This window comes from Amblyomma maculatum, chromosome 4 (genome assembly GCF_055883805.1).
Source record: "Amblyomma maculatum isolate TAMU_Amacu chromosome 4, ASM5588380v1, whole genome shotgun sequence".
Taxonomy (NCBI): domain Eukaryota; kingdom Metazoa; phylum Arthropoda; class Arachnida; order Ixodida; family Ixodidae; genus Amblyomma; species Amblyomma maculatum.
In genome coordinates this window covers 113904860-114049038 of record NC_139347.1, presented here as the reverse complement: position 1 = coordinate 114049038, position 144179 = coordinate 113904860, and the positions used below count along the sequence as shown (strand labels likewise).

Sequence of the window (144179 nt, the reverse complement as noted above, 5' to 3'; positions counted from 1 at the left end):
AAGAGGGCTGTTCAGCGCTTTCTCGGCCTGTGCGCATATTATCGGCGGTTCATTGCGGACTTCTCTCAAATAGCGGTACCTCTAACGCGCCTCACAAGGAAGGACACCGCCTTTGTGTGGAACTCTGAGCAGCAGACGGCTTTTTCTTTGCTTCGCGAGCGCCTTCAAACATCCCCTGTTCTGGCGCACTTCGATGAAGCGGCTGACACAGAGGTGCACACTGACGCCAGTAGTGTCGGTCTTGGCGCGGTCCTTGTTCAGCATCAAGACGGGATTGAGCGAGTAAGAGCCTATGCTAGCCGCACACTCTCTCGCGCCGAAACCAACTACTCCACCTCGGAAAAGGAATGCCTGGCGGTCGTGTGGGCCACTATGAAGTTTCGCCCCTATCTTTACGGCCGACCATTTAAAGTCGTCACGGACCATCATTGTTTATGCTGGTTGGCAAATCTGCGAGATCCATCGGGACGACTTGCACGCTGGAGTTTACGACTTCAGGAATTTGACATAACTATTGTTTATAAGTCAGGCCGCAAAGACGAAGACGCTGACGCGCTGTCACGAGCCCCCGTTGACACTGACGATGCTGCAACCGATGGCGACAACGGCTCTCTAGGAGCTCTCAGTGCATCTGAGCTCAGGGATCGACAAAGAGCTGATCCAGACATCCTTCCATTCATCGATTATCTGGAAGGGCGTGATACGACGCTCCCTCGACGCCTATCTCGGCACATTGGTTCATTCTGTATGCAAAAGGGCGTCTTGTATAAAAGAAACTCCCAAGGCCAAGAAAGAGCTTTTCTCCTGGTAGTACCATGCGAGCTCCGTGCGGATATTCTACTTGCTTGCCACGACGAACCGACGTCTGGTCATTTGGGTTACTCACGGACGCTTGCTCGAGTCCGCAACATGTATTACTGGCCAGGACTCTCCGCAACTGTGAAACGCTATGTAAGAAGCTGTCGCGAATGCCAGCGCCGTAAAACACCGCCCCTGAAGCCTGCCGGATTTCTCAAGCCCGTTAGAGCACCACGTATTCCGTTCGACCAAATCGGCATGGACCTCCTTGGTCCTTTCCCTTTGTCGCAGGCGGGAAACAAATGGATAGTAGTCGCTACTGACTACCTGACCCGATACGCTGAGACAAAGGCAATCCCTCATGCCACAGCTTCCGAAGTAGCCGAGTTTTTCATGCATAACATAGTCTTGCGGCATGGCGCCCCTTCGTATGTCATTACCGACAGAGGGACAGCTTTCACTTCGCAGCTCATCGACCACATATTTGAGTTGAGTTACACGACGCATCGCAAGACCACAGCGTACCATCCGCAGAGCAATGGTCTTACCGAAAGGTTAAATAAGACGATTGCGGACATGTTATCAATGTACGTCGATGTGCAGCACAAGACCTGGGACGAGGTGCTGCCGTACGTCACATTTGCGTATAATACAGCCCAACAGGAAACAACGCGCTTCACACCATTTCGACTTGTGTACGGGCGTGAAGTTCAGAGCATGCTCGATTCCAGCTTCCGCCAGATGCCCAGCAGTACGCCATCCGCGCTGAGGAAGCCCGCCAGCTTGCCCGTATGCACATCGGGCGGCAGCAGACCTCTGACGCGGACCGCTACAACCTCCGGCACCGCCAGGTTCACTACAAACCTGGGGATCAAGTCTGGGTGTGGACACCAGTTCGCCGTCCAGGCTTGTCAGAGAAACTCCTTTCCCGCTACTTCGGGCCGTACAAAGTGTTGCGTCGTGTGAGTGATGTCAGTTATGAAGTTATTCCAGACTGCGCCGCACTTTCAAAACATTGAAAGCCCAGCTCGGACATTGTGCACATTGTGCGGCTGAAGCCGTACTACCAACGATAACGCACGGCCACCTCCTGTGACGACTCTCTTACTTTGCACACCGTTCTCACCGCCCGTGTTCACTTTTTTTTTTTTTCGTAAGGGGGAGTAATGCCACCTAGCGTTGCCAGGTGGCGCATGACTGAGTGAAGAACGACGAAGTGTCGCTTGCGGGTTTTGCGTCTGTGCTACTCACCGCTGTTCTATCGGAGCTAACCCCCTTTGCTATTCTTTATATCCTCAATCACCTTGTACGTGACAATAGGATGCCACCACGGCAGGGAGGAAGGCTTCTCCTTTGGCAAGTGCTTCTTGTGTCTGCATCCCTTGCTCTCTTCATAACATTTGAAATTGCACCGCATTTTCATTGACCTTATGCAATGAAAAATGCAAGCGGTTTAACCATTAATGAACTTTTGTGCGACTTTTATGCTTCCGAGTGTTCCGAAATACCACTGGGTCGGAACGTATAGGCGAAATGCTGCCATATCTATGCTGTAGCTGATTGAGTGATTGTGATTGTAAAGTGTGTCTTGAAAATTGGGAGTGAAAAAAAAGTCCTGAAAAGTTAGACGTCTGCTAGAAGCTCTATGGCACCGATGCTTGTTGCTTGTACTAGAGGAGCAATATTATGGAGTGGTGGCGTTCACAGTTTACGCTTGAAAGCAGTTTGTCTAGTGAATACTTAGCAGACTTGCAGCTTGTTTTAATGCACAATCACTGGCCCTTTCTTAAGACTGGAATTGTCTAGTGGTTACATAGCGTTTGACTCGACAGCGTGACAGATGAAGACTGCACAGGCTGAGAATATTTATTCAGCCATTTCCTTTCATTACTTCGTACATGCTCTCCTCCATTTTGCAGTGTTCGCAATTTCCTACATCTAGAATAAAGCAGCTTTCCCTGTGAACCGTTTAACTTGAGTCATTTTCATATCTGAAATGTTGCACATACTTGGCAACCTCTGTTCTAGACCTGCGCAACACGAGGGTCAATGCTTTTTTGTGGATAGTGCACCAAACGGCCAGTAGCAGACTTTATAGTCAAATAGTGTCATGAGCTTGAGCTTGTTAAAGGCATTGTGAAGCTGAAAAAAGGCCACTTAGCAATCTCCATTCCTTGTAACTTTCAGGCTCTAGGGTACAAATCTACAGAAAAACTGTGGCTAGTTTCTTATGTATGCTTCAACTCTGGTTGCATGCTAGTGTGCATCATTTTAAATGATGCATATTAGCCAGCTGGCAAGTTTGCACTGCAATCACTAATTTGTGTGATGCTAATGAAATAGGACTGCAGTTGTCCACAACCCCCACATTTCCCCCTTAACTATTGAGCTTCCTTCAGGCACGACCCCTGAAGAAGCCGAGGAGACCGCTATAGCTATTGCACTGGCATACACCGATGCCAGTTATATACTCAGTGATTCAAAAACTGCCATTCTAAATTATGCCAGGGGCCGGGTTCATCCTCCGGCGCACCGCTTGCTGCACATGCCCACCACCCACCTCCCCCAACGGATTGAGCTCATCTGGGTGCCTGCGCACTCGGGAAATCCCGGCAACGAGGCTGCCGACTCCTTAGCCCGAGGGTCTAGAAACCGGGCACAGGCGGACCTCATGGGGGATTTCTCGAAGGATTGTATGCTCTCGTTTGCTGAGTTCACCGCAAACTCCTGCGCTGAGTGCCTCATCTATCCGCAACCCCACCAATCCCTCACTATCAGAGAGCAGTCAATCTGGCGTCGTCTGCAGACACGAACTCTACCGACACCAGCTCTACTTTCCAAATTTAAGCCGGTATCCCCCATATGCACTTTGTGCTCCCACCCCAAGGCCACTCTTACCCACATTCTTTTATCCTGTCCTGCGTCTCCTCCCCCCGCCGGGCCGGTGCCTCTCCGAACCTGGGAGGACTGGGAGACCTCACTGCGATCAGCGGACCCGGCCAGGCAGAAGATCGTCGTCAGCCGGGCCGCATACGTCATGGATAAACATAATATGAACGTTTAGATTGTGAGTGGGGTCGTGCGGAGACCCAGGAGGCCTGCGTGCCTCGAATTCTTCTGCAAATAAAGTTTTTTCCACCTCCTCCTCTGTAGAAATGGGGCTTTATCTTGTACACCCTTTTAATGCTAAAGTGCCCCAACAGCTTGAATAGGCTTGAAGCATGCAATAAAAATGAATTCCTCACATAAGCACGGTGAGAAACTTTTGATCATCGGTTTTCAAATGGGCAGCTTATATAAACACAACAGCTGTGCAAGACACCTGGATTTTGGGTTTGGCAAAGGGAATTGTGTCTTTGTACCTGCTTTGTACGCATCTTTGAAAGAAAGCTGAGCATTGGGCGTTTCAAAACTGCCTTGCATACAAAGGTGTGTAAACAAGTTTTATCACAGGGTTTTCAAAATGCATTATTTTTTTTGCTTGTGCAGCTTTGTGGTCCATCTTTACCTTAGTTTTTAAAAGAGGTGCCAGCTTTGTCACTGCAGCTTCCTTGCACACAGTACAGGTTGTGCACAAATGCCACCTGCTTGCAAGGCAAAATTGTGTGGAAAATGTTTCTGCAATCAACTTAGGCCTACAAGTACACCAGCCGTAAAAACTTTTCATGCTGTGGAAATATTTTCAGCCATGTTCACTTGCACCCTGCTACGGTGGGTCGGTGGTTAGAGAGCGTGATTGCTGATCCCAATGATGTAGGTTTACTCTCAGCCGCGGTTGCAGGTGATGGGTGTGAAACGCGAGGCGGCTTTGTACAGTACGGTGTCAGTGAACATAAAAAAACCTCAGGTGGTAAAAATGTTCTGAAGCTGTCCACTACTACAGTATCCCTCACATCAAATGTCACTTTGATATTATAAAGCTCATAAACCAAAGAGAATACTTGTCAACTGTAAACATCCATAAGAAAAAGACTATCTAGACAGCTCAAAAGCAGTGCGGACAGTTCACCAAAATAGTCGTGAGCAAAAGTGGTATATAACGCTATGCCAGTGACAGTGCTCGGGAAAACTGCATCAAAATGCCATCAAACGACAGTGCCAGGGGCAGCGACAGTGACACGTGCTTGTGGATGAAATGGGGCACCGCCACTATTGTCACAATCCCATGTAGCTGTTGCAATGCAGTTTGCTGAGCTCCATCACCGGAAGGAAGAAAAGGATGACACCATGTTGGTAGAAGCTTGGAAGGACAGTCGAGAAGAAAGAGAAGGCATGGCAGAGGTAGATGGCTAGCTCTATCATAAAGGAAAACTTGCTTGGACAACAGGTTATGCAGCTTGTGCTCCCCAAATCACGGTGGCCAGAAGTTTTAAAATTAGCTCATGAAACTAGCTGGGGTGGACATCTAGGAATCTGAAAAACAAAAGCTCGGATTAAGTACAGTGTAGTAATCCCGATCGCCATCAGCTCGCGCGCCAACCCAAAGAGGTAGACGAAGTGGAGCCGGAGCCTTGTTGGCACTGCACTGTTGGCAAGCTGTTGGTTTGAACGCTACCCCCGTCGATTTGGTTTGCGGACGTTGCCGACGACCTTGGTGCTTCAATAAACACCTTACACTTGGTGGAGGTGCGGGGTACGATTTTGTACCAAAGACATTACGTATCTCGTCGAGATGGTGGTGCTTTACGCCTGCTCCCATGACATCATCCTCGGCTACGACTTTCTGTCGACTCACAGTGCTGTGATTGATTGTGCCCGTGCTGAAGTTGAGCTTTCCCCTGTGTGTAATGTTCCCCTGTGTGACCCGCCTGTGCGCCCTGCTAAACTTCTTGTAGCTGCAGACACCGACATTCCTCCCTTTTCTTCTGTTCTCGTTCCCCTTATTTCGACATCTGCCCTCCCTAGTCCTGTTCTCTTTACACCCAAACTCGCCTCCGCCCACCATGCCCCGCAGGGGGCACCTGTTAAAGCAGGTGTTTGCGTGTACTGTGCGACACCACGGACCCCGAGCACCCACGCTTAGCCGTGCGTGGCATCGCCGTGTCTGGGGAAAAGGGGATCCTGGTGGTTGAGCCGATGCCGAGTGTTTGGACCTTTAAGGCCCCTCGGCGGAGGCAACACACCACTTTGGCCCACGCTTCCCACAGACGGCACCTCCGGACTGACCCACCCGGGGGAAATCGGCAGTCGCCTTTTCCTGTCCTCCCCTCCATCTTTTCACTTTCCTATCCCCTCTCTTATAACTGTCCTGTCTTCTCTTACCTTCTTCGTTTCTTCCTACTTCCAGGCGGCGAGGGTTAACCTTGTGTGGCTAACCACCCTGAGTTACGCCATATTGGGTTATAGTTATGGTGTACAGCTGGCGTGGGCTGGACTTGATTGCCAATTCCTGTCCCGTCCCCTCGTTGGGCTCCATGGTGGGTGGCTGGCACCGCAGCCGAACAATATACATTTTTTATGGCTTCCTCTTCTTCTTCAACTGATCGCCCTCCTTCGAAACGAGGGCGCACCGACCAAACTGCCCAGTTCTTTTTGAAAACAAAGAGCACCTTCCCACACTTTCATGTAGTTCATAGTGAGCACTCAGAAAAGACAGCAAGACAAGCCTCACCATTCATTGTTGCAAAGACACTGCCTGAAGCTATAGGCAAGGGTTACAAGATCAAGAAGCTTGCAAATGGAGAGCTGCTGTTGGAACTTTTATATCATCATCAGTATGAGAAACTCGCAGGAGTCAGCGCTTTTGGTGACATTCCTGTTGTGATTAGCCCACATCGTTCTTTGAATACTGTTCGCGGTGTTCTTTCTGACCAAGATTTAAAGTACATGACAGAGGAGGAACTGCTGGAAGGGCTGAAAGAGCAACACGTGACAAATGTATACCGAATAAAAATAAGACGTGACAACACAGAAATCGAGACTGAACACTTTGTCCTTACCTTTGCACTGAGCGTACTCCCCGAGTCTGTGGAGGTGGGGTACACAAAACTCAACCTGAGACCATACATTCCGAACCCACGACGTTGCTTTAACTGCCAGAAGTACGGTCACGGTGCTCAGAGCTGCCGAGGCCGACTCACTTGTGCAAAGTGTGCTGCGCATGAGCACCAAACCGATGACTGCCAAACTCAACCCCATCTCTGTGCAAACTGTCAGGGCAACCATCCTGCTTATTCGCGTAGCTGTCCGGTGTGGAAGACTGAAAAGGACATAATCACTCTAAAGGTAACAGAAAACATCACGTTCACCGAAGCACGCAAACATTATTCAATCCAACACCCTTCCTATTCCTCTGTGGCGCAGCAGGGCGCGGCACCACAGGAGTCTTCAGCACCTACCCAGGCCACGAAAAATGAGTCTGGGGTGGTGCCATCCGCGCCCCTGGTGGAAGTAGCTGGTGCTACTCCACTACCCCCAAAACAGGCTGCGCTGACCCCGAGGTCAGCGGGCCCGAAGGCCTTGTCCCAAGGGGCAATGTCAAAAACAAGTGTATCCGTGCCTTCTGCACGAAGGTCCAGCACATCTGAAGATGTGATGGACACATCGCCCCCCTCGCCTCCGCAGCAGCGGCGGCAAAGCTCTCTCGAGCGTAAAAGAAGGGACAAAGTCCCAATAACGGGTCCAAAAGACCCAACAACATAGATTTTCAACCCTATCCCCAACTAATCCGCCACCATGGCATTTCTAGCTCACTGGAACTGTCGCGGGCTTTTACACAACTACACTGATATAACTGACATTTTAAATTCATTTTCTCCAGTTGCGTTGTGTCTCCAGGAGACCAATCTCGGACCACAGAACAAAAACTTTCTTAAAAAATATCAAGTCTTCCGTTGTGACCGACAGAATTCAAGCAGGCTCTCCGGAGGCACTGCTATTGTGGTCCAAGGTGGCGTTGCGACACGAGGAATCAACCTTAAAACCTCAATTGAAGCTGTTGCAGTCACCGTGGTGCATTTTAAAACAATAACAATATGTTCTTTATACATCGAACCTCATTTCACTATCACACTTAATGATTTACAAGCAATTTTAATGCAACTACCGGAGCCATATATCTTAGTAGGGGATTTCAATGCTCATTCATCCTTTTGGGGAAGCGAAAAAACGGACGCCAGAGGTCGGATTTTAGAAGATTTTATTCTCAACAACAATGTTTGCCTCCTGAACACTGGCAAACACACTTACTGTTCTTCAAGCTCTGGAAAAATGAGTTGCATTGATTTGTCTTTTTGTTCACCAAGTCTTTTCACTGATTTTAGATGGAATGTTATTGACAACCCTTATGGAAGCGATCATCTTCCCATCATTATCAATCTAACATCGTCACCATTAATCACCTTTACTAAACCACGGCGTTGGAAACTGTACCTAGCCGACTGGGCACTCTTCCAAAAACATGCCGCTTTAGAAAAACTCTTTTCGGACAGCCTCGATGTCAACGAGCAAAATAAAAAGTTCACAGAATGTATCATTGCCGCTGCTCATTTAGCCATCCCCCAGACTTCGGGAATTGTACGAAGGAATGGAAAGACATGGTATACAAAGGAATGTAGAGAGGCCAAAAAGAAGCAGAACAAAGCCTGGGGAATTTTTCGTCGATACCCTACACAGGAAAATCCAATTAAATATAAAAAGGCAAGGACTAAGGCTCGAAATATTCGACGTGATGCTGAAAAAAGATCTTGGCAAGGTTATGTGTCTTCAATAAACAGTTCCGTCACAGCAAAGAAAATGTGGGAGCAAGTTCGCAAACTCGATGGCAAATTCTCTCCTTTTGCAGTTCCTTTCCTTACACCCCCTGATGCACAAACAAGTATACTCGAGCAGGCTGACCTATTGGGAGAACACTTCTCTCATGTTTCTAGTTCCCTACATTACACAGACTCCTTCTTAAAGTATAAAAACACAGCAGAAAAACAGACTTCCTACGAATGGTTATACCAACGAGCCCTACAATAACTTAATTACAGTTCAGGAACTCCATAGAGTATTAACTAATGGCAAGAAAACTGCACCAGGCCCCGATGAAATACACTATGAAATGCTAGCCCATCTGTCCGAACCTGCAGTAGAAGCACTCCTGAAATTTTTTAACAAAATCTGGGTGTCAGGCAAAATGCCTGATGCTTGGAAGAAGGCTGTCATTGTACCATTCCTGAAGCCTGGAAAACTGCCAAACTCTCCTACTAGTTACAGGCCAATAGCCCTAACTAGCTGCCTTGCCAAATCATTCGAAAGCATAGTCAATACCAGGTTAATGTTCATTCTTGAAGCTCGTGAACTCCTTGACACCCACCAGTGCGGCTTCAGAAGAGCTTGTTCAACACTGGATCATCTAGTTCGGCTTGAAAACACAGTCCGAGAAGCCTTCATACATAAACAGCACTGTCTCGCAGTTTTCTTTGATATGGAAAAAGCGTACGACACCACCTGGCGATTTGGGATACTTTGCGATCTGGCAGATTTTGGAATCCGCGGCAGAATTTTGAACTGCTTAAAAGATTTTTTGTCCGACCGCTCGTTCCAAGTACGCCTCGGTTCTACACTCTCGAGGAACTTTACACAAGAGAACGGAGTACTGCAAGGATACATATTAAGTACTACACTTTTCATTGTAAAAACGAATTCCATAGCCAAAGTAATCCCACAGTCTGTTATGTACTCTCTTTATGTTGATGACCTCCAAATCGCATGCACATCATTCAGCCTATCGACGTGTGAACGACAGATGCAACTAGCATTAAAGAAACTGAGTAATTGGGCAGATAAAAATGGATTTAGGTTCTCGCCTCAGAAAACAGTTGCAGTTCTTTTCTCTCTGAGGAGAGGCCTACAGCTCAATCCCACCCTGCACCTAAATGAAACCATACTCCCGATAAAGCAAGAACACAAATTTTTAGGACTAACGTTCGACAAGAAGCTCACATTCCTCCCACACATAAACAGCCTGAAAGTCAAAGCCTCTCGAGCTCTCAACATCCTTAAAGTACTTTCAAGGAGGCACTGGGGCTCTGATAGGACATGTCTTCTCCATATCTATCGCTCAGTGCTACGCTCCTGTTTAGATTACGGGTGCGTGGTCTATGGGTCAGCAAGACCGTCATACCTTAAACGGCTGGACCCAGTACATAACCTGGGTCTGCGTCTTTCAACTGGTGCATACAGGACATCGCCGGTGGCAAGTCTGTATGTAGAAGCAAACGAACTGCCACTAAAATACAGGAGGACCATGCTTACACTTTCATACGTCCTGAAAATTCGCTCGTTACCAAAACATATTTGTTACTCCATACTTACAAACTGCCCCTCAAGAACACTGTACATCAATAAACCTCGATCCATCAGACCTCTCATACTCCGTTTTGAAGAGCAGTGCCGGGAACTCAACTTGCTGGATGCACTTCCTGATATTGCACGGAGACCTGACCCACTGCCACCTTGGTACAATTTCACTGCTGTGTGTGACTTCACATTAACTCAATTTCGCAAATCACAAACACCGCATGAACACATTAACAAGAGTTCTTGGCATTAAATGAGAAATACAGTGATCACAAGGCATTTTATACAGATGGTTCAAAGACAATATTTCATGTAGGCAGTGCAGTAATAGAAGACGAACAGGAAAAAACAGTAAGGTTGCCACAGTGTGCCTCAATATTTACTGCCGAATGCTACGCCTTATCCCTAGCAATGGATAAAATAGTCAACAAAAACATCAAAAACAGTATCATCTATACAGACTCTCTGAGCGTACTCGCATCACTACATCAAAAAAATGCTACAGAACCTTTAATAGGGGACATAGTCCATTATGTAGTGATAGCAAAAACACAAGGACTTAATATCAAATTTTGCTGGGTGCCAAGCCACGTAGGAATCAGCGGTAATGAGAGGGCTGATGCATGTGCCGCGGCCGCCTCCATTGCTCAAGTACAGAAGGTGAAAATTCCACATAATGATGCCATAAAATTTATACAAAGAACACTGAGACAAAAGTGGCAGGCTGCATGGGATAACGAAGTTAATAACAAGCTACACCTAGTAAAACCAGTTATAAAAGAATGGAAATCATGCAGCCGTCAAGAACACTTCATGGAGGTTACAGTATGCCGTCTGCGTATCGAGCACACACATCTCACACATAATTTTTTACTAATGAAACAAGATAAGCCTACGTATGGAGAATGCGGAGAAGTACTCACAGTCAACCACATCCTGATTACATGCCCAAAACTAGAGACACTACGGAGAAAGCATTTCACTATTTTTTATGATCGTGCCATCCCTTTCCATCCCAAATTACTTTTAGGAGAAAGAGCAATAATAAACTTAACATGTGTTCTTAGTTTTTTAAAAGAAGCAGACGTTCTGAATAAACTGTAAACTTTAACGAACCTTCTTCCCTTTTCAAATAAGAACAGATTTTAACCTTGCTCTTGGCGCATGATAGCCTCAGTTGCTTATGCGCCATAAAACCCCAATACAATACAATACAATACAATCCGCCCACCATGACCGCCTCCTTCTTCCTTTCGCCGTTCTAACGATTTCTGATGGCAGCTGTGTCATCTATGCTTCCAACCCTTTTCCCTGCCCGACGGTTGTTCTTCGCGGGGAGTGCCTCGGCTACATTGAAGAGCTGGACCCTGATCGCACTTACATGTTCTCCGAACCTGAAGTTGTTCCTCACGTCGCTGCCCTGTCTTGTGCTGCTACGAGTGATGAGCCTCCTGTCGACGCCCTTCATCGAGCTATCGCGACCGACCTTCCGTCCACCCAGCGGGACCAAATAGTCGCCCTCCTTCAGCGCTTCAGTGCATCTTTTGGCGTGTCCCAGCCTTCCTTGGGCCGCGCCTTGACCGTTTCTCATGCAATCGACACTGGTCCTCATGCTCCCCTGTGACAGTGACCATATCGCGTGTCGCCCACCGAGCGCCGCGTCATTCGTGACAATGTCGCCGATATGCTTCAACGGGGCATCATACGACCATCTCATAGCCCTTGGGCCTCCCCCGTAGTGTTGTTGACGAAGAAAGATGGCACGATCCGCTTCTGTGTGGACTACCGGCGTCTGAATAAGATAACCCGCAAAGATGTTTACCCACTACCACAAATTGACGACGCGCTAGATTGTTTGCAAGGAGCGGAGTTCTTTTCGTCGCTAGATTTGCGCTCTGGCTATTGGCAAGTACCGATGGCTTCCACTGACCGCCCGAAAACAGCCTTCATCACTCCCGTTGGCTTGTATGAATTCAATGTGATGCCATTCGGACTGTGCAACGCCCCCGCCACCTTCGAGAGAATGATGGATAACATTCTCAGTGGGCTCAAATGGGAAACGTGTCTTTGTTATCTAGATGACATTGTCGTTTTCTCAAAAGATTTCCCTTCCCACCTTCTGCGCCTTCAGCTCAACTTGAAGAAATGTCACTTTGCCGCTACCAAGCTCACAATACTTGGTCATGTCATAACCAAGGATGGCGTTCTACCGGATCCTACCAAACTTCGTTCCGTCGCAGACTTCCCCAAGCCCACAACCTTGAAAGAACTTCGCAGTTTTGTCGGTCTATGTTCGTATTTCCGCTGTTTTATCCGCAACTTCGCCAGTATCATTGCCCCTTTAACGCAACTTCTCGCCGGAGGCCCGAACCTCTCCTCTTGGTCACCAGCCTGTGATGTTGCTTTCAGTACACTAAGCCGTCTACTGGTCTCTTCCCCTATACTCCGCCATTTTGACCCTGCCTGCTCGACCGAAATACAGACTAATGCAAGCGGCGTAGGTCTGGGCGCTGTACTTGCTCAACGGAAACCTGGATATTCCGAGTATGTCGTCGCGTACGCTAGTCGTACCCTCACGAAACCGGAATCGAATTATTGTGTGACTGAAAAGGAGTGTCTGGCCATCATATAGGCCATTACCAAGTTTCGTCCTTGTATTTACGGTCGCCCATTCTATGTTGTTACCGACCACCACGCGCTCTGTTGGCTATCCTCCCTCAAAGACCCCTCCGGCCGCTTCGCCCGCTGGGCGTTACGTCTTCAGGAGTACGATATCCACGTCATCTATCGATCTGGATGCAAGCACACCGACGCTGATGCCCTTTCCCATACACCGCTTCCTAACGACTCGACGGCTGGCTTCGTTTGTGCCTATGATATGTCGCCGCTCAACATTACCAACATGAAATCTGAGCAGCAGAAGGATCCATGAATATCCTCCCTCTTAACATTCCTGTCTACGCCCGCAAAGCTGTCTCCGTCACGTGCACTTCGTCGTCAGGTCCACCACTTCGCCACTCGTGATGGACTATTATACCGCCGCAATTACCATCCTACAGGGCGAAAGTGGCTTCTCGTGATTCCGCGACATCTCCGTGCTGAAATCTGCGCCTCTTTTCACACCGATCCCCAATGCGGCCATGCAGGTGTCATGAAAACCTATTCTCGACTGCGTATGAGATATTACTGGCGCGGTATGTACTGCTTCATTCGTCAATACATCCGATCCTGTACCGCCTGCCAACGTCGCAAGATGCCGCCCCCTCAGCCAGCCGCTCCATTGCAGCCATTGCCTTGCCCCAGCCGCCCTTTTGACCGTGTCGGTATCAATCTGTAAGGCCCGCTTCTGACCACTTCGGCTAACAACCGCTGGGTCATCGTAGCCGTTGACCACCTAACCCACGTGGAAACATCGGCCTTGCAGTCTGCCACCGCACGGGATGTTGCTTTGTTCATTCTGCATCGCCTCGTTCTTCGTCATGGCGCACTGAAAGAATTGATCAGTGACCGCGAACGTGCGTTTCTTTCCGACACTGTCGAAGCCCTCCTCAAACAGTGCCAGATCATTCACCGGAGCACCACAGCGTATCACACCCAAACGAACGGCATGACTGAGCGATTTAATCGCACTCTTAGTGACATGCTAGCCATGTACGTTGATAGCGCTCACTCTAATTGGGACCAATGCTGCCTTTCGTAACGTACGCCTACAATACAGCTACGCAGACTACGACTGGGTTCTCCTCCTTCTTTCTTTTATATGGTCGCGAACCCACGTCCACCATGGATACTATCCTGCCCTACCACCCCGACGCTTCAGAGACCACTCTACTGTCTGAAGCGCACACATTTGCCGAAGAATGCCGACAATTGGCGCGCTCCTTCACAACGGAGAACCAGGCTCAACAAAAGCATAACCGGGACCCTACAAATCCAGCGCCTTCATATCCCTCAGGTGCCCTCGTTTGGCTCTGGGTGCCTTCCTCAGCACCCGGCCTCTCATCCAAACTCCTATCGCGCTATCATGGACCTTACCGCATTCTCGAACAATCTTCTCTCGTCAATTACGTAGTAGAGCCCTTGAACCCATCTCCAGATCATCGCCGCCGCGGCCGAGAAACTGTACATGTCGACCGCCTCAAGCCGTATTATGATCCCCCAACCCTTTCCTCACCATGAGTCGCCAGGATGGCTCCTTTTCCGCCGGGGGGTATTGTAGTAATCCCGATCGCCATCAGCTCGCGCGCCAACCCAAAGAGGTAGACGAAGTGGAGCCGGAGCCTTGTTGGCACTGCACTGTTGGCAAGCTGTTGGTTTGAACGCTACCCCCGTCGCTTTGGTTTGCGGACGTTGCCGACGGTCTTGGTGCTCCAATAAACACCTTACAACAGCTTTTATTGGCCAGGTATAGAAAGGGACGTGCGTGAGTACTGCAACGGATGTCACGGATGCCAAACGAGGTCCGAGCGCCAGCAGAAAGACAACGTGCCCATAGAACCTCTAACGAGGCTGCGGTACCCGTTCAAGCAGGTTAATGTGGATGTAACCTGGACGCTGGAGCCACCCTCAGCGAGGGGTCACTAATACGCACTTTGCAGTCGACTTGTGTACATGCTGGCCTGAGCTGGTGTGCCTGCACTCCCTCAGCGCCAGAGCTACATGCGACGCCCTCCTGACGATGTTCAGCCAAACAGGGATCCCTCAAGTAGTGGCTTCCGATTGTGGGACTAATTTCACAGCGGAACTCACCAAGGAGCTTTTGAAAACGTTGGGCTGTTCCTTGCGATTTTCTACGTCAGGGCACCCAGAGAGCAAAGGAGCAGTAGAACTGAACTTTCAAAAACATGCTTTACCATGTCAGTTAGGACAAAGGAAGGGAATGGGATAAGTTTGTTCCATTCCTCTTGTGGGCTTACCGCGAAGTACCACACGATATGACGGGGGTCACGACGTTCGAGACATATGGGCGAAAACCAACCCGGTCCATTATCAATTCTGAAGAGCAGTTGAGCAGGGCAGGTGAGCGTGGCAGCAGCGCTGGGACCGTCCCCAGCTGAGTACGTGCAAGAACTAAAGACGCACCTGGAGCACGCGGCAAAGATTGCTAAGTTAATAAGCGCCAAACAGCAGAATGCATACACAACGCAGTTCAATCAAAGGTAAAGGAGAAGACCTTACGTTCTGATGTTTGACAACCAGCATCCTGGGAAAATGTTTCCAAATATAAAGGACCTGGAATTGCAGTGGAGAAGTACCGCGAACATTCATATTTCGTGGAGATGCCAAGAGGAGGTAGGAAACTGGTGCACGTCAGTAAACTACGACCTTATCAAAGGCATGTAATGACGGTCGGGGTGAAATTTGACAAGGACAGTGCGTTTGGGGAAGTAGAATACGTCCCCAGGTCAAGGTCAGCAACCGTTACGATTATGATTTTCCTCGAAGAGATGACTGCTCATTTGGAAGCAGAAGGAAGTGCCCTAATCCGCAAAGCGTTTGAGGATTATTGAGAACTGTTTAGTGATCGACCAGGAACAGCGAACGTAGGGGAGCATAAGGTCATCCTAGAAGAGAGATTCAACCCTAGGCCAGGGAACTACTACCGCATACCTACTAGCTTGAAAGGGGAAGTCGGAAAACAAGTATATGAGCTGCTGCAATTGGGCCTCATTTTCCAGTGTGGAAGCCCGCACGCTCATCCAGTCATTTGTGTCCCCAAGGACGGGACCATACGGATGTGTGTAGACTTTCGGAAGCTTAAAGCGGGGGCAGTGGCCGATGCCTATTTAATGAACCTACAGCAAGAACTCATGAGCGTAGGAAGAGTGCACTGTATAACCCTACTCGACCTGCGGAGAGGGTGCTGCTAGCCCGATCGGCACAGCTGCTCACTGCTTTCGTCTGCCACCAAGGGCAGTTTGTGTCGAAAGTTATGCCTTTCGGGCTGAAAAACGCAGCTCAAACGTTTCAGCGAGTGATGAATGCTCTCTTACTTCCACACTCCATCTACGCGTGCACGTATTTCGACGATATCGCAGTTTTCAACGAAATGCTAGCGGAACACGCATGCCATTTGCGAGCAGTCTTTGGAACCTTGCAGAAAGCAAACTTCAAGGTTAAGCTGGAAAAGTGCCAGGTGGCGAGAGGGTTCATCCGCCATTTGTGCTATGTGGTTGGGTCCAGAACCCATGCACCCGATCCTGACAAGTTGTCAACTATTGAGGGACTGAAGGCTCCAAAAACAAAAAAAGAGCTTCGTAGTGAGCTAAGGTTGTGCGGCTACTACAGGGGCTACATACCTAATTACGCCGAGGTGGTAGCGCCGTTGACAGAACTGATGGGGACAAAGATACCAAACACAATATCTGCAAGAGCCGATAGCGCGTTCCAGAAACTCAAGATGGCACTCTGCAAAGCCATTGCCCTCGGGACGCCGGAAACATGTAAGCCATTTTGGCTATACACAGATGCCTCAGCTGTGGCAGCAGGAACCTGTCTCGCTCAACGCGTGGAAGAGCGACTGCTCGCTTCCGCGAGTCATCGATTTTCTGAAACACAGAGGCGATAGTCAACTATAGAGAGAGAGGCATTTGCAGTGATTTGGGTGCTGGGAAAGTTCGACCTCATTACGGCTGTCTCTGATCACAACCACCTCATCTTCCTTACCAGAACCACCCCACAGAGAGCAAAGTTGTCATGCTGGGCTCTCGCCTCACAAAGATATACAGTCAAATCTCGTTACTATGAACGAATTAACGAATACTTTTTAAATCCCCAACTGATTTTCAATGTAAAAATATTTCAGTACTACAAATTTCAATATAACGCATATTTCAGATTAACGAACACATTTATTTTTTCCGCTATTATCAAGGAACATCAGTATAACGAATTCGGCTAAAATTAACAGCGCCGCAACTCTCGCGTGAAACAGAAATCGTCGTTTCTGTGTGTATGTCCCATGGGCAGCAGCTATCATCATCGCCATATTTAGCACCGACTCCTAGCACCACCGCAAAGCTGTGGTTTAATATCCAGTGCCTTAGCAGGCCGATTGGCCTAGTCGCCTGGCTTTTTCTCTTTGTGTTGTGCGACGTTCGTTGGTAGAATGTTCGTGTTCACGTACGTGCGAACAGGTGTTTTTTGTTGCTGGTGGCCTTACTGCGAAAAATCCGATGACGAATGCAGCCAACGATGGCACCAAGAAGAAGCGAAAGCAGTTTTCACTGCAGGAAAAAGTGGACATTTTGCGAGAAATCGACGGAGGAAAAAAAACAAATCGACCTCTGCAGGCAGCGTGGCATTGCCCCATCTACCGTCGCGACCATTTCGAAGGACCGTGACAAGGTTACAAAACTTCACCGGGAATCTCAGCTTGCTCCTACGAGGAAACGGCTGCGTCTAGGAAACTTTCAGGATGTAGACCAGGCTGTCCTCACGTGGTTTAAAGACGCCAGACTGCAAAACGTTTCCGTGTCTGGCCCAATGCTGCAAGAAAAGGCAAGCGAGTTTGCTGACGCACTTGAAATAACTGGGTTTGAAGCAAGTGCGGTCTCGCTTTTTCCCTTTTAATTTGGCAGATAGTGTCAGGCGAGGAAAAGGCAGCTGACAAAGAAACCGCGGATTCCTGGCGAAATGATTGTTTCCGTGAGGTGGCCGAGTCGTACTGTGAAGACGACATTTTCGACGCGGACGAAACCGCGTGTATTTACCAGCTGCTGCCAGATCGGACGATGCACTTCAAAGGACAGCAGTGTAAAGGAGGGAAAAAGTCTCATCTTCGCTTAACAGTTCCGCTCTGCTGCAATGCAACAGGCACGATGAAGATTAAACCGCTCGTCATCGGCAAGTATGCGAAGCCTAGCTGCATGAAGAATGTCATGTCGACACCGTACGACTACAGTGCGAACAAACGTGCCTGGATGACCAGAGAATTGTTCTCCGAGTGGCTCATCAAACTCGATGACCAAATGAGGAAGGATGACAGAAAAAGTCTTTTGGTTGTTGACAACTGCTCTGCTCACATCGCGAATGTTCGCCTGACACACGTTCACCTAGAATTTCTGCCGCCAAACAAAACATCTTTGCTGCAACTGCCAGATCAAGGCATTATAAAGAGTGGTAGGCAGAATTTCGTAAGCACCTTGTACAGCGGCTGATTATCAGTCTGCGCCTGAAGCAGCCAACTGTAGTCAACATTCGCCAGGCAGCGGAAATGTTCACGGGAGCTTGGTGGAATTTGAAGGCGTCAACCATCAGCAACTGCTGGCAGAAAGCAGGGCTTGTTAAAGCGCCTGTGCATCAAGACGACCTGGAGATGAATGACAACGGCCCGGAAGACCTGTGGACCGAGGTTGAGAAACTGCTGCCTGCAGTCTTTTCTTTCGATGACTACGTGGAAAGCAACAGCGCAGCACTAACGTCGGCGGAGTTGACGACCGAAGAGATCATTGACAGCGTTCGCGACGTGTCCAGTGACGATGAAGACCCGACGGAAGACGACTGTGGGTCACTGAACACCGAAGAAGATGAGACCATATCGCACTGGGACGTTTTGATCCACATGAACAAAGTCCGCACTTTCATCGCTCGGTGTAGTGATGAGGTGTTGCGCAAAGTTGAAAGTGTAGAGGCATTTCTGATCAGTCGTGTGTGCTGCACGCACCAACAGAAAATAACAGATTTCTTTAAATAAATCACCTTTGAAGTGGCTGCAACATTTTCATTTGAGCGCTCTCTTGTCTCTACACGTGTTTCCTGGCACGGTAAGTCATTTTAGTTCCTAGGCTTGACCACAGGCTTATAACCAGAGGTTTTTCATTACAACGACATTTCAAAATAACGAACGATTTTCGGCGGTCCTGCATGATTCGTTATATCGAGATTTGACTGTAATGTGATGGTAGGGAGTGTTGAGGCACAAGAGTCCCTCAACCACATCCAGAGAAAAGGATAGGCACTGCAGATGAAACGTCTCCGCTAAGCTCTGCACTACACAAGAGAGTACCAGGCTGCAGTTTGTCAAGTACAGAAGGCTCACTACAAACAGCACAGTAAGCCCCCCCCCCCCCCCCCCCCCCCCAGCAATTAAAGAAGGTGACCTGGTCTTACTAATCAGTCACACATTTGCCTCCCACACTTCGGCATTGCAAAGTGCACGGAAAGCAATGACTTTGTGCTTCAAGATCCTACAACGGCTCATCATCACCATACAACAGCACATGCTAACCAGCTTGTCGTCTACTATCTGAGGCAGCCCGACCGTGCCATTACTGGGTCATATTTCAAGTTGCAAGAAATGTGTGATGAGGAGCTAGAACACAGTATCAAGCTCGTTAGAGAGTGAAGCATAGGAACTTGAAGGTGACAACAAATCACCTTCAAACGCAATGCAGCTGAGAGCTGCACTAGGCTCTCATCCCTTACCAATGTCAATGCTCTTTTTTGTAGGTACATCGCTGACGGTAACTTTCAATTACCAGAACATTACCCCTATAACATTGATACTCCCTAGCAATGACTCATAAGCTGAAAATGAAGCCATGGGATATCCCCATCCTAGATTGGAAATATGTGACCCCATTTGCAGGCTCATGATGCCAGGCTTGTATGGTGTAACAAGGCAGTTTGCATCACTAACTGCAGAGCAGACTTCATCGCACAATATTTTAGACCCTCATTTTTTTCACTCCAATAATGCCTGTTCATTATCTGACATGTCGATAAGTATCAGAAACTAAGAGGACAGTTGTTCACCTGGTTATACAAAAATAAAAACACCAAGATGGAGCATTACACCTATGCTCTTTATGGAATTTAGTCAGCAGGTTACATGCGGTTGGGGCTGGGTTGTGGGGTTTAACATCCCAAAGGTACTCAGGCTATGAGAGCCGCCGTAGCGGAGGGCTCCGAAAATTTAGACCACCTGGGGTTCTTTAACGTGCACTGACATCGCACAGCACACTAGCACCTTGCTTTTCGCCTCCACCGAAAAGCGGCCGCCGAAACCGAGATTCGATCCCGCGTCCTTGAAAAAATATTGCATATAACCTGCTAGCCCCGCTGGGGTGACGTAGTAGTTACGGCGCTCGACTACTGTTCCCAACTTGTGCTGGATACAGATACACGAAGCAAAAAAATGACAGACACCGCCTCAGAATGACCAGACAAGGCACAGATGTTTTGGTCAACATGGAATGTATAAATAAGTTTTAGAAACCTCTGTTCTGCCTTGAATATAGTTAAATACACTATAAAACATTTGAAAAGTCTTCTGAATATGGGTTTCATGAGTGTTATGAAATTTGCTGCCTTCTTAGCCAACAGCATGCACAGAAAACAAGTGGTGTGGCTACACTGGGTGCAATCGCAAGAAATAGAGGCACACTTCAGAGTCTGTCCTGTCGATCTTGTGCTCGTTCTGTGATTCTGTTGTGTCCCTCGCTACCAGAGAGTAACTTCAAAAGAACACGAACTGAAGGAGTATTTGTCATCGCCTAGACTGAGCCAACATGGGGTGCATCATCACCCGCCGCTCCCAAAGAAAAAGTTGTTGCTCATGTTACGTTCTTCGGCTGATAACGCCCTCTTTCACGCGGAACGTATCATTCCGTCTTGTTCATGATGACACGTATGATAAGCCCCAATATCGGGGGGCAATATAAGTGCCTCGTCCGAGCGCAGCGTCGCTCTTTCCTGCCCGGCTGCCGAGATGGAATAAAGGCATTCCTGACAAGCTTCAGTGTGGCCGCTTGCTCGTCGTTCGTCGAAACACCCAGAAACGTAACAGTTGGTGGCAGCGGAGGGATCGACGACGCCGGGTTTCCACGACGGTTATCGGTGAGTGCCTGAAACATCTATTTTGTTCACCAAGCAGCTTAAAAGTTAAAATGGGGCTAATTGTCCCCGAATAAGTGAAGGGGCACTGGGTAGAAAGCAGCCAGATTCTTTCCTCGGAAAATTTCGGTCGTAGCAAGATGGATTTCGGTGCGATTGTGAAGCCCGAATTAATGCTCTTAGCAGAAGAGTTGGGCGTGAAGGCGACAAAAGCCATGAGAAAGCCCGATATCATCTCGGCCATTGAAAAGTGTGGCGCGGGGGCCGACGAAATTTTAGAATGTTGGACCGAGGTGCAGAGGAGACGGAAAAAGGAAGAACTTGACCTAGAGAGGCTCAAGCAAAAGGTTAAGAAGGAGAATGAAGCAACGGCGGTCGATATCTCAACGAAAGTTGACATGCGAAGCCACTTGCAGCCCTTCCGCGTTGGGGGAGACATAGGTCTTTACTTGGTGAATTTTGAGCGGGTGCGAAAAGGTTGGGCTTCGTGGAGTCGAGCTGGCCACAAAGGATTCTGAGCTTACTGCCAGCTGAAGTTGCCGACGTTTTGGCAAGGTTAGATCCTGAAGAGGCGGACAACTACTCGTCCGTAAAAGCCTGCCTACTGAAAAAGTTTAGGCTGTCCCCTGAGGTTTTTCGAATTAGGTTTCGAGAGGCAAAGAAAAACCCAGAAGAAAGCTATGCTGAGTTTGCTTAAAGTTATTAGGCTTTCTAGAGAGCTGGCTCCGTGGAGTAGACTCTTATGAGGATCGTGAAAGGCTGCTAGCAGAGATTGCGCTCGAGCAGTTTTTCTGTTCTATTCCTTCAACCCTGAAGGATTGGATTCAGGACAGGCCAGATGTAAAAACTGTACAAGTGGCGGCTGATTATGCAGACTTGTATTGCTCCAGACACAAAAAGAAAGTTGATAACGAAAAGCCTGGCTTAGTCCGAAGTCACGAGCAAGGAAAACGTCGTCCTTTGTCTAAAAGAGTTGAGGGTTCGACAGATGTTTCACCTTCAAATGAAGTGTTGGATTCAGACAAGCCAAAGCTAAAATTTAAGTTGTTTGAAGCAAGAAAGCTCATTGTTTGCTACAAGTGTCACCGACCGGGTCATGTGGCTTCAGGCTGTTGTGTGCCTAAAGTGTCCCCGGTCAACTTGTGCATGGATAAGGCAGACAACCTGCTTAAGCCATATTTGTACGACATAGAAGTAAATGACCAGTCTTGCAAGGCACTGAGAGACTGGAGCTACGCACGACCTGGTTCATTCCTCACTAGTGAGGCAAGACGATTTCACAGGCAATTGCGTGTGGATTCACCAGGCTCTGGAAGATCGCACAATCAGCTTGCCAGTAGCCAGAGTAAAACTAAACGGGCCTTTTGGTGCAGTAGACACTGAGGCGGCAGTGTCCGACGGGGTATTGCCCAGCTGCCCGTATATCCTTTCGAACAGAACTGCAAGGCAGCTAAATGACGCGGGCATCTCGCCTGATATGAATCTCGTTCTAATAGTCACTCGCTCCATGACGAAAGCGAACAGGTCCGAGCCACAAACGCTCGCGACGAAGCCAGAAACTGATAAGTCTGATAGCGAAACTGCAGAAGATGTGCCCGAAGAAGCAGACGTGACCACACTAGTTTCGCCAGAAAGCGCGAACTTCGGTAATCTGGTAAAGCTTGATAAAGCCACGCTCATCAGTGAACAGGCCACTGACCCAACGCTGGCAAGATGTCGAGATAGCCTGGGCAAAAATGTAGCACCAAATATCTCGTTCTATGTGAAGAATGGCCTCGTTTATCACCACTTTAAGGACAAAGGCGCAAATGAAGTAGACCAGCTGGTAGTTCCGCACAAGTACAGATGGGACCTCTTAGAACTTGCTCATAAGGAAGGATGGTCAGGGCACTTAGGAATCACGAAAACGAAGTGCAGGCTCTTGGCAGAGTACTATTGGCCTGGTTGCTTCAAGGACGTGGAGGAGTTTTTTCGTTCGTGCGACACGTGTCAAAGGACGGGAAGGCCGAACGAGCGAATAAAGGCTCCCCTTACCTTGGTGCCGATAATTACTGAACCATTCAGGAGGCTTGTGATAGATGTTCGTAGGTCCCCTACCTACCACCAAGGCTGGTTATAGGTATCTATTAACTGCGGTCTGCCCTGCGAGCAAGTTTCCCGAGGCCGTGCCTATGAAAGATCAGACTTCTGTCGAGGTGGTAGACAGTCTTCTATCAATTTTCTCTCGGATCGGGTTCCCAGCTGAGATTCAGTGTGACCTTGGTAGCGTTTTCACGAGTGCTTTAACAAGCAGTTTTTTCAAAGGTGTGGCATCAAAATTTTGCATAGTTCGGTAAACCACCCACAAAGTAATAGCGTGGAGAGAACGCATTCGGTCATGAAACGTATCCTCAGGGCTTTATGCTACGAGAAGAAAAAAGATTGGGACTTGGCTTTGCCAGCTATGCCTTTCGCTCTGCGGACCGTCGCGCACGAGTCCACGGGTTTTACGCCTGCGGAATTGGTCTACGGAAAAAACCTTCGTTCACCTTTGCGACTACTGCGTGAGGGCTGGGAAGGCCAAGAAGAAAACCCCTTGGCAATGGAGTATGTGCTCTCACTACTGAACCGCCTGCACAAAACTCGAGAGCTGGTTGAAGCAAATCTTGAAAAGGCTCGAGCTCGGGGTAAGGTTTACTATGACAAAAACAGTCGCCTCCGAGTGTACAAGGAAGGAGACAAAGTGCTGCTCTTACGATCTGCACGGGCAAATAAATTGCAAGTTCAATGGGAAGGACCAGCGACTATCCAGCAAAAGCTATCCGAGACAAACTATGTCGTAAAACTTCCTGGACGTCATAAAGAGGTATGCATATATCACTGCAACCTAATGAAGCCCTACGTGGAAAGAGTGCAAGTCGTCAGCATCGCACTAAACCAACCAGAGGAAGTTCAGCCTCATATTCCTTACTTGGAGAAAACCGGCAGAATGTTGACTGTCGAAGAAATTTTGGAGGCTACTACTGATACGAAACTTGGTAGCGATCAGCTGGCGGATCTGACTGCCCTAATCGAAAAATACCAACATCTGTTTTCTACAATTCCCGGAAAGACCACCCTAGTCCAGCACGATATTGAAGTGACTAGTCAGTCGCCAATTCAGTGCAAATCATATCGCTTTTCCCCACGTCAAGAAAAACTTTTGAAAGATGCTGTAGATCAAATGCTTGAACTGCAGCTGATCGAGAAGGGAGAAAGTGATTGTGTCTCCTATGATTTTAGTAGAGACTCCCGGCAAAAATCCGCGTCCATGTGTGGACTACCGGAAGTTAAACGCCGTTACGGTAACGAAGGTCTACCCAATCCCGAACATTGAAGCCTGCGTCGAGAAAGCAAGCAGGGCAAAGTACATATCAGTCATCGATCTTGTCAGGGGATATTGGCAAGTACCACTTACTGAACGAGCAAGCAACCTGGCCGCATTCATGACTCCATTCGGTGTCTTCAAGCCACTTGTTCTAAGTTTTGGTCTAAAAAATGCTCCGTATGCATTTTCAAGGCTAATGAATCAGGTTCTAGCTGGAACAGAGGATTTTTCATTGCCCTACTTGGACGATATAGCAATTTTTTCAGACACATAGGCGGACCACCTCCAACATTTGCAGCAGGTCTTCGCTCGCTTGCAAGACGCAGGCTTAACGGTCAGGGCTGCGAAGTGTAAATTCGCCCGTAATGAAGTGGAATATCTGGGTCATATAGTCGGCCAAGGAGTAAGATGACCACAACAACTTAAAGTTCAGGCTATCAAGGAGTTTCCTTTGCCGCAAACGAAGAAGGGGTTGATGTCTTTCATCGGATTGGTGAATTACTACCACCAGTATATTCCCCGGTTCTCGGAAAAGGCGAGTCCACTAACAGATGCCCTCAAGAAAAAGGAACCCAATAACATTGTGTGGGACGATCGTAAGCGGAAAGCGTTTGAGTCCCTGAAGCTGTCGTTGATACCTCAGCCTGTGCTGGCTACTCCAGACTATACGAGGCCTTTCTTGGTATAATGTGACGCTAGCGAAAGAGGAATGGGCGTGGTGCTAAGCCAAGAAAACCAAAAGGGGGAACAACATCCTATTTTGTTTGCCAGCAGGAAGCTTACTTCGAGGGAGCTAGCTTACAGTACTATTGAGAAAGAATGTGCTTGCTTGGTGTGGGCTGTCGAAAAGCTTCACTGTTACCTCTGGGGCATTGAATTTATTCTCATTACCGATCATCGACCGTTGACATGGCTCCAGCAACTGTCTCAAAAGAACGGCAGATTGCTCCGGTGGAGTTTAACTCTCCAGGAATATGCTTTTGTAGTAGAGCATAAGAGAGGTAAACTTCACGCAAACGCAGATTTCTTAAGTCGGGCGCACGAATAAGTATGCCATCTTGTGTTCTTGTTTCTTTTGCTCATCTGCATCATTGTAAATAGTCTCATCATGCAATCATTCATGCTCCCTACACTTTTCAAAGTTTTCGATAGTAATTTTCTAAAGGTGAAAATCTGGTTGCCTTTAGAAAGACTTGTGGGCAGTGTAATGTGGAAAAGAAACACTTTTGGTGAACAAGATGGAGGTTTCGAGCACCTCGGTGGCTTTTGTGGGGCTTGGCTGTTGTTGTTTTCTTCCCCGTCTACTCAGCCGTCAGCCTCTTTCAAGAATGCATGAGTCACCGGCAGCATCGACCGAAGGTTGCAAGGGACATGCACCGTCAGGTCAACGCTGTAATCCTGGGCAGTACAGTCTACACCTTTTGAACGGCACAGAGGTCGTGGCACTGACGTTTGCTTCTTTTCATGGTTGTGCTACACCCACCCGCCAGAGCGCTGTGGTGATGTGCAGCGGTGATGTGCTTGTCCTTTCATCTGTGGACTACGCCACACCGAATCTCCGAAGCGGGACTTCACCTGGCTGAACTGGTCGTCATGACTGTTTTATGGATCAGCGGTGTTATTCAAGGACCTCACTGTGGTTGACTTGCGAATGTCGGATAGTTCACGGCTGTGTACAACAGTGGGGTGAAAACTTATTCAATGTGCCTGATGCCGTCCTAAAAGGGGGAGGAGTTGTTACATTCTTCGGCTGATAACGCCCTCTTTCACGCGGAACGTATCGTTCCGTCTTGTTCATGATGACGCGTATGATAAGCCCCGATATCGGGGGCAATATAAGCGCCTCGTCCGAGCGCTGCGTCGCTCTTTCCTGCCCGGCTGCCGAGATGGAATAAAGGCATTCCTGACAAGCTTCAGTGTGGCCGCTTGCTCGTCGTTCGTCGAAACACCCAGAAACATAACACTCATGAAATTGAGGGAGCTTAAAGGAAAACAAAAGAGGAAAATTAGAAGCAGAGTTCACCACACATCTGTGGCGCAAAAGCAAGGGGGGCAAGTACCAGAACATGTTAAGCACAAGATGGTCAACTGCTAGCTATCACCCTTTCTTCTGAATTATGTGCGATCCCATAGTACAGTACAACAGGAATCACGAAGCAGCACTTTAAATGTTCAGTCGCTGCCTGTGCATTCCATATCATTCAATTTCCACCATTCAGAGGGTACCATTTAGATCAGACAGTTCAGCTCTTCTAGCATTTTTTTCATTATCTGCATGCTCAGGAATTAAGCTCGCTGAACGTCATGAATATGCACTGGCCACTTGATGTGAAGGTAAAAACACGCACCAGCTTTATGTGAGCCACAATAGCTATAGTCGCAACGGGAAGCTGAGCTTCCGCCGAATTCCTGTGCTATGCGCGGTGCTGTGAAAAATTAAATAGCAGAAGAGGCTTTCCTTTAGTCTGAATTTCTAAGGGCATATAAATGCTCGAAAGCATCATACTGATGTGGCCCCGCTTTGGTGCACTGTTTTGAGCATGCTTCTGTGTGTCCAAATCTGGTGATTGTTGTGGTGCACTGCTTTGAGCATGCTTTTGTGCATGCAAATCTGATGATTGTTGTGAAAAAAATTCGCAAAATTTGTCGAATGAAAATGGCCAATGCAAGGCCCCGGTGGTCTATTTTTTGATGTTTTGGCACGCATGCAGAAGAAAGCGGCAGAAAAGGAAGGGCCCAGTAGCCACCAGTCGGAGGCGTAGCCAGGTGCGCAATCCCAGGCACCGCCTGCACCTCCTCACCCCTGTCGACACAGGCGAAAAGGCACGCTCGCCCACGCATACATCCCACCGCGCAGACCTGGTCCTCCTCACTTCCTGTCCTTGAGGAGGCCACATGTGCAGCCCATAGCTCTAGAAACTTCTGGACTTCTCTAGCGAGCCGGAGGAGAGGAGCATAGCTTTGGCAGTGCTGTGCTGTCCGTGCTCCTCCTCCCTGTCTCGAATATTATTTGAATGTGCACTGCACGGCGATCACCGGTTCTGGATCGGCAAAGCTACGATAGCAGTAGCAGGCAGGCCCCGGCTTAGAAGTCATAAAGGGAGCTATGAGCTTATGTTGCAGTTAGCATACCAGCTCTTGGAGTTGCACTTAGTTTGCGGTCAACCTCTCTTGTGGTATAGTCACCTCTCTGTCTTTGTAAATAAGCTTTCTGTACTTGGTGTTTTCCATGCATAAAGTTAAGTTTTGTCTTGTTACAAGTTCGTCGTCCTTCGTCTCACTGTGTGTGTGAACTACACGTCGCCCACCAATCAATGCGCAATTTAAAGAGGTGCAGAACTGAAGAGGAAGGGAAAGAACCTCACTTTCACTACCAACGAGTATAGTTTTTGGATATAGTGAGCTATAATTGACAACTGCTTACATCCCACGATGCACATCTCCACGAAGCATCGGTGTGACCGGTTCCACTGGGCATGCGGTTGGTCGGGCCACAGTCATAGCACTGTTTTAGAAAACATAAGCGGTCACCATGAGCACGCCTGAATAACCAGGTCATAGTCAACTATCTAATTATCAGTTCCATGTCTTTCTATCGGAAGCTTCAGAGCCATTCGCAGTGTTTTGCGCGTCCACTGCTTCAGCTCGGGTCCATTTCGGTAAGAAGCTGCTGTAGGCGAACAGACAAAGTGAGCGTTTCAACAGGAAGTAAACAAAACAACTGCTCAGCGATGTGTTTGTGGGCTTAGCACGTTTCCGAACTGTAATCTTTGTTTCTTTCGCTTTCGTTGCAGCGCGCTACAGCATATGAGTTGAAAGAAAAATTCAGCAGTCATTTTCAATCACTGCATGCTCTGGTTCAGTTCAAGCTAGATCAAAAATTCTTGCGTGAGAGTGACAGATTATTCAATATCGGCATTTTGACTTTTCTTAACCTTGGTGACACCCCCCCCCCCCCATTTTTTTTTCAGAGGGCCTTTAATACAAAACAGTAATGTCGTCTTATTTTGGTCAACACACACAGCTACATGGAAGCTTGCAGTGCACTAAGATTAACAGTATTAGCCTGTGTTCAACACTGCAAAAAAAGTATATAAAATAAAATATATTTCTTGGCTGCACCAATGTGTGAACATGTGAGCCCAGTTAGATATTTACTGTCAGCGATGCCCCCAAGTTTATGGTTCTGTAACGAATATTAGCGCAGAAAAGTCACACGAGGAAAAGCAGACAACGGCACAGGACACACCTTTCTGTGCCTTTATTGTGTTATTTTTCCTTCCAGAAGATGTCCACCATTTTGCCTGAGTAAAAGCGTTATTCAGTTAGTATGGCATGCAGTTTCTTTTTTCGGGTGTTTTTAACGGCTTTCTTATCTGGCATCGCTTTACATGGTAGCTTTTTCCCACTGACATAAACAGTGACAGCGTTCCACGATGAGATGATGCAAAGTGCATGTCACTTCTGTGCATTCAAGTTTCATTGCATTTCATGCCTTGCACTCAGCAGCACATGACTATGGCACTCAAAACGTCCAAGCTCTACAAGAATAGAGGGCAGCGGGCACTCAGAGCCAGACCAACTTCATCCACTCTGCAAAAGACCAAAAAAAGCTTCGAGATAATGGAGTGCTAAGCAACATAAAGGAACATGTGCTCTAATAATGATTGATAAAATGCAGCTAAATGACAAGCTTGAATGTGACCCAAGCTCACAAAGTGGGTGCAGCTTCACCACTCTAGAGTAGAGAGCACAACGATCCTATGCTGGCCAACGACTGCCCAGCTTTCATGTTGGGCGTTTCTCACGGTGGAAGCAGGTAGTGGGCTACCATTTCACAGGATCATCCTTTAAAAGGAAGGACTGCATGGCAGTTGTACATGAGATTATAGAAAAGGTTAGCACGATTGAACTGGATGTTGTTGCATCTGTGAGTGACATGGGTTCTGGAAACAAAGCTTTGTGAAGGAAGCTTGGTGCGTCAGTAGAAAGGAATGGTGTGGTAGCATGTTGGCAAACGTTCCACACATACTGAAGAACATCAGGAACCACCTCTGTAGGCTACAGACCATAATGCTGCAAGACAACAGTCACAGGATTTATTTTAACTAATACTGTCCACAAGTGGCCTGTGACAGAAATGGTAAAATGTGAACAATAATAACTGTACAAACTGGTACATCTAAATAATATGCACATTTCCCAAGGTCACTTGGCAAAATAAGGGCAGCAACAGAACTGATGAGCCACAAAATTATGTGTGCAAATGAGCAGCCTACTAATAATGCCTTGCTGATGCAGTCGGTGGCTTACCGGGTGTTACTGCAGGCTGAAGAGTTGAAACTCTGTGTTCCTGGTCTACCCTGCTGTGCCTGTAAGGAGTGTAAGTTGGACCCTCTGCGCAGATAGAAGCTGTGAAAGTGTGTGTCTTGATGGTAAGATGTTCACGGTAGTGTCTCTAGAGGTGCTTGTTGTTGAAGTATTCTCCGATGTGCTTGGTTTTTGTTTGTTGAAGTGAGAGCTAAGGTGTTTTTGAAAGCACTGGTCAAGGAGACTCTATTCAATCCGGACTGTTGGCAGTAATGAAAAAAGGTAACTTTGTAGGATGCTGAGGCCTCCATGCAGTGCTGTGGCCGAATAATAGCAATTCTGGTCTATTACCATCCAAATTACTTAGAAAAAAACAAGACGATTCTGTGCTGCATAGAGTTTTGTATCTAGCGATTCTGATCGTGATCACACTTGCCAGACACCACGTGTTCAGGTGTTGGTGAAAAACCCAGGTCACAAATGTGCATGACAAAAGCAGAAGGTAGACCTAAGGCGAGGTCAATTTGCCTCTGTAACATTAAGTCCATTATGACATGTCCGTTTTCATGTTTTCATATTCTTGTGTCACTCCCTTCCATGTGCACCACTAGGCCTGCATTTTTTTTCTGTCAGACTTTGGCCTCACCAGCCTTCAGATATCACAAAAGATGAAAAAGAGGTCACACAGGATTGTTCATGAGCCTGAAGAAGCCTAGACAAAAAAGGCACAGTTGCTTGCTGCACTTTTCGCAGGACTCACCTACCTGTGGTGAGTCCTGTGCAAGCAGTGGCAGTGGCCTCTCTGCCGGCGGGAAAGGCAACTCCTCCGTGGGTAGGGGCGGTACTGCCATTGCTTGGCGGAGAGCTTATCAACCTCGGGACCTTGGGGCTGCCAACCCCTTGGTCCGCCATCTCTTGGCATGAAGAATGAAAGAAAGAAAACCTCCGATGGCTGTCCACGGACAGTCATTCCAAGATTGCGAGAGGAAGGTGCGGGCTGTCCGTCGGCACGGGATGTATCTGGAAGTGGTGCAGTCCCTCTGGCTGTGTTAATGATGTTCCAGGTGGTGTCCTGGAAACTGGTGTGGAGTCTGGTCCGGCGATGAGGACAAGATCAAGGATGCGAAGAGATGCTGCACTGGTGGTGGCGGATGCTGCGGCGGAACAGAAGATGGAGAAGAAGGTGAAGAAGAAAACTAAGCTGAAGAAACCCTCTGAGGAAAAAGTTCCGGGTCCAACAAGGATGGAGAAGAAGATCCTGCGGACAACTGAGGCGGAAAAGGAGAAGACCCTGGAGACCAGCTTGAAGATGGATCTAGAGTCCAGGGGTGCCAGCGAGAAGAAACACCAGAAGTCAGTGAAGAAGATCTGGATGCGAGTAGAGAACAAGGTGCACCTTTCGCAGTGGATTAGTGCGGTTATTTCTGTTGCTATCGCACTTCGCGTGATAGCAACGTGCCATGCACAGTAGACGCTCGCTTGAAAAGAAAAGCTATTTTGGTAGGAGAAATTGGAAATTCTGCAGCAGCTTGAAGGCGAGACTAGCTAAGCTAATCTATCATACGTAGGTAGTGTATGCAGCAGGAGGTGATTTTTAAGCGTGCGCCTGACTGCAAAGGCTTCCAACGACATCCCTTAGGAGGACGAGAGTGAAAACAAAGAATAGGTTCCAGAGAACTCGTTCTCCAACAATGACGATGAATGAGCATTTTTGATGAGACTACAAGGGCCATAATGTCTATTAAGGGGGGACGTGGATCTTATAATAGTAGTTAGGGTACAAAAGAATATGGACCATGCTTTTGCAGTCAGTCTTCAGGCGCATTAATTATTGAAAAATAATGCATTCTTGTTGCATAGGCTCATATTTACTTTTGTCTTTGCTTCCACTGACAACTCTTATTATGCACCTTTTTCATGACTGCAATCTGTTTTCATTTTGCGATAGCTGAACTGTTTACAAGTTCATGCCCTTGTTTCTCCACAAATATGGCCTAAAGAAGTTCAAGTGCGATGCCGTAACATGCATCTTTGTACACTATGAGCAGCCCATGCCTAGAAAACTTTCCCGCCCAAAGTAAGAGCGTAGTATAATTAAATTACACATTATGTTGAAAACTGACCCATTCCATTACAGATGTGCCCGCAAGAAAAGTGCTGCAACCTTTTTGACCACTGAAAGCATATATATTAAAGCACAGTATTTTGAAGTTCTGATAGCCTACGTTCCCCATAGAATTGAAATCTGCTATATTGATGTACCAAGATGGCCTATAGCAGACACGGCTGCATATTCATGTTTCTGATGTCTACTGATGGATAAACAACGCAAAATGATGGATAAACAACGCAAAATTTGCACGTGACCAACACAGCAAAGCACCACCAGCTGCAAGTGAGGTATTGTGCAGGGCATTGTAGTTGCTTCCAGTGCTTCTCCTAAACGGGGCACACGGGTCTTTGGGAGCAAAACATGACAAAAAAATCGAGTTTCTGAAAATGGCATTTTCGGATTCAGCAATCTCCAAATTCACAAATTTTCTTCTTCTAAATATCAGTATTTTTAGTGCAATATTGAGTTTAGATCATCGTGCGCGATTAATATGCGCAAGAGCAGATGACAAAACGGCACATTTTTTTTTCAGCGGGACCACCATTCCCACACACCGCTTTCGGCCATGTCGGGCTCGTTTGGAAGCGTGATCTTTGGGCTTCAATTTCCCGCCACTGCTGCTTGTCTGCTCTCAATGGCCACCAAGAAAACGAACCACAAAGAAAATGAAAACACAGGGTGTGATTCGCTGCTTCATGCATGTGACTGCAATCGAGCTATTTGATTGGCGGACTCAGTCATGCGTCGTCTGCTGGGCCCGCTGGCGACGGGTCAGCGCCTCCTATATATAACTATGCCTGTCAAAAGAACCCCTCGCGCCAAGGCACACCCTTTCCTACCGTTCTTTCCCATCTGCCAGCGCTTGCCGCTCGTGGTGTTGCCGGCTGACACTAGCGCCCCGTCAAGTCCCGTCCGGCCCGGGTGTGCATTGGCATGCGAGACGCATTCACGCGAGGTAAACAAAGCAGTTCTTTTATTCGCGGGTGTCAACATGCACAGGAAGATGCTGTTAAAGTTTTATTTGCATCAGTTTTGTGTACGAACAGTGTCCATAATTTTTAATCCTTACTTTTCTTTTCCTGATAATAAAACATATTTGCAATGGGATTTGCGCACCATACCTGTGGTCTGTCACTGCATGCCCACTGGGTCAAAAAAGACAAGATAGAATCCCAGTGTCCGATACATTCGAAATAGTGCATAGCAGAAACAATCAGTGAAAATATTTATCACTTCCTTCATAATCTCAGTGTCCTATTCTGAAAGCCTAAGTAAAAACCGCGAACCCAAATCACGTTCGACAATCGAAACCCCATTTTGCTTGCCACACGGATAAATGAAACTGAAATTGTGCATGAGTCGTCTTTGTTGATGTCGATATCCAGAATCCAGTACACTGCACCTTGTTTTTTGTGCGGCCGCCATTTTGCTTTGTTCCATGGCCGTGTTCGGTGGCTGTGTTTCGAGACTTCTTTCCGGCGTGCATTATGGAAGAAGCTGCTAGAAAGCATCCCCATAATCCGTTGTCTTTAAAAGCCAAGATGAAAATTCTTGATGATGTGAAGTGTGCCAAGGAGTCGAAAACTGCTATCGCGAACAGGCATGGCATCCCAAAGTGCACGCTTTCAAGGATTCTGAAGGATCGTAACAAGATTGAAAAAGCATATAACAGCGCCACTTTCGCCCCCGATAGGAAAAAGATGCGTCTGGCCGAACATGGACCTCAAGAAGGCACTTTTCCTGTGGTTCAAGCGTGCTCGAAGTTCCAATCTTCCAGTGACCGGGCCTATTTTGGAGAAGGCGAGAAACATTGCACTACAGATGAAAATTGAAGACTTCAAATTCAGCGATGGCTGGTTAAGCCATTTCAAGAAGCGCCACAGCCTTGTTTTCTGCACAATAGCAGGTGAAAGTGCCATGGTAGATAATGATGTCTGCTCTGACTAGCAGCAGCAGAAGCTTCAAGATGTCCTTGCAAATTACTAGCCGAGCGAAATGGCGCTGTTTTACAAGCTTCTGCCTAACAAGACTGTCAGCTTTAAAAGTGAGAGATGCATGGAGGGTAAGCACAGTAAGGACCGTGTCACTGTTCTTGTGGGAGCGAACATGGACGGGTCCGAGAAGTTGAAGCTTCTCGTTATCGGGAAAGCGAAGAAACCGTGAGCTTTTAAGGGTGTCAAAAACCTGCCTGTTTTGTATGAAGCGAATACCAAGGCCTGGATGACGCAGGTCATTTTGAAACCTGGCTGCGGCAGAGGGATGCAGAGTTTACCAGAAAAGGCAGAAAGGTTGTGTTTTTTGTTGACAATTGCCCCACGCATGATGAAGTGCGAGACCAGACTTCAATTCACCTGGAATTCCTCCTGCGAACACGACAGCCATACTCCAGCCTATGGACCAGGCCGTGATTCGCAATGTTGAAGTGTTCTTCCGTCGCCTCATCCTGAGAAGGATGTTGCTGCGTATGGTCAGGGGCAAAGAGTACACCGTAGCCCTCCTCTCTGCCATCCACATTTTGGCTCACTTGTGGGATGAAGTTACAGCAACAACAATCCAACGTTGCTTTCATCATGCGGGCTTTTCCAAAGCAGTGGCCGCTGACCAAGGAGAACCTGAAGTTGCTGAAGCACAAGCTGTTTTTAGTGTACTGGCTCCCAAGTGTGGCACTGTGACCATGGATGATTATGAAGCTAATGATAATGATGCTGTCACCTGCCGTGAGCACACATTGCCTGACATTTTGAAGGAAGTCAACAAAGTCAACGATAATGATAGTGAAAAGAAGACCGACCATCATAACAATCAAAGCTCTCCAGTATCGACTAATGAAGCTAGCTAGCCAAGCAGTTCAAGTACTCCAGCAGTACTTTGAGCGAGAGGGCTGCTAGAAACACACATGCAGCCTAGCTAAGATGAATGCCTATTTAGTGAAGCAGCGGCATGCCAACCTGAAACAAACTGCGTTGCACAGTTTTTTTGGGCGGTCACAACTCTTAAACAAAACTGGAAATCAATGAAACAGGTTTCCTTGTCCCCGTCGAGTTTTGATTAAAGGAAGTCCACTGTAGAATGTTTGGGAATGCAACAATCCGTTACCTCATGAGCCTGCGGCCGTGATCTTCTAGATGGCACATGGCATGTTTTCAATGTATGCAAAGCCGTTTTGATTACAGTTGGTGGCAACATGGTTTGTTCCAACTGTGGCAACAAAGAGCAAATATCCAAGGCACTGTCTTGAGGTTCTTAGTTACCTTAAACATCAGAAAGCTTTTAAGTCTACTCATTGAAAGCACAAAATAAAGCATTGAAGAACTGTACACTCTAAACAAAAGGTCAGATTTTGTGACTAACATCACAACTGCGATTTGCTTCAAAGAAATCTACGACAACAAAGGCGTCTCACATGATTTCACAATGATGAGTGACGCAGGTCGCAGCCCAGTGTTTAAGCCATCGAAAATATCAGTGAGGCCCGTGCAGTTTACTCAGACTAAACTACTGTCAACAGTGCATTCTCAAAGCCCTGCAGTAACAGGGGTGTGGTTTGGCAGCATCCACCTTGATATGCAGAAGGTATTGGACAACCTGTCAGTGAGTTTAATTGAATGCACTCCATCATTAGGCAGATTAGAACCTCGATGCATTGCTCCAGTCACAGTTGTGCTCCACAATGGATTTGCCGCCATGTGCTGGTGTGTTGAACATGGTGCAATTCAATGGCCTCGGTTCCATGGCAATGCATCTGGAAAATGCCAACTGTTTTGCTGCACTGATGTGATGGAAATATTAGTATAGCTTTTTGATCTAACCTCTATGGGAACAATAATTATCTGAGGACACATCTTGAGACCAAGCATATTCAGTCACATGAGTCTTATGCCACTGCATTACTTTTATGTACAAAGGATCAAAATGGCATATGCACCTCCTCCAAGACAAGCTACAGTCAAGGGCACATTTGTTGCGCATGTTACACTAATGTTAAATGTGTGCAAACAATTATATCATTAGAAATTATAGTATAACATATTAGCTGTGTTAACATTATTGTAATGTACACATCTATGATAGATGGTTACACAAAGGGCATAACATTGTGTGGGGCTTTAGCATAATAGAGGAATTTGAATCGGACAAAGCAGCAAAGACAAGTTTCAGGATGTTGCAGCTTTCTTTCAAGCGGACACGGAACTGGTGATGTACAGTGACATCGACAGTGTGGCTGGCCACCGCATTATCGCGGCTCCAATGAAGAACCGTATTTTTGCCACAGCACTGTCACAATAAAAGCAACAATGCAGTATCATGCAACACGGTGGAACCAAGGGAGAGGCAGATGATCATGTTAAGTAGTTGCCAGTCCTGGGCCAGGCGAAGCAGGCAGCAGCAAAGTGGTGGCGGCTAATTATAATTCCGGGTCTGCGTGTGTGCGTATGCGCGAGATGTTAACGCGGTAATAAAAAAAGAGAACATAGTCACTCTCGTCGATGTCACCGCTTGCCAGAAAAAATAAATATAATATACTCTCTTTTTTAAGGGACCCTGTACTACCATTGCAACACTTGTTTAGATTTTTGGTAAGCTAGATTATTTATCTTTACGACCACACGCGGGGTACAAAGCAAGTGCCCGCAACCGGGGCAGAGTCTAAGCACATCACCACCGCACCTCATCATATGTAGGGGCTCGCTGCACTCGAAGGTGTGTGTTCACCAATTTTTTGGCCATATATTAGGTAAGGGGTACTTTGTTTTTTGATAGAAGCCGAAAAGCGACTGCATGGATAATGATGCCACGGCTGCTGATTTATCAGTAGATCTACTGATTTTTAAAATTTTCTGCTGATTCAGTGATTCAGCGCTTGAATCTACTGATTTTCTTGCTTTTATACTGAAGCAAAAGCAAAATCTGCTACTTTATCAGTACAGTTTATATTATAAAGCCATCCAGCGAGCGAAAAAAAAAAAAGCGGTTGGCTCCGAGGCTAACACACAACATACATCACGTCACCCATTGCTTTGCACCAAGTTCAGTGTGCACGGTTTATTACGAGCTCACCAGGTAAGTAACATTTGTATGTCTTGAGTTCTTGATAATATAAGTTAGTACTAATAATTTAGTGATTCACCCATCATGGTTACTAAGTGGATTTGGCATTGCGCTGAAAAGTGCATGATTTCGAAATCATATCCCGGCCGCGACGACCTCATTTCAGTGGGCGAAATGCAAAAACGCTCGTGTACCGTACATTTGGTGCACGTTAAAGAACCGCAAGTGGTCAAAACTAACCGGAGTCCCCCACTACGGTATGCCTTATAATCATATCGTGGTTTGAACATGCAAAACTTCGGAATTGTTGCTGTAGTGCTTTATTCTCGATTATCTCGGCACCAGATTTTGGGCCGACGCGGAAAACAAGACAGCGCGCATTATAGCGTCGCATAGGACTGGTACTGCTTGTGTACTGCTGATGATTGACATACTGCACTTTCAATTATGCTTCAAGCGTAAACAAAAGAATACGTATTTAAGAATAAGAAATTATGTTGTTTACTCCGCCGACATTGTTTTCACTTCTATGAAATGCGGTGATGCCAGTAGACATAGTGGAATGGCACAGCCAGTGAATGAATTCGACTATCGCGCTTGCTGTGCCGCTGATCTCTCTTCACTTTCTCTTCCCAGTACAAGTGAAATTGCTTACAGTTTATTATTCAAGTTTGTGAACCTGTCTGACTGCCTTCATACCATCACCTGACAGTGCGTGGTGACATTGCTGTGGCAGTAGGCAGTCATACTTATGTCATTTATCTGCCCCTCATTAGGTTCATTGGTACTTGCATTATAGGCGTATCGGAAGCTTCAGCATAATGAAAGTGGCAGTGACGCTGGTTCAGAGTCTTCAGACCAAAAGAAGAGCAGTCGAAAACCGAAAAAAAGAAAATACCAACAAAAGTAGAAGCAAGCCTTGGAGCATGAGAAAGAATTTCAAAGTTGGCTGCAACCAAGCGCAACCGCTATGCATACTGCAAAATATGCAATATGAATCTAATTGCCGGCAAGATACTGTTTGAACGGCGCATGAAATCTTGGAAACATCAAGGAAATACAAGAAAGCTTATGTTCCAGCCAACGCTGATGCAAGGAGAATGCATGATGCAAGGAGAATGGACTGGCACAAGAATAAGCATGAGTGCATTTAACCTTTTACTTGGCAATGTTTCAAAAGTGGAACATACGACACCTGATTTTTTGTGTTTTTCCCCATTTATCGCATTTTTTCTTTTTGTTTTCGCATACTCACTGATACTTGTAGAAAACATAGCAATTTTAATTTTTATTATCTGTCAAGGTATTTAGAACCATTGTATAAATGCTCACAAAAAGGCATATTTTGCATTCCTTCAGCGCCCTACGTTTGTTGAATTATTTCGCAGGAAAAATGTAACGTTGCAATGAGCAAAGCAGAACTAAAATATCAACATATGGGCAAAAAATACTGGGCAAAAAAAAAAATAAAAATAAAGACAATCTAGTATTCAGTTCTGGGAGTTTTATGCGAGTGTTCCATTTTCGGAACATTGGTGTTTTACGATGTCAAAAGCAGCTTAGACTGGTGCATTCATTTTGCTGTGTTTTTCTTTTTTTCGGCATGTTGATTGCGCCATCTAGGTGCAGTTTGGCACAAACATGAACACTATCTTTCCTTGGCATTATTTTGACATTTCGTTTCTGCTTGGCACGTGGAAGGAGCTACATTTAACTGCAGCGCATAGCTGCATCAATCCTTTTGAATGCAAGTAGAAAACGACTTCGCGGCTAGTTTTATATTGTAGTACTGAACTATTCAATGCAATAACTCTCGTTGTAGGTCATGCACAATGCTTCCTCGCACTGGAGGCTGCAAATGGCCTTTTCTTCAGCCTTCCCTATGACGAACGCGAAGGTACATCTATAACGCCAATTGCCGCCAGATGAAGATGGCAATATTACTGACGAAGAGCACGTGAATGAAAATGACTTTTCTGAAATTGTTCCCGATGATGTTTGTGGACACGAAGTTATGCAGGGCTCTGATGAAGACGTTGATTCGCCTACTGCATGTCCAAGTCCTGAGCCACGACGAAAGAAACCAGCGCGGAGGCAGTCAACTTCTGGAAAAGGGCGCAAGTCATCAAACAAAGCTGGAAAAAAAATACGCCTAAGCGCTCCGTTAGTGCAGTATGGGGTGAATGTGCTACGTTCGACAAAACACTTCCTGGAGAGAACCCTCCTTTAATGCTAGAAGCATTTCCGGAGCTAGCGGACATGAGCCCATTTATGCTGTTCAGCAAAATTAATTCTCCAGAACATCTTGGTTAACTGGCTGAACTGGCTGCAATGTACGTGCTCCAAAAGGGGGAGGAGGTGGACGTCACAGTAGCGGACATAGCTCAGTTTTTCGGTCTCTTACTTCTGAGTGATTATCACTCTGTCCCATCTGAGGACTTGTATTGGAGCACCGCAGAAGACCTTCGTGTGCCTTTAGTTGCAACAGTGATGGTACGCAATAGGTTCTGGCAGCTGAAAAGGTTTTTTCATGTAGTGGACAACACTCAGTTGAAAGCAGGCAAGATGATGGGCAAGATTCAGCCGTTTACAATGAAATCTCGAAATGTTTCCACAAGTTTGGAGTGTTCCACAAAAGACTCAGCATCGACAAGTCAATGGTGCCCTATTATGGCCACCACTAGTGCAAAATGTTTATTCGCGGTAAACCTATTTGATTTGGGTATAGGATATGGATGATGTGCTCTTCGAATGGGTACCCCTATGCAATGGAAATATATTGCGGGAGAAACGAAAAGGACGAGAAGGCACCTCTTGGGCTGAGGGTTGTTAGCAATATGGTATCTGTCCTGCCCACACCTGAACAGCACGAAGTCTACTTTGACAACTTTTTTACTTCGCACGGTCTCCTGACGAAACTGGCTGATCAGGGGATTTGAGCGACGGGGACTGTACGAGATAAAAGATCTGGTGGTTGTCTACTGAAGAGCTTGAAAGATGTTGGAAGAGAGGAAAGAGGTTCTTTCCACTACAAGTGTGACGGGGTGGTCTACACATGCAGGTAGAACGACAATGCAGTCGTCATGGTTTCTTCAAATCACCTCAGCCATGAGCCTCTTGGAACTGTGAAACGCTTCTCACGACGCACAAACAAAAAAGTAGACATCCTACAACCATATTTAATCAAAAAATACAATGAGGGCATCGGGGGAGTAGATGTTCTCGACCGCCTTCTCGGAAGTTATCGCCCAAGACTTCGAAGCACAAAAGTGGTGGTGGAACCTTGGAAGAATCACTGTGCGGCCTGGACCTCGGGTTCATCTGAGACGCGAGGATAGGAAATCTGATAGCCACTACATCATCTCAGCAACTCAGGGGAGGTGTGCAGAGTGCAAGAAAAACACGACGAACCAGTGTCAGCAGTGCAAAAAGCACCTGCACGTCTTGTGAAGTGTTCACTGACCTCCAGCAAGTCGGATGAAAAAACAAATTTCGAGAGCAATGTTATAAACATTTATACCTTTGAAAGACCTTGTATGACGCTAATAATTATTCTTCTGTTAACATGAGTAAAACCCCATTTAACAGTCAATGATAAAGTTATCCCAGACAAAAATTGTGTTTTTCATATGAGAAACGCCAATGTTTCAAAAATGGAACATGCGAAAAAACCTACGAAATGTTTCTGAATGCATACAACCTGCATACTCTAGCACAGTGAAAAAAACTGCCCCCCCCCCCTCCCCCCAAAAGAAATTGCACGAGTGCACTCAATTCTGCTTAGGTGCAGTAATGTGAAAGCACTGCGAATTATGTTACACTGCTTAAATTGGTCAGACATTATGCTAGCAAACTTTGGCCGCAGTCGTCCAGATGGCGTATGTGTATGCCATATTTACCCAGGTTAAATGAAGGAGTGGTGCAGATGGAACTTTATGAGGATGACAATGTTCGTTGCACAGCTGAACAATATGTTGTAGTTTAAACTTGATGAAGAGAACGATGCTTACTGCACAGCAAGAGAGTGTGTTGCAAAGTGCATTGCTCGTACCGTAGATGGGGAATGCCTCAGCCCACATAACCAAAGCAGAAGCCAGTAGAGGCCGCTTGGAACCGTCAAAGGCGACAGCCCACCATCACACACCCACGTAGCTGGTCGAAATGCTCTGCCCCAAGGCAGGTGACCACTTCCCCTAGTATAAGTGCTCCCTTCTTCTTCTCTCCTTGCAAATTTAATCGTGGTCTTTTTCTGTAAAGCTGTAAATTCTTCAGTTCTGTTCCTTCTTCCTGGTGCTCTGTTCTATACTGCCTTTCGTTTCCTTTGACTATCCTGCATAGATGAATAAAATGTAAACACCAACACTGGAAAAAGCGACCATGAAAAGAAGTCACAGAAGAGGACATATGCGGATAGAAAAGCGACAGAAAAAACTAGAAACATATTAACAGATCTCAAAGAAGCAAGATAACAAGCCAAGTTGTCGACAAAGTTCAGGCCCCAGGCTCCAGAAATTGCAAGAGAACAAGTTAAAAGCATCCTTATCAACAGTGCCAAATGAATGAATTATGAAAGAAGCTCCTCGCTCTATAAAATGCCAGAGGGATAAATATTAGAACAGGCAATGACAAGGTCTCCCAGCCTGACTATGTGATTCCTGCGGTACAGGCCCCAAAATGAGAAGCAGTGGCTACCGTAGCTGGCAAAATTCGTGTATATATATTCACTGTGAAAGGAGAGCGATGTAATGCACAGTTAGATACAGCTGATAATCAAGCAATAGGGGATTATGTCCAGGCATGACAGCTGGCGATAACCGAGACAGCTAAAGTAAGGCTTTTAGAGCACTCGCTCTACTCCTCCCATGCAGAAACCTCAAAGTGAATGCAATGTTAACTTTGAACTCTCACGCTGTGCAGCAAACAATGTCATCTTCATAGCTCAGACATGAGAACACTATGCTATCGCCACAACCTATCGCACCTCGTAGTAAAACTAAAACACAACACACTCTCGCACTGTACAGTAAACATCGCCTCCATCAATTTCTAACTGCAAGACATTTTCGTGCACTACAATGAACATCGTCTTAAATGCTTCATCCACTCCTTCTCTTTCATTCAGTTCAGTTCAGTCGTGTCCGCCTCTTCGCGACCTTATGGACCATGTCACGCCACGCTTTCTGGTCTCTCACTATCTTCCTAACATCACATAACTTCATTTGCAGTTCATCTCCTTCATTAAGCTTACGGAAATACACCAAGCACATACGCCACCTCACTAAAGACGGAGGCTGCAACCGTGCCAGACAGCCTGCCGAGACTATTGAACAAAGAGAAGCCAGACTAGACCATTGCCAAAAAGCTGAGCAAGAGTGCAAGCGAGCCAAGATCGAAGTGGCAGCAGCAACTTGGGGAATGGAACAGCGTAGTGAAGGGCTCCCAATTACCTTACCATCTTGGGTGTTTTAGCATGCACTCACATTGCACAACACACGAACGCATTCTGCATTTCGCATTTATGGAAACGCGGCCACTGGGGCCGGTATCAAACCCAGGTACTCCGTTAACTCTTTCGCTACCGCGCCACAGGTGATCGGGCGCATATGACCGATGTTTTGAAAATACCGCCAAAAATTCATTCCGGAGCATGGACACACTGCGCCATCTAGGTTGGTTTTATGGAACCCAATGCATAGTTGCAGCTTTTGTTTTTAGTTTACAACGTTAGGGGGCGCCGTGAAAAATAAAACTTTGATCGGGCATAGCAGCGTCATTCGGCAAACATGGCATCCACCTCAGCGCGCTCCGCTCAAAGACGAAAGGTGATACCGAGCACTTCGGCTGCTTCTAGTGCCGCTTTTAGCGATGAAAGTAGTAGTGATGAGTCGGAGAACGATGTGGAATCATCAGACTTCAGCTCAGACAGTGACATTTCGTCTCAGAGGCCCGGGAATTCAGCACGGGCTCGCAGGTAAAGTTCACATGACAACTGACTTGAGCAACCACGGAAAGCGCAGTGATTTTTCTGCTGCGTTGAAACTTGCAAATGTGATGACTGAAACTATGTGCAACAGTTTGTATATTTCAGTTTTTCAATAATCAAGTTCTGGCTTCATGCGGCCGCTAATTTGTGTTTTGTTTGTGTTTATTTTTCACATTACTAGCTTGTTCATTGAATAAAATTTCTAGATTCCTGCCACGCACAACTTTCCAGTCTGTTTCATTCAAAAGTACAACTAATAAGCTACAATTGCATATATTGCAATGTGCGATGCGTTAAGTACTTCTAAAAAAATTTTTTCTTTATATACACCCATAATCAGCCATTTTTCCGCGCTAGCGAAAGAGTTAAGCACCCAGCTGCCATTAAAAGGTAATGCTGGGTGTCAATGCCAATATAGACAGCTTAGGTTGCGATCACATAGCATTATATTTGCTTCTTTTTCATGGGGCCAGCTCGAGTACCATTAAACGATAATTCTGTTCACCAAACAGTCCATGTGTGTGGCATTGGGCTATGGTATTTATTGGTGATAACTTAATGGCTAATATTTGAAGAAACTGAGAGTAACGTTGAGAAGCAAGTGGCAGCCACCCTCAGTGCTATACATTGGTATATTTATCTTATTGAAAGTGCTTGCATATGTATTGATAAGAGACTGAGAAGTCATGATTGAGTTAAGCCCTATCCAAGGTTTCAAATGTGCAGGTTGAGGAGTCGAAGACTGCAATGAAGGGGTGGAACTGCTGGCCACTTGGGAAGATGACGCTCCCACTGAGGCCAGCAGAGACAGTGAAAATGGGGGAGGAATAAGCAGCTGCAGCAGCCCTCTTCCATCAAGCAGCAGCAGCAGGTCAAGCCTGAGCACTTCTTCCAATGCCAACAGTGCAACGGAAGCACCACGCAATGTTGCAGCTCACAGTACCGCTTCCAGAAAATGGCCCAACACCTCCATTATGCAGCAGCTGCTGGATTTACATAAGCGTGAGCTGCAACTGCTGAAAAAGCAGCCAAAAAATCAAGGGAGCTGCTGAAAGAAGGCTTAAAACTACAAAAAGAACCCAACGACATGCAGGCTGCTATGGTGAAACTAATGCAGCAGCATTTTTCTAGAAGCAGGTCATATGCATAAAGTAAAAAAAGGAAAAAAGAATGCAACCTTCAAAGCATAATAAGAAATGTCATGCTTTGCTTGCACTAACACATAAATACCCCATAAATACCCCCCCCCCCTTCTCTAAGCATTACTTCTTTGACAGATGAAAAGTGCACATCAAATATCCCTACCAATCTCATATCTTCACATTTGGTTTGGCTTGCTTTTAAGGGGCTCAACATCCTAAAAAGACTTCAGTTATGAGAGACGCTGAAGTGCAGGGCTCCACAATTTCGACTACGTATAGCTCTTTCCGAAACTGGCGCAGTCTAGAAAAGCAGCTGTAAAACTTGCTTGGCATTTATTTAGTGTGGCATAAGGGAGCATCTTTTTGGTCATTTCAGTTTGCAGACTGAAATCTTAGGAAATTTCGAATGCTGACGTCATCACGAAGCTTTGTCTCCTTGGCTACTGGTTCGGCTTTCGTGGCTGACCATGCTTGTATGAACACTTAAAGCATTAACCAGCTCACGTTTCAGTGCAACTGCAGATGCACTCCGACTGTACTGCTCAGGAAGAACAAGTGGCACACAAACCATTTATACTTTCTTAAGAAGAGGTCACCTTGAACATGCAGTGTTTGGCGCAATTGGAGCAGCACTTCTATCACTGAATTTATAGTCATCACTGAAAGGCAATGCCTTAGTAATACTCATGTAGCAATCAGTGAAGGAAAACCTGGAATGGAAATGTGAAAACTGCTTTTGCGCCGTAATGCTGATTTTGATTACAACTACAAAACTGTGCTTTGCCTTCCAGGCTCTTGAACACTTTCCTGTCCGCGCCTATTCGCATCGATAGCGGCGATTCAAATATTCTCGCTTTCGAAGCACTCCTTGACAAGTGGCATCATTTAATGGAAAATAGAGGGATCCTTCTTTCAATTTTTGCTTTTGATTTAATTTTTCTGCCATGCCACACCTGTCCAGATGGCCTCCGGAGTCAGGTGATTGGCACTCTTTGTTTACATCATGGCATCAACAGCACGCGCTCCTGCCGAGCGGAAACGGGCATTTCCGCGGAAGTTGACGCTTCAGAAAGCTCGTTTTTGGATGCGAACAGCAGCAGTGATGACTTGGAAGACGAATACAGCTCTTCAGACTTTAGCACTGACAGCGAAACTATGTCAAACCGATCCGGAACATCAACAGCCAGGCCTTGATAAGTTTTGAATGCGCTTCCCAAAAATTTCCGTTTTTCCTGCGTACTGATCGGAAGGAGGGTGATGTGTTTTGGGTAGTATTACTTGCCGCCAGCAGCATAAGGAGTCGTGTTTTCCAATAGAGAACAGCCAGGGGTCGACCTCGACTACTGTTTTCTTTACTAACTCAGTGAATACTGTACATAGAAAGCTAAATTTGCTGTAATGCTACATTGGTCCGTATTGTAAAAAACAGATACTTTGTTTTATTTGTATCAAGAAACTTTGACGCATTTGTGCGTTTACTTTGTTTTATTTGTGTCAAGAAACTTTGATGCTTTTGTGCGTTTGTTTTGAAAGCTTGTTTTATCACTTATTCAATAAATATGTTGGTTGTCACTAATACCATTGTGAAGAGGAATTAATCCTTGACAATTTGATACTAAACACTCTTGTACCAAACAAGTTTTGTTCAAGAAATTATTGAACCACCTAAGAACTACCCTTTTACCCGCGGACAGGAAAATTTTTAAACAGAGAGACACGTAAAGTATTACATTAATATGAGCAGTATTCAAACATGCACTACATTGAAGGAGAATGCAAATGTAGCCACACAAACAAGTACATATTGCACAGCTGTGGATCTGTTCTTCCTACACAGTGTGGGCCATTGCTGTAGCACAAAAAATATGTCAATAGCATGTCTCAAAGTTCTATTGAGAACTTCGTATATTGCATTTCCAGTTGGTTCACCTATTCCAAGCGTCACAGATCAGGAATTTGAGAGCACAGCACCCTGGGTTCCAAAGCATACATTGAGATATGCACACCAAGGAAGGCAGAGGATATCCTTGTGCTCTTTTTAGTTGTCAGCAAGGAATGACACTAAACAATTTCATACTTCTGCGCCACCTGGTTCAGAGTGGTTACTTGTGCACTGTGGTTGAGGCCTGCTTGCGTAAAGTGCATGCAGTGTCAATCCAGAGAGTGCCACTTCGATAGCTCAATTCTTTGCAGATATTGTGCAGTAACACAGCAAGCACATATAATGCGTTTCACATTACCAATGTCGTTTTCCAGGCCTTGGTGTAAAATCCTCAATCATGCATTTAGGCGGCCAAATCCATTTCCCACTACTCGTCTCGCACTAGACAAATGATAGTTAAAAATTTGCGAAGGAGAACCTGCAGCACCAGGTAGTGGAAAAGGCTTCATCACATTCTTTTGAAGCGGGAACGCTTGGTCAGCAAGCAGTATAGGGCCAACTGTTACTCCATGGAATGTTTTATTTTCAAGCTTAAACAAATTGCTTGCGAAAATCTTCACCAGTTTAGCCTTTTAGAAGTCATCAGCGTCATGGCTTCTCCCAGGAGAACCCATATTTACATACATGAAGTTATAGCAGTGGTCCACCACATCTAATAGTATTATACTGTATTGTAGTAGTGTTATATTGTAGTAGTCAGATGCTTGCTCTTTGGGTGGGCACACTTCTATATGATAACCATCATGAGCTCCCACACCTTGGAGGAACCCAATAAGCGCTACAAACTGCCTCATATGTTCTGTTAATTCATGTCATGTTGGGAAGCGCACGAAATGCAGTTCAAGGATGCGGACAACTTCGCAGAAGTCTCGGATTATTATGTTCACGGTGACGGAGGAACGGCTCACGCTGAAGAGATTGGCCATCGTCCTGTCTCCCGCAGATGAAGCCAAGCGGAAGAATGGCTTTGTGCATCTCAGTGTCAATGCGTCTCATACACTCACAACCTAACGGAAGGTGGTTCGACTCATTCTGAAGTTCCTCTTGAAATCTTCATCCGAAATGTGAGTCTGCGTCGTCTCCCACCACGACAGACCCTGCAGGTACGACCACAGGCGCCTGTCACGCGAACACAGACGCACAACAATCACCCGAAGGCATTTACACTGCTCTTCTTTGCATTGCCTTCAACTTATAAGCTTCATTTAATATGTTACTCTCTCGGATTCGACGCTATTGCAGCAATACCTGCAGCGCCATGAAAGAAGCCCAGAACACTCCATCATTGTCGCTGCTTTCGACTGCACCATAAAGCGCAGGCTTGCTTAGAACCATCGCCGCTCATGCAGCACTAACCACGTCCGTCACTGCTACACTCAAAGCAGACGACGACTGAGCACAATCCTGAGAAGCAATGAAAACCACACAACTGCACAACTCACCTCCTACTACAACGCTGCCTACTGCTGGCATGACAGCACTTTGGATTAGATTGGAACATTATTAAGAGCAGTGTTGAAAGACTGCTTCTTACATGCTGTCCATCTTCGCACAATCCAGAACCAGCTCGCGTTACAAACTTTTCCAAGCAATAATTTTGCAACACGAAACATACTTTTCACTGAAATCATGTTTTATAACAAATATCTTCTAAATAATGCACATATTGGCGTACGGCATTTCGTTCCGCCGAATTGTTGCATCAGTTCAGCGTTTCCACCCAAGGGGGCATTAGCTGCCATAACCGAGGACCTCAGAGTGCTGTGCAACGAAGAACTGCGATTTGGAATAACCACAGTTAAATTCAGTAGCCACGGTTAACTTCGTCCATGTAACAATGGTATTAAACTCCACTTTTAGCAGCACGATGCTGCTGCCTTTATGGCGCCTGTCTGCAGCTTTCCTTGCTAATGCTTGTCCACGTACATGCACTTTGCAACTTGCTTAATCACTAATTCATTTATTTGTGCCTCTACATGCTCTTTAAAGGGCCCATGAAAAGCTTGAAGCCGTGCTTAAGAAAGGCGCACGAGCGGTCGGCGTGCCTTTACTAGTCAGCAAAGCGGAAAAAAATTTTAGGCTAACATCTTTAATAACGCAGATTTTCCATATTAAAAATGACGCTCCTCCTCTCCCGTCGCTGTAACCCTCAACTCATACACGCCGATGCGCCGGCCAAGAAAAAAGATGTCCGAGCCGACGCCCCGCCCATAATGCGTCACGAAGTGACGCCACCGACTCTCGGTTTGTTTACTTCCGGTGGTGCTCCGATTTGTTCCCCTTCATGCTTGCAGCGTTCACGTGTCGGTCGCATGGATCGCATGGATCCCGAGCTCGAAGCAAGGCTGCGTGAAGCCACCTCCGAGCTGGACTTTGATCCTTATGATTATACTCAGTTTCGTAATCCGCTAGACAGCGACGACAGCAGTGACAGCAGCACGCCATCGACTGGCCCGTCTGAACCACCCGCTGGCGATGGAGGCGACGGCCTACCATGGTGCGTTCCGTGGCGCGCGCGCCACTGCACATAAGTTATTACAACTTTCTTATTTCATGAAATGCCGTTTCGTGTTTACTTTGGGGCCTTTTCACATTTTACTTATGCGCAGGTGCCGCTGCGGCCGCTGCGAAAGCATGCCCACACCTGAAGAAGACGTGTGCTGCCGCAGCATGCCGGAGGTGCTGGTAGTGTGCTAGCAGGACGGCGGCTGCATTACGATCCATCCAGCGTTCCAAAGCGTGTGCCTAACACCCGAAGTCCTTTGGGCTGTGCACATTGCACTAGAGGAGGAGGGGGCGAACATCGATGGAGACGGAGATGTGAACAAGTAGGTAGTGCGGAAGCGTCGAGTGACAGATTTGCATTTTTTTTTTTGTGTGTGTGTGTGTGTGTGTGTGTGTGTGATCCGTTTACTGTAAAGCGTGGTATTTTCAGGCAGCACCGCTTCATAGCCTAGCGCTTGTTCACCAAGTAGATTTGGGGCAGGCTGGGCGAAGGCAACAGGGTGGTGCTGCCAGCCTGCGTCGTTTGCCGGGTTCGGTGTGAATTTCCGTCGGCGAGCTACGTGGGATTCAGGCACCCTCCCCTTTAATCTCAGGTGATTGTCGCTTCACTGCATGCTGACTTTAAACTTTATCACGTGTGCTAGGTGCACTGCTTCGAGTGGTGCATGGAAGTGCGTTTATTTTTAAGGTGGAAAAATAGAGAATGCTATTTTATGAACGCCAAGTTATGCACTTTGTCGAGTGTCTGTTTTGTGGCACTGTTTAAGAACAGACATCTCATTCCTCTAAAGTGCCAGAACTTGTAGATGTGTAAGCAAGAAAGTTGTAGAACTGTTAGCTAGTGAAAAATAAAGCCTGGGAAGAAAGTTCAAATCCTAGTAAAAAAAAAAAAAAGATGCACATCCAAAAACAAGCCAGAATGGAGGACAATGCTGAGCATCGCCAAGTCTGCTTGGGCACATGCTTCCAAGCATTTACCATAAACATTCATGTATTTGGAATGGAATTTTATAGAAAAAAAAATTTAAATCAAAACACACAATGCTTGTGCCGAGGCAGCACAAGCATTCTGTGTTTTGATTGATACCGAGTTTGTGAGTGCTCAATACTGACACAATGAAATGAGTGCTTGAAGGTTTGTTTATTGATACTTCTAGCAGTGAATACATGACAACAGATCGCAGAATACATCCATTCCAGCAGTGGAGTAATACAGGTGAAGCACAGATTAAGCCACAACTCTTGTTTCAGCATTTGCTGATCTGAATTATTAATTTGAATTTATTTACTGTCTAATACGCTTGCAGAGTGTCACATTTCTTATCTCCAAGCTGCAATAACAGCTGGTCCCTTTCAGGTGTGTTCGCCAAAGTGTAGGGGCAGCACTGCATATTTTCAAAAAGTTGTGCAGGTTCAACCGTCCTTGAACCAAATTTCATGAGCGTTAGCCATTCCCCGCAGGCATTCCCACTTTTTCTTAGTCACATGCCCACGGCGCTGCGGTGTTTATTCGAAGCGCTGATCACGCGATGTGATCCTTCCCGTCATCCCTCCGTTTTTCAAACTGGTGCGCCGATGCTGACGCTTGCACTGTGTTTCTTTGTCTGTCGCCGGACGTTCGGACCGAGAAATGTTGCTTATGCATTGCTTTGCTTGGTTTCTGCGTTCTATGTCAATGCGAAGAGGATGTTTATCTCTCAAGGCTGCTAGCATGCTTGACAGAAGAACTACAACGTGCACTGTGGAGGTCTCGTCAACCCGTCGTGAGCATACCTTTATTACATCCTCTTTTTGTCACTGAACAATCTTGAAATGAGGCTTGCCGAAATTTTATAATAGGTGCTTTGTGGATGTTTCAATGTGTTTGGCACTGACACTCGCAAGTGAGATGGTGATAGCACTTGTTAGCGCAGTGGGTGCGAACGACACTTGAGCGCTCCCAACCTGCCAAAAAGTTTCTTTATTCGACATGGCTTTCAAGAACGCAGTATGCGACAATAAGAGCTTATAAAGGTAGCACGTAGCACAACTTCGAATTGCAATTCAGCTTTTTTTTTTATAGAGGCACTGCTCGTCCTGTTGAAGCTGTCCAGTGTTTTAAGCGGAGAGTTGTGAGTGGGAAATGAATGGAATTAGTTGCTTTGGGCTTCAAATAGCCGACCGTGCTCGTAAACAGAAGCGCATGAGCAGCGTGCCGCGCAGCGGACACTGATCTCTACGGCGAGTGCGCCGTGTCATTTCATGATTGCTTTTCTCCGGTGACCACATGCAGAAAAAACAAATTTGCCACTTTTGTTCCTGGTTTAGGTTCAGACAAGCAATAGGCAACTACTGACTAATTCTACAGCTCTACGACTCTTTGCCGTTAATTCCGAATAGCTCACAGAGAGTAATGCTATCGTCAGATTGCAGCAGATGGTTGATAGGTACAAAAAAGAATTCCGCAAGCTGAAGGAGGACTGTAATGTGAGTGCCTTTGTTGATGTTGTCGCCAATGTGCACCAAAATAAGGTGAAGGCTGTATTCATCTTGATCAGGTTTCAAATCACTGTAGGAAGAGGCCAACATGGTCTGAGACTACTGTGAGATACTGTCAGATTCTGAGGAATCTCTCTACTAAGGCTTATGAGGATGTGCGGCCTGAACATCTTCTGCGTCAGCCTTGCAAAAACACCTTGCAAAAGTATATTGGATCGGCTACTGGAGAAGCTGGCTTCAGCCCTCTGGTTCGCTGCTGGCTCAAGACAGAGCTTCAGAGCTTAACACCACAAGCAAAAGTGTGCAGTTTGGTAGTTGATGAAATGCATATCAAACAAAAGCTTGAATATAATAAACAACGAGATGCTTTTGTTGGCTATGCCAATATGAGCATTGATCTGGAGCATCTGATACCAGATAACAGTGACCAGTTAGCAAATTCATTGCTCTGTTTTACTTGCTCTGTGGCTTGTCAACACGCTTCAAGATACCTGTTAGGTACTTTTTTACCAAAGCTTGCACGGGGCCAGAGTTGGCACAGACCACTGTTCACGTCGTCAGGAAGACAGAGGAACTCGGTTTTTAAATAGTTTGTCTTGTCATGGACAACCATAAAACAAGCGTCGCCGCCATGGACAGTTTAAGCAAGAGAACAGCAAGAATATTTGCTCCACATCCACCGCATCCTTCAAGACACCTTTATCTTGCCTTTGATCAATCCCACATTATTAAGAATGTCAGATCACAATTTCTTGCAAAGCACATAGGTGGTGAAAAGAAAATTTCGGCAGCCCCTTTGAAATAATTGTACAAGATGCAGTTAGGGTCGACTGTGAAGCCAATAAGATACTTAACACGGAAACATCTCTATCCGACAAATATTGAGAAGATGAGTATGAGACATGCAGTGCAAACCTTCTCTCCACCAGTTACAGCTGCGCTGCAGTATCTGAAGGACCAAGCTGGCCACTTTTGTGATTTGGAGTTCAGGTCAGTGGGCCCAACTGTGGAATTTATGTGTATGATGCACAAATGGTATATGCTGATGGATGTCAGCAACACACAGCAGCACATCCACAGGAATGACCCTGACAGCAGGCATTTCAGTGATGTTGATGACGTGAGGTAGCAGTGGCTAAAAGCCGATTTCCTTTACTACTTCGATAGGCTGAGAAAAAACAGCCGACCTGACAACTGTTTACAATGAGACGAACCAGGCACTGGTCCTGACGACAAAATTGAATGTAGAGTGCCTTCAATTTCTTCTAAAGGAAAAGTTCATCTTTGTTTTGACTCGGAGGTTCTCGAGCGATCCCGATTGAAGCACTCTTCGGATTCCTTCAGAGGGCAGCAGGTTGTAATGATGCCATGGATGTGAAGAGTGTACTCTGTGGACTTGAGAAGTCGAAGACTGGCTTTGTATCAGCATCAGCTTGAAGCAACATCAACAGCTCGAGCTCATTCTGTACTGATGCAGCAGTTTCTAGTGCAGACACTCAGAAAGGCAGCTATACAAGCAAGGATTTTTTGCCCATCAGCAGCAAACAACAGATCGCGAGACGTTTGCACTACAACATGGATCTCTAACCCCGAAGTGGCTAGTATTGCCCTGATTGGCAGATATCCGGCCAGAGTTCCGTCAGAAAGGCTAAGCTGCGAGAGCTGCACTCAGCTCGTGGAAATGGCAAAGGGCAATGCCCCTGTTGATGGGCTGATTGCTATAGGAGTTGGAATACTGGTGCGGTCGTAGTGTCGCTGAGCGAGGATAGCTCCAATGCCGTGACCACTGGCGTCAGTGCGGAGTTTGGTAGGCGCCGAAGGGTTGAAATGGGCCAAGACGGGTGGATTGGTGAGAGCAGTGGTAAGTTCGGAGAAAGCGGCAGCTTGGTCAGGGCCCCAAGAGAAAGGTGCATCTTTTTTCAGTAGGGCGGTGAGAGGGCGAGCAAAGGCTACGAAGTTCTGGACGAAACGATGAAAATACGAACACAAGCCAAGAAAACTTTGAGCATCACTAGATGAACGTGGTGTGGGAAAAGTACGAACAGCGCGAATCTTATCGGGGTCAGACTGAACACCAGCAGCATTCACTAAGTGGCCAAGAACTTTGATTTCCCTATGGCCGAAACTGCATTTCTTGGAGTTGAGTTGAAGGCCGGCGCGGCGGAATAGCTGGAGAATGGTAGAAAGGCGAGAGAGGTGGCAGTCAAAAGTGGACGAGAAAACAATGACGTCGTCTAAGTAACAAAGACACGTCGTCCACTTGAAGCCGCGCAGCAACGAGTCCATCATCCGTTCGAAAGTTGCAGGGGCGTTAAATAGGCCAAATGGCATAACTTTAAATTGATAGAGGCCATCTGGAGTGATAAATGCCGTTTTTTCGCGATCTCGTTCATCGACGGAAATTTCCCAGCAGCCAGAGCGAAGGTCGATGGCTCCATGTAAGCAATCAAGTGCATCGTCGATGCGCGGTAGAGGGTAAACGTCTTTTCTGGTCAACTTGTTGAGGTGGCGATAGTCGACGCAGAATCTCCAGCTCCTATTTTTTTTCTGGACTAGCACCACCGGAGACGCCCAGGGACTGTTGGAAAGCTCAATGATGTCATCAGCGAGCATCCTGTCGACTTCATGTTGAATCACTTGGCGCTCAGAAAGAGAGACATGGTACGGTCACTTGTGATTAGAACAGCATCGCCGGTGTCGATGCGGTGGGCTACAACAGATGTTTGGCCAAGCGGTTGGGCCCCAAAATCAAAAATGTCGCTATATGAAAGTATCAGCATGTAGAGAGTGTCGACAGAATCTGGTTGCAGGTCGGCCGCAATCATGCTGGAAACAGGGTCACGGTGTAAAGGAGACGACATAGGAGCGGTAGGGGCTGTGCGCGGTGCAGAAGGAGGGTCGGTACCGTATTTACTCGAATCTAGGCCGGTACTTTTTTTTTTTTTAATTGGTTACGAAAGTCGGGGGTCGGCTTAGATTCGAGGATGCGGTTTGCCCGCAACCGCTAGACATGTAGCGCCGTCTCGCGGCTACTGCTTGAAGTTTGCAGGTTTGCAGGCTCCATTTTGCTTTTGTGAACGTTGCACCAAGGTCTCGTCGTTTCGCGTTTCCTTGTGTGCGTCTCTGCGTGCCCTCGAAAAAGCAGCCGTGTTCGCGGCACGATGGCTCCCACCAAGCGATGCCATTACACTGCGGCTTTTAAGCAGAGAGTAGTTTTAGAGGCCGTCAAACCTACACGTCAAAGAAGACGTCAAACCTACAAGCTCAGCACGACTTCGGCGTGGATGAAAAAAACGTGCGTCGATGGCGCAAGCAGCGGAATGAGCTTTTCGACTGCGCTGCAAAGCGAATGGCCTTCACTGGACCCAAGAGCGGGCGACATCACGAGGTGGAGAAGGATGTCGCTGATTTTATCAGGAAGCAAAGGGAAAGTGCAATGTCCGTGACGACGGAGATTATACAGGCGAAGGCGAGGGAGATTGCAAACGTTAGAGGCGTAGGACGGACCCAATTTAAGGCCAGCAGGGGCTGGGTCACTCGCTTCATGAAGCGTTTCGGGTTCAGCTTGCGACGGAGGACTTCTGTGTGCCAAAACCTACCCCCTGACTTTGAGGAGAAGCTGGTCGCATTCCAGCGCTTTGTTATCAAGAAGCGGTTGGAGGAGGACTACAGACTGGGCCAAATCGGTAATGCCGACCAGACCCCAGTCTGTTTTGACATGCCTGTAGCGTTCACAGTGAATGAAAAGGGCGCAAAACAGGTAAAAGTCAGAACTGCTGGGTATGAGAAGCAACGTTTTACCGTGATGTTATGTTGCATGGCCGATGGGCGAAAACTGCCGCCCTACATCATATTTAAGCGGAAGACGCTTCCAGCTGGAGAAGTTTTCCCTAAAAACGTCTTTGTGCGCGTCCATGAGAATGGATGGATGAGTGGTGCCCTTGTCGAAGACTGGGTGAAGACCGTTTGGCAACGCCGTCCCGGGGCCCTGTTGTTCAAGAAGTCGCTCCTGGTTCTCGACTCCTACCGCGGCCACTTGACAGATGCCGTAAAGTCCGTGCTTTCGGATGGCGGTACGGACATTGTGATAATCCCCGGAGGTATGACGAGCCAGCTACAGCCGCTCGACGTAGCCATCAACAAGCCATTTAAGGATAGGCTGCGGAAGCACTACAACGACTGGCTGACAATGCAAAATCACCAGCTCACACCAACCGGGCGCATCAAGCGTGCTTCGCTTAGCCAAGTGGTGAACTGGGTCGCCGCGGCGTGGGAGGAGATCGTTTCCGGCCGAACTGATTGTGCGGGCCTTCCGAAAGTGCAGTATTTCCAACGCGCTGGACGGAAGTGAAGACAGTGCGCTGTGGGAGGAAACCAGCGACAAAGAGGACAGCGACGGCGACGAAGACAGCGAGTGAGCATTGGACATGCTACAATAAGCGTCGCAAGCACAATACAATGCATGTTCTAGTTCCAGTCAATGCCTTTTTTCATTCGGCTTACATTCGAGTAAACTTTTTTTTTTTTTCTGACCGTCTGAATTTAGGGGGTCGGCCTAGAAGCGAGGCCGGCCTAGATTCGAGTAAATACGGTAGTTAGGGCTGAAACTTCACAGTCGGTCAGCGGGAAAAGTTCAGCTAATGAAATTTCGTTGGGAAGAACTTGGGTCGACAAACTGAAGTTTAGGACTGGGATAGTGGTGCGGTTCTCAGATACGTGTACGATGAGGTGTGGAAGGATGGCGTGACGCTGCAGGACGTCTGTAATTGGGCACGCCAGGTAGTCTCCATCGGGCACGGGCGAGAAAGGGCACATAGGAATATAAACAACAGCTTCCGGAGAGAGGCGGGAATATTTTGCTGAGCGGAGGCGAAGTGGCGTGGAGAGGTCTTCAGAGCAGAGCGAAAAGTCCAGGCATAGAATTCCGGTTGAGCAATCAATAAGGGCTGAGTGAGCCGTCAAGAAGTCAAGGCCAAGGATGAAGTCATGGGGGCATTCCTGGAGCACGGTGAATAAGACTGGTGTGTGACGGCCAGCAATGGTTACACGGGCGGTACACATACCAAGCACGGCAGCAGGGCTGCCATTGGCGACACGAACGGTGGGTGAAACTGCTGGCATCGGGACTTTCTTCAGGCGACGACGAAACGATGAACTGAGGACAGAGAGTTGGGCACCAGTGTCAATAAGGGCAGAGACAGGAACACCATCCACAAAGACTTCGATAAGGTTAGAATGTGGAGCAAAGGTCAACAGAGGCTTTTCAGTCTGGGTCGCGAATGCAGCATCACCTCCGGGAGCTGCATCGGAACAGGATCTGCACGGGACAGGTTAGGTTGAGGCGAGGAACGGCGCGGTGCGGAGACTCCGCGGCGATTTACATGGTAGAATGGGCGTGACGGCATGGACCAGTGGTTGCGGCAGTGACGTGAGATATGACCAACACGGGAACAGTTGAAGCAGATGGGGCGATCGTCAGCGGTACGCCAGTCATTAGGATTGCGGTAGCGGTATCGAGGCATTTAGGTTAGAGGCAGCAGCGATGCCAGGAGGGGCTGAGTTGGAGTTGATGGTGTTCGAGACGTGGCCAGTAGAGATGCCCATGTTAGCAATCTCCTGTCGAACAACAGCCTGGATGAAGGACATCATAGAAAGGGTGTTGTCTGTCAGCTGAGATGAGGAAACAGCGGGAGCCATGGCCTCGAGTTCTCGGCAGACGATTCGTGTTAAGTTAATCGGGTTGGAAGGCTGACAGAGAGTAGGCAGGTCAGTACAGGACGAGGTAGCAGCTGTGTTCGGCCAGCGGTCAAAACGGTGACATATGCATTTTTGTTTTGCCTGCTCGAAGCGCCGGCACACCTGAAGAGCAGTCCACAGTTGAACAGTCCATGCATAAGAGGAGGTAAAAAGCGTTGTCGGCTATACCCTTTAGTATGTGGCCCACTTTATCTTCCTCACTCATGGCCGAGTCGACTTTTCGGCACAGGGATAGGACGTCTTGTATATAGGAAATATATGACTCGGACGTGTTGTTTGGGCGCGAGATGCCAGGTCTTTCTTGGCAGCAAGGCGCCGTCCAATGGGTTTGCCAAAGAGGTTGTGAAGCTTCTGTCTGCATATGTCCCAAGATGTCAGTTCGTCTTCGTGTGTTTCGAACCAGACGCGTGCGGTGCCGGTCAAATAAAATATTATATTTGCCAGCATGAGGGTTGCATCCCAGCGGTTGTGTTTGCTTACTCGTTCGTAGAGTGCCAACCAGTCATCCACATCAACATCGTCGGTCCCGCAGAAGGTGCCCGGGTCCCAGGGTTGAGCCATGACGACTGTTGGGGCGGCGGCCGTAGAGAGGTTGGGGTCTGTGGACATGGTGACAATACCGATGTGGCGTCCACTGCAGAGATCCAGCCTGTTGTACGGGGATCGATGATTTCACCTCCACCAAAGATGTTACGAGTGCAATTCACGCACCGATGGGTCACAGCACTCTGAAATCAATGGGCACCGCTTAGCCGCACAACTCAACACTGAGCGTCATCTTCGTCACCACACCCAGACACTTCTTTCTTCACTTGCTGAATGCCAGCATGGTTGTGGTACACAACATAACATTATTATTATTGCTTTCACTCAGAATATGGCATATTTGTATCTTCTTTCCAGACTGGATGTCGCAGTCATGAGGATAACCGCGCTGAGCGTCAGAGAATCCACAGCTCTCCAAGCCATTTTCATACAAGAGTGCGTAAGTCCTACCAATTTGATTCGCATGATATATGTGCTGTACAACGTGGACATTTAAAGGATGTATTTATAGCCGAAGAATTTAATTTTTACTTTTAACTTTACAATGCTGAGAGAAAATGGCGCCAGTTACGTTTCTATACACTTCACGCATAAAAAGCTGATGTAAGACCTTTTCTGAAGAATAGGAATGTATTACCATGTCATTCTGCATTGAATTTGCATACTACCAGATAAGTCCTTTTACTAGCTGGTTCTGATATTTTTATGTTATCAGACCAGACCAGACCTAAATATGGTGTCAAGAGGGATATCTTCAGTTTAACGATGTAAAAGCAGCTTAGTACTAAATGATTCAATTAATACCTATACATTACAAACTTGCCTTTTTTTTACTGCAAGATGAAGACTCTCCAGCTCTCACCACGCTTTACTGTAAGGAGCTAGCGCCGCATGGTGTCTACAACTCCCGGCATAAGGAAGCGAAGGAGACGACGCAAGATGTGGCGCATGCTGGGAGGTGCCATGCAACGAAGAGTGACATGTAGGAGAAAGATCAGCGAAGCTGCGTTGCAGGAGGAAGGGTGGTCAAGGAGCTGTGGCTGATCGTGTCCCACCTGGCCTACGACATGGTATAACAGACCTAGGAGTGCCCACGGAGCTGCGGATCACATCGCACCTGTCCCATGACTCAGATCACCAGACCTGGGAGTGGCCAACTCCTGTTGTACTCCTGGAGCACGTAGCCAGCACGCACGTTCAGCGTTGTGCTGAAGGCGTTGGCAGATGCACTTGGAAATCTAGCGTCTCTGCTGCATGACAACCTGAGGCCTTTTGCCTCGGCCGAGCATCTCCTGCCGCCAAGCCACCTGCTGACCTGAACCAAGCATTTGTGGAAACTGAGCGTTCCGCACACTCCGAGCCCACGCAACCGGGAGCGTCCACATGGACTTCCTTCTTCCAGTGTTCGGTGACTGTTATCAGTTCATGCTCATATTCATTTTGTCTTAAGGTCGTTATTTTTTGTATTTGTTGTTTTTTGTCTAGTTTAATGTGTTTGTATAAAAAGATGTTCCTAGTCTAACCGGTCTGGTCCTGTGTTTAATTCCACAAAGTCAACCCTTTGATTGCTGGGTATTAAAGAACCTCCTCACATTTACGTTGTCTACTGTGACGAGAGCATTGAAGAAACACTTTTCCTACCTTTTCGTTGAGCACCAGTGCCTATTGTCTACGGGCAATGCAGAAGGACATTGTTTGCTAGGAGAAAATTGGCTCTTCAACATCCGCTTTTTAAATTTAGGCATTCAATGAGCTACCATATTTACTCACATAATGCTAGCACTCGCGTAATGCTCGCACCCCCAACATTAAGCGTCAAAAATCGGAATTGTTTCTTCCTCGCATAATCATCGCACCACCAATATTACCACCGTGAGTCATCTGCCATCTTCGGAGTGCTACTGAACCTAGCTAGCCTCGTTGTGTGCCCGCGCTACCAGACGGCGATAGTGTGCTCGGGTGGATCATCATCATCGGTTATGCTCATTTTTTGTTTTTGTTTTTTTTCCTCCCATGATGTTCGCAGTCATCACCATTTTGCGAGGTGCCTTCGCGTCTCGTCATTGTTCCTTCGTTCCGTTCGCGTTACTTGCTTTGTTCTACCGCCTACAGTGTTCTTGGTGCCGTATCGCGGCGGGGCGGTATGCAAGTTATACAGCTACATTTAAGCTGAAAGCCTTCGAGACATGCTACAGCATAGCAACCGCGCTGCCAGCATGCACGTCGGCATCAACGAGTTTTGCGTAGTGCGCAACTGGAGACAGATATTGAAGTGCAGATACGGACTCGGATCAAGTCTCTGATCAAGAGCACAGCTGTATGGTCTTGTGAGCATTACACCACGGAACTCGGGGAGTGATGATGAGGCTGCATGCGGTAATATAGTGCTTTAACAATTAGTGATTTTGGCGACCCTCTAATTTTATAACAAGGATAAGTTCTGCTTGAAGGTAATGTTTTGATTATATTTACAATAACTGGCCTAAAAATCCCGATTCGCACCTATTTAGGTAACTTTGCTTTTAGCGCTCCAAAACATTTGCTCGAAAATTTTCCCCGCAATAATTATCACACTCCCACCTTAGCATCAATTTTCCGCAAAAAAAGTGCGAGCATTATGAGAGCAGATATGGTAGTTCTCCTAGAGCAGCTTTCGTTGAAGATGATTTTTATACACCAAGAACAGTTGTGATGAAACTTATGAACAAGATTTTGAAACAAATGCATGAAATGATTACGATTTAAATGTCCATAAGTGCAAATTTTTTGTGGCACTTTTATACATTCCGGTTTATATTAAAGTAGTGGGCACTATTTAGTTCTGAGGAGCCTAGTTTGAGTAAATGCAAACCAAGTATACTAGTTTTCTTGATTGTGTGTGGGCAAAAGGCGAGATAAATTTGTTAAGTGTCAATAAATGAAATTCCATTCTCGGGGGGGGGGGGGGGGGGGGGGGGGGGGAATTCACATTCTCGGGGGCAGAAGTGGACATGGGTTCATTATATGAGTGGGTTGATTATGCGACAGATACAGTATCATTTTTCCCAATCGCAAGTGGCGTCTCAAGCAGATTTCTGGATATCGATTCATCGATATATAGAAATATTTCGCGATTCAAGTTCGATATAGAGTGGAGCCTCGATTATACATCCCCCAGTCATGCGCTGATCCACATTTTTCGACGAATTTATGCAGCCCCGGCAAAATCACCATAGAGATAATGTATCAAAAACCTCGATTATACGACGTAATTTTAGACGGGCCCCGCTTCGTACGACAGCTGGCTAGTACCGTCGTCAAGAACAAAAAAAGTTTCGCAAACGCAGGCTGGCATACAGGTGCACTGCAGCCAATCGATAACGCCTGCAGGTTATCACTCCACCTATCAAGATACGCGCCCAAACCACTCCGGACGGCAACCGCAGCCTCAACGGCCATTTTATTTTTGTTTGTTGCTGTTGCTGGACACCAGCAACAGACCTGTAGCGGTGAAAATGTGCTGCGTATATGTTAGTACGAAAAAAAAAAGATTTCGGACGCCGAAAATAAAGGACACTTTGCGGAACCCTATATTATAGCATAATACAACATTTATTAAGAGCCAAGCAGGAAGTAAATTGCGGCCCGCCTAAATTTTATTTCCGAGATACGAAACTGTCACCGCTCGGCCACTGGATCATTCTGTTCGGTGCTGCTGGTAATCCACTCATGCAAATTTTCCAAACGTGATCTGCGTATTCCGAAGCAAAAATGTCACGGAATTTTCGGCTGTGATTGAGAGGCGCGGTTCACCATGACATGAAGTCAAAAATCGCTAACTCTTGGAGATAAGCTGCGAATTAACGATGAAGCCGAAAAGAGAATGGGTGCAACAAAGGCCAGCCGCACTCGCGACCTCAATTCCGGAGTCGCCACTGAAAACTGTTATGACCAAAAAGTAAAGCAATTTACTAAATGACAGTAAATTTGGCGTCAAGAGGAAAGTCGCGAAGGAAGGGAAGTTTGTCGTCACGGAGGCGACTCTTGTGGAATGGCTACGACAGACACGCAGCTCGGGAATTCCTGTTGAAGGCGCTTTGCTTGCGCGCACGACAATGTTGGCAATCTGCTGGCAGACGTCGCAGCGCTCAAAAGAAAACTAATGAATCGAAGCTGGGCAACAGCGCAAAATAAAATTAGATATTTTTAGACTATAATAACATTTTTTTTTTTTCGAACAAGTTCAAAACAAATGCAATTTTTTTTCTTTGTTAATTTGGTTAGTGTTCATTGCCGCGGGCTTTCAAGGCACTCATTCAGCGCAAAACCACGCGCCAGTGCCGACATTCTTTGATTTTCATTATATGACACCCGGGTTATAAGACGGTATCGCGTGGCCCCTGAAAGTCGTGTAACTGAGGTTCCACTGTATCCGGGTTCGACTGTATTACAGATTACTGATGATTTAGGATAAACATTCAGTCATGTATTGACAAGTGCGAGCTGCGAAAAATAAGCAGGAGTTTGTAAACAAGGTTCGTAACGAGCCCTCACAAAGCGCGTGTTTTGGTTCGCATGTACACCGTCTTTCTCCACGTGTTTTTAAGAGGGCGCTGTTAGCGTTCGCCGCGAGCGGACGCACGCTACATGGGCTCTGCCTTTAATTCCCTGTATTACCAAATTCCTGCTTCAAATCGTCAAGAGTTTACCATCAACGGGTTTACCTCGAGTCCCTGCATCGACTGACACCACTGGTGGGGCGGTGAGCCCAGAATTGCCACTTTCTCACCCGCTTAACTGCTCAACGTCTGAGGCAGGGAGCTAAGCCTAGCACCTTTGCGGCGGAGACGCTGCTCCGCTGGGCCGCCGCTGTTTCGGAGCAGCTGCGTTCGAATGGTAGCGTTCACTTCGACGCCACGTCGACGCCAGCCTCGCCATGGGGGATAACGCCACGCAAGCATTACCAGTGAGAGGATATGACCGCGCGGCAATGAATCACACCACCATTGCGCCAGCACAAACGCAGCCGCCTCCGCAAGTCACTCCCAGGGAACCATCAATCTCTGGATAGAAAACCCTAATCCGCAAGAACCTCGCCGATGTTACACGACCACCACCATCACCGATTCAAGAACCAGCCACGCAACAGCAGGCACCTGCTACCCGGGCGCCCAGGCTCCCCCGGCTACCCAACCTGAGTAACTTCACTTACAAGACAGTGATGAAGCCTCGAATGACTTTTGACCTACAAGCAATTGTTACTCGCTCCTTCGACCTTGAAGAGGGCATACAGGCAACTCTCGCCACTCAGCTTCAAGAGCGGCCGATACTTAGAATCCTCAGCAAGCAGAATATCATTGTTTGCACAAACAACTAGACAGACGCCCACCGCCTCGCCGCACTTACTCACATCCGGTTGAACGGCAAAGCTTTCGCAATTACTGCTTACATCACCCTCCCCGAAGAAGTCTGCAAAGGGTGACTCACAACATCAGGCCCGACGTGAGCAATGACGCCATCTTTCAAGCCCTGTATTCTCCCAACCACCCTATCCTAGGTGCACGACGACTCAGAAAATCATCCTCGGCGGTAGTAGTATTTCCTAGACACCGAGTCCCGTTCACTATCAACTACAGCTTGTCCGAGCACTGTTGCTACATCTACCGCTAGACCAGGCCAGCATGTCTCAACTGCGGCACGCCAGCGCACAGAACCGACGTCTGCCCTCAACCCAGAAAACCACTATGCCAACTGTGCGGTAACCAGCTCACCGAGAGAATACACGAGTGTAAGCCCATGTGCGCCCTGTGCAAGGGTCCCCACAAGACCTATTCCAAAGACTGTGGAGAGAAGTTTTACTCTCTCAAACCCAAACTCACAACTTCATCAACTACCACAGCCCACCTTGAGGACCACAGCCAAGACCCGGAAGACCACAACCAATCTCCGTGAGGGAGGCCACGGACAAAAGAGCAAACCCCGGGAAGGAGACGCTCCCGCTCCTCAAACAAAATGCGATCTAACTCGAGGTCACGAGATGCAGCGGAGGGCCGAGAATGCCAGGAAAAGCAACAGCGGCAGCACCATGGGAGCACCAAAAACAAGACGTCCACAGGCCAGCCTCCTGATTCCAGAGACCAGTCCCAGCTGCCCATCACCCGAGCTGCTACGGATACAAAGGTGAGCTGGGCAGAATGGCCTCCCCTCCCCACTTCCTCACCTCCCTCACAGAAAACAACATTAAAGAGTCACTCAGACAGGAGAACAAACAACTACAAGCAATGGTGACTGCACTCACCGCACGCCTTAATGCCATAGAGCACAACATGCGCACAAACACAGGCCCAAACCCACAACCCAATTCCGGAGCTCAAAACGCACCCGCAACCCAACCCGTCCTAGGGGAGATATATCAGCAAATTATTCAGGAGCTCAGATCCTTCAGAGAAGAATTCCGAGCCTACCAACAGTATGTAGAACATCAAACGGCTGAAACATACGAAAGCATAGTAAACACCAAACACTACATGGAAACCACAATTGCAGCCATCCGTGAAGAACTGCCTGAATAAAGGCGCAAATCTCGACTCATTAGACCTGTGATCTTGGATGATCCATCAGACAGTGAGCAAACATGTCAGCCGATTCAAGAGTAACGCTGTGGCAGTAGAACTGCCGGAGATTCAAGCGGAAACAAGCAGCCCTTAGCATGTACATCACACAAGCAAAAGAGCCCCCGGCAGAGATCTTGCTGCAAGAACCACTTGCAACAGGATTGAAGCTAATAAGTTACAAAGCGTACCAGCGTGACCAATTTTCTGCCATTCTAGTTCACAAATCATACACAGCCGAATTGCACGAAGAGATAATTGAGGACATATCACATTGCTACATCACTCTCCTGCCACTAAGGAGAGGTGAGGAAGGCATACACATATTAAACGTCTACAGCCCACCTAAAGACCCACACCCTAGGCTAGGCTATCTCGTTAAAGGGTTCCTAGCACTGGCGGGCAAAGCTCCGTGCATGATTGGGGGGGACTTCAATGCCCCGCATCCTTTGTGGGGATACCCGAAGGCAACACCCAAGAGCCGAAAATTGGCCGAAGTAATTATCCAAGAGAGACTTACACTCCTAACAGACCCTGCGTTCCCAACCAGATTGGGCAACAGCGTCTCCCGAGATACCTGCCCAGACCTTGTGCTTGTAAAAAACGCAGCTAATCCAAATTGAAGTAATACGGACAAGCACCTGGGTAGCGACCACTATATCCTCACCACGAGCCTGACTACCGGCAGATACAAAAAGATCGGAACTGCGCGCCTCACGGACTGGGACAAATCCTGCCCCCCTTCGAGCAGTCCCACCGCCGCAAAGACAACTGGACTTGGGACATCAGGAACAGCTTAACTAAGCTCACAAAAAAGGTTCAAACAACCGAAGACTGTCCAGCGGTCGACCCACAGGAGGTGTGGCGCTCTCTCACTAAGAGATGGAGAAAACAGTGATATAATCGCAAGTTACGGCCCCGCATTGGGCAGATCAACACCCAAGCTGAAAAGTATGCGTGTACCTTTGCCCGACAGAACTGGGATTCGCTCTGTGACAATATCCAAGGCAATCTCGGAGTGTCTAAAACGTGGCACTTATTAAGGTCACTCATCGACCCTAGCAAAAGCAAATCCAAAACTTGTGATCGGATGAACAAGATAATTCACTCTACACCAGGCACCAACGAAGAAATTCTAAATCAGTTACAGGACAGGTACTGTGGGGGCCCACGCCACATATCTCTAGCGCCCGTGGCGCGCCGCGCTTTCAACGGCCGCGCCACCTTCCCAAGGCTCCTTGCGCGCTGCCGGTTTCCCTCTCCCCGCTCGTTCGGGGATAACCGGTCCCGCGCGAGGGGTCTATAAAGGAAGGCTCGTGCCGCCGTCTGGCTCTTCTTGGTCCCTGGCTCGTCGCTCCTGCTTCTCCCCTGGCTCTCTCCACGAGAACGACCCGCAGCCACCTGGACGACGACCCCGGACAGCCTCGACGACGCCCGCGCTTAACGTGAGATAAAGGATGTTTGTTACACGGCCCACTGTGTGTTTTGTCGTGCGCATGCCTCGGGCAGAAAAATCGCCCACAACTGGCGCCCAACGTGGGGCTGAATTAGCACCCATGTGGACGATTTTTCTGCCAACGTGGCAGCGCACGGCAACACGACGGGCCGGTCCTTTGTGTGTTAGGTACGACGCCATTTTGAGTTTAGGGCTAGCGTGTGTGCATATGAGGCGGAGTGTAGTATAGTGGTGCTTGTAGTGTTTTAATTTTGTTTTGGGTTATGTGCGTGTTTTTTAGTGTCGGGCGGTTCGTGTTTTAATTTTTTTTTTTGTGCATATGTTAGTTTTATGAAGTGTTTAGCCTTTGTGACTAGCCTCTTGATGCGGGCTAGGTAGTAGTCGTGCGCGTTTAGGCTCCCGGCCGGCCTTAGTGTTGAGTGCAATGCCTCCGAGAAAAGACGTGCCAGATAGGGCCGCTGCTTCGGACGCCAGTGCATCCGGAAGTGAGGTAAAGGATGCGGTGGAGTCTGCGCAGGTTACCGATGCGGCCGCCCTGATGAGGCAGATGAACGAAGTGCTGTCGGTGTTCACCCTTCAGCTCGGTTCGGTGGCTAGCGCCAACCAAGCCACAGCTGCGGCGGCAGTCTCGCGTCCGCGGATAAATGTAGAGGTTCCCTCCTTTTCCGGTTACACGGACGTGAAGTCAGTCCGCGAGTTCTTGCAAGAACTCGAGGATTATCAGACGGCACTGGGTTCCCCAGACGACGTGGTGCTAGCGCAGGTAATCCCCGTGGCACTTGTTGAGAGCGCGGCGCGGTGGAGACGCTGCCAGCCGGCCTTCCAGTCGATGGCAGACTTCACAGATCGCTTCCGCGCCGAGTTCTTGCCGCCCGATTACGAGCGCCGGATGCTTGAGGAGCTAGCGTTGCAGACACAGCACCCAGAGGAGAGCCTCCTCGAGTATGTACGCGCAATGCAGGAGCTCTACAAGAGGGCAGATCCCACGGCAACCGATCTAGAACAGGTCACGCGCGTGATGAGGCAATACCATCCGCGCTTCAAGCCGTATTTGCGGGGACGTGGTTTTTGCAAACCTCGAGGCCCTAGCACAGGAAGCGAAGGTAGTACAGGCGGATTTACTCGCTGAATTGCGCTACCAGCCACCCCCAAGGCCAGCCGAATCGCTAGAGCCGCGATGCGCCTGGGCCGGAGGCCAAGACTACGCGCCGCGCGCCAGGGGCGCAGACGTAATGACGGTTGGGCAGGAAAGGCCAGCGGAAGGCTCCGATATTCCTCGCGCTCTTGACCCGTACGCGTTCGAGCAGCGGCGTCGAGCTGGGCTCGCCAGCGATGTCCGCATAGGCGCGGAGAGAGGGGAAATACGTCCCCAACCGCTTCGTGGAACGCGGCATCCCCCGACCGCGCGGCAGGTGAACGATCGGCTTTGCTGGAATTGCAACCAGCCGGGCCACGTGGCACGAGAGTGTCAAGCAAGGCGTAAGCAGGGAAACGCGGACCGCCGGCGGTCATAATTGGTGACACCAGCCTGTCGCCGTCGGCGGGAGAATTTCGTGGTAACCACGGCGGAAAATGGGAAATGTACCCCCACGCCGCGTCACCGGGCGACCGCCCCGGGGGCGCAGAGGCTTTTGTCCCCCTCGCCTGTAGAGCGCAAGGAATGTTGTCGCGCTCGAGCCCTTTTATGCTAGTGCGGTTAGTTGGTCAAAGCTACTCGGCACTCGTTGACATGGGCTCAACTCTGTCATTGGTCGGTGATGATGTTTTCGAGGCCTGCCGTAGATGTAACATCCGTGTCAGGCCAGCAGAAACCCCTTTGAGCTTAGCAGCAGGGACAACAAAAGCAGAAGGAGCGGTGCGTCTGGTCCTGCGTTTTGACGGCAGGAAGCGGAGGCATCGCTTCGTCTATCTGCCCGGCTTAGCCATACCAGTTATTCTGGGAAGAGATTTTCTTTAGAGCGAAGGCATTGTGCTTGACATGGGGGAGAACGGCTATCGCTACAGCCCCTTCACCCCTCTCATTCCCTTTGTTAGCGCGCCCAAACAGGAATGCCTCGCTGAGCGAGCGAGCGTTCACGCTTTTGTGGCAGAGGGCTCCCCCGCGACACTAAATGGTAGCCCATTAGAAGCAATTATCGCGTCCTTCTCGGGAACCGGTAGCCAGCGCCGAAGGCTCGTAGAAACTTTACTCCCGTTTTCGGATTGTTTCACAGAGAAACCAGGCAGGACCGACTTGCTTCAGCACGAGATCGAAACGGGTGATGCGCGCCCTTTCAGATGTAACCCGCGGCCCTTAAGCGCGCATAAGAGACAGCTTCTCGACAGCGCCCTTGACGAGATGATAGATACCGGCGCGGTGAGACCCTCACAAAGTCCCTGGGCGTCCCCAGTGGTTCTAGCGCCAAAGAAAGATGGTTCGATCAGGCTGTGTGTTGATTATCGAAAGCTCAACTCACTGACGCCTACGGTTGCGTACCCTTTCCAGTCGATCGAGGCTGTGATGTACGCGTTAGGGAATGCAAGGTTCTTCACAGTCTTGGATGCAAGCAGAGGGTACCTGCAGATTGAGGTGGCGGAAGGTGACATTCAGAAAACCGCATTCACCTGTCACCGCGGGCTCTTCGAATTTACTCGACTCCCGTTTGGTTTGTCTAATGCACCGAGCACGTTCATGCGATTGATGGACATCGTGCTGGGCGATGCAAGGTTCAACTACACGATGGCGTACCTCGACGACGTCGTGATATTCTCACGGTCGTTCGAAGAGCATCTCATTCACCTGAATTCCGTTCTGGATAGAATGAAACGTGCGGGTATAACGATCAACCCAAAGAAAGTGCAGTTGGCATCAAAAAGAGTGAACCTCTTGGGATTTGTGGTTGATGATGGCACTTTGAGACCGAACGATGACAAACTGCAGGCAATTCTGAACTACCCCTGCCCGACGGAAGTGAAAAGCTTGCAGAGGTTTTTGGGAATGGTTGCCTTCTACAGACAATTCATCCCTAGTTGTTCAGAGCTCGCTAGGCCGTTGAACCAGCTGTTGCGGAAAGGCTCGAAGTGGGTCTGGGGCAAGGAACAGAACGACGCTTTTGTTGCCTTGGCTCGCGCGATAGCGAACACCGCTAGTTTGCGCCTACCCGACCTGAACAAGCCGTTTGTCTTGCAGACAGATGCTAGTGATGCCGGTGTAGGAGCTGTTTTGTTGCAGCAACACGAGGGCAAGCTGCGCCCTGTCGCGTTCGCTAGCCGCACGCTCACATCGGCGGAGCGGAATTACTCCGTGACCGAAAAGGAATGCCTGGCGATAATGTTCGCATTGTCAAAGCTCGACATGTACCTAGACGGAGCGGTTTTCACCGTGCAGACAGATCACCAGGCACTTTCGTGGTTAAAGAGGCTGAAAAACCCCGCAGGCAGACTCGCGAGATGGGCGCTCACGTTGCAACGTTACGCGTACGCCATTGAGTACCGCCGGGGCAGCATGAATAAGGTGGCCGATGCGTTATCGCGCGCACCGTTGAAGGCTGGCAGAAGCGCAGAAGAGGCGCAGACCAGCTTTGATGAAAGCGGCGTCGCCGCTAGTGGAGAGGAGGAGGAGAGGGCGGACGCGAGTGTCGCGCCCTGCGTAGTTAAAGAGAGAAAGGAGGCGGACAGAGTTGCCGCGCGGTGCTGCGAGAGAGAGAAGGCACAGCAGCTGGTGGCGGCGACTACTCGCCTGCCAAGAAGCGAGGCAGAGAGAAATCTGTCATGGGGAGTAGCGGTCAGTAGGGAAGAGCTAATTGAGGCCCAGAAAGCAGACGGTCTATGCCAGCGGGTGCTGACAGAGCTTGCGAGTAGTGCAGCTTGCACCGGGAACGCTGAGGGCAAATACGACGCGTATCTGCTGGGCGATGACGGCTTACTGCTCCGCTACATCCCCCAACTTGATGAGGAAGAGGCGATTGCATCCCCCTTCCGAGTCGTGGTCCCGAGGAAGTTGCGGAAACGATTCCTCCAGTACTTCCATGACTCAGCGCTGGCAGGCCATGGCAGCGGCAGTAAGACTTATGACAAGTTATGCCGTGTCGCGACCTGGCCAGGTATGAGAAAGGATGTGCTGGGTTACGCCCGTACATGTCCTGTTTGCCAGGTAGCCAAGCCTCGGGCGGGGAAACCCGCTGGCATGATGAAGCCGGTAGTTAGCAACTATCCGTGGCAAGTGGTCGCGTGCGATATCATGGGACCCCTCCCTTGCTCCGCGCGCGGACACCAATATATCCTGGTAATAACGGACCACTATTCCAAGTGGGTTGAGGTTTTCCCCCTTAGGAAGCTGGTGTCAGAACAGATTTGGGAGAAACTGTTGGAGACATTCACTCGTTTCGGTTTCCCTTCCAACTTGATTACAGACAATGCTTCGTATTTCACAAGCAAAGTCTTTGTTGATTCCTGTCGGGCGCTTCAAATCCGCCACAGGAAAACGAGTCCCTACCACGCTCAGAGCAACATAACCGAGAGAGTGAATCGGAATGTTAAGAGTATGCTGGTCGCGACGACCGAGCAGCACAGAGATTGGGACGCACGGCTGTCCGAACTGGCTTTCGCCACTAGAACAACCGTGAACAGGTCGGTGGGTATGACACCTGCTTACTTGAATTTTGGGAAATAGATCGCTTTTCCGCTAGAGAACGCCCTACTTGACGCGGGGCCCGCGCCCCCTCCGCTTACGCAGTACGCGGCAAAGCTCCGCGAGCGCCTTGAGGCAGCGCAGCGCGCGGCTCGTGAAAACCTCGATGTCGCGCGCATGGAGCAAGCGGATCAGTACAACAAAGGTCATCGTCACGTCGTTTTCAACACGGGCGACTTGGTACTGAAAAGAACGCACCCGCTTAGTAACGCAGCACGTGGTTTCGCCGCGTCGCTAGCGCACAAGTGGGATGGACCGTTCGAAGTTACGGCACGGACTACGCCACTCACCTACCAGCTGCGGTTGTTGGCGAGCGGTGAAACCGCTGGTCCGGTGCATGTCGCAGACTTGAAAGCTTACCACCTTCGCAAGGACGATAACTGCGAAACGGTGGAAGCTCAAGCTCAAGAGAGATTCAGCGATCTCCCCCCGGGAAGGCGAGCACGTAGTGGCACGGTTTGCAACCGACGCTACAACCTGAGGACCAGGTAAAACCCGTGCTTCTCGTCTAACCCCTCTCTGCCCCTCACAGCATGCCACCCAGGCGGTATCCCGGCGCCCGGATCGAGGGCACCCACCAGGTGCACAAGCAACAGAGGCTGCGCCAGCGGCCTGGAACGAGTGGGCGCGGTGCCCATCGCCACCGGCCTACCGGCCCGGAGAAGCACTGGAGAAGCCCCCCCAGTGATGTGGGACACGGAAAGCGTTCGGGGGACCCACCCCCAGGCCTGGAGCCGCAGTCCAAGAGGCACAGGACTGTGCGGCACACCGCCACCTGGACCACGGTCGCCGACGGGGCGGCGGTCTCCTACTGCGCGGGGTCCAGGTGGCGAGACCAGGCCCGGCCTCTCCGCGGAGAGGCCGCGCAGTCGGTGCCCCTGCCGTTCCGGGGCCTTACCTTAGAGGACCGGGACAACGAGCCCCCGGCCCACTATACAGAAGAGCGCGCAGGCCTGTGCGGTCTCTGCGGCACCCTGCTTGTGTGCCGCGCCGTCCACGAGGCCGGGGCGCTGCATAGGAGCCGTGCAGAGGCGGCGGAGCGGCTGCACCGGGCAGTGGTTGCAGCGACCGCTTTGGCAGCCGGACGGCCCGTCCAGAGGGGCAGCCCGGAGGAGGCAGCCTTACGCCTCCTTCAATCGAGCCGGCCTGAGCTGCTGTCTCCGGCGGCGGAGGCCATCATCGCCCAGGCGCGGGCAGGGTCCCCAGCGCCCCCTTCGGTCTCCACGGACGTCAGCCCGGACCCGGACGAATTGGATCGCCTGCTGGCGGACTCCGGGTCGGACGCTGAGGGGGGGGAAGATGTGGGGGCCCACGCCACATGTCTCTAGCGCCCGTGGCGCGCCGCGCTTTCAACGGCCGCGCCACCTTCCCAAGGCTCCTTGCGCGCTGCCGGTTTCCCTCTCCCCGCTCGTTCGGGGATAACCGGTCCCGCGCGAGGGGTCTATAAAGGAAGGCTCGTGCCGCCGTCTGGCTCTTCTTGGTCCCTGGCTCGTCGCTCCTGCTTCTCCCCTGGCTCTCTCCACGAGAACGACCCGCAGCCACCTGGACGACGACCCCGGACAGCCTCGACGACGCCCGCGCTTAACGTGAGATAAAGGATGTTTGTTACACGGCCCACTGTGTGTTTTGTCGTGCGCATGCCTCGGGCAGAAAAATCGCCCACAGTACTCATGCGTAAGCCCACACATACCCCATCATGAGTATACTGGCCTACCGAACGATGCCCTTGACGCCCCAGTTACAGAGGCAGAGATCAGGGCCAAACTGGCTGGGATGAGGAAAAACACCGCTGCAAGGCCAGACAAGGTGACGGCCCAGCTTCTATACAATCTCCCCAATGACCACATTACATCATTAGTCCAATATTTCAACGAGAAGCACTGGGATACAGGACAACTGCCATCATCCTGGAAGATGGCCGACATACGCTTCATACCAAAACCCAACAAACCCTTGCTATTAGACAACCTCCGCCCTATTTCCCTAACATCATGCTTTGAAAGGGCCTTCACCACCCGGCTTACCCGGTACTTGGAGAGCACGGTGTAAGAAGTAGCTTAGGTGACTGAGCGGCACGGGCTGGGCGCGAAGCGGAGGAGAAGGCGTGGAGTTCTCCTTTCTCCACGCGTCAAGAGAGGGCGCTAGCAACTTGCGCCCGCTGAGACCCCTGCGCGCCTACATCATCGGCTGGTTATCGCTGTGTTGCTGCCACGTGCAGCGTGGCCACATGGTTGCTGCCCACCGTGTTTTCTCAACGCATTTTTCACTTGGCCGTCAGGTACGTCTGAACCTTCGGACTGTTTCATGAGCCTGCATAATGGGAAAGTGCTTCGTACCGTTTTGCAACACTTGTTACAAGTCTTGCAAAGAAAAGTACTCGCTTTTCAAGCCGCCAAACGATGAAGCAAGACTTGAAGCATGGAGACGGGCTATACCTCGTAAGGACCGCATACTCCAAAGGACAGACCGTGTTTGTGAAAAGCATTTCGCTTCTCATTTTATCCTGAAGACAGCGGAAATCGACGGTCATGTGTTGATGTCTGGAACAAGAAGAGCGGGCCTTTCAAAAGACGCTGTGCCATCACTTTTCGAAGGCGCTCCAAGCTACCTCTCGAAAAAGATCAAAAGCCCTCGAAAGCATGTGAAACGGCTAGCGCTTCCTGTGGCTGCTTCTGTGAGTGACCGGAACAGTGACAGCAGCAGCGCGCTGATGTCAGCTAGCAACATAGATGTTTTTCCAGCGGACAGTATGGAAACATCTTCTGACGACAACGCTTGTGTTGCAAAATCCAGTGAGAATGACTCATCTCACTCATCGTTCGAGCAGCTTTTCAGTGGAGTATCTTGCATTAGCCTACCACAGCCTTCATGGGCAGCGCATCTCATCAATGTAGCAGGAGTGAGGGACGTCGTGTTTATTGACGCCGCGGTAGTGCATAGGACCAGCGACGGATCGTCGGTACTGTTTAACAGGAAGGCGGTGCACATCAAAAGCGACATGACCGTGCAAGTCTACATATTCGACAAGTTGATCGACCCTACTGCAGTGGGCATAAGTCCCGTCGCCACGTCACCCCTTGAAGTTAAAACCATGCTGAAAGTTGTTGACAACACAGATGTCTGTGGGGGAGGACCTAGTTTGAAGGACTTCCCTGATGTGTCCCCTGAATGTGCTTTTGTGGACTCTCAAAAAAACTGGAGACACAACAAATGCCTTTTGGTGACATCTCGGGGTGCCATCTGTCGTCTGTGTTCTGGCCTTGCTGACACCCTAAGAATACATGCTGATCGCCGAGCTGCCCGAGCCAAGCAGCAAATAGCTTTCAAGCGTTTCAGGTTGTCGGTGGGGCCTGTCCAGCAACAGAAGCTTTCTGCTTTGCGACGTGCAAGGTCAGCCCTTCAGCGTTCAAGAGCATGACTGGCAAAGCGCAACAAGCTTCTACTGGGGCAGTTGCAGGCGGCGATGAAGCAGCGAACAGATTTGCAGGAACAAGATATCAAGGAGAAACTGAAGGGACTTGATATACCGCCAGCACAGCTGCTTTTGTTAGAAGAATGTATAGCAGCAGCTAAGTGCGCATCAAAATCAAGCAGACGGTACACGGACGACTGGATCCTGTTGTGCCTCTTGCTGCATATACGGAGCCCGGCCACCTACTTTTTTTTACGGAACAATGACATATTGCCTTTGTCGTGCGTCACCACCGTGAGAAAATATATTAGCATAGTTGGCCAGAAGTGCAGTTTTGATGAGAACTTCTTCAAAGCCCTCAAGATAAAGGTTGCCGCAAAGACCGCTTTCCAGCGGAGGGGAACCCTTATCTTGGACGAAATTCAAGTAAGAAAAAAAGTGGCCGTCAACTCGCAGACAATGACGTACACCGGTCTTGTTGATCATGGAGAAAAAAATAATCAAAGCAATGAAATCACAGATCATGGCCTCGTCTTTGCTTTTGCACCGTTTGGTGAAACATACTTTCAGCCAGTAGCCGTATTTGCGTCGAAAGGACCAACTAAGGGGACGCTGCTTTCTCAACTCCTGATCCAATGTATCGTACACCTAGAAAACGCCGGATTGTTCGTCGACGGAGTAGTGTGTGACGGTGCTTCCACCAACCGGGCGATGTGGAAGCAGCTCGGTATCACTGGTTCTCTGGGTCAGGTTCGTAATTCTTTTGAGCACCCAATGGACAGTTCTAGAAATGTGTACGTACTGTATGATACACCTCATCTTTTCAAGTGCATCAGAAACAGGCTACTAGACAAGAAGTTTCTCAAAAGAGACGGGAAGCTGATAAGGTGGTCCTGCTATGATGCCTTGTTCGTTGCAGACAGCAAGAACAAAACAGAGCTCAAAGTATGTCCCAAAATAACATACAGCCACATAAACCCTTCCAAGATGCTCAGGATGAGGGTAAAGCTTGCTACGCAAATATTCAGCAACTCCATGGTTAAAGGAATTCCTTTTTATGCAAAGAGAGGTGCGCCTCGTCTAACCAATGTGGAGCCAACGGTCGAATTCACGCCTTTTTTAAATGACTTGTTTGACGCTTTAAACCGGCGCTTTCCGGCAGAAGGTTTAAAACTGGAGTGCAGGGATTTTGGTGTCCTGGAATCTGCATCCGAGTGGCTGGACTCGTGGGAGCAACAGGTCGTGAGCGGTGAAATCCACAAGGACCTCTTTCTGACGCAGTCAACTGCCGAAGGCCTACGCGTAACATTGCAATCTGTGCGCGAGCTGTCAATTCACCTGCTGAAGAACTGCGGCTTCAAGTATGTATTGACGGCAAAGATGAACCAAGACCCGCTGGAGCGCTTCTTTGGCATAATCAGGCAAGTTGGTGGGCACAATGAGCACCCGACGTTTCCCACCTTCCTACAGCTGTACCGCATGCTCAGCTTATATTCTTTGGTAAAACCGCCGAAGTTTGGGAATTGTACGGTGCTTGATAAAAGGCAAGCAGCTGTTGTGACTTTGGCTGACATCAGAGAAATATATAAGGGCTCAGCTGCGCAACATGCGGGAAAGTTGCATGAACTGAAGCAAAGACTTGACAGGCTCATCGTTGATGGAAACTGGGAGTGCGATGATGTCTTCGATTTCGACGACCCTGACACAGATGAAACTGTAGTTGACTGCATTGTCTACTACGTTACAGGGTTTGTGTCAAGAAAACTTCGCAATGTTACGACCTGCTCCGTTTGCAAGGGTGCTCTTGAAGGACAAAAAGGTCTCGCAAATGTGCCCGAAGCCGATCTCGTGAACTGCAAAACCAGGGGCTGGCTCACGCATCCAAATATGCACCTCTTTGACTTGTTCAAGTACACTGAGGAAAGGTTCGCTAAGTACGCAGATGACAGGGATGCATACGACAAAACTACTGATGCCGTGCTAGAGAATTTCCACTTCACGTTTCCTTGTGGTACGCACAAAGAAGAAATGCTTGCCAAGTTGCTACATTACTACATATGCCTACGCATGCGTCAGTACTACAGGCAACTGAAGAATAAGCATGAAAAGAAGAGCCAAGACTTGCGCAAAATGTCTAAGCTGGTGTAAGCAGGACCGCTTATGTCTAAGCTTGTGTAAGCAGGACCGCTTCAACGAACTGAACATGCCTTTTCTTGCTTATTCGCGTTTCATTCGCTTCTTTTATCGAGCATGTTATTTGTATCGACGTTTTGTATTACATGCTTTCTTGCCTGAAAATTCTAAAATTCAGTAAATAAATGACGTGAAAAAAAAGTGTTTTGATGCAATGCTATGCTACATATGCGGGGAATAGCAAAGAAATAATGCCGGTGGCTTTTTAGCTAGCGACGCCAAATAAGGTTGATTAAAATACTACATGCATAATGAAAAAAAAAAAAACGCTGTTAGCTTGTATCATTACGCGATTGCGACAGCAAGCATGGCCGCAACAGTAGCTGTTCCATAACCCTATAACAGCCTATCAATACGAACGAATTGCTCAGGCCTCGGCTTTTGTTGTTAAGGAAAGGTAATGATTTATATCCAGCCTCCCGCAAAACTGAACCAAACCGTTCCTCGGCCAGATTTCTTTCTTACTGCGCGCGGTTTATAATCAGGGCGTCGGACTCTGTCGGCACCCCACAACTAAGTATGAACAGGGTTAAACGAGCAGACCTCATATTAAGCACAAACTGCTCGAAGTTCTTTGAAAGCACTGCGTTAAAACGGAAAATGCCGATGCCCTCAGCAAAGTGCTTCTTGCACCATGAGCAGGGCGCAGTTTTCGCATTGACGGGGCATGCGGGAGGCCGGGCCAAAGGGGCGCAGTTGCTCGCGCCATCTGTAGGCGCTCTCTAGAAGCAGAGCCTTTCCGCCGTGCGCCCCGCACCACCGTCCTCACACCTAAGCTACTTCTTACACCGTGTTGGAGAGCAATAACTTGCTGCCGCCAACGCAGTTCGGATTCCGGCCGCATCTGTCAACGCAAGCAGTTCTACTACACATATACAAAGACCTTCTCGAGAAACCTCCAAAAACCCAAACCAGGAACACCTTCCACTCCAGCATTCTGCACGGCCTAGCAGGTGTCAACTGCGGTCCCAAGACCTATAACTACATCAAAGATTTCCTTACATCGAGACCGGCTATCCTTAATCTGGGATCCTTCCGATCACAGCCCATCACACTTGGCCCACGAGGAACCCCACAGGGGGCGGTCCTTTCACCCCTGCTATTCAACCTGGCGATGAAGGACCTACCATCCCAGCTTCAGAAAATTGAAGGCATACAACACGCCATCTACGCAGATGACATTACGATCTGGTGCCGCACTGGGAATGACGCAGAGGTGGAACAACGTCTTCAGGCTGCAACCGACATGGTCCACCAGTACGCAAAACCTCTAGGTCTACAAAACGCCCCAGAAAAGTCAGAACTGCTCATACTCAAGAACTTAAGACAACCTCTAGCTCAAAACATCTCAATCAGCATCGATCGACATGAAATCCCCAAGCCATTCGAAATTAAAATCCTTGGCCAGTACATACTACAAGGCCGCAAAAACACCACGACCGTCAAAAAACTAGCAACAACAACGCAGCAGATAACAAGGATGCTCAGCCGCATTTGCAACAAGCACCACGGCTTCAAAGAAAGGGACGCAATTCGCCTTGTACAAGCTTTTGTTGTCTCGCGAATAATGTATGGGACTGCCTACCTCTACTTCACCTCGCAAGAAATCGCAAAGCTAGAGTCACTAATACGGGCGACCTATAAAACGGCACTGGGTCTGCCGAAGACCACATCAACATCGCGCCTCATGTCTCTCGGCATCCACAACACACTCCAAGAAATCTAGGAGGCGCAACGACTGTCACAGCTCAACCGCCTAGCCATCACTCGAACAGGCCAAATCCTTCTTAACAAGATACACCTCAAAGTACCCTACACAGTGGACCAAAGGACGGAACTTCCTCTATCAATCTGCAAGAACATGCATGTCCATCAAATACCCAAAACCATGCATCCGACATTTAACGCGGAGCGAAGGAACGCCAGAGCTGAAAGCCTTCGCAAGAAATGGGATGGCCACCCGGACACGCTCTACGTGGATGCAGCCGGTCCATTCCAAGGGCAGATGACCATCCCCATAACGAACCTCGAGGGCAAATTAGTCAACTGCGCATCAGTCCGCACATCCAACCCCACTCACGCAGAGGAGGCAGCCATTGCACTAGCGCTGGCTGCCGACCAAAACGCTATTGCACTCATGGACTCCCAAAATTCGTGCAGGAATATTACCAGCGGACTCATCCATCAATCATGTCTGACACTACTAGCAAAACGCCCTCCTAATCGGGCCTCAATCATATGGTTTCCGGGACACAGAACACACAGGAGGGAATGACGCCGCCCACCGGCACGCCCGAGCTCTCTTACACCAGGATCCCCCCTTAGCCGATGAGGAAAAAGAGCTTATCACACAGCCTATAATCACCTTTGCTGAACTCCTACAGGCCTACAGACAGGCCAGACAGACATACCTCACACCTCACAAAACTCTAAACAAGGCAAAGAACACACCCTCCGCCGGCTACAAACAGACACTCGTTACACCATTTAAACTCCACCAATGATACCCCTCACTTTACACACCAGAGTGCCCACACTGTGGAGAAATAGCTACGGCTTTTCATATGGTGTGGGCATGCCAATTAAATCCCTTTATCGATAAACTTCCTAATCCCAATTTGGAGCAGTGGGAGGCCATTGTGCACAGCGAGGACCCCGACCAACAACGAGGACTGTTTCGCAGGGCCCACGCTGCGGCGCAGGCCGCTGGGCTGGCGGAATAGGCGGACCACCCACAACTCCGAGAACTCCCATGCACTCAATGAAGTTTTCAATCAATCAAATCCACGTGTTTTTAGCGCTCCTCGGCAGCAGCCTTTATTTCCTTACAGGAAACAAGAATACAAAACACTATGCTTCGTTGGAAACAATGCATAGAAGTCTCTCATAAAGATGATTTCTAGATGTCCGCATGAAGAAAGGGTGAAAAAGTTTCAAATAGTGATTTTAACATCGTGCTCTGCTCCAAAGAAATACCCAAGCGTCCACGGTGTCTCCAGAGAGACATAAATGAATTGCAAGGATCAGTTTTAAGCGCCTGAAATCAATAGCCTCGTTATTGAATATTGCACCAATTGAGTAGCGTGTGAAAATATCTCTAAAGAGAACCACGCTGCTCCTCTGTACACATGGTAGCCCTGCAGCTGCTATGCGCTGAGCAAACAAACGTGGCACCCCTGTTGCACGTCGCGCCCTCTCTCAGACGGCAGTGGCTGTCACCGCAAAAGCGGCTCGCTCTCTGGAGCAGGTAATCACAGAGCCCAATCTTCTAGAGCGAGAATGCACCGATATGTTCGTGACAGCGAAAGGGTTAATGACTTACCTCGAAATGTCACTTCACACATACGCCTTTATGCGGGCGACTGTTTTATATTGCGTGATTAAAACATCACAAGATCATCGTGAACTAAATTCCTCATTTGTCAGCTTTTGTACCTGGTGTAACACTTTGCACATGAAAGTGAATTTTACTAAATCCGTGGTAATGTCATTTTTTAATGGTATGTTTCCTTCATTATTAAATTACACATTCAATGACTTAACCTTGCACAGAGTTTCAGAATATAAGCATCTTGGCGTCATATTCATTATTAACATGTCCTCACTGACTGCAGTTTTAAGGTGAATCTCTCATAATCCTTGACAATGCATCAGCTCATGTCGCAGTGAATAATCTCAAGGCTCTGAAGCTGGTGTTTCTGCCACCAAACACAAATTGCCTAGCCCTTGCACCAAGGCATCATTCGAGTCGTTAAGCAGCTTTACAGAAAACAATCTGCTGCGCAGGATGCTGTTAGCACTGGAATGCAACAAGGTGCTCGTCATCGACTTGCTGGGCGCGATTCACCTCTTGGAACTCGCATGGCAACAAGTAGAGTCAGCGACCATGCAGAACTGCTTCAAGCACGCAGGTTTTCGTGAAGTGTGCATGAGCGACACAGATATCACTGACATCCCGAACCAAGCTCTTGAGAGCCTCCTCACTAAGTCCTTGACAGAGCAGGTGCTTCAGAAAGCATTACCTTTACATAACTTTGTTTATACCTGTACATGAAAGAAAAAATTATCAGCTAAATGTCCTTTTGTCCTGGTTCTTTGTCCTGTCGTCTCGCACTTTTATCCACCATACTTAAGCTGATGACCATAAACCTATTAGTACTCGTAACACACCTTCACCGCAAAGAGTACTCTCCAGCCCTCAAAGGAAACTTGCCACCTTCCATCCCCAAGGGTTGCTGTGTGGCACCGTATATATTCCTTTATTTATTCAAATAACTCACAGGCACCTTGATAGGAGTATTGTGTGAGTGGGACATACAAATGAAGTAACAAAATGTAAGAGCAAATACAACAAATAAAAGAAAAGGTTACACAATGGTTACCCAAAAGTATTGAACACAAGACACTAAACGGAAAGAAACAGTCATACAAACAGTTATATCTCTGGTAATACCAAAGGAGCAAACACTCACCTGCAAATACGACTGGTAGCAGATGAATGCAGACCTAAGCCTGCTACCATGTGCACAGTGGATGCACAGATGACGTCACTAGCACCCTTACCTGGCCAGCGGGGGCAAGGACAAATCACCATGTAAAGACTTGTGGCACGTGAAGTAAATGCAAGCAGCAGCTGCAAATGAAGAGAGGGATGTGTCAGTTGCATTATAATAAAAAAAGAAGAGCTATGCATCCGACACTAACCAAACAGGTTGCACCCCACTCGAGGACTAGACATGGCAGGTATACAATGAAGAATTAAATGCATTCCCAAGTCACTAAACAAGCTGCACACCTCAAATATTGGTTTCTGAGCTTCCCTGCACACTATTCAATCAACTGAAGAACGCAAACAGATCAACTTTCACCTCAGGTCCCAAGGCACAAACTGAAGCTTAACCGCTGTTTGCTTATTTGCTATTCGAGCTCATTTGGTATGGCTTAAGGAGTTGTGGTGAGTTCAAAGAATAAAGCACCGATCATACCACAGTTCTTTCGGCAGATTGCACAATGTGAAGTCCGAGTTGTCAGTCACCATTTGGCTGCCAAAAATGCAGGCAAATGAGCAAGACAGAGAAGACTGGGTTATTTACTAGGCACAAGCAAATTAAGCCTAGCAATCATGTATGCGAATTTCTCAAGCACCATCCCTGCCATCCCAAAGATATTGCAGCCGAAAACTAAGCATCCACAATTTAACATGCGCTAACGCTATGCAGCACGTAGGCATTTTTGCATTTCACCTCCACCGATATGCAGCTACGTTGGCCTCAGCTGCAGCCGTACGTCATGTATCTCTCAACCATCAAATGGCATGCCCTGTGTGCCTTCATTTTTCTGAGGCCACCTATTCCAGGGGTTGGCAAAGCAGTATCTCTACAGCACTTACCACACTTAATCAAATCTAGGCCTACCTTGATATTAAGTCAACACCCGGAATTTGAAGGCTTGACAAAAAAAATAAAAAAGGCTTTCCTCAATGTAAGTAAACCAAAAAAAAAGTCAGAAAGCAGAGCAATAATGGCTCATACAGTGCACCATCTTCTGCTCTATAAAGTGCATTCGAAATTCTGCACTTTTGGAGTAAGTTGTCCACCAAGATTTTCGGAATGTCATTGCAGCATTGCAGACTGGAGCAATCCAGCTCGCTACCGCTCCTAGCGACGCGGGCTTCATGCGGACTTGTTGGGGTCAGGTGCCACATTTTAATGGGCCAATCCCCACAAAAATTTCCCAAACTATTCCTAAATGTTTAGGTGATGCAGACATCAGGAGGCCGTAGTTGGCCCACCATGCCACCAGGTATGGTTGTGACATCTGTGCCAGCTTTGGCAAGCACAGCTTTATCAAACAGGCGCCTGTGGCAAGAATCGAGGGGGAGGGAGGCGTAGGCTTTTAGCACTGTGTGTGTCACAGAAAATAGTGCGATGTGCTACGAAATTGCAGTTGGACCTAATGCGTAATGCCAAATTAAAGCCTCATGCACGGGCTTTGTGGATTTTCAAACAGCATTCATACCCAACGCGCAGGTCGCCACGAACCATGGAGTTGCTGCTTGACATCAGAGCCTCACCACTAAGTGCTTCCGTCAGCTAAGGCTAGGCATAGTAGAGTGCTGGTCTTTCGAGATCAAATTTTGTGGGGACAAAACACAATCAACATGCCTCTTGTCCAGTTTCTATGAGTTCCGTCAGCTATGGCTAGGAATAGTAGCAGGTAGAGTGCTGGTCTTTCGAGATCAAATTTTGTGGGGACAAAACACAGTCAACATGCCTCTTGTCCAGTTTCTATGAGTTCCGTCAGCTATGGCTAGCAATAGTAGCTGGTAGAGTGCTGGTCTTTCGAGATCAAATTTTGTGGGGACAAAACACAATCAACATGCCTCTTGTCCAGTTTCTATGAGTTCCGTCAGCTATGGCTAGGAATAGTAGCAGGTAGAGTGCTGGTCTTTCGAGATCAAATTTTGTGGGGACAAAACACAATCAACATGCCTCTTGTCCAGTTTCTATGAGTTCCGTCAGCTATGGCTAGGAATAGTAGCAGGTAGAGCGCTGGTCTTTCGAGATCAAAGTTTGCGGGGACAAAACACAATCAACATGCCTCTTGTCCAGTTTCTATGAGTTCCGTCAGCTATGGCTAGGAATAGTAGCAGGTAGAGTGCTGGTCTTTCGAGATCAAATTTTGTGGGGACAAAACACAATCAACATGCCTCTTGTCCAGTTTCTATGAGTTCCGTCAGCTATGGCTAGGAATAGTAGCAGGTAGAGTGCTGGTCTTTCGAGATCAAATTTTGTGGGGACAAAACACAATCAACATGCCTCTTGTCTAGTTTCTATGAGTTGTCGTGTATCAGGAATTAAATCTGTATATCTTCAAATCTTAGCGAACCTATATGTTTCTTGCCTCGTGTTCTTAAAAAAAGATTGCCAGCTTAGATTTAAAAAAAAAAAATAAAGGTACAATTCTCAATACTCTGTCCTAATACTCTGTCGTCTTCAGGCTGTTAAACTGAACAGTACTATTTCCAGTCCAGCACCAGTCAGGCCTGGTGTCCCTCAATGTTCGGTAATAGGCCCGCTTTTATTCTTAATATACATTAATGATATAACTGATAATATTACTTCTACAGTTCGGCTTTTTGCCGATGATTGTATAATCTACAGAGATATAAGCAGCCCTAACAACACAACTACTTTGCAATCTGACTTAGACAAGCTAACGGCATGGTGCTGCAACTGGCAGATGCAAATTAATGCAGAAAAGACTAAACATATAAAGTTTTCCATAGGTTCAAAGTCTTCTCCCAATATCTACACTATAAATAATGGTTTAATAGACTCGGTCTCCTCGATTAAATACCTTGGTGTCTACCTAAATTCTACATTAACATGGACTGACCACAAAGAGCAAATTACGTCTAAAGCACAAAGGAAACTTGGCTATATCAAGCGTCGCTTATATCTCGCCGAAAGGGACACCAGACTTGAAGCTTATAATTTCCTTGTACGTCCTTCTCTGGAATATGCATCAATACTTTGGCACCCTTATCAAATCACCCTAACTAACATTCTTGAATCCGTCCAAAATAAGGCTGCTCGATTCATCTTGTCATCCTATTCACGATATCAAAGCGTTTCATCTCTGAAGGAAACACTCAACATGCCATCCCTATCAGTGCGCAGAAAAATCCCCCGTTTATTGTATTTTCATACACTTTATCATAATAGCACTCCGTTCACCCGGTCTCATATTTCTCCAGCCCCTCATACGTCACATCGCGTTGATCATGCCCATAAAGTTAAACCCATTTTTGCCCGGACGGAAAAGTACAAACATTCACCATTAATCTTATCAATAAAAGAATGGAATGAACTGCCACCCAGAATCGCCACGATAACAGAATCATCTTTATTTCAGTCAGCATTGAAAACCTACCTTGAATCATTACACTCACGGTAAATGTTTTGGACCACTCTGCCGTCTCTTTTCCTACCGCTGTCTTCTTTCTTTTGCATGAATTTTCCCCGCGATTGCACTAAACTCAGTTTCTAGGATATAATGCTATGTTATCTCTGGGTGTGCTGTTATATGAGTGCTACTTCACCATCTCCATTGCTCTGTTTGTTCTTTTTTGTTGTTGTTGTTTGTTTGTTTGAGTGATTGTTTCTTTAACAATGAATCGTATTCTGGCTTATGTTCCCCCCCTATGTAATGCCCCCAGCGGGCCTTTAGGGTATCTGAATAAATAAAAATAAATAAATAAATAATAATGGAACACATATACTCATGCTGGAGAATATAGTGCCATACTTGAATGTGCTACATCTCACCTGCACCTTTGAGTGAACACCTATTCTGCCTAATGCCTAGTCTATGGAAGCCCCACACTGCATTCAGCTGCAAACATCATGGCATGCACACTAGAAAGGGAATTGTGACATACTGCCCGCTGTCTGGAATTTTTGGGGGGGGGGGCAAAAATTTTAAATTTCTCAAATTGAGAAAAAAAACGTCCACAATATTCTGCAGACCATGATCCTGACTGCACCCTCTACAAGGCAAAAGTCCGCTCCCATATTTATCCGATTACCTGGTGAAGTGCCAGCTCCAGCCATGTTAAACCTGACGAATTTCTCAACTTTATCCGCCCACCTAACTCTACTCTATCCCCTTCTATGATTGCCTTTTCTTGAAATCCAGCCTGTTACTTTAATATCTTGCCTTTGCAATACATATCCTTCCCATGCACTTTCAACTTTTAACTATGCACCATAAATAGCTGCCACCTTCAGTTTTCTGTATATTAACCAAGATTGGATAGCTAAATGGTGGGTCTAATAATTTACGCTTCAGGATAAGTTTATTGTTTTATGCCACTTCTATTATGACTGATTTCAAAATGTTAAATGGTGTAACGTTTTCCTGTAAATAGGTGCAAATGACCTGTTTCCAGGGCAGTTACACGTAACGTGCTAGCTTTACATCTTGTCACTCTTCATACTGATATCTGCAACAATAACCACAAAAAAAGAGAATGTGTCTGTTCACGCACAGTCGTACAAAAATGCTGACTATTTCCCAGAATTACTGGAAACAAGGGGCCCCAATCACAGCTCGCACAATTTCACACATTCATGCAGGTTTTGAAATGACAACAGACATCCCCTTTCATCTGTATCGAACACCTGTCCTGAGACGGCCTTTACCCATGTGGTCACTACAAGCAGGCCAACAGGAGTAGTAGATTCTCTTTGAACATAAGACCAATTACTCCCCTTGTCTTCGTAAGCACCAATATTAAGACCTTGCTTGCAAAGAATATTGTAGCTATATCTTCCTGGCCTGCTATAGTATGCTATAGTATACTATGGTACCACTTCAACATTTAGTGGATCTCTTGTCAGTGTCACAATGGAGCGACCTACACCCCATGCCATTTTTCACGTTTACAGGAACTACCTGCAACAGCAAGAACAGTCTTTATTATAACACACTGGGGGCCTCCCCTTACTCCACTACGTTCGTTGCTCTGCTGATTATGGTTTACTGCAATCTGCCCTCAGGAGGCCTGTGCACTAGCCTCTATAATAGCTACTGCACTGGAACTAAAATATTCGTGGTCCCGTCACCTATGTCCTCTTTTTACCCTCGAGCCTCCCACCGGGCCTGTGAAAAACTTACCCCCTTAGTGCTGTGCCCGATGGGCCCTTTTCCTTTCCTTACATCTTTCCATACAACTCCATCTCCCATATGACTCGTACAGTGCAGCCACATACAAGGGTTTCTACTACTGTGCCTGCTACTTCACTTTAGTTTTAACGCAATAAAATTATAGGCCACATTCTGCAGAAAACATGGCGGTGTCCTGAGGTGGCAGTTAGGATGGCCGGGCACGGACTGCTCAGAAGGTTCTTGTGCCCCATCCGAGACCGCGTGACATGGCAGAAGCTGCCAACTAGGACTTCACCCTTGGATACAAAAACATGTAAAGAAAAATATAAAAAAACATTTGTGGCACCTCTCTTCCAACATGCGGTACGGCTTCAAACAAAGTGGTTGCTGATACAGCGACACCACACAGGTGCCATGCGGTGCCGCGCCTCAGCACTAGATGCAGGTGACCCTAGCAATGCCACTGATTACAGCGCGGCATGTAATGAATGCAAGATCTGTTCAGAGCATCCACGAATAAGTTGAAAAAAGTTACGCTTACCAATGTTACTAGCCTCAATTGAGCAGTATCACAAGAGGAACAGTTCGTTGTTCGAGCTTCAACAGCTCAATAGACATCGAAATGTCGTTAATGCAACTAAATGAATAAAGTGAATGGAACGGCAGGCAAGGGCTTTATGAATCACATCAACGGAGGAGGGAGAAACGGACAGCCGGTACTTCAACGTCAGGTAGGGAATTTTTTTTTTACACATATTCGTTTGGTCTGCATTACAAAAGTAATAAAAACTGGGAGAGCGGGCAAAAGGTGTATCAACACCCACCCCATATAAGACTGGTGCTCATGCAAGCTATTGTAGACAGGGAAATAAAGACCACAGGAAAGCTTAAATAAAAATTATGCAATGATCAACTGCATCCATGAGCACGGCACACTGGGTGCGCACAGCGGTCCCGGAAGACGTGCATTCCATTTGTCGGGCATACGACTGGCACCATGCATATAGTGCAACCACCTATAAGTTGCCAATTATTTTTTTGATGAGTTACGGATTACTGCTAATGCAGGTGAAAGCAGTCTGTCCTCTTTTGAGGAAAATGCATCACGGAAAATCTGGACGCAGCAAATTCGAGAATGATCGCCAGCTAGTGAGCTGGCGATCCAAACTTAGTGTCCAATCCAAACTTAGTGTCGCTTTGCTTTGTAAAGCTTATTTAGAGATGTGAAAGCTATATTATCAGGCCAGTGAAAATGTGTGCAACCCAGCGGCTGCAACCTAGCAATTCATTTGTGACCATAGAATGCCGCGAATAGAAAGAACAAACGGCGAATTTGACCCACTAACAGCATATCCTCCACGTCTCAGTGGCGCAGCCGGGCGCCCCGGCTGTGCCTGCCCCTACAAAACTCTCCTATCCGCCAAAAAGGGTGCTCGCCTCGCGGAGTGAGTTACCCCTGCATGGTGGCAAGTTTTCGCTGACAGGAGTATTTAATCTGAGCGTCAGTTCAATGAGACTGACAGAGAAAAATATATGAATGAAAAAAAAGTGCACAGCAGGGCTAATGTATGCAACCTCAGTAGGCCTATACAGATCACTTGCATGGCTCATGCATCTTGTAGTGATGTGATTCCAGAGACACCATATTATTTAGGAGGGTGGCCAAGCAGTGCTGCACAAAGCTCTGAAAAGCACAGGACTGCACTGTAACTCACACAAAGTGATAGAACACACCCCGCCAATGACCAAGAAACACGTCCACAAACTTTACCCAATGGTGCAGGAACAACATTTTGTTTAAAATTCAGAGTTCGCTGCCAGATAACTTAAGTTTTTGTCAGTGTGAAGGAATACTTAAACTTCAAAGCAAAACGTAAAATATACGACTGTATGCTCTTTGCAGTCTCAAAACTGTTATAACTGCAGTTCAACGGAGGGAATTTGTTTCCTTAACTGAAAAGCTTAGGGTCTATACAAATTTAAGGGCTGGGATTGAATGGAGGGAATTTGTTTCTTTAACTGAAAAGCTTAGGGTCTATATGCAGTTTAAAGGCTGGCATTCAACAGAGGGAATTTGTTTCTTTAACTGAAAAGCTTAGGGTCTATACGCAGTTTAAAGGCTGGCATGCATTGCACACAACCAAATTTTTTCAAACTGGCATCAGTTCTCGTCATTATAATGTTTTGGCTAAATTAGTAATTTTCTCAGCCATATTTCTAATTTCGTGACAGACGGGGTTGCATCACATTAACATAAATGCCTCCTGCATGCAAACATTAATACTGGCACCTTGTTTGGCTTTGTATCCTGGCATTATTAGATGAACTACAAATAATGATTGATGACCTAGACAGGAAAAGTAGAAAGGTAGGCTTGAAAATCAATATGCAGAAGACTAAGGTAATGTTCAACAGCCTCGGGAAGGAACAGCAGTTTACATCAGGTAGCGAAGTACTGGAAGCAGTATGCGAATATGTCTACTTAAGACAGGTAGTAACCGCAGATCCGGACCATGAAAAGGAAATAACAAGAAGAATAAGGTTGGGATGGAGCGCATTTGGCAAGCACTCGCAGATTATGTCTAGCAGCTTACCGGTATCGCTAAAGAGGAAAGTATATAACAATTGCGTCTTACCTGCACTCACCTATGGTGCTGAAACGTGGAGGCTAACCAAGAGAGTTCTACTTAAGTTGAGGACAACCCAGAGGGCTATGGCACGAAGAATGGTAGGGGTAACATTAAGAGATAGGAAGCGTGCAGAGTGGGTCAGAGAATAACTCAAGTTACCGACATTCTAGTGGACATTAAGAAGAAGAAATGGACATGGGCAGGACATGTAGTGCAAAGAGAGGATAACCGATGGTCGCTTAGGGTAACAAACTGGATTCCAAGGGAAGGAAAGCGTAGCAGGGGGCGGCAGAAAGTTAGGTGGGCGGATGAGATTAAGAAGTTCGCAGGGGTCAAGTGGATGCAGCTAGCACAGGACCGGGATAAGTGGAGAAATATGGGAGAGGCCTTCGCCCTGCAGTGGGTATAGTCAGGCTGATGATGATGATGATGACACCAGCGTCTACATGCTCACACCAAACATTTGACTTATTAAAAAATGCCAATTTAACAGTCAGGTTCTGCATGCGAGCCACAACTATGATAGGCACACTGAACACAGTCACCCATTACCTTATCGATCAACTCTGAGACACTGGGCCCACCTCACAACAGATGACATTTCATTGCCCTGATGTCGCATCTAGCTGCCTTCGGCCATCAGAAAAACCTTAACCATATTAGCTGCGGACATGCAACAGCTACAGGCTGGTGTGCATGAACTCTTAACAGTACCCTTTACCCTTCCATTTGGTCTTCACTACTAAGCCCTCCGCCAACCTCTTTTCTCCCACCAGCTTTCTCCTCGCCCTGCTACGACTCTAGTCCCTACGCCACAGATGTGACCTGAGTGCCCTTACAGAACCAACACTGAGTCTGTTCATTATATGTATATATGGAGATTACATCTCTACCCCTCTCTACTTCGTGGCGCAAGGGCAGATTTCGAATCAATTTCAAAGAATTACAACTGTCTTTTGATTCATTTGCGCGACGTTAAATAATCAAACTTTAGCGACATTCGTTGCAGAACGAACTCGCCTCGAAGTGCGAACAAACTTCGTGCACTAAATAATGCCGGCGTGGCATCAACTCCGGAGAATAGTACGGAACAAAGCTTCCTCAAGCTTGAAAATAGGTGCACCACTCGAGTTCGTCGCGCCGCTGCCCGCACGGATGGTGCAGCTGCTTCGTCCCGCCTAGGCACATGCACAGTATGCTAAATGCAGAAAAATGCTGCATTCAGCGATTCCCAAAATTGTTCTTCCCTGCGCAGCAGCGTGTCGCTGTTACATTTTTCGAAGCACAGTGCACTCGCTGGAAGTACCACCGGATTACAGCGTCTCGACCTTTCCTAAGTCGACGTACAACCTCTGATATTGCGGCATTGAAATTAGAATTACCTGCATACAGCGCAGCGAAATGTCGGAAAGGCTGGATACACCCCGTAAGCACCGCAGTCACGAACACCTAGCCGTCAAGTAGCGCGCCGACACAGTTTGTCGTCTTTGTATACGCTCAACGCTCCACTGAAATGTTCCGACGAAAGCATGCTTTGATTATTCCCGTATCATATCCGCCCAATTTGCAGCAAAGCGAATGAAGCATACCCTTATGCTCGCAATATGCAACAATCCGCTCAGTGGTGCGATCAAGAGCAAAGTTTGCACCTTGGTTTGCATTCATGCTGACTGTTGAAAGCAAATATTGGGTCAGCCCTCAAGCAACATCTGACAGCACAGTCCCAACAACGTAAAGCGATTGCGCAAATCAAACCTTGCCACTTGGTTCACCGCTTCGCTCATCCCAGCGTTCAGAGCACCGTCAAGGTCTATCGCCACCGTCATGGAAAATTTGACTCCTTAGAGTTAACTCCTTTCAAACACACACATGGCCCACCGGCCGCTGGCCGCCGGTACCGCCGGTGCACAGAGAGAGATTAGGGAGCGAGGCACGTTTCGTCACGACCATGTCGTGACAGCACTGCTCCAGCGCGCACCTTCTAGTTCATAGCCTTCGCCGCTAGAGAAAGCACGCTACAGGAAGCGTGGCGCTACTGTAAGCCTGTTGATAAGATGTGTTTATTAGTTCTGTCATTTTTCTTCGTCGTTATTGTTTAATTATCTCACAAGCACCTGCTCTGCGCATGGTGGTGGTGGTGAACTCTTTTGTTACGCCCAAAAACAGGGGGCCAGTCAAAGGACCGGTTGCGCTGGCAGGTTGTCGGGGATCCCTTGGGATGTCGCGGCCTTCACCGAGGCGCTGGTTGAGGCGCGGGCTTCACCGAGAACGAGAAGGCGACATCGCCTTCTCGTTCTGTTCTCGTTCCGAACGAGAACCACTGGGAATGACGCCGTTCGCGCGCTTTTTCCGTCTGCTTCGACGCGAAACGCTTGCGCCATCCTTGCGCTCGTCCCGCATATTTCTAATTTTGCCCGCAAAACATCATGTTTGAAGATTCAAGTGAGGAGGAGGACGTCGTCGCCGTTTCGATGTGCGCTGCGGCCGCGCGAGCGGTTGCAGCGCGCTCAAGGCATGGCGCGCTCGGCGCAGAAACAAACGACGACGGCCCTAACTTTTTTTGAGCGCTAACAGCGCCACCTGTCTCAGGTTCACCTGGTTCAGTACGTCAGGCTATTCTAGGCACTATAGTCAGGCCACGGCCGGTCTCGAGGGAGAGCGCGTTTCTTTCTTCTCTCATAGAGTTAGTCTTTGTATTAACATCTATGTCTTCTCTTACGGCCTCTCCAATGGGGTCTGTTTCCACCGCCCGCCGCGCCTCGGTGGGGTCGCCACCGCCCCACTGCTGCTCCTCCGCTACAGCCGTTCACGCGCAAGGGAAACGCGCGCTCGCTCTTCGCTCCGCCCGCATCGGTTGCAACCGGCAGGTTCTGATATTTCACCCCTTATGGCTTATAGGAAGAAGCCGTAATCAGCGTCTGATTTATCGTGTATGAGCAATAAAATAGTCAATAATGCGCGTGCGCGCGAGAGCGCGCGCGCCTTCGTCAGTGCTGTCGCGCACGGTCGAATGAAGTTTCGGGTGCACATAGATCAACACTTTTTGCCCCTAAATTTTTACAAAACTATATGTACCATTTTATGCAGTGTGCCTTTGAAAGCTGTAAGCAGGTACAGCGCGACCTGACGCTAGTGCATGACAAACTGTTCGGTGGATATTCTGTCAACCGCTGCTGTTTTCGTTTAGAGCAAAAGAGGCACCGACGAAAATTCATAGCACATCTCAGATTCAGAGTAAGGAACAAAAATTTACGCATACAGTTAAAATTTCAGTTGTCTGCTGAAGTGGGCTGTTCTAGCTTCGTTTAAAACAAATCAGTAGGTTGAAAGACAGCAGATGTATACATAGTCTCGCGACTGACGCACACGTTACAGTCGTAGTCAGTTTAATACAGTGATAAAAAAACATTTAATCAAGGAAATGGGCATAAACAGATATGCATAATTGAAAAGAGCAGCAAGCAATAAAAAAAATGTCCTTCAAAGTTAACACATTGCACTCATTCATCAAAACGGCACATGCGACTAGAAAATTAAAGTCTCAAAATCTTTCTGGACGGTTTGTGCACATAAGGAGCTGGCATTTCGTTCCTGTCTGTCACTTTCTTAGCATTATTGACAAGGATTCTGAGAAATTTCTCACATTTTAAAGAAGCGGACCTTATAGCATGGCTATTGTCAATGCCTTCCGGGCAACTCAGCAAAGGTGAGTTCTCAAGTGCTGGCTGGATTAAGATTTGAAGGACTTCAAGGTCATTTGTGTGTGGTAGGTGCACGACAGCTTTTTCAAAAAGAGACACAACCTTGTCCAAGAGGGCTACAAACTCTGGTTTTGGATAATGCAGTCCGCTAGAATCTTGTCCTCGCAGATTAGTGTACATGGGGAATTCTTTCGCTGGTTTCAAGAAGGATAGCACAAGCGTCACACCCGAAGTCACTGATTAACTTCACAATGTATCCAGCGACGTAAGCTAAACCAGAATACGTGACAGTGGGTAATGGGATGACAGGAGATACAATCACTTCTTTCAGTTCCTCGGTTACTGATATTGCGGCAGAGCTGAAATGATTCCGTCGGTGTCGACACTAGGTGCCTAGGCGCGCAATACAGCGCGACATACAACTCCTATAGTCACCTCTGAATAAATAGCACAGAGAAAAGCTTTTATATCCATTATTGAGGAGTGTCCCTTGAGTAACAGTGGCAAATGTGTAATAAGCAAAGCATTCTACCAAAATAATGGGGCAGCGATTGCTCTCTAAGGCAGGCATTACTGCACAGATAGTTACAAAGAACTATTAGTTGAAAAACATACTAGAAAACGAAAGAAAATATTGCTAGGAATTAGTGCTTGAAATAGATTTCCTGTTTTTTTCATGAAATAATCATGATATCATGTAAACATTTCATTAAACCAACGTTTATTTGCAAAATTAAAATAATGTTTATAATACCACATAAAACATTTGCTGGTCTATAAATTATAGCAAAATTGAAAACAAAACTTGAAAGCGTTTACTCTGACGTTATACTAATACTTTATGTCATGAGCGCATTGTGCAACTTGCATTACATTTTTATAAAATTATTTTCATATTCGGTGTTACCTCGATGGTTTCTCATCTAGCGCTGAAACGCGGTTTTGCCATTGTTGCTGTTATGTTTGCCTTGAAGAAGCTTCGATGTGATCACTGCTCATCCACATTTTTATTCATCTTCTGGTACAGGCTTGCGAAAAAATTAAGATTAAAATGAACAAAAGTAGATACCATGCCGCAATACATGTCATATGCTTGTCGAGCGTTTGCTCAGCAACAGTGTTTTTTAATATAAAGACTTCATTCACGTGCGTAGCACGCTGACAAGATGCCGCTGCACCATCTACCTTCTGTAATCTTTCATTTAGGGGCTGCACTCACCACGAAACCCGCGGGCGACAGCGCGAAACCAGGCAAAAGCCACCCGCCGCCACCGAAACAGATGCGGAGCGAACAGTGAGCAGGTCGCGCCCCTTGCGGCGGCGGAGAGCGTGACTCAAGGAGAAAAGTTCCCATTGTTCACGCGGCGATTGAGAAGGCCGTAAGAAAGAGCGCGTGCTCTCTCCCTCGAGACCGGCCGTGGTCAGGCACAGTTGGGAGTAGGAGAACTGCTGGGCGACGACAGCGAACGTCGGTAGCAGCCGCTTGCCAGACCAGCTTTTTCAGGCGAACCCGTGCGCTTGCCGCGCTCCCGTATTTCCAGGAGAACGCCGACGACGAATAGACGGTGTCAAAATAAAATGTTGCGCCTGCGTGAAAACCCATTTCTCAAAAGTTCAAGTGTACTTCCCGGATTGTCCGAATATCTTTCCCATTGTGGTAGACGTAGCCGGTATAACAAGCAAAACTGTTTATTTATACATCAGGTAATGGCTCCCGTTTTCGCTTTGCTTGGTGCGGTCGCCCATGCCGGGGTTTCCCGGCGGTCCGTCTGGTTAGCTTGCCGCTTGGGGCGCTGTCGTCAGTGGCGCCCACAAAACCCCCCTTTCTGGAAAGGTTTGATCTCACAGGTCCAGGCGTTCTGGTCGCTTACAAACACGTCCACTTCTTGTGGTGCTCGTGTCCTGCAACTGTTGCAGATGTCTCGAGAGTGCAGTGCGCGAGTTTGAAGAATTAGCACTTGGACAGCTCCCTGCTTCAAACCAAATGCTGGACAGAATCATGGCAAGCATCCAGTCAGACGAAACACTTTCCAGGGTGGCTACCTTCTACACTACATCATGGCCAACTGTGCATGGGCTGCCCCCTGACCTGAAAAGGTACGTCGAGAGCGCTTACCACCAGGCACAGCGGTGCGCATCCTCGCTGGAGCTGCATCACACGGCGTCCCAGACGGCCACTGACGTCCGACGGACAACCGAACTCGGCCGCAACTCGGCGGCCGATTTCGGACGTCCGCCGGAATTCCGGCGTACGTACGAAAGCGGATGGTCGAATCCGTTCGCCCAGCGGACAGCCGCCGTACGTCCGCCACTGGATTTGCTTTTACACAGCTATGATATAGTTTGTAGTCGTCGTGCTCGTCTGAACTGCGTATAAATCAGTAATGCCGTCAAGTCTGCATTATATGATGCCAGAGCGAATCGATGCGATAGAAAGCGTTTCCATTAAACAGTTTTTTTTTTATTTTCCGCATGTTTCATCATTGAATTCTTCCATCAAAAATTTTTGATTAAAAGGTAAATGACCATTAAACAGTTTTCTATCATGATGCTTCGGTGAAATTTTAATCAGTGGCTGAATAGACGCAGCAAGTAGCAAGCTCAAAAAGAACGAAACCGAACCTATCCTCTAAAAAATTTGAAATGAGCCAATCCAATCCACCTGACAAGTTGAAGTTTAGTCATGGAAGATGGCTTCACGTTTCCGTGTTCTGCATTTTCTGCGCAGTTACAAATACCTACGGCTGTAATGCACTGCTAGCATTGTTTTTGCTGTGGCTTGGTGCGGCTGGCACACTTTGTTCACCCGCCGATTCCAAAGTAAGTATTTCACCGAACTTTTGTTTCTTTAGTGGAACTTTTCGATGCACCGATAGTGGTGAGCTTTTGGGTAAGGAAACAGCTCTGTACAGCAGCCGAACGGTCGAGTGTTTTAGGCGAGACTGACAGGATGGCTCCGCGCCGACTAACTAAAGGGCAGCCTCAAGTCTGAGGGCCATCTTTCTCGGCATTACTGGACGCTGCGCCAGTAAGCCGCGCAACTTCTCTGTCTCTGATAAAGGAGTGCCTGCCCGAGCTTTAAAGGAGTTAATTTGTTAACCATGCGCAACGTGCTGAGTTGTAAAAACTATACGAGAAAACTTTTGCACTCGAGCCTATCGTGCGACATGCCTACACTTGTGAAAACGTCGCGAGCTTTTTTTTTTTTTTCTTTTTTTTTTTTTAATGGACAGCCGCTGATTTTCTCTCTTGAGCTTTACGGCAACTACAGTTTCTAGAAGGAACGGCTGTAGCTACTAAATAACTAAAGGTTTAGTACTCTCCTTCAGCTTTGACAAACCAGGACAGCACCTTGCGCATGTTGGTTATGCATGTGGGACCGAACCGCGCAGAACAACCGGACAAGGAGATGAGAGAAAAAAAAAAGCCAGCACTTGTCTTTCTTGACCCGTTGTTCTGCGCTGTTCTGGCACGAATTTGACATACCGCCGCCGCGATACAGTTGGGCTGTAAGCTCTGGTGCCTGCAACGCCTTCTTTTATGCAAAACAGGCATACTGGGAGGCCATGCAAGCCGCAGGCTCAAAAAAAAAACAAAAAAAAAAAAACAAAAAAAAAAACGAGTTGAGCAAAAGTGCGATGAAAACAAAATTGTTGTTGCTTTGTCCTTACAGATATTCAAAGGCTCCTCAAAACTTCACTGCATTATTGACAGCGAGATAATGCCAAAGCTACACTAGAGCCATGCAGCACCTTATAGTGCATGATACTGAGCTTATGTCTCGCACTGAAAGCTCTTACCATGTTCTTAGATTATCATATTAAAGTAGCTTTAAACCCATGCTTGTTAATACAGTGATAGCCATAAATTGAATCTAGGGCATCATGCTCACATACAAGGCTTCTGATAACCGCTGGTCACATGATGTGGGCTATAGCGGAAACCTGTACCTGGTCATCTTACAAGCATTTGTGCAATTGATGCTTTTAATGTGTTGTAGAAGTTTTTGTGTTCTGTTTCTGTATGGGAATGCTTTCCTTATTGAAGGCTAACATTTGGCTTGCTACAGCAAAACCTCTACCAAGTCATCCTAAAAACAGCACTGCAGTTGGTGCTTTTAGTGTGTTGTAAAAGTATTTGTGTTCTGCTTCTGTATGGCAATGCTTTTCTCATTGAAGACTAGCATGAGGCTTCCAAAAATTTTTCAGATGCCATTTGCTGTAGCCGATTTCGTAGGCCAACAGGAAGCAGCACTTTGAACATGGAAAACTGTCATCCACGGGGGAAAAACAGCAACATCCCTTTGCATTCTCATTTCTTTGGTATGGCTAAAAGTGAGTATTGTATTATTATCTATATTATTAATATTGAATCATGATTGTCAGTGTTGAAGTTGTTTGAGCGTGATGATTTTAAACACACAGGACATCCCTTCGACATTAAGGTTTTAGCTTGTTTACATGTAGGATGTAGAACTGGTTTCAACATACTTTATGCAGCAAATTCTTTTTACATTGTCCACCATGTTACTTTTTGTCATTGTCCATTGAAGTAAATAACCAGTATTTTACGTTTACACAGTCGTCCACTCTTAGCTTGAATGGGAATGTGTGGCATGCAGTTTGCAAAATAGCAATGCATCCGTCACAGCCATGCATCAAGGCTAAGTGGCTGGTGCATAGAGGGACCAGCCGCTCCAGCTTCAACGTCATCTGCCTCTTTGCTCCGGTGTGCAGACGTACATTGAGGCAAAGTGGTTTATGTGTAGAGAAACCAGGAGCTTCTTTGTCACATCTGGCTGTTTGTTACGGTGTGCAGATGCGCATCGAGGCAAAATGGGTGATGTGTAGAGGGACCAGGAGCTGCTGCTTAACGTCCTTCGCCTCTTTACTACAGTGCACAGCTGTGCATTGATGCTAAGTGGCTTGTGCATGGAGGGCCCAGGAGCTGCAGCTTCACGTCTGCCTCTTCGCTCAGGTACGCAGGTGCGTATTGAGGCAAAATGGCTTATGCATAGAGGGACCAGGAGCTGCTGTGTGACGTAGTCTGTATATTTGCTATGGTGCGTATCGAAGTACAGTGGGGGGGGCTCATGTGTAAAGGTACAATGAGCTGCTGCGTCATGTCGTCTGCCTCTTTACTATGGTGCACAGGCATGCATCAAGGCAAAGTGGCTTATGCATAGAAGGACCAGGAGCTGTTGCTTCACATCTGCTACGATGCGCAGCTGCGTATTGTGGGTGGTGGTGGAAAACATTGCCATCAGATAAAAAATACAGGAGGTTACTCACTAGCTGACCCTGAGGGGGCCTGCCCTGACAAAAAAAAGGGGTCCCTAGTTTGGGACCCCAGTGGTGGTAGAGGGACTAGAGGCTGGTACTTCACGCTGTCTGCCTCTTCGCTACGGTGTGCAGCTGCAATGGATGCAGTGGCATCTCAAAAAGTGCATGCCATGCACTCGCATGTTCAGCCTGAGTGAACGACTGTGTACCTGCTATAGCTTTGTTATTCATAGAATAAACCTAGGCCAAGTTGGATAAATTATAGCTCACCTCATATGTGGTCAGCAAAGAAAAGCCACTTCAGAAAATCTGATGCATTTACTGTCATAATATTCTTATTCATATACATGCTACTGACAAGTCAGATTCTTCACCCTCAGAAATGCCAGAAAAATAACCAAGGGTGCGTCTGCAATAGTCTAGCTTGCTCTTTCTCTGCAGACTTGAGTCAGATGTGTGTTCCATTGCTGTGGGTGGGACAGGTGTGAATCTTTGATTTTAAGCTTGCAACAAGTATGTTATTGTAGTTTAAAGGCAAAACTGTACTAATAATCGCAGCCCCCTGTGGCCTTTATCCCCTTTTAATAGTGTTGCTAGACACTGAATTATTAGTTTACTCTGCACTGTTTCTGTCTAGTTAATGTGCGGAGATGTACATATATTTATATGACTTGGAGTTGTCGACTTTGCACTTAGAAACATTGTAGCGTTATCTGATGTGTTGCTTTCATTTCTTTAATGATTTCTGTAAGGGATCGGTGGGAATGCTAGGCACCATTATTAGTCTGCTCTTTTTGGGTCACCTGTTCAATGCCCAGCTGCGGTCGTCTCCCACTTGCCCTCGGACAGGAGGCGGAGAGACGCGCACAGAGAGGCAGCTACAGCAGCTACAGTGCTTAACGGAAACGTAGGCAGAGAGGGAAAGAAGTCCCCTCTTCCGAGGACTTTGCTGTCGCACTCGAAGACGCGGGGACAGGCGGTTTGTTCTCGTTGCTGTGTCATGTAGGGGGCTCATTTTTATTTAAGGAGCTTTACGAACAGTATACAACTAAGGGGTCCTTAGTACGCTGACTGGACCCATCACCCGGAGGCAGCACAGCTTTGAAACGAGCACCTCTTTTGGAAGAACTGCTTATCGTTCAAAGAAAAAACACTGTCAGGTTGAAGGGTGTAAGGCCCTCTTCCTTGTTTGGGAGCCCATAAAAGTGACAATTATTCAGTGCAGGCGCGCTGAGTGGGGTCTCGTTGAGGATTCCAACCCTGGATGTCAACAATGGTGGGAGATGGCGGCGTTGAAAAAGGGCAAGTGTGTAACAGTGACGGTATGATGTGGAGTGGGAGGATGTGGGTTGGCTCTTCTGATGTGGTCCGCAATGTGCTGACTCGGACGCCAATAATTGCAATAATTGCCCTGTAAAAGGAGCCGCCAAGGATGCAAGCTTTGGGCAATGGTTGCGCACGTGGGACACCGTTTTGATGGGTTCTAATTTTTTTTTTCTTTTTTTTTTCCTAGGGGAGAGAGTTTGGCATGTGACCTAGTGAGCCAATCATTTCGAGGTCCATTCTCTGAATTCTGTTTCTTGTGAAACAAATTTGTTGTCCCTTTTGCATTGCTTGTATTAGGGAGAGGGTGAAGAACTTATGAAAGTGGAAAGACATGCCAAAATGTTTGTTAGCCAGTCATGTGTGAGTTCGTTGTCATTGGGGATGAGAAATGTGGGCGGAGTCCCGAAGTTAATGAAACGGCCCCGCGACCTGGAGAACTTGTTCTGAGCTAGATTTTGATCTCTTTCCTCTTCGGCATAGATCATGGTCATTGTTTCACCTGTTGTAAATACGTACATTCATGTATAAAATTTTCAGTTCATCTTCCTCTCCGTGTGCAAGTTGTTGTGGCCAGATGCAGTAAATTCACTATTTTCATTTCTATATAACGTGCCTTTCTGAAGATGGTGAGCTCTTTTGTCCAATCCTGTAAGAAAGCAGCAAAGCGCTCCCAAATTTTCCACAAAACTGTGTGATATCTTTAATACTAACTGCGGCTTGGTGTCACTCAAAACATGTAGTTGAGGTAGATTTCTTCCCCCCCCCCCTCTTTTTGTTCGTTCAAATGAGGACCAGCGGACACTAACTCTTGCTTTTGTAATGCCCTAGGCCCCGCCTTAAGGCAGTACTCCAATGTCAATACCATTTTTATAGCTATGGCTGTCCAACAGCACTAATGTCTTTTATACACTTCTTTTACTAATCTCTTACCCAAGTGGTGGCTTATACTGCGGGGGCGAAAGTCTCTGGACAGTATGTCTAGATTTTGGACTAGAATCGCGATGTAAACGAGTTGTGACCTTATTTCTCTTGCACACATGAAAGAACTGACGTTCAACTTTCACATCGACAAGTATGGTCCGAGTTTCCTGGTCGATGTGAAAGTTATGTGCTTTGATTGCAGTTTGTGTAGTCCACACACTTGTCCCCGATATTACATAGGGGCAAATTAGGCGCCTTTACAGGGGCAGTTTCTTTGGCGCCCACTACCTTCCCCATAAAAAAGCTACAGTGTTTCTTGTGAGCAGCTGGCTGCATTTATAAATACCATTATTTTTTTTGTAATTTGTTGTGCGTAGTTGAGAAATCCATGACATACATGCACAGCTGGTTGCCAGAATTCTGCAACCATATTTCAGTAACTAACATCCATGCTGCATGCTGCCGGTAATACATCAAGAGCTTGTGGTTGTCAGCTTTTTGTGTTTTGTGTAACTATAAGCCTTGCTATTGTAATGTCACATATAGCGCTGTGGGTAAACAAATAACTTTACTTTTACTCTTGTAGAAGCATGAACACTGCGCAATCACTGCGGCGGGCTATGCTTCCACATTGGGCTTTAGCCACATGTCAAATGTGTATCTTTATTCTGCTGCAGCAGCTTGCATGTTATCAGATAAGTTGCTTCGTCGCAGCTGCTCTAAGGAGACGCTTTCTATACGCTTGTAGCCTAGATGTTGATGTCGATATACCCCCGACACGTCCAGGGAATGTCTTCGGTAGAGGGTACATGGAAACCAGCGAAATGTGCAGTTTACAGAACAAAAAGGTAACAATTTTAAATGATGTTATTATTGATCACTTCTTTTCAGAGCAGGAACAATGACTTTAGAAATCTGCCTGTTAAACCGCCCAAAATGCAGGTTTCTGCCGCCAATGCGTACCTGTGTAATACTGCAATGCTCTGGCTGTGCTTTATGTTCATATACAGCATCCTTTATGCTTAGTTTCTCTGCATGTGCACTCCATGTCTTGGGCATTGCGGAGGGCGCATAGCAGCAAGCATAACATGCCATGTTTGGTCAGGGTGGCATGTTCAAAAAGACGACATAAAAACATTAAAATACTGAATGCCAGGTTCTGGTCAAACTACGTTTGTATCTTTTGTTATTCTGCATGCGTTTTGCTGCAGTTATATGACCTTTCTATATAGTATGTGACAGTTCTGAATGGAGATGCATGCGTACAGTGCCATCTGGAAAAAGCAATTGAGAGAAACTGGCAGTTGCCCTTGGAGATGTGTAATCAAAGTTCAGCACAGATAACTTGAATTTCATTTTCCCTTCTATTGCAGGAGGAGCCCAGCCTGCTCTTTCCATCTTAGGCCTGAAAGACCAGCAACAGCTGATTGAGAAAATGCACAGGATAGTAACTGCTCCTGGAATCCCGGCCTGCGGAGGCCGCCCACAGAGAACTCGATCCTCGCTAATTCCGAAATATTAGGTTTCAATAAATACCTTTTCCTCCACCACCTCCCCAAGGGAAGAGCTGTCACGGCCAAGGATAATTAAAAAAAATTATTCAAGTAGATTCTTAATACTCCAGTTGGCCTGCATTTTACCATGCCATTCCTTAACATCGATATTTTTTTAGTGTAGACTATTTATGCATGCAGTTTTTGCAATAAAGCAAAAAAAAAAATGCTTTACAACCTCGTATGCTGGTATGCCTATGCACTTAGCATGTTTTCAGGAATGGTGCATTTGTGTAAAGCTCAGCTAGCATATGTGCCTCTTTGATGGAAGTTTTAATTGCACACTACTGTTCAGTGCTTTGTGTGTGAAAGTAAAGCAGACAACAGGAAACTTGAACCTGTTTCATATTCTATTGTCTGCTTTACTCTCACGACAAAGGCATTGATCACTAGTATGTGACTGAAATTTCCATGGCACATGCTTGCTGAGCTTTACACGAATGTTATTTGCAAGTTTTTACACCAATAGCGGGCCCTGCAAGCATGTTCCGGGAAACGTCCGAATGTCCGCCTCCGGCTGCCCGTCGGACGTCCGTGGGACGCGATCCGGATCCACGAACGATAGTCCGACGGACGTCCGCTGTACGTATATCGAACATAACCGGACTTCCGTCGGATGTCCGAAGGTCCGAAAACGGACGTCCGTCGGTCGACCGTCGGACGTCTATGGCCGTCTGGGGTGGTAACACAGCCAGCATCAGAACAAAGGTCCTACGTTGTACAAACCGACAGAGGACAAGCAAGACGTACAACGTAGGACCTTTGTTCTGATGCTGGCTGTGTTACCACGCGCCGTGTGATGCAGCTCCAGCAGCTCTACTCTAACACTTAACACATTCCGCTCTGCAACTCAAACGTGGATGAAGAACATTTCTGACCGCGTGGCGGCGCTCGAAACACGCCAGAGTAATCAAGAGGCGTCTGTCGCGCAAATCCAAACGCAATTTCTCGAGCCTCCCCCCAGAGGTCATACGTCACCCGCTACATCTTCCGCGCTCTCCGTCATTGTCCAAAATAGCTGCGACACTCCAAACCATTAAGGCATGGCAGTGGAACTGCAGGGGGTTTCGTTCAAAACGAGACAACCTGCAGTTTCACTTACAGACACTTTCCAGCTGCAACACCCCCAGTGTCATTGCGCTTCAGGAAAGGCTAACGTCAGTCAAGCTCCGTAATTACACTACATACGAACCAGCTACTCCACCACAGACCAGGGTCGCCACACTAGTCCATCGCAATCTAAGTGCGATAGAGCACCCGTTAGAGATAGACGACGTGGACGGTCTCTTGCTGGAGCTCCTCCCCCGCACACGCAAATCACTCAGTCTTTTCATCCTAAATCTCTACAGCCCTCCCTAGTGTCCTCCTGCCCCTCTTCTTGCTGCTCTCCGCAAGGCGATATCGATTAGCTCGAACAACTCACTGCTTATAATGGGTGACTTCAACGCCAACCACATCAGCTGGGGGTACCGCAAAAACTGTCGTAAAGGCACCTCCCTATGGTCATTCATTCAGGACGAAGGCCTCTCCCTGCTTAATGACACCATGTTCCCCACGCGGATCGGGTCAAGTGTTCAACACAACACCAGCCCAGACCTCACACTTAGCAAACACATCCATGACAGCCGATGGGTCAACACAAACAATTCACTTGGCAGTGACCATTATATAATTTCCACAGAGCTCAATATTTCTTCAATTACCCCGCTAAAACGACGAGGAGTTCAAGTGGTGAACTGGGACAAGTTCCGCCAGATACGGAGGCTGGCCCCGGACACCATCACAGACCTCTCTGAATGGACCGACACCCTCACCCGCGATGTCGCCCGCGCTACTTCCACCATTCCCGAGCCCGAGGACACGTCGAGTGCTGATAGCCGCCTTCTCCATATGTGGGAAGCACACGCTAGCCTTCAGCGGCGCTGGCTATGCAAAAGCACAATAGACCTCTTAAACGACGTATCTCTAACCTTGTGTGCGAGATTGAAGCGCATGCACGCGACCTAGCCCATCAACAATGGGGACAACTCTGCGACCGCATGAGTGGCAATTTAGGCCTCAAAAACACTTGGTCCCTACTGAAGCATCTCCTCGACCCGGGTCACTCCAAGGCTACCCAACACAGGAATATCACACGCATCTTGCATCAACTCCCCCTCTCAGACGATGCGCTTATCCAAGCCCTTAAAGATCAATATCTAACCACAACCCCTCCCACGCCTCTTCCCCCGTATTCGGGGAGCCCCAACCCGGAGCTCGACGCGGATATCTCCCCAGCAGAAGTTCGCGCGGCCATGCACAAACTCCGAACCACCTCAGCCCCCGGTGCTGACAAAGTCACTAATAAGATGCTCCGCAATCTGGACGGCTCGTCTGTAGAGGCTGTTGCGGACCTGTTCAATCAGTGCTGGCGAACGGGAACCCTCCCCTCACAGTGGACTCATGCCTGCATAACTTTCATCCCCAAGCCAGGCAAGCCTCTTGATATAAAAACTCTGCGCCCTATTTCCCTTACGTCATGCCTCGGGAAGCTCTTCGAGAACGTAATCCTTGCTCGTCTCCAGGAACACATGGATGATAAACTCCTCTTTCCCCCCACAATGATAGGATTCCGACCCCACCTCTCCACTCAAGATATCATGCTGCAGATCTCAGAAGACATCATTCACCCCCGCAACAGGAAACGCACGCGCGCGGTGCTCGCCCTCGACCTGGAAAAAGCATTCGACAATGTACACCATTCAGCCATTTTGGACGCTCTGTCATCCTTACATGTCGGCCATCGTATTCATCAATACATCTCAGCCTTTCTTCGCCAGCGCACAGCTGAAATCACATTTGGCTCCCTCTGCTCGCCTGTCTTTACCCTGGGTAACCGAGGCACGCCTCAGGGATCTGTGCTCTCTCCGCTTCTGTTTAATATTACTCTCATCCCAATGACAAAGGCTCTGTCAGCCATTCCCGGCCTGTCGCACTCTCTATATGCTGACGACATCACCCTGTGGACCTCCACAGGTAATGTGGGAACCATTGAAGAGAGACTGCAGGCTGGCGCAGATGTGGTGACCTCTCATGCTCAGAGGGTCGGTCTTGCATACTCACCTACCAAATCTGAACTTTTGGTCCTTCACCCGCCTAGGGCGAGAATCGACAAAGCTCCCCCACCTAGAATCGAGGTCACTATTCGCGCCGTCCGAATCCCGGAGGTGGAGAGAGTTCGCATCCTGGGGATGATTCTTCAGAACAATGGCAAGAACACTGCCACGATCACCAAGCTCAGTGTTACCGTTTAACAAACAGTCCGCCTTAGACGAATCGCTAATAAACACAGTGGCAAGCGGGAACACGACCTCCGTCGCCTGATCCAGGCTTTCGTTCTTAGTCGGGTAGTCTATTCATTACCATACCTCTTCCTCTCTCGAGTAGAGGAGAACAAGGCCAACTGCCTTATCCGCCAGGCGTACAAGACGGCCCTCAACCTTCCCCGCCACACGTCGAATGAACGTCTTCTTAAGATGGGCGTACACAATACCCTCGCCGAACTCATCGAGGCTCATCGGTCTGCCCAACTTGATCGGCTCTCCTCCACCTTAGCCGGCCGTGACATTCTTGATGCTATCGGTCTACGTCCCCCTGGATATTACGCCCACACCTTCTCCCTCCCACGCCACACACGAGAACTCCTTACCATTCACCCCCTACCCAAGAACATGCACCCCGAACATCACGTGGCTCGTCGTGCTGCTCGGGCTGTCGCCCTACACAAACACTATGGCACAGAGCCGGAGACCGTCTACGTCGATGCTGCCTCTTGCACATCTTCTCCCGCCTTCGCCCTAGCTGTAGTGTCAAACTCCTCCACCCTTCTTACCGCAGGTACTGTCATCGCTTCCACTTCCGCGGAAGCGGAGGAGGCGGCAGTAGCCTTAGCAATCTCTACTACATCGGCGACCCTCATTTTTACTGATTCGAAGACAGCCATCCGAAACTTTGCGTAAGGACGTGTTTCCGAACCCGCGTTCCAGCTTCTCAGCCAATCTCCCGTTCCTATTTGACCTATTCAGCTTCTCTGGGTCCCAGCCCATGCCGGCCACCCAGGTAACGAGGCGGCTCATTCTTTTGCTCGAGGTTTCGTCAGCAGAGCAGGAGCCGCCGACGCCTGGGGTGACGCTCGAGATCGTATGGTCACATACCACGAGATCACTGTGCACTACCGCGAACAACGTCTTGCCTATCCACCTCCACACAAGTCTCTCACTAAATTGCAGCAGGTGACGTGGCGCCAGCTACAATACCGCACTTTCCTCTCCCCTGCCTACCTCGCCCTTGTTCACCCGGGACTGTTCACGCCAGAATGCACCCTCTGTGGTGCTCCAAAAGCGGATTTTGCTCACATTCTTTATTCTTGCCCTGAGCATCTTCCACCTGCCGAATGGCAACTCACAAACCTCGAGCGATGGGAGGCTGCGGTGTCCAGTTCTGAGCCGGTTGCCCAACGGCAGCTGGTGGACTGGGCTTTGGAAGTCGCCGGGAAACGTCACCTTCCGGCCACGACACGCACCCAAGAGCCATTCCATCCTTAGGATGTCACAGCTAAGGCTCATCTAAATGAAGTTTGTCACCACCATCCTCCGTGTCTGACGCCGCGGGTGGTGTTAGCACCTTTGGCGTCGCAGGTGGAGGTGTCGGTTTAGCTACTTGTTTCGCGGGGGGAGCCTGTGGAGGCGGGGGAGCCCCGGAATTTGGCTGTGATTTGGATTGGTGAAAGTCCTGGGTGAGTTTCTTAATTATCTCCCTCAGTTCCTCAACTTCCTTTCTTAACTTTTCTATTTCTTTATCTTTTTCTTTGTTTTCCTCATCTTTAGCCTGGGGAACCCCACTGCTGAAACTCACGGTTTTACTGTCCCCGCTCGGGCTTCGCTTTTGGGTGGCCGACGGGTTCCTTGGGTCCCTGGAGTTAGCCGTGACTCTAGATTTGGACCCCGACCTGGACTTGGATCCGGACCGCTTCCTGCTGCTGCGGGAGCTTGAACGGTGACGTCGGTTGGCGTCCTCCAACTGCGGGAAGTCCCCGCTCTGCGCCCGGAAGCCTCCGTCCCTGTCTTGAGAATATCCGCGTTGGTCACGGTGGTCTCCTGAATTTCGAGCATCCGCTGCGGTCGCTCTCAGGTGTGGTGTTGGGATATTGCTGCTGCTCGTTGTGCTGCTGCTGCTGCTCGGCAATTTTCTGCTCCCATTGACGTTTTTTGGTCTGGTAGGGAGTCCTGTAGAGTTCTCTGCACTTCTTGTCGCCAAGCGGATGGTCTTTACCGCACAGCTGACATTTTATTTAGCAGGCGTGTCCCTGATCTGGGCGCTCTTTTCCGCATCCTCTGCACTTAGTGTTATTCGGATCTGGGCAGCCATCTTCGCGGTGCCCTAGGCGCCCGCACGCGTTGCAAATAATACACATCTTTGCCATGTAAGTGACAGTTTCACCCACCTCGGAACCTCTGGTTTTTCAAACAGTATGAGCACGGTGGTCGAGCTCCTGCCCAGGCGCCTGGCTCCTAGCACGGGGGGGGGGGGGGGGTTGCCTTTGATTGTGCGTAGCCGTTGCACTATTTCTTCCTCGGTGATGCGAAGGGGAATGTCGTGTACCACCCCCTTACCGCAGTCTTCGGGCATAGCGACGTACGCCGTGATTTCAGTTTTCTGGCCCTCGAATTCGAGGACGCGTAGTGCGACGTATTTTCTTTTCTGTTCTTCGCTGTCTGTTGCGATGAGGATAGACTGCTGTTTTGTGTTGACCGAGAAGGTGTCTTCCGCGGCCTCTCTCATGTTTATATTCACGGTGCGAGCGATCAACTCCGCAAGTTCAATGTTGCCGTACTTAATAGGCGGCTGACTCCTCCCTGTGGGCGGAGAATTATTTTGTCAGTTCCGTCGGGTATCTTGATCGATTGCCTTTCAACCGACTTTGCTGCCAATCTTTTTCCAGCGAGCTTGGACGCGGCTCGCTCTCTCCCTTGATCATCGATGACGCTGCGTTCCTCGTTCTCAAGTGGCACCGCCTTTCCTCTTTTCTTAGCAATAAACCACTGGCCAGGTTCTTTCAGCTCCGCAGGGTCTATGCTCGTTCCCTCCACAGTTTCCATCATTTTCGTCGAAATTCTAAACGGCCGGGGGTGCCTTTGTTTGCCTAGGCCTAACTAGGCCTAGTGTCCCCCGTGGCTTGCGAAGTTCTTCAAAGCCTCAAAAATGTGCGAAAGAATCGGCCCACCTTGGAGTCATGATAATCCGCGGTGAGCGCTTCCTGAATAGAGTCGAATCCCAGAAAATTTCCGTAATCCAGTGGCCGAAATAGAGCGCAAGCGTTCGTGGTCGATGAAGCCCATCGATTGCACGCCCGCTCTCCAGCTTGGTCTACTCGGCAGCTGAGATCTCAGCGAGAGCGTGCGCCTGGGCGTTTCCGCTGAGCGACTCGTGGGCTGGAGCCCAAAGAAGTAAGCGAGATGTGGAAGAGGGTACTGTAGAACGTAGAATGTGTAACGCGTGGCAAGAGATACGTACGGCTAGCATCGTAGTTGCGGATAGCCTGTTGAGAATCACTGATAACGACTCTGGTATTAGGGTCGGCTAGCGTTAGCGCAATGGCAACCACCTCAGCTGCGGTGACTGTTACAGCATTGCGAATGCTGCAGGCTGTGTACCAGCTGCGGTGAGGGGCGAGAGCTATCGCCACCATCGCTGGTCCTGATGAGCGTTTCTCGAATTAACGAGCCCGGTCGACCCGTATCTCGGTGTGGCGTTCCGGGTGTATCCGTTTAGTAATGGGAGGGATTAGGCAGTACAACTTGGGGCCGCTCTGCGCATGCGCAGCGGTAACTGCAGTGCTGTCGCACAAAGCGTAATCGTGGTATGTCATCTGGCGAGAGGAAAACATAAAAATAAACACTCTTCGCTAAAATACAAAAAGGGAAAATTTTTGAAGTATAACTCGTGCAAATATTTTTTTTTTATTTTGGATACAAATTGTTTCAATTTATGATTTGATGATGATGATAATGGCAGACGAACAGGTCAACTGAGCGCCCTTAACGGCGAGAAAGGTAACGAAAGTTGGCACACGCGGACCATGTTTTTTGTGGTCTCTATTTCAATATCGGTCTTGGTCATGACCCTTGTAACTGTTTCAACTGACCGCTGCATGGCGCACACGAGTAAAAAAAGTTTCGGTTCCGAAAATAGAGCAGTACCATAGCCAGATGGGATGGCAAGCTGATGCTGTTTAGAGTTCATGTATATGCTCCATATACAGGAGTACTAATGCTGTTTGCAGTGTTACGTTATTGCGTTCTGTTTTCAGAGCTTAAGTCAGGCGGGTCTCGGGGCTGTTGAGACCCTTCACCAGTATTCAAGCTTCTGAGACCTCCCGCTTCTGCAGTATGGTGAGACATAACTGCAGTACACTCTAACTGCAGGAACACGAACAAGGCAGCCATTCTTTAAGGCGAAAGCCTTTAATGGCTTATACTGTCGTGGACAAAGCGTGTCCCGCTTTTGCGGCGTTCTGATTGGCCGAGGCGGGATGCGTCCCTGTCATCTGCAACGCCACACTTGAACGCGCGCTAAGGAACGCCACGCGACAGGAGCGATGAAGTACCGTCCAAACGGAAACTTGCCGGAGAAAGTGTGATAGATACTGCGCCTCTACTTTCCTGTAAACCAATTACAATTATAGCACTGCAACTAATGCCGACAAGAGGCTAACGATGGAAGGCAAATTATAGGATAGGAAGGGTACGCTGTCAGAGACCCTCTAAGTTTAAGACGAGGCCCCGTTTAATCGCTCATACTGTCGTGGACAAAGTGTGTTCCGCTTTTGCGGCGGCTGTCGCGTGGCGTTCCTTGGCGCGCGTTCAAGTGTGGGAATGCAGATGGCAGGAACACTAGGCGACTTCTGGAAGAAAAACGCAGTAGCCCCCCCTCCCCCCCCCCCCCGTCTTTCTTGTTTACCACTCAAGAAAAGATGCTTTGAGTGGTAAACAAGAAATGCAATCCGCCCTTCGCCTGCGTTCTGAAGGCACTAGCGGAAGAAGTGAAGTTCCCATTGGACTGTTTGCCGAGATGTCTAAATCCGGACTGACATGGCGGGCGTGGCGCCGTAAGGCTACCATACACGAATAAAAAGCAGGCATCCAGAAAGCCTATCGACCCCTGTTGAGTGGTATATCAGGGACAATTAAGCTCCCTAACACTTGTGTTAAAACAATAGTAGGCGAACACCAGCGCTGCGCACTCTGCTTGCAGCAAATGAAGAAGGTAGCGCAGAGCCAGCAGCCGGCAGCAGACAACGAAGGGAAGACGAACCGACCTTTGAACGCGGCTGGCCGAGTGCCGCACGGCATTCCAGTTCCGTACGCCCTGCCCTCAAAAATTGGCTGACGTTTAGCTCGGTTAAGCCCGGATATCAGAAGCGGAAAGATTCGGCGATGCCATGTTACGCGCATGGCATTACTTACCGGTCTTAAATCTCGTAGGTGCCACAGTCTTTTGACCTCAAACTCAGTCTTATACATCTTTGTAGCACCAGCGCTTTCACACACTTTCAATGTGTATTTTCTACACCGGCGACTGTTGAGTACTTCGTCGATGGCCTCGTCACTTTCACTGTGCTCGCTGTTAAAACTGGTTGTAGTTGAAAGCCGTCCTTTTGTCGTTTCGTCAGGCGCTCCTCTCTTTGCTTATTGCTTAAGGGTCTCCACTGCTCGTTTGTCTCGACGCCTCTCATTATATCGTTCTTTTCTGCGTTCGGAATCTTCATTAGTTGTGCTCGCCGAACTCGAACGACGCTCAGCGTCTCTTTGTCGCCGTGTAACAAAGCGAGCTTCCCGCTCTTCCGGCGGTTCAGCAGCTTGTTGAGCCCTACGTCTGGCATTTCGCCGCTCCTTCTCGGCCAATTTCCACGCCACCACTTCAGTATCGTCATCTTCCATGGCCGCCTGCGCTCCCTTTAGAGAGCTCCTAGATATATACCGACCGCTCCGACCACAGCAGGGTATCTGGAGCAGCGCGCGCACGGTGAGCGCGGCGGCAGCTAAAGGTCAACCGGAAGCGCCGGCATGCGCCTCTAATCTGACGTCACGTGGTTCTCGCAGAGCTGCGGCAGCGGCAGCTCGACCACGTGCGCCTCTCCTCTGACGTCACACAGTTTCGTGTATGCGCAGCTGTGGCATTTTCTGGCGACGATGCCACGCTCGCCCCGGAGTTGACTAGCCTAGTAAAGCTTTTCAAAAATGAGGGTATTTGTACAAAGAAAGGAAAGAATCATGATTCCAGAACATAGTGTAATGAATGGCAATGCAGAAATCTTAACAGTACGCATAATATTCTAGCAATCACGGTGTACCGTCCTCGATTGATAGTAATTGGTTCAGAGGAAGGGAAAGGCGCAATATCTATCACACTTGTTTCTGTGGACACCTGAACCGTGCCGTAAGGGAATGAAGGAAGGTGGGAGTGAAAGTGGAAAAAGAGGAAGAGCTAGGAGCCGTAGTGATGGGCTATGGAGTAATTTCGGGATCTTTAACGTGCGCATTGCCCCGCCGGGGTGGTGCAGTGGTAAGACGCCCGACTACTGTGCCGGAGTTCCCGGGTTCCAACCCGACCGCGGCGGCTGCGTTTCGATGGAGGCGAAACGAAGTGGCGTCCGTGTGCTGTGCGATGTCAGCGCACGTTAAAGATCCCCAGGTGGTCGAAATTACTCCGTAGACCTCCACTACGGCTCCTCTTTCTCTCTTTCCACTTTCATTCCCACCTCCCTCCCTTCCCTTACGGCGCGTTTCGGGTGTCCACAGAGCAAGTGTGACAGTTACTGCGCCTTTCCCTTCCTGTGAACCAATTTATATTTAACGTGCGCTGACATCGCACAGCACACGGACGCCTCTTCGTTTCGCCTCCATCGAAACGCAGCCGCCAAGGTCGGGTTCGAATCCGGGTACTCCGGCACAGTAGTCGGGCGTCTCACCACTGCACCACCCCGGCGGGGTCAAAAATGAGGTGACAAGAGACTGGAGGGAACGTAAAACCCAATGGAGGATACGCTACATGTGCGAGGTACCATACTCGATTGCAGAAAACAGTGTGGACAAGGTAGCGTTTCTCCAGCATGGTATAGTTCAAAAGCACTAGCCGTTGCCAAGAATTCGGATTATGTCGCTATGTGTAATTTTGTAGGGCGCTATGAGGCGCGCTTCTGGCCTACCAATTAAAATATATTTACTTTTGCCAAAATTCAGAGCAGCCCCAGACACCCTGTCTAATCTGCCAAAAAGATAAAGGCAATGCTGCAATCTCGCTTCATCACAGATGCAATGCAATGTCCTTCGCGTAAGCAGTTACTCGCAACGTCTGACATCCTGGGAGAGGGAGGCCACGGATACTTTGGTCTCTAACGATGGTCCTCAAATAAGGTTCTAATTACGTTTCGATGGAGGCGAAACGAAGAGGCGTCCGTGTGCTGTGCGATGTCAGCTCACGTTAAAGATCCCCAGGTGGTTGAAATTACTCCGTAGCCCTCCACTACGGCTCCTCTTTCTCTCTTTACACTTTCACTCCCACCTTCCTTTCTACCCTTACGGCGCGGTCGAGGTGTTCACAGAAATCACCCCGCCGGGGTGGTGCAGTGGTAAGACGCCCGACTACTGTGCTGGAGTACCCGGGTTCGAACCAGACCTCGGCGGCTGCGTTTCGATGGAGGTGAAAGGAAGAGGCGTCGTGTGCTGTACGATGTCAGCGCACGTTAAAGATCCCCAGGTGGGCGAAATTACTCCTAGCCCTCCACTATGGCTCCTCTTTCTCTCTTTACACTCACTCCCACCTTCCTTTCTACCCTTACGGCGCGGTCGAGGTGTTCACAGAAAACACCCCTCCGGGGTGGTGCAGTGGTAAGACGCCCGACTACTGTGCCGGAGTACCCGGGTTCGAACCCGACCTCGGCGGCTGCGTTTCGATGGAGGCGAAACGAAGAGGCGTCGTGTGCTGTACGATGTCAGCGCACGTTAAAGATCTCCAGGTGGTCGAAATTACTCCGTAGCCCTCCACTACGGCTCCTCTTTCTCTCTTTTCACTTTCTACCCCTCCTTCCTCCCTTCTCTGACGGCGCGCTTGAGGTGTCCACAGAAAACAAGTGAGACAGTTACTGCGCCTTTCCCTTCCTATAAATCAATCCTCTGGAGCATCGCCCCGATGTGGTGTTACCGTCAGACAGAAGAGCGGGAAGAAAAAGCGTTCAAGCGTAACACCAATAGTCTGGCATTACGGGATAGAAGACCTGAAACGAGTTGCTGCGAAGAGAGCGGACGCATTTCACATGGGCTCCGCGTTTGTTCGACTTTTTTGGCAGCTTTTCGAAGTTTTCACCCGGATTTGTTCTCTCAATCAAGTGGCGGAATACGCAAGGACCACGGCGACACCAATTTTGGGCAAGTGGACCTCTTATTCGTCATTTTTTGGCTTTTCAAGACCCGCGTTGCTCGTGGGGTACCTAAGCCTAACGGACGCTTCGACGAGCTAAGCCTAGGGAACCGACTGCGTCCTCACGGGCCCTACCCGAGGCCGCTCGCTGTCGAAGAATTTAAGCATGGAGGCCCCACGGGCAACGGTTGTAGCGTCTGCGGAGACGCCGGCAGAAGAGAGAAGTACCGAGGGAACGCAACGGCATAGCAGCTCGCAGAGCTGCTGCGCCGGCCCAAACATGACACAACCACGGGCAGCGGTTGCAGCATCGGCGGAGACGCCAGCAGAAAGAAGAAACGGAGCCGTATCAGCCGCGGCAACTACCGGAAGTGACGAACAGCCAACGTTGTCTGCTGCAAATCAAGAAGAAAAAAGTGCTCCCAACGCTGGCGAAGAGGACGACGAAAAGATGGACGTCGGCGCTTTCGACGATAAAGGGAAAGACCAAGGGGGCTGGTGCCGCTCCATAGGCGGCAGATATTTTCCAGAGGAAGAAGTGGCAGAAGTATTAACAAGAAGAAGGGAACGAAAAACACTAAACCTGAAGAAAAACAAAGCCATGGCAGAGAGGATGGTCGATAAGCTGCAAGTTCGCCTACCATCGGGAACAGAGAAGATTGTTCTACGACCAGCGGGAGGAATCGACAACATAAAGAAGAAGCTGGGGGTTTTTGCTGGAGACGCTATACTGGAGGCGGCCGGTCTATCCCCCATGGCAGAAGAGGACATTGTCTTCAACAAAAACAACCAGACGATCCTAATATCAACCCCGGACAAGGAAAGGGCAGATGCTTTCACCAAAATCAAGAACATCCGAGTCGGAGAACAAGATGTTGAAGTGACTGGCCACCCGGCGATGCCCGAGGGGGCAAAGGCGTCATCTACGGGATTAATCTGCAGTTGACGGAAGAACAAATACACAAGGCGTTGAACAACCCACGGAACCCAACGTATACGGCAGTAAGAAGACTAGGAAGGACGTCCGAAACAGTCATCATTAACTTCAAAGAACTAGAAGTACCAAGGGCCGTAAAATTCTTCAGTCAATAGATTCCATGCAGCCTATATAAGAAGAGTACGACGTGTGCTACGCATGCGGAAAGATTGGGCACAGGCAAGACGTCTGCCCAGATCCAACCAGCACCCGCTGCCGAGGCTGCGGGCTAAGAAATCAGCCAGAGGAGCATTCCTGCGAACCGAAGTGTCTTCTCTGCGGGAAAAAGCATCAGTTAGGGGACCCGACATGCAGGGAACTCTACAGGAAGCCTCACTGGGTTAAACAACTCGACGCGGCCCAGGCTGAGGCTAGGGCCGAACAAGAAAAGAGAGGAGCGACCACGGGCAGAGGCAGGCCTCCAACGAAGGTCATACTTCCACCTGCGGCCAAAAAACAACAATCCGAGTCCAGGGACACAAGTGCACTCAAGCCGCCACCCAGAGACAACCAGACTCACTGGCCGGACCTGCGGGAACCAGGAGAAAAGAGGACCCACTCTGGTATGCCTGTCAGCTTCGCAAGCGCGGTCTCCCATGATATGACACCAGAATTAGAGGCACAGGCCAATATGTTTAAAACCAACTCAAAGATCAAGTTGGGCAGCTAACGAACACTACAGTGCGAGCTACGCAGGCGGCGCAAAAAAGACCGCTTACCCCTGTCCAGAGAATAGCTGCCCCACAGGCGCAGCATAGAGGTAGATACGGTAGGCACTGCAAAGAGGAAGGCAGAGGATCATGAGACGGCTCAACCCGAGAGAAACAAAAAGATGCACAAAAACATTAACGAGAGCGAACTAGAAGCACGCCTCAAGGAACACGTGGAAAGCGTACTAAGCAAACTAAGCGATATCATAGATAAGAAAGTCCAGGCTATAACAAATCAAATGAACTCGCTTCTGACCGTGCTAGGAGGCGAAGAAAGAGCTCATCCCGATCCGAAGCCTCCCTCGAGGCCGGAAGCCCCGTTCTCTCACTCATCATGGACAAGACAGGGACCATAATTTGGCAGTGGAACTGCAGGAGCTTCAAAAAGAAAAAAGCATTGCTGCAACAGTACATTCTAAATCAAGGAGAGCCTCCGCTTGCTGTGGCGTTACAAGAAACAGGAAAACCCCCAGTCAAAATTTCAGGGTAGCGCACATTCGACAGCGGAAGAGGGGACAAATCTAGAGTAGCCACCCTAGTCAAGAATAACATTGTGGCAATTGAACATGACGCAAGTACGGATGAAGTGGAGGCCGTACTCGTAGAAATTCTCACCGGCAAAAAGAATAGGGGAAGCATATTCGTCCTGAACGCTTATAGCCCCCCTCGTCACAAAAAGGCACAGTTTGAGGCGACATTTAAGAAAGCGTTGAGGACAGCAAAATCATGCCCTCTGCTCATAGTGGGGGATTTTAACGCAAATCATCTCGAATGGGGCTACTCCAAAATCGACAGGAAAAGTAGAATTCTGTGAGAAGCGATTCAGAAGACAGGACTATCGCTATTCACGGATCCGAACGAGCCAACCAGAACGGGCAACAGCATCTGCTGTGACACATCACCGGACCTAACACTAGGACACAGGACGGGCAAAACGTCGTGGAAAAACACGGGCGAAAATCTTGGCAGCGATCACTTTATAATCGAAATCCAAATTGATAGGAAACTAGGGCTGCCCATACATAATTCAAAACAGGCCACGGCAACTGACTGGGACAAATTCAGGGATATCAGATCAACAGCAGACTTAGGCGAAATCGGAAACATAATAGAGTGGACGTCAACCGTTGTCTCACGCGTAAAACAGGCCACCGAAACAATAGAGGGAAATGACCTCCCATTCCGATTAGACAACAAACTTAGAAATATGTGGAACCGAAAAACAATTCTCGAGAATAAGCTAAAGCGCCAGAAATGGAACAGGAAGCTCAGGAAGAAAATAGCCGAGCACAATAGAGAAATAGAGAGCTACGCATTCAAACTAGAAGAGAAAAGGTGGGATCAAAAATGCGACGAGCTAGAGAAGAATATGAGCCATCCCAACATGTGGCGGATGCTGCGTCAACTCATAGACCCCACCAACACCAAACCCACGCCAACATTGAGCAAATCAAGGCCAGATACAAATTTAACGGAACCCATGAACAGCTCATCGACCGACTTAAAGACATATATATAGGCCCCGCATTCCCGGCAGTGGATAAACAATATCAGGGGGCGGAGAATCCGCTACTGGACGAACCCATTCTAGTAGCAGAGGTCAGAGCCGCGCTCTTTGACCTCAAAAGAAACACAGCACCTGGGCCAGACAAGATAACCTACGGCATGCTTAGGAACTTAGACAACTCTATAGTTCACCTTACAGCATATTCTAACAAAGTTTGGGAATCCGGGGACGTCCCTAAACACTGGAAACATGCCAACATAATTTTAATCCATAAGAAGGGCGAAATCCCGGGTATAGAAAATCTCAGGACAATTTCACTGACCTCGTGTCTAGGCAAATTAATGGAGAAGGTCATTCAGACGCGACTAACTCGATTCGCGGAAGAAAACAGCATCGGGCCCCACGAGATGGTAGGTTTCAGACCACACCTTAGCGCTCAAGATACCATGCCAAGGCTCAAACACGATATAATAGACAAACAAAAGACCAAAGATACAAGAGCAATATTGGGCATAGACTTAACCAAAGTGTTTGATAATGTCAGCCACTCGGCAATCCTTGACGGCCTGTCAGATATTACGTAGGGAAGAGGACCTTTGATTACGTCAAATCATTTCTCAAAGACAGAACAGCAACTCTGCATATGCAGAGCCTCAGCTCGGAAGAGATTAAATTAGGAAACAGGGGCACCCCACAAGAGGCCATCTTATCCCCCTTCCTATTTAATCTAGTTATGAAAGACCTCCCGCGCAAATTAGGAAGCATCGAAGGGCTAAAAACGAGCGTTTACGCAGACGACGTCAACGTTTGGCTCAATGAGGGCAGCGATGCGTCTATCGAGGAAAGGCTCCAGCGGGCAGCCGACATCATAGACCTCCATGCCAAAAATAAGGGGCTGAGCTGCTCCCCGAGAAGTCGGAACTACTAATCATCAGGCCTCGGACGAGGACAGCCAGCGCATCTCCTCCCAGAATCTCGATAGAATTGAACGGGAAAGAAATTGTGCAAGTAGATGAGATCCGTATTCTGGGCATGCTCATAAGCAAAACAGGAAACAATCCCACGACTATAGCTAAGCTAGACGCGCATGCAAACCAAGTGGTAGGCATCATTAGAAGAATCTCGGCCAGAGGTAGAGGGCTAAAGGAGAAGAACAAGTTGAGGCTGGTCCAGGCCTTTATCTTGAGTCGGATCTGCTACTGAAACCCATTCCTTAACATCAAAAAAGCAGACAAAAACAAGTTAGACGCCATAATAAGGAAATGCACGAAACGAGCACTGGGACTCCCAATCTCGACCTCAACCCTGGCACTAGAGGGAATGGGGGTGCATAACACATGGGAAGAGTTAGCAGAAGCAACGAGAACGGCGCAACTCGAACGTCTAAGTCTAACTGAGACAGGGCAGCAAATTCTAAGCTGGGTAGGACTACAAGGGAACAGAGGCACTAAACACCAGACGTTCCACATTGAGTCCAAAATTAGGAAAGCCCTCACGATCTCACCGATACCCAAAAACATGTACCCACAACACGATCAGAAAAGACGCCAGCACAGAGCCAAACACTTGGTAACAAAACTAAGCAGAATGCCACCCGAGACGGTTGCCTACACAGACGCCGCTTTCGACGATGACGGGAACTCTGTCTCGGTGGTAGTCGACGGGTCCAGAATAGAGCAAGGCAAGATATATACAAGCGGAGTAGACGCCACGGCAGCGGAGGAAGCGGCGATCGCCCTAGCGTGCGTTAGTACGAACGCGAAGGTGATCATCAGTGACAGCAAATCAGCAATAAGGAATTTCTGCAAAGGCAAAATATCACACTACGCGTTGAACATATTATCGAAAAACAACATAGACAGAGGGATCACCCTAACCTGGGCCCCCGCTCACACCAACATACCAGGAAACGAAGCGGCCAACGCCCTTGCCCGAGCGCTCATTATCCGGGGGGGACGCCGGCCTCAACCTAACTTTCAGGTCGAGACGCTCGCGACCTACAACGAAGTCATTGAGCACTACAAGTTAGGACGGCGGAAATATCCACCCCCAGATAGGTCCCTGACATCCACAGAGGCAGTCACCTGGCGCCGCCTGCAAGCCAAGAACCACATGTCTCCCAGATGGAGATACCTCACGCAAACTGGAAATCCGGAGGACCAATTCTGCAGATTCTGTAGTGATATAGGAACTTTAAAACATATCCTCTGGGAGTGCAGCCACTCCCCGGGCTACAATTTATATTCAAGGACGCGGAAGCATGGGAGACCGCGCTTCATAGCGAAGACCCGGCGACACAGGCCAACATTGTCCGACTGGCAACCGAAGCGGAGAACCGCTTTGTCTACTAGCCCCGGCCTCTTGGGGTGACATCGGGCTCCCTGGATGCCTGCGAGCGGTGCCGGAGCTTTGGTGTCGCCTCCTCCCGACAATAAAAGTTTTCACCACCACCTACGGGATAGACTACATGCAGCCTGAAAGTCAGTTGCGGGCTCGCTCGTAGTAGGGCTTCATTCGCACCACATGCACAACGTCACTGCACTTGCCGTTGTGCGATGAATAAGCCGGCGAGGCTGGTACAACTTCATACGTTACGTCGCTGAGGCGGCGGACAACAAGGTAAGGGCCGAAGTAGCGGCGCCGTAACTTTTCGGACAGCCCGCGGCGACGAACGGGCGTCCAGATCCACACATAGTCGCCCGGGTTGCAGGTAACGTAGCGGCGTCCAAGGTTGTATCGGTTAGCATCAATCTGCTGCTGGCGATGAATACGCTGTCTGGCCAGTTGCCGTGCTTCTTCCGCGCGATGAACATAGGTGGCGACATCGACGTCAAGTTCAGTCTCACTGTCAGGAAGGTCCAACCCGCGATACATTAGTGGTGCGGGGAGTCTACTCCAATTAGACTCAACTACACTCTGTCAGGAAGGTCCGCGGGTAGCACAGCATCCAAGAGGGTGGTTACGTGGCGAACGAAGACAAATTCAACGGAGTGAACCACGTCGTTTCTTGTTGCGCGGTATTATACGCGAATGTTGCGTATGGAAGAATTTTGTCCCTTGTTTTGTGCTCGACATCAACATACATGGAAAGGAGAGTATTCTAGTACACTATAATGGAAAGCATGTCGGTCAATGTCCTGTTGAGGCGTTACACCAAGCCATTTGTCTGTGGGTTGGTAGGCCGTTGTACGTATATGGCTGGTGGATTTCTATGGATTTTGGGCCGTAACTGGGATGGCACAACAAGCAGAAACGTCTCCCTGGTGCTGTCAAAGTTGCGCTTGTAGAGCACTCCACGCCGTAGAGTGAATGACCGCAGCCCACGACGAAACGAACGGGGCACACTAGCATTAACACCCTCCAGGTACTCAATGAGTGGCGACAACTCAGAGTCGGTCTGTTGAAGTTGCGCCATACGAGAGATGCTGACGGCACAAAGGATATGACAATCTTCGTGATGTCTTGCGTAGCCCGTTCCACAGGTGCTCGTGATAAACAGTCTGCGTCTTGGTGCCGCCGGCCCGACTTATAGACGACTGTCATGTCGTACGCCTGTAACCGGAGGCTCTACCTGGCCAACCGCCCAGAAGAATCTTTAATGCTGGCTGGCTAGCCAGCATAGCGAGTGATGATCACTGACAGCACGAAACGGTCGCCCGTAGATGTACGGTCGGAACTTACTCAGAGCCCAGATGACGGCAAGACACTCTTTTTCTGTCGTCGAATAGTTCCTTTCCGGACGAGAAATTGTACGGTTCGCGTAGGCGACGACTCGTTCTGCACCATCCTGCCACTGTGTGAGGATCGCTCTGAGGCCGACATGGTGTCACGAAATCGGCGCCCATTTTCATCAAGCCGGTACGGCGCGAGGCCCGCACGGCGTCGCGTGGAAGGCATGGAGAGAAAAGCCCCCTTCCCCGCGCGGGAGAGCGCGTAGCTTTGTACGCGTTGCCGTCACCCTCTTTTCCATTGCCCGGGGAGGACGGTGGTTCATCGGACTGGAATCAGCCAGAAATTTCCAGCATGTTCTATGGGACCTGGCCAATGGCGACGCGCGGCTCGACGGGAGGAAGAGAGAGCGCTATAACCAGCGAAGCTAAGTGTGTGTGCGCGCTAGCTTTGACGCGTGCTAACAAACAGACGCGGCGCGCCCTATTTAAAGAGACCGCGCCGTTTGATGAGTCAGTCAGTCAGTTCGTCAGTGTTTTGCGACGTATTCGCCTGTGCTTCGGCTGGACTCCCGGGGATCACCCGCTGCTGGCAAGCCCACGGACTTTCAAGGGAGCGGCGCTCGTCGCGTATGGCGGCCACATCGTGACTCTTGAGGCGTCGGACTGCAACAGTTCCGGTGAACAATTTGGTGTTTGTTTATGTAACTCTCTCGTTTTTGATCTGTTGTAAAGCCTGTGTTATTGAATCATTCTGTAGTTGCATGCTTAGCGTTTGTATTCTGTGAACCTCTCGTCTATTGTATTTCACGTGATCTTGTGTATTCAATTGTATCGTCTCTTGCTCTACATAAATTGTGTTTTGTTTATTACTTCTGACTCCGGTCCTTACTCTGGTTTGAACCGGCGACAGCTGGGCACCAAACGACCACCCCCTTCTGTCACTACTAGGTAGTTGAATTCCGGCTGAGCTTGCCACGCAAGTCGAGGGCATCTCCTTTGCGACCGGAACAGCTACCCCCACTCACTCTAAGGGTGTCTGGGAGTGTGCGCACCGTTAAGGGCGCATCGTTAATAATAATTCCCCCTAATTATTAACGGGTGACACATGGCTGGCGTCAGTGTGGATATCTGTGTCTGCATTCTCGTCAAAATGAGCTAGTATCGGTGGACTTTGCAGGCGGCGACGGAGTTCCTTGAAGGCTTCGTCTTGGGCACTCCCTCATAAAAAAGGGTGTGTCACCTCGAGTCAAGGCTGTCAATGGCTCAGTTAGGCGAGAAAAATATTTAAAAAAGCGGCGGTAATAGGAGCAGAGGCCCAGAAAATGTCGGAGGGCCTTCTTGTCGGCTGGGCGTGGGAAACTGGAGACGGCGGAAGTCTTGTCGGGATCTGGGAGAACACCTTGTGCGCTGACCACATGTCCCAAGAAACGGAGCTCCTCGAAGGCGAAATAACATTTATCTGGCTTAATAGTTAATTGCGCAGACTGAAGCGCTTGAAGAACAATGCGCAATCGTTACAAGTGTTGTTCTAAACTAGACGAAAAGATGACCACGTCGTCCAGACACACAAGGCATGACTGCCACTTCAGACCAGCTAAAACAGTGTCCATCATGCGTTGAAACGTGGCCGGCGCAGAGCAGAGCCCAAGCGGGAGCACCTTAAATTCGTACAGACCGTCGGGCGTCACGTAAGCTGTTTCCTCGCGGTCTCGCTCGTCCACCTCGATCTGCCAATATCCGCTTTTCAGATCTAAGGAAGAGAAGAACCTGGCGCCTCGGAGTCGGTCAAGCGCATCATCGATCCTGGGTAGTGGCTACACGTCCTTTTCAGTAACCTGATTCAGTTTCTTGTAATCAACGCAGAATCGTAACGTGTTGTCTTTCTTTTTCACCAGGACGACCGGCGACGCCCACAGACTTGTTGACGACTGTATAACATTGTCTGCAAGCATTTCATCGACTTGCACTCTAACAGCCTCCCGCTCTTAAGGCGAAACACGGTATGGACGCTGACAAACTGTTGGCGTGGGTGGATCGATGACGATGCGATGCTTGGCTACCGGCGTACGTCCGACCTTGGACCTCGTCGCGAAGCAATCTTTAAAATCAAGTAGCAGGGACGACAGAAGGTTCGTTTGGTGAGGTGACAAACCCGGGTTGATTCTAACCTTCTGAAGGGCGTTGTGTGCAGCGGCGTCCTCATGAAGATTCATCTCCACGGGGCACAGATTCGGCAACCAATCTACATCATGGAGGAAGGCAACAGCCGTTCTCTTCGCGAGGGGTTGATTTTCATTGGTGAAATTCGTCAGGAAAATTGTCGCACAGCCGTCATTCAGGTCGACAAAACCACGCGCAATACCCACTTCCTTCTCGAGCAGCAGCGAAAGGTTACTGTCCGCAATACAATTCGTAGTCGTGTAACCAGTCGTTCCTGACACCAGTACACTGGACCGTGGTGGCAGCATTACGTCGTCTTCGCCAATACGCAGAGCGTTGACTCCAGGGTCTTCTGTGTCACTGTGCGCCAAGGCTTGCTTTTTCGAAAATGTTACTCGTACTCGGGCCTCGTGTAGGTCGATCATAGCACCGTTTGCCTGTAGAAAGTCAAGGCCCAGGATCAAATCCCTCGAACATTCGCGCAAGACGACGAATTCACCGACGTAGACGAAACCGCGGATGCCGATTCGGGCTGTGCACCTTCCGGCCGGGCTAATGAGGTTACCTCCAGCCGTGCGAATGCTAGGGCCCAATCACGGCGTCAAAACGTTGCTCAAGTCCTGGGCGAATAATCTGCCCCAGTATCAAGTAAAGCGACAGCGTGAGTACCGTCCATTGCCGCACACAAATCAGAGGTAGCACGTGGGATGCTGTCGCAACCCAGCCCCTATGAAAAATCAGCGTTTCGGCATATCGGCGACATAGGATCTTCGGCTTTCCCGACAGCAGCGGCCTTGCCTCCGGAGACCGCTGGAGAACGGAGAACGCCTCTCAGGATAGCCGGCGTCTCGGCGAGGACTTGGGGAACGGTAACGCCGAGGAGACGATGATCTAGAGTCATAACGGCCGTATGCTCCAGGCCTCTGACGAGCCGACAGGTGAGCTTCAATTTCGAATGGTCGTTCGCTGTTCCGTGGGTAAGGATCATCGGCCGCGATAGCACGCAGGCCCACTCGGCGATATGGGCAAGCCCTGTAAAGATGACCCGCCTCACTACAGTGGTAGCAAAGGGCCGGTCCGGTGTACGCCACACATCACATTTCCGTGGCCGCTGATAGACTGGTCGAGCAGGCACACGGAAAAGACCAGGCTGCTGCGCTGCTTGAGTGGCGGTATTCACATCGTAGACTGGTGCTGGCGCCTGACAGAGGACAGCTGCATATGTATCCCTCTTTATGTCTTTGTCTTCTTTGCGCTACGTTTCCTAAAACTGCATATGTAGGTCTGACCTCAGTCTGTCTAGGAATCTCAGAGACTTGTTGCTACTGCGATGCCAGGCGCACCTCGTTGCGGACGACTTAAGACAGCGATGTAACAGACGGCGCGCTGGGAGACAGCTGGAGGGCTTGTAATTCCTCCCTGATTATCGACCTGATTAGGTCACGTAAAACGGCTACGTCACGCCCTAGCGGCATCGAAGAAATAGCGGGCCCAAGCGTGCTTACATCTCGATTGTATTGCCGGGCTCGTTGCAGGAGCGTCACCTCCATGATGGTCGCTTCAGTGAGGAATTCGGCAACAGTACGCGGTGGACTGCGCACCAGACCGGCGAAAAAATCCTGCTTGACCCCGCGCATGAGGTGGCGAAGCTTCGTCTCCTCGGCCATGGAGGGGTCAGCACACTTGAAGAGGCACGTCATTTCCTTCGCATACATGCGGCTGCGCTGCTAGCGTTCGCCGCGAGCGGACGCACGCTACATGGGCTCTGCCTTTAATTCCCAGTATTACCGAATTCCTGCTTCAAGTCGTCAAGAGTTTACCATCAATGGGTTTACCTCGAGTCCCTGCATCGACTGACACCACTGGTTGGCCGGTGAGTCCGGAATTGCCACTTTCTCGCCCGCTTAACTGCTCAACGCCCAAAGCAGGGAGGTAAGCCTAGCACCTTCGCGGCGAAGACGCTGCCCCGCCGGGCCGCCGCTGCTCCGGAGCAGCTGCGTTTGAATGGTAGCATTCACTTCGCCACGTCGACGCCAGCCTCGCCATGGCTGATGACGCCACGCAAGCATTACCAGTGAGAGGATATGACCCCGCGGCACGGTGTATTCTTACACCGTGCCCCGCGGATATGAATTACACCACCATTGCGCCAGCTCAAATGCAGCCGCCTCCGCAAGTCACTCCAGGGGAACCATCAACCTCTGCATGGAATACCCAAATCCGCAAGAACCTCGCCGATGCTGCGCGAACACCACCGTCACCAATTCAAGAACCAGCCACGCAACAGCAGGCATCTGCTACCCGGGCGCCCAGACTCCCCCGGCTACCCAACCTGAGTAACCTCACTTACAAGATAGTGATGAAGCCTCGAATGACTTTTGACCTACAAGCAATTGCTGCTCGCTCCTTCGACCTTGAAGAGGGCATACAAGCAACTCTCACCACTCAGCTACAAGAGCGGCCGATGCTTAGAATCCTCAGCAAGCAGAATATCATCATTTTTTGCACAAACAACGAGACAGACGCGCACCGCCTTGCCGCAATTACTCACATCCGGTTGAACGGCAAAGCTCTCGCAATTACTGCTTACATCACCCTCCCCGAAGAGGTCTGCAAAGGGGTCATTAACAACATCAGGCCCGACGTGTGGTCCGAGCGCCGTTACTACATCTACCGCAAGACCAGGCCAGCATGTCTCAACTGCGGCACGCCAGGGCACAAAATCGACGTCTGCCCTCAACCCAGAAAACCACTATGCCAACTGTGCTGTTACCAGCTCACCGAGGGAATACACGAGTGTAAGCCCTTGTGCGTCCTGTGCAAGGGTCCCCACAAGACCTATTCCAAAGACTGTGGAGAGAAGTTTTACTCTCTCAAACCCAAACACACAACTTCATCAACCACCACAACCCCCCTTGAGGACCAAAGCCAAGACCCGGAAGACCACGACCAATATCCGCGAGGAAGGCCTCGGACAAAAGAGCAGATTTCGGAAAGGAGACGCACCCGCTCCCGCTCCTCAAACAGAATGCGATCTAACTCGAGGTCACGAGATGCAGCGGGGGCCGAGAACGCCAGGACGAGCAACAGCGGCAGCACCACGGGAGGCCCAAAAACAAGACGTCCACGGGCCAGCCTCCCGATTAAAAAGACCAGTCCCAGCTGCCCATCACCCGAGCTACCGATACAAAGGTGAGCTGGGCGGAATGGCCTTCCCTCCCCACTTCCTCACCTCCCTCACAGAAAGACAACATTATAGAGTCACTCAGACAGGAGAACAAACAACTACAAGCAATGTTGACTACACTCACCGCTCGCCTCAATGTATAGAGCACAACATGCGCACAAACACAAGCCCGAACCCACAACCAAATTCCGGAGCTCAAAACGCACCCGCAACCCAACCCGTCCTAGGGAAGATATATCAGCAAATTATTCATGAGCTCAGATCCTTCAGAGAAGAATTCCGAGCCTACCAACAGTATGTAGAACATCAAACGGCTGAAACACGCGAAAGCATAGTGAACACCAAACACTATATGGAAACCGCAATTGCAGCCATCCGTGACGAACTGCCTGAAAAAAGGCACACATCTCGACTCATTAGACTTGTGGACGATCCATCAGACAGTGAGCAAACATGTCAGCCGATTCAAGAGTAACACTGTGGCAGTGGAACCGCCGGGGATTCAAGCGGAAACAAGCAGCCCTTAGCATGTACATCACGCAAGCAAAAGAGCCCCCGGCAGTGATCTTGCTGCAAGAACTACTTGCAACAGGGTTGAAGCTAATAAGTTACAAAGCTTACCATCACGACAAATTCTCTGCCATACTAGTTCACAAATCATACATACACAGCCGTATTGCACGAAGAGATAGTCGAGGACATATGACATTGCTACCGCTAAGGAGAGGTGAGGAAGCCATACACATATTAAACATCTACAGCCCACCTAAAGACCGACACCCTAGGCTAGGCCATCTCGTTAAAAGGCTCCTAGCGCTGGTGGGCAAAGCTCCGCGCGTGATTGGGGGGGGGGGTGACTTCAACGCCCCGCACCGTTTGTGGGAATATCCGAAGGCAACACTCAAGGGTCGAATATTGGCCGAACTAATTACCCAAGAGAGACTCATGCTCCTAACAGACCCTGCGTTCCCAACCAGATTGGGCAACAGCGTCTCCCGAGATAACTGCCTAGACCTTGTGCTTGTAAAAGACGCAGCTAATCCAAATTGAAGTAATACAGACCAGCACCTGGGTAGCGACCACTATATCCTCGCCACCAGCCTGACTACCGGCAGATACAAAAAGAAGACTGGAACTGCCCGACTCACGGACTGGGACAAATGGAGGGAATCCCGCCCCCCTTTGAGCAGTCCCATCGCCGAAATAGATGACTGGACTCGGGACATCAGGAACAGCTTAACTAAGTTTACAAAAAAGATCCAAACAACCGAAGACTGTCCAGCGGTCGACCCACATCTCCTACACCTATGGGAGGCGCGGCGTTCTCTCACTAAGAGATGGAGAAAAAAGCGACATAATCGCAAGTTACGGCTCCGCATTGAGCAGATCAACACCCAAGCTGAAAAGTACGCGGGTACCCTTGCCCGACAGAACTGGAATTCGCTCTGCGACAATATCCAAGGCAACCTCGGAGTGTCTAAAACGTGCAACTTATTAAGGTCACTCATCGACCCTAGCAAAAGCAAATTCGAAACTTGTGATCGGATGAGCAAGATAATTCACTCAACACCGGGCACCAGCGAAGAAATTCTAAATCAGTTGCAGGACAGGTACTTATGCGTAAGACCGCACATACCCCATCATGAGTATACTGGCCTACCGAGCGATGCCCTTGTCGCCCCAGTTACGGAGGCAGAGGTCATTGCCGAACTCGCTGGGATGAGGAAAAACACCGCTGCAGGGCCAGACAAGGTGACGGCCCAGCTTCTATACAATCTCCCCGACGACCAGATTACATCATTGGTCCAATATTTCAACAAGAAGCACTGGGATACAGGACAACTGCCATCATCCTGGAAGATGGCTGACATACGCTTCATACCAAAACCCAACAAACCCTTGCTATTGACAACCTCCGCCCGATTTTCTAACGTCATGCTTGGGAAAACTCTTTAAAAAAGGGTCATCACCACCCGGCTTACCCGGTAATTGGAGAGCAATAACCTACTGCCGCCAACGCAGTTCGGATTCCGGCTGCATCTCTCAACGCAAGACGTCCTACTATACATATACAAAGACCTTCTCGAGAAACCTCCAAAAGCTCAAACCAGGGCCATTTTAGCACTTGATTTAAAAGGCGCTTTTGACAACATTTTCTACTCCAGCATTCTGCGCGGCCTTGCAGATGCCAACTGCGGTTCCAAGACCTACAGCTACATCAAAGATTTCCTTACATCGAGACAGGCTATCCTCAATCTGGGATCCTTCCGATCACAGCCCATCAAACTTTGCCCGCGAGGAACCCCACAGGGGGCAGTCCTTTCACCCCTGGTTTTCAACCTGGCGATGAAGGACCTACCATCCCAGCTTCAGAAAATTGAAGGCATACAACACGCCATATACGCAGATGACATTATGATCTGGTGCCGCACTGGGAACGACGCAGAGGGGGACAACGTCTTCAGGCTGCAGCCGACGTGGTCCACCATTACGCAAAATCTCTAGGTCTACAATGCACCCCAGAAAAGTCGGAACTGCTCATACTCAAGAACCCAAGACAACCTCTAGCTCAAAACATCTCAGTCAGCATTGATCGACACGAAATCCCCAAGCCATCCGAAATTAAAATCCTTGGCCAATACATACCACAAGGCCGCCAAAACACCACGACCGTCAAAAAACTCGCAACAACGCAGCAGATAACAAGGATGCTCAGCCGCATTTGCAACAAGCACCACGGCTTAAAAGAAAGAGACGCAATTCGCCTTGTACAAGCTTTTGTTGTCTCATGAATAATGTACGGGACTGCATAACTCCACCTCACCTCGCAAGAAATCGCAAAGCTAGAGTCACTAATACGGGTGGCCTATAAAACGGCACTGGGTCTGCCGAAGACCACATCAACATCGCTCCTCATGTATCTCGGCATCCACAACAAACTCCAAGAAATCTGGAAGGCGAAACGACTGTCACAGCTCAACCGCCTAGCCATCACTCGAATAGGCCAAATCCTTCTTAACAAGATACACCTCAAAGTACCCTACACATTGGACCAAAGGACGGAACTTCCTCTATCAATCCGCAAGAACATAATGTCCATCAAATACCCAAAAACGTGCATCCGACACATAACGCGGAGCGAAGAAACGCCAGAGCTGAAAGCCTTCGCAAGAAGTGGGATGGTCACCCGGACTAGCTCTACGTGGATGCAGCCGGTCCATTCCAAGGGCGGATGACCATCGCCATAACGAATCCCGATGGCAAATTAGTCAACAGCGCATCAGTCCGCACATCCAACCCCACTCACGCTGAAGGAGGCGGCCATTGCACTAGCGCTGGCTACCAACCCAAACGCTATTGTACTCACGGACTCCCAAAATTCGTGCAGGAATATTACCAGCGGACTCACCCATCAATCATGTCTGACACTGTTAGCAAAACACCCTCCTATTCGGGCCTCAATCATATGGTTTCCGGGACACACGGAACACACAGGAGGGAATGACGCCGCCCATCGGCACGCCCGAGCTCTCTTACACCGGGATCCCCCCTTAGCCGATGAGGAAAAAGAGCATATCACACAGCCTATAATCACCTTTGCTAAACTACTACAGGCCTACAGACAGGCCAGACAGACATACCCCACACTTCATAAAACTCTAGACATGGCAGAAGAACACACCCTTCGCCGGATACAGACAGACACTCTCGTTACACCATTTAAACTCCACCAATGGTACCCCTCACTTTACACACCAGAGTGCCCACACTGTGGAGAAATAGCTACGGCTTTTCACATGGTATGGGCGTGCCAATTAAATCCCTTTATCGATAAACTTCCTAATCCCAATTTGGAGCAGTGGGAGGCGATTCTGCACAGCGAGGACCCCGATCAACAAAGAGGACTGGTTCGCAGGGCCCACGCAGCGGCGCAGGCCACTGGGCTGCCGGAATAGGCGGACCACCCACAACTCCGAGAACTCCCATGCACTCAATAAAGTTTTCAATCAATCAATCCACATACATGCCGACGCTTTCGTTAGTCCGCTGGTTACGGGAGTGAAGCGCAGCTTCTTTCTCCCGGCCGTCGGCGTTGGGGAATGTAGCTAGGAGATTTTGGCGAAATGTCTCCCAGGTGGACAGGTTGCTCTCATGGTTCTCGTACCATGTTCTTGCGGAGTTCTCGAGTGCAAAATACACGTTATGGAGCTTACAGTTGTCGCTCCAACCGTTGTAGCGGGCGACCCGCTCGAAAGTGTCAAGCCAGTCTGCCGCATCCTCGTACACGTCGCCGTGGAAAGATGGCGGTGTTCGCGGCGTGTGGTAGAGGATGGGCGCCGGATACCTGCTATTTGTGGCCATTTCTGGTGGAACAGGCGGTCGAGGCTGCGTCGTCCTCGTCGAGGTGGTAAGAGGCCCGAATTCAGGTGACTGGCCGCGGAGACGGCGGCTTGGGCGCTGATGGACCGGTGTGAGATCCGTGTCCACCAGATGTGTAACGGTTGTTACACTAAAGAATTGCTGCAACCGCTGAACGAGGGCACCGAGAGAGCTGAATCAGGAACGCGGGCAACAGGGACGGGTGGGCACTTCAACGTCCTCTATTTCGTCCCATTTCGCTCCTTCTTCTAGCTTTAATGCACGTGTCAATATAGCAATACAGGCTGGGGGTCAGAAATTTGAGTCGGCGTCTGAGGCAAGTAGGCCAGAACATCCATAGCCATCGCACATGTAGAGAGAGACTGTGGCACATACGCGTGGTATAGTCTGCTCGCCGATGAACCATGACGCCATGCCCAACAGAAACGCTGCCCATGTACGAGTTCGTACACATCAAGAAGCACAAAGTTCTGATCCAGACGTTGCAGTTCACGTGCGTTCCAAGTCGGTAGCCCTCGACCAGGGTCTTGACCATCTATGTGTGAATCTATGACACAATTAAAATCTCCAACTGTTAATTATTACATGGCCGCCATCCAGAAAGTAAACATCCAACCCTTTAAAGTTATTTGTAAGGCTTGCGTCCGCCTACGCATAAATGCAATGCTCTACCACACAGCCGAAAATGAACAATCGAACGCTAGCACTCGCCCTAACCAGTGCCTTCTGGAGAACAGTGCCTGCAGCGTCGCGCCTGTCTCCATAGCATGGAAGGAAGGAAACAACATTGGCGGTGTGTTTCGCTGAGGGACTGTATGGTGGCACTAGTGTTACGCCTTATACCAATTGGCTCGCTTTTCATTACCCCCGCGTTATCCTACAGATATCTTGGCCTCCACTTAACACCATCACTATCATGGGTAACCCACATTCAAAACATTTGCGCTGAAGCCTCACGCACACTCGGTTATCTGCGACGTAACTTGAAGGCCGCGTCCCCGGAAATAAAGCAACTAGCCTATATAACTTTCATTCACCCTAAACTAGATTATGCGTCCTCCGTTTGGCACCCATCGCAAGCGTGTCTCGCCACCGACCTTGAAGCCGTACAGAATCGCGCCATCCGATTTATAACATCTTACTATTCAAAGAAAACCCGTATCACAGCACTGAGACAATCCATCGCCATTCCATCGCTCATGCCACGCGGTATCATATCTCGCCTATGTCTTCTACATCACTTCTATTATCATCCCCGCACGAGACATGCAAAGCTACAGCCCCTCACAGGATATCTAGCCGCCTAAACCATAATCATAGCATTGCACGTATCAAGTGTCGCACGCATCAAGTGTATCAAGCCTGCATGCCGCTACTTTAACTACCTTCAGCATAATTATCTAAGCATTTTTTTCGTACCTTGGCTTTCTGAGCAGTTCAACAGAGTGAAAAATTGCATCGTCTGGGTTGTCTGCTACCATGAAGGGGTGACGCGAAATGCGTTATTTGTTGTCGGATGGTTTGTCTTCATTCGCGCAGAAGAGCAGGTATTCTCATGGAGAATTTCAAGTCCCGTGTCTCTCTGCATAGTTGTTGAGAAGCGCATGCTGGCTCACTGTTGCAATTCAACCGACAGAGCTTTGAAGGAAGCGCCACTCGTTGAAACACATTGTGAAGGGCTCCCACTCGGTGAGGCCTGCAGCTTCAGCTTGATCTAACCAGCTGCGACTGTCTGCGTGAAGTTGGCAGATACCTGTGGAAACCACACGCACACAGGTGGGACTATTTAAGACCTTCGTTGGGCCGATATTGACTTTCGTATCGTGGCGGCGACGCTAGGCCTAACGGCTGCGCCGCAGCCCGGTTGTGAGTGAGTCGCCCAACCGCGGCAAGATGGCTTCACAACAGCCGCAACGTAGATACGACCTGGGCACCTTGTCCTGGGCCGAGATTTCGGCAACTCCGCCTGATAGCCCAGATTCTGCGTCCATCGAGAACGAGAGGCTATTCAAGTTAGTCGAACGCCGCTCCCGCAAGCGGAACGCCAACTCCAAGAAGGCGGACGCCAAGTTGGCTGGCTCCTCAACACAGCAAGACGCTGCTGCGCGCTCTGCAGCGCTTTACGACGGGCCCTCACGTAAGACCGGATCCGTTTGGAAACCAAAGCCGCTTCCGCGGCTTCACCCCGAAGACATAGTTATCATCCTGAAGCCTCGGGTGACCGTCGCTCTCAAGGATGTGTACCAACATGGCGAGCTGGGAGCAGCGTTCGCGGCCTACCTGGGCACCCAGGCCGCAGCATCCCTGCTCCCCACGTGGGAGCAAAATCTCATCGTCGCAAGCACCCGACAACCGCAAGTCGCGGACAAGTTTCTGCGAAATTTCGAAATTGACTCACCAAAGGGTCGGCTCCCAATGTACGGCCAGCTGAAACTCACTGGTGATGTGTGTCGCGGCGTCATCACCGTAGCCAACTACGAGACCACTGAGTCACTACAAAACAAGATCCAGTGGCGTGCTGGAGAGCTTGCCGATATCTGCAAGCTTGGAAACTGAAACGTCGCGGCGCTCACTTTCGTGGGCAAAGTGGTGTTGCGATTTATTCATTACAATTCTGAAGTGACCCTTGTGCGTGCCTACAAGAGAACTGTCCCGGCCTGCGTGCGGTGCGGCACTGTGGGCCACCGGGCGGACACATGCTCCTGCCCGGACAACGAAAAGTGTGGCCTGTGTGGCCAAACGGTGCCTGTGGCCGACGGGGTCAAGGCACCTCACGAATGCACTCCGTTCTGTGCAGTCTGTGGGCAAGCCCACCCTATCAACTCCCGCGACTGCACAGGAAAATTCCGCCAGCTCAAGGCTCCCGGCCCCAAGGCACCCTGATAAACAGCCAAGGCATCTAGCTTCAGGTGGCAATGGCGGAACGCCGCCTGGTGCTCCCGCCACCGACCTCAAAACGCCGCCCGGGAAGAAGAAGGCGCCTCCACCTCCACCGCCCAGCGGCACGGACACCTACCACTTCCCAGCCCTCAAGACGGACGGCGCTGCTGGCGCCCGGGCATCAGCGCCCCAACATGGCAAACAACAGGTGAGCAACTGGGCTGGGATCGTCTCCTTTCCTCCCCAACCCCCCTCTTCTCCACTCACCGTCTCCGCGCTCGATGCGGAATACAAAAAAACAGATTGACGTCCTCCGGGCACAGAATGAAATTTTGCTCAACAAAATTCAAAATTTAGAATCAAAATTGGCGTCCGCCGCTCCGAGCCCGCAGAACTCGGACGCAATGGAGAGCGACGCGGAGCTGTCGCCTGCCCTCGTGACAGCGATCTCCGCGATAGAGGAGCGCTTATCCTCTAAAATGCGATCTATGATCGAGATCGCTGTGGACCAGATCCTCAACAAGGTTATAAGTGCCATACCCGCGGTGGTCTCAAAACACATCTCGGACAATCCCCGCCTCCTCCGTCGGTCGGGGCCCATTAGGGACGTATCCCGTCCTGCAAAATTCAACCGTCGGATCATTGATTCAGACAATGAGGACAGCTGCCCCGCTCCTGTCACCACCCCCGTGGTACCGCAGGTAGCTGGCTCTGGGGCGGTCACTCCCTCATCCTCCTCCCAAAAAATGTTTAATCATGGCGAGACACCTTAATCAAAGGCGTTCTCCCACCTCCAATTCGGTCTTCTCAACTTTAATATCACAATGGAACTGTAGAGGCTTTAAGGGCCGCACTAAGCGGGCCAATTTCCGCCTCTACCTTGAAACCTTCGAGTCTGTACCAGCCGTGGTTGCCCTCCAGGAGCCAGGCCTGGGCGCCACACTTTCAAATTACATGACGTTCCAACAGGATCCCGCATCTTGTATTCTCGTACACAAAGCATGCACAGCCAACTTAGTGGATCTCAATCTCCAAATAGATTATTCCTGTGTAATGGTGACCATCCTACCACTCCGCCGCAGGGACCCGCCATTGCATGTACTCAACGTGTACTGCTCTCCCAAACTCAAGCGAGTGAAATTCGCGGACCTCTTCAGCCGCGCGCTAAGAGTAGCGGGTCGCGATCTCCCAGTCAGCTGTGGGGGTATCGCAAGGAGGAGTCGCGCGGACGTAAGCTGGCGGAACTTGCGTCCACGTTGGGCCTCACCCTCCAGACTGACCCCGTCCACCCAACACGGTTAGGAAACTCCGTGACACGGGATACGTGTCCGGACGTAACCTTCACTCGCAAAATATAACACGCAGACTGGCTCAACACCGAGGAAACCCTCGGTAGTGACCACTGCATCCTTAACATTACAATACACACACGCCCGCTCAAACGTCCGACAACACAAGCACGTGTCCCAGATTGAACAAAATTTAGGCAAAATTTTGACTCACTTGATAACACACCCATTTCCGTGCAGGGTTACTCAGCATGGTCCCAACAGCTGCTGACACATAATTAGTTCGCATGCAACACAGATCCAGCTTTCAGAAGCGGTCACGGACGTGGATAACCACCTTCTACACCTCTGGGAAGCCCGTCGCAGCCTCGTTCGCCGTTGACGACGCCAGAAACACTACCGCAAGCTTAAAGCTCGAATTGCCGAGCTCACCCAGAAAGCGGCTGAGTGCGCGGCCCAACTCGCCGACTCCAACTGGGTGGATAGATGTAACACGGCCGCGCGACAAATGTCCAGCCGCAACACATGGCGCCTCTTTCGAGCCCTCATCGACCCAACCCAACCACGAACCGAAGCACAGAAACATTTGCAGAGAGCCATGCATGCTTTCTCTGGCGACACGACTCAACTGGCACAGAAACTCAAGGACCAGTATCTGTGTACAGCCCAAGACCCCCGTGGATCAGCATACTCTTATGCAGGCAGAGAAAACACAGAGCTGGATCAACTTTTCCAGCTCCATGATCTGCTGGCGGCTCTTGCCAAAATGAAACGGGGCACTGCCGCGGGAAGGGATAAGGTCACCGTCAAGCTATTGGCGAACCTGCCCGACTCGGCATACCAGTCTCTCCTCGGCTACATCAATGCAATTTGGCGCGGGGACACCCCCCTACCAAGCGACTTGAAAACTGCTTTGGTAACCTTTATTCCTAAATCAGGCAAACCAATTGACACAGATAACCTCCGCCCCATCTCTCTCACCTCCTGTGTGGGCAAACTAATTGAGACGATGGTGCGGGACCGGCTGTCTGAATATCTTGAAGAAAAACATGTATTCGCGGACACCATATTCGGATTCCGCCCACACAGATCCGCTCAAGATGTCCTCCTGCAACTCAATCGGGAAGTCCTTGACCCACTCGAATGCCCCCATAATGACCGGGTAGTACTCGCCTTAGATCTCAAAGGGGCATTTGATAACGAACACATGAGATCATACTCACTAACCTAAGCCAGACCGACTGTGGCCTCAACATATTCCAATACATAAAGCAATTTCTCACGGATCATCAATCCTACATTCACATCCAAGATAATGAGCATGGTCCTTACCTACTCGGCACGCGGGGAACCCCCCAAGGCGCAGTACTTTCACCGCTGCTCTTCACTTTGGCTATGATGCACCTGCCTGCCCAGCTCGATGGTGTCACTGGTGTGCAGCACGCCCTGTATGCCAATGACATCCCCCTGTGGGCCACACATGACAGCATAGGGGACATTGAAACCAGCCTGCAAACAGCGGCGACGATAGTAGACCGCTACGCCCGCCGCTGTAGTCTTCAGCGTTCCCCACAAAAATCGGAATTTGTGCACCTCCGCCCCGCGCCAAAGTGCACAACTCAAATCACTCTTTCTTTAGACAGTGGTCCCATACACGAAGGTGACGAGATACGGGTACTCGGACTTTACATTCACAAACAAAAACGGTCAGACACAACATTGGCCAAAACTCAGTAAGGTGGGGGACCAGGTGGACCGCATGGTCCGCCGGGTTTCAAACAAACGTGGGGGGTCACGAAGTAAAGATGCCTTGCGGCTGGCAAATGCCTTCGTGACCAGTCGGATTCTCTATTCGACACCTTATCTCCACCTACGGAAACAAAAGGAGGATGCCCTTGAGTTCATCCATCGAAAAATTATTAAGCGTGCCCTAGACCTCCCCATCACTACTTCAAACAGCCGTCTTATGGCCCTTGGGGTGGTGAATACTTTCCGGGAGCTCCGGAAGGCGCACCTTACAAATCAGTACACGCGTTTATCGCAAACGCAGTCGGGTCGCCGCCTTCTTGCTCGACTCCGTATTGAACACACCACTCTCATGGAAGACAAGTTTCGCATCCCAGAACTGCGGAGACCTCTTCCAGCCAATATGTCACACGAAGATCATAATGGTCGGCTCCTGGCACGAGTGGAAGCCGTAGCCCGACATTGTGGGAACAAAACAGGTGTATACTACGTGGACGCCTCCGGCCCTCACCATGGGGGATGGTACGCGGCCGCTGTAGTTCACAACAGCAAAACGGTTAACGGTCTCACCTTCAGAGCCCACAGTACAACACACGCAGAAGAGGTGGCGATTGCTCTCGCGGCCTCGCACTCAGATTCAAAATACATAATTACCGACTCGCGAGGAGCCTGTCGGAACGTCAGACAAGGCTGGACTCCCTTACTAGCCTATCAAATCTCAAATTGCATACGGGATACGGACCCCGCACTTCGTTACCTTATATGGGCCCCTGCTCGTCAGGGTTTGGCAGGAAACGAGGCAGCAGACGCAGCCGCCCGCGCGCTCTCTCACCGGGCTGTTTTCTCCTCCCCACCCGATCAGGAACCCGATTTTAATCCAGCCTACACCTTCAAAGATGTCACGATGTACTATCAGAATTGTCATCGCCTTTACCCAAGCCCATTTAAAGGCCTCAAAAAGGCGGATAAGCGGCTCCTTCTCCGCCTTTTCACCAATACATTGCTGTGCCCGGCAGCACTAAACATTCTGACTCCTCCTTTGGTGGCAGCTGCCCACACTGTGGAGCCGTGTCTTCTGACATCTATCACATGGTGTGGGTTTCCCCCTCTAATCCAGCTGTTCCCCCATCCCCAACCCAACCCGGGAGGACTGGGAGGCGATCCTGCTCGGCTGCCACGACTTACAGGCCCAACAAGCCTTATAGTCGGGCGCGCCCGGGCGGCGGCAACTGCCACTGGGGTCCCAAACTAGGGACCTCCACCTAGTGCTTGTAAGAACCGGACCCATATGGGCCGATCCGAACATACCTCCAGGCCCTTGTATAGGTAATAAATGTTCTTACCACCACCAGCTTAGTTTAAGGCATTCAGCTCAGAAACACAAATATTGCTTCGAGGCAGACAAACCTCATCTGTTTGGATATGTGTGCCTTGTGAATTCTTGCTGGTAGCCGACAAGCTTGCTTTTGCTGGCCTTTTTCTTCTGTTTAACGCTTCACAGAGAAAGGTAAGAGGGACAGTCAGGCAGGAGTGTAGGTACCGCACCAGGTGCCAGAGACGGTTTTCCACGAGGAAGTCGCACTTCGGAGCTGTAGTTATCACGTGCACGTAGTCCCGCAGTATAAATTCGGGCTCAAAGTGGCACTCGCAGACCGCTGAAGATTCTGTCAGTGCTTTGTCCTCCTTATGAAGATTGTACTCCCACCTTTTCCTGAGGTCATCGTCTCCTAAGCGGCGAACAAGGACGCCTTAGGTGCGCCCGGGTAACCGCTCGACAGCCCGGCGCAAAGCAATGAGCGTTTTCCTTTTCGACATCGTGCCACTCAGTACGGACTACATAGCACTACAATCAGACCGACAGCACACAAGAGACGATTTATGAATGTGAAAGCATTACTTCGCTATGATCACAGATTTCTGTCAGCAGACCGCGTCCGCAGGCCGAGTTCGCAAGCAGGCCGCGTATAGCCAGTATAGCCTCACCGAAACGCAGTGACCGTCCGGAGGACGTGGTCCGAGAGCCGTTAAGACTGCTCTCAGCAGCACGGAGGCACTGGTGCGGGGCTAGTAAAAGGAGCGGCAGCGCCCCTTGCGGGAGGCGAGCCGTTTTGCTTCAGCTGTTCCGCTAGCAGGCGCCTTCGTTCGCGCCACTAGATGAGTATTCTAGTTCACTATAACCATGGCCGGTCTCGAGGGAGAGCGCGAGCGCGGTGGGAGGAGGGCTAGTGTTTTCGTAGTTTTACTTTTGGCCTCGACTACTGTTCCCAAGGATGCGGGATTGTATCCCGGCCTCGGCGGCCGCTATTCAATGGAGGCGAAAGGTAAAGCGCTCACGTGCTGTGCGATGTCAATGAAGGTAAAGAACCCCAGGTGGTCGAAATTTCCAGCGTCTTCCACTATGACGTTTCTCATAGCCTGAGTCGCTTTGGGACGTTAAACCCCGCAAACCAACCAACCAAATTATCGGGCAGAAAGGTAGCCGAATGACAAGCTTGCTGACTTCTTTTGATCGTCATACTTGAGTTTGTGTTCTGCTTTAAAAACACTGCATTTAATTGAATGTGAAAGGTCAGTAGTGCTAACTGAAGAGGATCACTATTAAAAAAAATCTTTAATGCTTAAAAGTCTCTCTTTTAACTCACAATACACAGCTGGTAGTCTATGAAAACTAACTCATCGAGAAATGATTTAACTGCCTTGTTTCTTCAATGGGAGACATGAGTCTAGAGATCACTTTCACCTTGTAAATTTCAACAATATTATCTTTGAAGCTTTCGAAGATATCAGCGTCATACTCGACAGTTGAGCAGCGCAGAACAGTGAGGCACTGTGGTATACAAAAAAAATCAGCTGATTTGATTCCGCATGTGGCCATTTGCACGTGCAACTGTGTCAAATAGTCATTCTTTGTTTGTAGGAGGTCAAAGCTTGAAAAAGAGTTCTCCAGCTTCAGAGGGCACTTGATCTCCAAAAGGACCTCCTGCCCCATGCAGCAAGTGCACGGAAATGAAGCCTTACCATCAGGAGAACAAACAATAAAAGGAAGCTCAGGGTGCAAAACAAGACCCATAGGCTGTATGGTCAACTCATACCCCTGCGCTTCCTTCTATTGCTTGTATATGCTTTGTGCAAGTGGCTCCTTTTCTGCACCGGCCTTCATGGCAGCAGTGCGCACCTCTGAACGCCGTAAGATAAGGTTGAGGAAAGAGTCAGTTTTTTTATTTTCCTTTTGAACGAAGCAAGGTCCTTGCTTTGGTCATGCAGGCATGCGCAATGCTTGCTGTCACCAGGCCTTTTATGTACTCGTACCGAGATGAGGAAGTCTGGTCACGTGTTGTCTCATCAATGGCTTTTCTTGCATCGACTGCGCCGTATACCTCAGAGAGGAAAAATAATTACGTCCTCGGGTTCCTTTGTTTTCAGGTTCTTTGCCTCTTGCCTCAGCAGCTCTAAAAGCGGTGGCGGACAGCGAGGGCCACCTAGATATGTGATGTTGGGAAGTGAGCTAAATACATGATTATAATTGTTAAACGCTGCTGCTACTTTCACTTATTTCATTTTTTATGATCAGGGAGAGTTAGTCTGAACTGAACTTACATTAGAATGATGCTCTTAACTTTTTTTGTAAATGCACCATTATGGTTTCAAAAGCTGCAGAAAGTATCGCCTCAGTTGTTAATGGCAAATTTATCAGTCATCCTTACCTTTGTGTGGTTTCGTTTGTGTAATGGACCCTGGTGAAGGCTGTTGCTGTTTTCTGTGCAAAGAATGTTTTTCCAATTAGCACTGCACTGAAAACCCACGACTTACAACTCTTTAAAGAAATGCTCAGATCTTTCGAGAGGCCATGACATTTTGAGTTCGCATTTCTTTGGTAATTAGCAGTGAGAACCATTCATGACTTCCTCAAAATATGATCTGTTACCTGTACAGTAGGCAAAATTTAGTTGAAGTTCACTCAGTAAAATAGGTTTGTGCATGCCTGCCAATAAGTTATCTTTCATTAATTTTCATATGTAGTTGCTCTTTAAAGTGTCTTACCACACATTATATTAGTCTGGCACTGATTCATACCTGGTAACAAAGCAATATAGCATGATGAGCGTAGTGGCATGTTAGGAGACATATTTCAGTATGGTAGAAAGTTCATGATAAAGCTAAACATAAATACTACTCTTTTCAACATTGTTTTTAGTGCCATCGGCATGAGTGCACTCATTTCGTAACTAACCCGTGGGTCCCCATTTCTGACACCGGGCAAGCCTTTCGGAGTATCTCGTTCATTTCCTTCAGCTCATTTGCTGGTATCACCGGTTTCGATGGGCCTGGATCCACATGGCAAAATGTTCGGGGTGGCACTGGTACATAGCTCCACTGGACATTCTTCTTCTTTGATGCCCATGAGCAGTCGAGATCAGTGCAGCTCAATTGCTGCAGGGACCGGAGGCCGACCTTAGGTATCAGGAACATTTCTTTAATAACTCTGTGTTGTATTTTGCTGTGGAAAAAGAAAAATTCAAATGTTGCAAATTTACCTTAGCCAAAATTGAAAGCTGAGAAGGAAAGAAGTGTCCCTGCTGAGGTGGCTGTTCATCGCTTGAGTGAAAACCTTACCTTTCGCGTAAATACGATCCTTACATCAAGAGAATCGACTTCTCAGAGTCCGAGGAAGTTCCGACCGCTCATGTATCCTCTGGTAGTGTGGCATTCATGACATAATCCCTGCAGCTGAACTGCGCTCTGGGACTAGGCCTAGTGCCTTCCGTGGCACGCTGGTGGAGGTACCTTCGTCGGCGCCGCCTGTCTCGACGGCATTACCGACCGCACAATTGACATCCTAGCCTGTGTCCCAACTCCTGGTTTCTGGTCCTGGTCCATCGGCTGCAGCACATATTTTACCGTCTCAAAATGCACATCAGTCCTTGAATGATCTGTCCCCAGGGCGGAGGTCGGGAATGGCTAACCAGCTTCCACTTTGTGATGGAGTTTCCACCAATGTGAGCGAGCAGCCGAGCACGCCAATGGACGTCTCTTCAGCGCTACCATCTGGACGGGCGGCACAGCGCGGTGCTCAGAAGCGTCCTTCAGAAGACATTGCACCTGGATCATCTTCCGCAAACAACAGTTCACAAGGCAAGCGTTCCTGTACAACGACTGATCACCCGGTATTTTCAACACCCGGATCACCATCCTATAAAGTGACCATTAAGGCTCTGACAACCAAGTGCCTTACTGAGATACCGAACAGAGTTATCTGGACGCATGTCTTGGAACCAAGGGTTTCCGTGGTTTCACGGCCAGGAAGAAGTCGAATACCATTGCTGTGTGGCTCCCGAGTTTGGCTGCTGTTGAGTGTCTTCAAACACTTAAGTGTATTTCAGTAACAAGCGAAGTCTCGGTTCCAGTCCAGGTTTATCTTGTTGATGGTTCCGATCTACAATGCTGCATTGTCTACAATGTAGACATTGACGAGGACCAGGCTACACTTCAGCGTGAGCTCTACTGCCCTACTCATCGTGTGATTCAAGCTCGTCGCATGGGAAACCCACGAAACACAAAAAGAGCTAATTGACATCTAGAATATGTCTAGGCCAAGAAATGGGCACTTCTAAAAGAAGTCTCATTTGCGACGTTCTGTAGACCCAAGAGCTACAAGCCTTCCTGTAGCTCCGATTTAGCTCTGCTAACGCTACGCCAGTAGAAGTCTTGAAAACATCTCGCCTTGAAGATTTTTATACTTGTTCTAGACATTGCTTCTAGCTGCAGCTCTGCTATAGCTGTGCTAGTAGACATCTTTATACCCTCTTGGCTAGTACGTTTCTATTCTTGTTTTAGATGTGTAACGATTTGCAGTTTCTGCTCATTGTCCTCAATTCTGCATGTGAGGTCACACAGTGCTTTGCTTTGAGAGCATTTTTTTCCAAATTTTTTTGAAATTACACAGTTAACTGGGGAGCAGGCGAATTGATAAAAGCTTGCACTTTGTACAACACAATAAGACACAGCTAGAGGTGGCACAAAATCAGTTGGGCTGAAGAGAATTAAAATTAAAATTTTTTTTTATAGAATTTTAAATTTTACTCCTTTACCACTCCACCGATTATGTGCCATCTCTAGTTGTTTCTTATAGTGCCGTAGAAACCTTCAACAATTCACCCTCTCCACAGTTAACTGTAAAATTTAGAAAAAATGCTCTCAAAGCAGACTATTGTGGGATCTCACATGCAGAATTGAGGACAATGAGCACAAACTACAAATCGCTACACTCAATAGTGAATGCACATGCTGAATGTATGAAGAACCCATGCTTCTCCAGTCCGAATTTTTATTGCACTCCATTTACAAAAGTAAAAGCAATCAGCAAATAAACTTGTTGACAATATGGATTTGAGAAGCCTTTTTTGAAGATTCTTCTGCAAAAGTAAATTCCCAACAACCTGCACTGGCAAAAAACCGTTAAGTTACAGGCATGCATGCAAATGCACTGGTGTAAACTCACTGGAACCATCCGCCCAGAAAGTTCTGCATAAAAATATTTTTATTTTGCGTATATATATAAAATTATAATGCACACTGAAGGCATTGGCTGATGAGCTAAATTCAATGGCTTATCATTAACTCCAGGTTCTGCCTTTTCCAGGGGTCTTTAAGACAGACAAGATTCCAGCAACCTGCAAAGACACGAAAAAGCTCAAAATAATCAAACGAGCCAAAAGGCAGTGGCAGTTGAGCTACGTGCCCGAGTTTAGTGGGGTTTTTAAGAAAAGAAAAATATGCACGTAGAAAGGAAACACCAAAATACGGTGATACCACTAGCATCTATTCGAAATGCCCGGACCTACCATGAACGCCATTGAAATCATTCACCTAGTAGGCCATGCATGAAAAAAAAAATCCCTCAGCTCGCACCACAAAACGAGGTGAGGCAGTAGCCTTATGCTTCTGGCACTGACCTACCGTGAACTTAAAGAACAGTCTTTTCTGGTGTGTTTTAAGAGAAGACAGCTTTATTCACCCTGTACATACACAGAAAACCTTAAAGTGAGCTGAGATTACTGATTTCAAAACGCTACGGTGCAAAAATGACAACAAAAACGAATAGGACCCCATGTGCGCACTACCAACTATTTATTGGAAGAAAACGCGAATATTCTACATCTGATGCCCGTGAAGTGCCGGAATTTTTTCGAATAGACTCATATAATTCCACATCTTCAACACGATCATTAGCAACAAAATAACTCCTCAAGATATATTACTTCAGTTCTACATTTGCTACCGCACATACTTAGCACGCATCAGTGAAGTTAACAAAGGCAATACAATACAGCTAAGTTGCTTGTATAGAAAGACGAACACGCAATGTGTGTTTGTCTTTCTATCTACCCGTGTTTTTAGCGCGCCAGTCAGACGCATCTGCGGCTCAACTTCGGCGTGCTGCTTTCACCATACAAGAGAAGTGGAAAGTTACTTACTGTTGAGAAATATAAGCTCCATATCACAGCGCAGTAGTGGTTGTAAAATACAGTGCGGGAAAGCTGCAAAATCAGCGTAAATGTCCAAGCGCGGGAAACAAAGACAGCACACCGAAACCATCGAGAGCACGTTGAGCAACCGTTGAGCATGTCGAAAGACGAGAAAAGATGAGTTGAACGATCGGTGCGCGCGGGTAGCAAGCAGTCGCTAGCGACTGCAACGCCAAAATGGTAATAAAGCAAACCCGGCCTACAAAGCCCAACTATTACAAAAACAATTATGAGATCAATTTTATTTTTCAATTTAAATTGTATACTTTGCAAAAAAGAAGGGAAAAAAACCTGAATCAATGAAGTAATGTTGACAAATTGTAAATTGCATCGGCATCGAGCAGCAGGCTTCAGCGTGCGGAACGATGTTTGAGCGTACGATGGGCTCTCCTGCTGGCTGTTCTTGCCCAAGCAACGAACAACTAGTATACATTATTTGCTATGCATTTTCCGGCAGTGCGGTGCTTTTCTCATGCTCCCAGGCAAGCCGGAGTAGAAGCATGTCATTCGCGTTCCTCCCGTCGTCTTTCAGGACCCGTATGCTACCCCAGTGCGCCCTTACGAGCGGCAATACGGTGGTTTTCTGGTGTTGGCCAGGCAAGCTGGAATAAAGAGGCATTCGTAGCATGAAACAAGTGTTGTCATTCGCGTGTCTCCCGTCATCTTTCAGGACCGGTGTGCAATCCAGTGCAGCCTTACGAGCGGTAGGTTAGCTGGACCGTAAATGACGGGGCTTTAGTTCCCGCTAGAACGAACCGCAGTTTCAAAGTTCCAGGTTATTTTAAAGCGGTCTCTTACCTTCTGTTCCTGATTATCAAATAATCGGAGTAATGCAAAGCCATCTAACGATTTATGTGCCGTAATTATTGCTTAATTCCGTGGCTGCAATAAACCATGCGTAGAAAATGTTCGCTGTGATTCGTGAACATTCTTTGAATAGGGATTCAACGTTCTGAACAGGTGAAACATGGAGTATTCTTGGTGGACATTTAGAAGTTAGTAAACCCTTTCTACAATAGTATTTGTGAAACGTTTTTGAATAAACATCGCTGAGAGGTCTTTGCAAAAACATCTAATTGATGTCTCCAAAAAACATATCTGAGACGTCTTTGAAAAGGCGTCTTAGTATAGACGTGGTAAAGAAGTTTCCAGGAAACTTCTTTCCGTCGACGTCTGTGAGAGGTTTTGTTCTAGAACAAGATGTTTGTAGCCTTCCAGAGCTGTTTAAAGAAGTTTATTAGACGTTATGTGTTTCGTGGGAAGGGGCGCTCTTGCATCGTCACCTTGCAAGGCCCCATGCCTCCTCCAACTCCCCTATTCTATTATGGCTGCATTCTATGCCCTCGACCATATAAACCAAGTGTCGTCTACTGTTATACCTGTTTCCGACCTGGACATATGCATAGGTCCTGTCCTTTTACAACACCAGATGACACTATGCCAGAAGAAACAGTATCTTACCGATGCGGACTTTGCAATGCTAATGACCATGATATCACCTCTCCAACTTGCCCAACAAAGCAGAAAGCAACTCAAAAGGTCCGTCGTGGGATACAAAGGCAATGGTCTCAACATGTTACTTCACCACCGATTCAGACATTCAACAGATTCGAGGCTCGCTAGTTGGACGACGATAAATGGCCACAGCTATCTGAGACAGAGCCACCGGCAATCTGTACATTACATGATTAAAGCACTAATGTGAGTGCACAACGTCGTCACAAAGAGAGTACAAACGTGAAGGACATGCCGGAACCTCCGCAGGATGATGTGACAGCAGTTGACGACCAAATTGAAAGGCTTTTAGCGGAGGTCTATAAGCTCCGCAAACATCGTAAACTGCTTGGTCGTCGTAGGCGAGCAACGGAATCCCAGACCGCGAATATCAAAGCTGCCTCGCCAACGATTATGTCCCATACTCCCAGCCGTTCACTTATTCCCAAAAGTATTCTGCTGCCCTGCCTGATAACTCTTCGAAATCGTTACTGAGGTTTATGGTCACTCAGCTATCTAACCTGACATCTGTGCTTTCTGCGACATCTGGGCCGACTTGCACGATAAAGTCCGAGCTAAGTCCAGACTTAAATGGTGTCTTTAGAAAGACCAAGCTTATTTAAGACGGCTCGTGTTCCGAACGTCGAACGCTTCGGGTTCATTTTCACCAGAGTGGCTTCCCAGAACGGTCTCAGCAACCA

General features: G+C 48.6%; 2 long non-coding RNA genes across 5 annotated transcripts; one reads left to right on the top strand and one right to left on the bottom strand.

The window, feature by feature from the left end:
• Window positions 1–28243: 28243 nt before the first annotated feature.
• Window positions 28244–89615, bottom strand: LOC146191981 (uncharacterized). 4 transcript variants are annotated; one of them, XR_014706731.1, is made up of 4 exons: window positions 89468–89615; window positions 79883–80043; window positions 40748–41067; window positions 28244–28858 (listed from the first exon to the last, which is right to left on the bottom strand). It is a non-coding gene; the product is annotated as an uncharacterized LOC146191981 (long non-coding RNA). The 4 variants fall into 4 exon arrangements; XR_014706732.1 differs by having other exon boundaries at window positions 40789–41067; XR_014706729.1 differs by lacking the exon at window positions 40748–41067.
• Window positions 89616–94088: 4473 nt separating this feature from the next.
• On the top strand, window positions 94089–100677 carry LOC146191980 (uncharacterized). Its single transcript, XR_014706728.1, has 2 exons — window positions 94089–95747; window positions 100316–100677. It is a non-coding gene; the product is annotated as an uncharacterized LOC146191980 (long non-coding RNA).
• The last annotated feature ends 43502 nt before the right edge of the window (window positions 100678–144179 follow it).